At 47.2% G+C, this 109120-nt stretch overlaps 7 protein-coding genes across 7 annotated transcripts; 5 read left to right on the top strand and 2 right to left on the bottom strand.

The window, feature by feature from the left end:
- Positions 1-16106: 16106 nt before the first annotated feature.
- On the top strand, positions 16107-66088 carry LOC128729094 (RYamide receptor). The gene is made up of 7 exons (XM_053822745.1): positions 16107-16804; positions 16868-16981; positions 17803-18001; positions 61750-61818; positions 61895-62132; positions 64340-64425; positions 66056-66088. Exons 1-7 carry the CDS (start codon positions 16107-16109, stop codon positions 66086-66088), a joined length of 1437 nt encoding a protein of 478 aa, XP_053678720.1.
- On the top strand, positions 50852-52536 carry LOC128729095 (pupal cuticle protein 36a). The gene is made up of 2 exons (XM_053822747.1): positions 50852-51086; positions 51908-52536. The coding sequence occupies exons 1-2, from the start codon at positions 50852-50854 to the stop codon at positions 52534-52536; spliced, it is 864 nt and encodes a 287-aa protein (XP_053678722.1).
- A 2476-nt stretch (positions 66089-68564) lies between the features above and the next one.
- LOC128729075 (uncharacterized) lies at positions 68565-70694 on the bottom strand. Its single transcript, XM_053822726.1, has 5 exons — positions 70597-70694; positions 70300-70520; positions 70081-70224; positions 69232-70000; positions 68565-69164 (listed from the first exon to the last, which is right to left on the bottom strand). The coding sequence occupies exons 1-5, from the start codon at positions 70662-70664 to the stop codon at positions 69050-69052; spliced, it is 1317 nt and encodes a 438-aa protein (XP_053678701.1). The 5' UTR covers positions 70665-70694; the 3' UTR covers positions 68565-69049.
- Positions 70695-81317: 10623 nt separating this feature from the next.
- Positions 81318-87475, top strand: LOC128729158 (transient receptor potential protein). Its single transcript, XM_053822811.1, has 15 exons — positions 81318-81535; positions 82475-82619; positions 82813-82908; positions 83029-83171; positions 83573-83774; positions 83850-84023; positions 84093-84327; positions 84395-84547; positions 84624-84769; positions 84861-85421; positions 85518-85682; positions 85937-86159; positions 86231-86399; positions 86465-86822; positions 86894-87475. Exons 1-15 carry the CDS (start codon positions 81318-81320, stop codon positions 87473-87475), a joined length of 3570 nt encoding a protein of 1189 aa, XP_053678786.1.
- A 2683-nt stretch (positions 87476-90158) lies between these two features.
- On the top strand, positions 90159-92126 carry LOC128728462 (cardio acceleratory peptide 2b-like). The gene is made up of 3 exons (XM_053822088.1): positions 90159-90249; positions 91615-91761; positions 91831-92126. Exons 1-3 carry the CDS (start codon positions 90159-90161, stop codon positions 92124-92126), a joined length of 534 nt encoding a protein of 177 aa, XP_053678063.1.
- A 2023-nt stretch (positions 92127-94149) lies between these two features.
- On the bottom strand, positions 94150-100153 carry LOC128728783 (protein spaetzle). Its single transcript, XM_053822429.1, has 5 exons — positions 99930-100153; positions 95551-95733; positions 95284-95476; positions 94936-95224; positions 94150-94868 (listed from the first exon to the last, which is right to left on the bottom strand). Exons 1-5 carry the CDS (start codon positions 99987-99989, stop codon positions 94667-94669), a joined length of 927 nt encoding a protein of 308 aa, XP_053678404.1. The 5' UTR covers positions 99990-100153; the 3' UTR covers positions 94150-94666.
- A 2182-nt stretch (positions 100154-102335) lies between these two features.
- On the top strand, positions 102336-104305 carry LOC128728461 (cardio acceleratory peptide 2b-like). The gene is made up of 3 exons (XM_053822087.1): positions 102336-102426; positions 103794-103940; positions 104010-104305. Exons 1-3 carry the CDS (start codon positions 102336-102338, stop codon positions 104303-104305), a joined length of 534 nt encoding a protein of 177 aa, XP_053678062.1.
- The last annotated feature ends 4815 nt before the right edge of the window (positions 104306-109120 follow it).

The raw sequence follows: 109120 nt of genomic DNA, 5'->3' as shown, positions 1-109120 counted from the left end.
CTGGATTGAAGTAATTATGCGCAGAAAATTCAAATATAAATTGCTGATGGGTAGCAACACAGATTGTCAAAATGAATGACCCTAGCTCACTTGTTCATCTGGATGAGCTTTGGCACTCACGAAATGTTCAAGTGGTGTGCGCTCTCCTTCGGAACGAAAGCCTCAATAAAGTCAAATATATTTATGATGCAAAAAACCGCAAGGATCATAGCATTTCAAATGCTGGGAATGTTTTTAAGAATGTTTAGTGAACTCAGGCGATTATTCGAAAGCAACGTTATGCAATGGATGGCTGTAAAGTGACAAATAATATTGTTTCTTTATACAAACTAAATGAAATATTTTTTTAAGTTAAATTTTAGAGAATTTGATCGAAGAGAATTTACCTCCTTAACGCAAGTAATCGTTCAATAATTCAAAATAATTGGCTAGAGTAGTACAGAAATTTGAAATAACTAGAAACAATTTATTTCAAGCCTGGTCTTGCGTATAAATTCAGATAAAACACATTTAGCAAGTCACAAAAAATAAAATAAAAGCATATTGCTTATCGCGGTCGTTAGCAAATTCTGAACGATAAAGCGATAAGGATGATAATTTGACTATCTGCGTCTATGACTAGACACCCATATGTGGAAGGGGGTTGGTTTTCGTTGAGCGAAGATGGTTGTCATATGTGGTTTTTGTCGAGTGAAGAGAAAAGCAAAAAAAAACATTGATTATAGCTGTTAAAATGTTTATTGAAACCGTAGAAGAGCTTTAATATATCGCAATAAGAAATCACTGATGATTTCTGCTATTCAATACATTTTAGCTTTCTATCTTTGATGAGCTTTTACATATATAAACAATATGAACTAACTTGGATGCTTGCATGCAAGAAAAATGCCGAATCAAAAACATGCCAGGACACACTTTTGTCGACCGTATAAGTTAAGAATGATTATCCTCGTCAAAAACATCGAAAAAGGAACTTCGTTGTGCATGCGCATCCTGCCAACTTATGTCCTTGACGCTATAATATTGAGCTCCAGCTTCTTCGCACATCTATGGGCTTTGTTCCCTAAATCATTTGGATACAGATGTAAATCGATTATTATCAATTGAATCAATTAGTCACGTAATCAGACCCCTTCTCCATCACTCGCAGAGTTGAATTTTATCGGATTACCTAGCACATTGATTTACAATCGCGCCGTGACTAACACGTGCCTATTTTATGGCAAACTGTTCTCCGATAGTTATCGGGTGCTATTTACGATATGAATGCCAGACGATTTGTTATCATGTACATAAATGACTTGAGAGGGTCTTATTAAAATTTCCCCTCTCACAACTCTAGAGAACAAATTATTATTCATATGTGATGATGTAATTTGTGTTAAATTTCCAAAAAAGACTACCACATATTGTGTGTAATTAGTATTAACCAACGGTATTTACGTACATTATTGTTGAAGCTATTTTAAAAATATGCTTTATAAAGAAATGATAATAAATAGATGCTTCAAGTAATAATTTAGGTTGATTTGATCGTTAGTATACATCAAATTGTTCTATTGATAGCTTCATTGGATACCCTAGACTCTACGATTCTACGACTTACTCTAAATAGATGTTTATGGTACTATTCTGCTCGGCATCTCCTCCACAGTATGCGATAAAAACGATGGCAATGGCTGAAGCTGTCAGTTGGGTGCTTTCGACTATCACCAATGCTGTCACTGTGCTGACGACCGATCCAGTTGGAACTGGCGAATCGGCTCACACTCGTGCTACAGACCAGATTCCGCCAAAATCCTCATCCGAAGCAAGTATCAGCGGCCAGAGCGAACGCATCAGTTCGCCTGCATCTTTCGGCCAGTGCGGATGTGATCTCCCTTGGGCAGACCCTGTCCGACGTGTCCTTTCTCCTATGCGCGAAGGCATTTCCTCGGCTTGCAGGACTACACGAATCTAGCAACAGCAGCATTTCAAACCTTAACGGTTGTCGCGCAGCACCACGCAAACGTGATTTCGTGTTCTTTCCTTGATGCTTCGAACCGATTTGTAAGCAGAGTGTTACTGTGTGCGCTAAGGTGATGTTGAAAGAGCTGATCGTGTGATTCTGTTAGTGAATTCAAACCGTGTGAAGTATTGGCGGGGAAGCACATCTTCGGATCGGTTCGCTGATAGAACGTTCTAGGGAACCTCATCTACTAAGTCCGACGAATGTTTGCTTCATGTTTGCCGCTTTTTTGTGTGTTTCCTCTGACAATATCTACTTGTGGGTTTCGATAAAGTGCTTTGTGGGTGCGTAATCGCCAGCAACTACTCCGGGACTGTAGCGGAAGTAGTGACCGTAACCAACTTCCATTGAAAAGCACCCGATGGAGGCGCCTGGTCGCTTTTGGATGCACGCAGCGACGGTGCAGTGAAAACATGCAGTCTCATTAAGGTCGGTCTTGGTGGTTGAAGCTGCCGGAAACAGACGAACCTAGTGGATCTTCTTTCAGGTTGACCTTCCGGCTGGCTCTCCTTTGGCCTCGCTTACAGGATCCGTGACAGTGCAGTGATTGAAAATCCTTGAAACGGGTGGACACCAGCGGTGCGATCGAAACTTAGGTGAAGCCTCCAATCAACTCACCTCAGACGGAGCCTGAGACGGACCTGACGGATCCGGAAACGGGGCGACCATCAGCAAATTACTACAATCAGCTTCCAGTGCGTTCCGTGTTATAAAGTGTGTATATGTGTGTGTATGTGTGTTCGTTGGAAAATTTCATTGCTTCGAAAGTACCCGTCCAAAGGTAAGTACGTGAGGCTATCCTTGTGGTTCGCTCTCCTAGCTGACGGAATGTAAATTGAGCTTTTTGTAACAGTTTCAGTTACGCTTCCATTTTTGAAGTGCATGGAAGGAATGGAAGATAAAAAAACTAGATATCGTTGTGAACATGGTTTTCGTTTTTCGGCAATTTTTTCGGTGTGAGGAAAAATTTCATCATTTTGAAGCATACCGTATGCTGCAGCCATTTAAATTGATTAATTCACTTATAAATCTAGTATTTAAACAGCTTTCAGCACAGGAAAATGTAATTAAGGATAATTGAAGTTTCATTTTTTTAAACTTCAAAGTGTTTTTTTAAGCTCAAATTATGTATGCTCAAGTTCAAAACTTCACATCCTTTAAAAAGGTATGCTGTGATTTAAAACGGTTAGTTAAAACACAAAACAATGTTTTAAATGGTGATTATAAAAATTTCAATTTTAACGCGTAGAACTAATTATTTGCATACAAGCTAACTCGTGTTCATAAATATAGCTTTAAAAATGCAATTGGCAAGTTATGAAATAGTTTTATTGTACAGCTAGAAGTATTTTATTTTATAAAGTATTTAATATATTTTTGCTGATTTTTTAACTGGTGCAGTGCGTTATTACCTTAGTGATAAACGGTTAAACTACAATTTTACTATGCAATATTTAAATAATAATGAAGTAAAAATAGAATCGTATATAAAATGATTAATAGGCTGCTCTAAGCTTCTTGAAAAGTAAACGTTAATATTTTGTTTGTGCTCAAAATCACAAACAAAAAGAAATGTGATCTTTTCCAGCTCTAGGAAGGTAAAAGATTTTCCCAAAAACTGTGGCTTTCCCAGCAGTGGCTCACCGTCGGAAGGATGGGCTCTAGATGATGGTATTTCGCGTTAAGTAGCGCCATTATGGGCGTATTTGTTGCTCATTATTTTTCAACATTTGGCCCAACAGCATGATTAAATGGCGACGCGGGCTCACCAAGATGGAAAGTGTGCCACCCGGGCATCTAATTCCGCCCATTGATTGGGACACCCGTGGCTTTATTAGCGCCAGAGCCAGCTCGGCCTGATCGGCGTAATTGCCCTTCCAGCTTCATATCGCGGCCAATTTCAAGTTCAATATTAGCAGCGGCTTCCGAGGATCTGTTTCCGAGTACGATGTTGTTTGTAATTTTTGTTTCTTCCGAAACAAAATAAGAACGGTGACAGTTTCCTTCCCCTCATCGGAAATACGCTTCCTGTTTCATTCACTTAATTTAATTCAAGCTTAAAGCGTGTCCGAGCGCAAGATGCTTCCCGAGACTACCTTGGCCCCGGTGGGCAATTTTATGATAATTGTCAAATCTGGATGCTCCAGGGGTTGGCTTTTTTCCTTTCTTTCACATTTCTGCCTCTTCGTAGGGTATTATTGTTGCAGCTAAATTGAATGTAATTGCTAGCTAGACGTTCTGGTTGTTTGCTTTACGGTTGTAATTCAATACCATGCCGCAGGAACGGACTAGAGGTTGGAAAGTGGAACGAGTAGGAAAATATATCCCTAGCAAGCAATTACGCTCCTGTTGAGATTTTTTCTGGAAAATTTAGACGCAAAGCAGCATTGAAGTGCTTTAAAATCAACATGCTACTAACGTTTATTGAAGTAGATAGCAATTTTGGCACAGATCAATTTGCTTTTCAAATTATGTGCGAAATATCAATTTATCAATAAACAATTCTGTTTGAACAGCGTTATGTACGTTTGGCAATACAAATGGCTCAAATTTGCTCCTAAAAGCAAACACACCGAATGAATTGATTCAAATCTGATTGACGAATTACTAAACGTCGCTTGCGGGAGAAGTAATCACCTCCAAACACAATCAACGGATAACCAAAGAGGAAACAACTTTCCACCAACGCGATTATCTCTCGAGATGCTATCGCGTTTTAATTAATCCTACGAAGGACCTGCCGGACAGCGAATGAAAGTCTTCAATTGTGGCGCCTCGAGTGACTAGCGAATTATTACAGCATCAAACAGGTTTCCACACGGAGATTTCGTGGCCCATTACACCGTCGGACACGCTGTTCGCGACTGCGGTGGCAAATAAACACTCGATCGAAACGATTTCCGAAACCCTTGGGGTATTCGTTTTGCATTTAATTTGTTTTAATGGCGTCCGAATGGAAAGGACGCAAAAAGTGGGCGGCACAACTTGTTCTCATTAATCTGTTCGACCAAGTTCGGGGAAGGTGTCGAAATACTAGCCAATGTTCTGCTTATGCTTCCGCCCGAGTCCTGCGAAAAATTTGAGAACCCATTGGGAAGCGGGGGCCAAAATCAACAAACGACACAATCGCAGAGAAACGAAACGCAAACGCCCCAAAGGTCAAACCAAAGCCGAAAAGGATCTTCCGAGTACATTCTTCTGGTTTCAGGGGATTTGTTTTGATTTTCGACGTTCGTTTGGTTTGTGGGAAAATTTAAATTCGAGCCCCATTCCGTCATTTCCCATCTCAGCCAAGCATCGCGAGGCTTTGCTAAAGTTGGTACGGGTTTGCTGCGGGGTTTGGCCCCCCAAAATACGATTTACGCAAACATCCTGCGGTGGAACCCAAAATTCACAAAGCCCACTGCACCACTCGCTTCTGGCCCTTGTTCTTGGTAGAATGGTACGAGAAGTAGCGACCGAAAAAATCCCACTAACCGACATGAGCTGGCAACATTCTTGGCCGGGTCTCGCGTGTATTTTCCTTTTTTTCCGCATTGTTTCACCCACCTGGCACTCGCAGGAATGTACGGTGAACGTGAACGCACCATTTATCATCCCCAGGCCCATACATGCCGGTGGAAAACACCCGTGGGAGGTGGGAGGTTGAAGGAAAACCTCACCCCAAGGGCGATCGATTCGCGTTAGAGAGGAACGAAAATTAATTCACAATAAACAACTCAATAAATGACTGCCAAAACGCGAATCGTAAGAGTGGTGGGTGAGAGCGAAGCGAGATGCCGGAAAAACGGTAAAAGAAAAACGAAACCCAGACATCTTAACTAACACGGCAGGGGGCGCGTCCGTTAATCCTTCTGAAAAAAGTTTCCAATGTCCTTTCGGAAGTGGTTTTCTTTCGCTTCAGTAAGTTACAAAGAAAGCCGGCTTTTCCTCGAACAGCCCCGGGCAAGGTCGGGTGCCTGACTTCCGGGAAAACCGGATGTGGACATGACACAGCTGACGGGATTTATTAGCACTCGCCTTCATCCATGTGTGTTTGGGAAGTGACTTTATTTCAGCACACATTTTTTGCCCCCTATAATTAAAAGTGATGTCAAAAAAAGCGGAAAAGTCACCAAGAGTGCCAAAAGGACAGACGAGAATATCGCTCGAACACCCAGCAAACGCCCAGTGGCATGAGAATCTCCATTTCCCGGCCATTTTCCGTCCCTTTCCTTGGTAAGTTAGCAATCGCCTGGTCCCGGCGATGCCGGAACCGGATGCCAATCATTATTAAAGACATTACGATGCAAATTACCTTTCAAATTGTGCTCCGTGTGGGAAAATCACACAGAAGCGGCACCGAGCGACTGAACCTGAGTGCCCGACCACCTGAATGGCCCTTTTGGAGGCGATAACGACAGGGCTGCCAGGGACCACGATCGTCGAGAAGGGGTTTCGAAGGCGTGCCATGCAAACGATGGCACGCGAACGAGAATACGCGCTATCTTATGGACGCGACGAGCACACACACACACATGGTGGGCGGCTACCACCCACTCTTCATGGGCAGTTTTCCGGCTGGTTGAAGGATGATAAATTCGGTTGGCACGGCATCGTTCTGGCTATTAACGATGGTCCATCAAATTTCCCACCTCAGCTCAGGTGCTGATAAGCCCTTGAAGGTATGCGAGGGTGTAGCGAAGGGATGCGCTCAAAAGAACGGGTGTGAACTCGAAGACGATCTGTGAACAACGCATAAAGGAATGGCCGCACACCGATAAAAAAGAAGAAAAAAACCATCAACGAGGCGAAATCTACATGTCGAACGAAAAACATCACCCAGCTTGGACTCGCGAGCTGATCTGCAGTGGTTGGGCCTTAAGGGTGGAATAGGGCAAGGGTGGTTTCGAGGGAGCAGACGAGATGGTAAACACTGCCCGGTAAAGTGTTTTTTTTTCTCTCTCTCCCTCCCACACTCGACCACCTCCTGGGGGCAGAGAAATATGAGCGTCCGCCGTTGGGTGATGGTTGTTTATTGCTTCGTCCGATTGTGATGTTAATGTCTGGAAGCAGTACCTCCGAGGGACTTGCTGGTGGTGGAGTGGCCCCCTCGTGAAAACCTTTGGCGAACACCGCACCAGACGGGTAGGCCTCGGCGTGTGGTGGGTTTTCTTCCTTTTTCCACCAAAGTTCTTCCTTCTTCAATTTAATTCAGCTTGGCCTTGCTGACGTGATACGTTCTTGCACTCTCAGAAGTTGGGACGCCCTCGCTAGCCGCATACGACGCCTGTCGAGGTGGAGAAGTTGAATGGGCTGAGAAGATTTATGAAACCACGCGCGTATCCTTTCCCTCTATCCTAATTCGATTGCGGTTAGGGTAGCACGGGGCCTGGCATGTCCTTCACGTTGAGGTTCTGCAATTCTGAGATAATAGCTCGCGGTCTAGAGGCGTGGATTTGAATCGGGGAGGTTTCGCCTGAAACGATCCCGGGAAATGGCATCAGTTCGATTGCTTTTCGATAAGAATGTCAGTAAAAAAACAACAAGAGAGTAGCATGTTTGGACGTCGAGAAACGATATGCTGGAATTTGTTGCGGGAACTCCACGACCTGCGTCCGTGCTGTGGCCATCGTCCAGAACCAGATGGCCCGTGAAACGTGGAAGCGTTTTTCCTCGTGTTGGTAAAGGAGTTTGTAAGAGAAAGAGGAAGTAATGAAGGTGAAAAGGAAGCTGTATTTCAATTTGATATGTTATGTTACCATATACTGCTGCGATTTCTTACCGCTTTCACCTAGAAGCGCGGCTCCAACGGACGATCACGATCATGGAGGGGTTTTCCCACGCAACTGAGAAGGGAAAACTTGGTGGAAAACAACCTCCCAACCACCCGCTGGGGAGTGTCCGCAAGGGGGATGCGGGAGTACTTTGATTATTTGTCTATCGCGAAACAAATCGACTGAGCACTATGTGATGAGAGAGAGAGAGAGTGAAAGAGAGAGAAAGATAGATAGAGAGAGAGAAAGAGAGAGAGAAAAAATATATTAAAGTAAGTTGGGTGGCATTAAAACCGAACCGGGAAAAAACTACCTCATCCATAGAGGGTTCGTTTGGCGTGTAGATAAAAAAGGTATGGAAGAGGGACAAATAGAGAGAACAAGAGAGGGTGAGAGGGTGGTTACAATCCTCCCATAAGGTAAACACCCTTCCACACCTCCACACCACGTCAGAACGTGGAACGGCTTGCCTTAAGCCGGAATTCATCTTCATTTGCTTCTCTTCTTTCTCGTGCTCGAACATGTGCGCTCTCCTTTTTTGCTTCTTTTTTCATCCCTCCCATGGCTTTCTGGCGGCAAATGGCGCCCATTTCAGCCCTCCCACCTGCTGCCCTAAAGCCCATTTACCGAACGAATGTTGTTGCGATATTGCGCTGTTTCAACACGCGTTCTGTAAACAACATCTCACGGGAGGATTTTTCCGAATTAGTGTTGTGTGTGGTGGTGGGGGAGAGGGAGTGGGAGGAGAGGAGGGGGAGGAAGATGCAAGGGGGTGTTTGGTAAGGTTCCTCAGGCGTTTCGGTGGCCTACTCCGCCAAAGGCGTGGAGTTACAGTGACGAAGCTGAAACTGTTTCGCCGCCAAGTGGTGTGCGATTTTTAACTTTTCGGACAATTTTCCGCAGGATTTTCCACCGAACTTAGTTGCCGCGTGGATTGCAACGCGTTTCGGTAGCCAGTGGAAAATGCGCCACGATTCGATGGGAGACAGAAAAAATGACGAACACTGATTACTGTGAAGTCAAGCGTTGCTCATTATCGGTCGTTCGTTTCGTTCGAGGTGCTGTTGCTTCGTCCTGCGGGCAGGTGTCCTTGTTGGCCTGCTTTCCGACATCCCAAGTTGTTTTTCAACTATCAAACACGCTCGACTGATCGCAAAGTTGACTTTGTAAGAGCCAGGTAGTGGGTGCATGTAAGTTGAAGCTTAAAAGGAAATGCTTATCGTTTCGTCAAACGTTTTTGTGCTTCATTTTATAATGCAGAAAGCCAGCTCAGCCATACCTCTTTTCGAAGGCGAAGTTTTAAGATCCATACTAATAGTCGGAGATTCTGGATCTCATGGTGAGGTTTAATATCTGCATTTGAGACTTTGATAGGATCATTATGAAGGATCTTCCATCCAACACATTTTCAGTAATCATTTCCACTATCTCAGGAACTTGAAGTGAAAACAATATATAGTTGTACGGTTTACGAGTCTGAATAATTCTTTATAAGCTGTTTGCTGAGTTGAAGACTTCATACCTCAACGAGAACAATGCATTTCATGATGGATAGATAGACTGAGTACTAACGCGTCCTCAATCGAATGGAACATTGTACCACTGTAAATGAGCCTTCTGAAGTTTGTCAAAGCGAGCTTTACAACGCACATAATTACACCATGAAACCATAATTTGTTGTCCGAGGGAAGTGCATAAATATTTAATCGAATAATTACTATTCATGTTATACCATACGCGTCACCGAGCGGTGGTCATGTATACATATTAAATTTCTCCTTCCACAGCTATTATGCGAAATTAATGTGCATTAAGGTCAATAAAGCGGTGTAATAATTAAAATGTTCAATCCCATCGCTACAATTAAGCGCTTCTTTCCAAATAGACCTTAGTTTCCAAAAAAAACGGGTGCGTTTAAAACAGAAAAATAGCAGCAAACACATAAAAAACGACGCAGCATGGTGGCAGCATGTTGTTCATTCGACTGTTGTTCATTCAAATTGAATTCTGCTACACCTTTCACCGAAGGTAGCGCTTCAGGTGCCTACCTCAGCAGCATCCTGGGCCTGCTCGGCTAGGCTGCGTGGGAATAAATTTTATAAAATTAATAAACGGGGTGAGATAATGTCAGCAGGGTATGTTGCGTGTGTTCTTTTTGCCTCTCGCTTGTTCGATGTGCTTTTTTAATTTTTCACCCAACCAGCTGATGGGTCTCGCTCTGTCGCGAGTGGAACTCAATTTCCATTTGCACAATTTAATTAATTAGTGTATCCGTTTTTAGTTGGTTTAAATTAAGCCAACCAAAACCACAGTCCACCAGCGCAGGGAAAAGCTCACAGCTTTGGAAAGGACCGCAAAAGGCACCGGTTGTGTCCTGCTGTTTGTTCGATGAAATTTAATTGGATTAAGGAATGAGCTAGGATAAAAAATGGTGCAAATTATGGCTTGAGGTACTTTTGGGCGAATCGTTTTCCCATTGTTAGGCTGCTGTTATGTTCAGCGTTACGTCATTCACAGATGCACAACAGTTGCACGAACACAACTCCTCTGAGCTTGGTTCAGACTTGTGAAATTGGACATCAACATCAGGAACGAGACGTTTGCTAAAAGTCAAAGCATTAAGCTCTGGAAAATCTGCATGCATAGAAGACGCCCAGAAGTGGCTCTCTACAACAGCGACAAACGGAATTCGAAATGTAACAAATTCGTATCGATAAAAGAAAGTATAAGACGCTCAGGAACGTCTGGGAACCCTTCTAACCTTTCGCAAACGAGAGAGGGTTTCTTTTTCCTCACGTAGTTGCGCAGAGATTTATACGCGACCCTATCTGGGACGTGTCAGGTTCGGACTACTTCTCGAAGTTCCCTTTTCTTCCTTCCATTCGAGCTAACGACGTGCAGTTTCCAGCTGGAATTATAGTGTCAGCATTCGCTACAATCGAAGCTTATTAAAAATGCACTAAAAAGGATGGAGTCCCAAAATGGAGCAAATTGGAGAAAACACCCACGGAAAAACGGTTCGACGAACGAGGATATTGCACCAGGTCGTGCATTGGACCCGGCGTTTTCTCCATTCATCATCCACTGCCCACGCCGGGTGTCGGTCGCTTTTCGGTGGTGCTTTTTTAAGAACGCCCGTTTCAGTCTAGCCGTGTGATTTATGGCCGCCATTCTTTAACTCACTTCGGAACCTGCATTTTACGTTCTCAGTAACGCGTTGGCCGCACAAAATTCAAACATCCCACACTGGCCGTAGGCTGGCGGATGAGTTTTCCACGATTGGGTGCGAAATTAGTGCCCGCCGTTAGAATCAATATCAGAAATGCGTATTTTATGGCTCACAAAATGGCATCCGCGGGAAAAGGCGAGCTCTAACCTGTAGCTTTAGTGTCACAGTGCCTGCACCGAAACACCTGACACCTCTACGCCGCTGTTCACCAAGCGCTCAGCCTCGCACGCCAAATGGGCAAAGTTCTGGGTTTCGTGCCTGAATAAATCAAGGACTCCCGGCGAGGACGGTGCGCAAAGTTGTTGTTTATTTTTACGGCCGCTTTCCGGGCGGGAAACTATCGAGCGAAGCCCACGCGACCCGGCTAGCAAGGGAAGTTGTGCCATAATTTCTTCCGCTTTTCCGAACCCAACCGCGACCATTCCGGGCTCGAGCTCAAGCAGCACCATTTCGGTTTCGCTGCCGGTTCGCTGTTCAGCTCCTTTCGTGTAGATCGCTAGGCTCTTTTTCCTCTTTGCTGCTGCCCAGCTCCGATTTACTGCCGCTGCAGTTAATAAAACCGAAACGAACCGAAGCCAATGTGGGTGTTGCTTTCTGCGCGATTTTCCTGCCGTTTTTCCACGCTCGTGGAGAAGGTGAGAGGGGAAGTTGCCGGCGAGGACACGTTTCGACCCCGCGGTTACGATCCGTACATGGAGGACACAACGGTGCGATTAACAAACTAGGAGCTGTGCATCGTGCAGTGGTTTTGAAGCCGTCAGCGCTACTCAGCATCAAGCGAGGAAAAGTTTCAACACCCCTCTGTTGGAGGGATGGGAATTGGGCTGGCTGGACGCCATTTGTCGCAGCCGTTGATGACACTTTGTGAATCAAAGAAAACGCATTAAATTCAGTTATGAGCCTCCAGATGGCGCCACCGTAACGGTTTTGTTATGAGGGCAATGAAAGTAGATCACGATATCGTTCGTCGCACCGCACACTTGGCAGGATGATTGGAATTGTTCACCGTACTTCTGATGTGGCTTGTTGAAAGGTTTCCACCCGCTTGCGGAATAATATTAACGCTGATTGTTTGAAGCTTGCTGCTGCTAGGGTTTGCGAGCTTCCACTTTGCACGGTTTCACTTCATCCCACTAAAGCTGACTGAAGTGTGCGGCTTACATGTGTGTGCAGCCTTCCGATCACAGCCAAGCGGAGTATTGACAATTTGCAGGCAAAACCACGCCAAAACCTTGCGAAGCCACCAGCAGCTCGAGTTCGCGCTGGAAGGAAACCGCAACGAGGCAGTAGTTTTCCAGGCCACCAAAAACTTACGCCCCGGCGCATGTCATTAGCATCAGCCAAAGCCTACACCGATCTGCCGCCGAAAGGCAGCCACTCGCGAGCATCTAAACGTATGCAACGGCTGGCTGTTGATAAAACCACCCAACCGAACCCTTCGGGGGCCGTTCGGGGGTTAGTTTGTTTGTTGTTTTCCCTTACCACGCCCGGGCGAATGCGCGATTCCCGGAGGCTGCAGGAAGTTTCGCTTAAAAGCACGATGACGCTAACTTTCACGTCACCACACCGTCGTTCGGGAGCTGACTTCGCGGGGAAATTAATTCACCCCTGGCGACCCTCGCTAAAGGGCGACCCTCGCGAGATGTGGCCATCCTTCGCTTGGGGTGGGTTCTGGGCGTTGTTCGGCCAACTGTTTCGTCCTCCCTTTGGGGGGCAATATTCTAACGTGTCCTTCGTGCGGCGGGTGAACTGTAAATTAATTATTTGATAACAGAACGATAACGACTGGCGCTTGTGGACGCTTTTCTCAAGTGTGAGCGAGGGAGTACGCGGTGCTGATGACGTCAAATTATTGGAAGACCGGCATCAAACCCGCACGAAGCGTCACCCGCGAACAGACATTGCATGTTAAGGAGCAGGATGTGGGCATCCTTTGCAGGCAAATTGCGTGTCTGAAAGCACCCGGATCAAATGGTGCGGGTTACGCTTCGTGTAAGGAGAAACAAGGACACGTGAAAGACAGCGGCAATACAGCCAACAGACGGCACCATGCTGATCCTACCCACGGAAGGATTCGCCTTACGATGGAGCCCGAAAGATGGACGACGCAAGCATTACGGCGGGCAAATGTGACGATGTCACAACGTCCGGAACCCGGAAGCCTCTGCTGATGACTTCTTGCGAACAAGTGAGCCGTAATTTGTGGCCACGAAAAGCGTACCCGGGCTTCGATGCCGGTCAGAAAAGCTGTAATATACCGGTCAATTCATTCGACGCCATTTCGCCTCACTGTGCGCCTGAAGTTATGCATCCCGGCGAACAAATCGTTGTCGATTGATTTTCCTTCTTCTATTCGCGCCGTTTCGGCCCGCCGGATATGGATTTATCGTGCCATCCTCGGTGTCCTGCCGAACGACGTCAAACCCTGCCCCTGGACGCACTCGGAACAAAGCCGTTTCCTGTGTCGACGTCAGACGAAGGTTTTTTGTTTTTTGCAGCGAATTTCTACCCCCTATCGTGACGGGTGGTCCGTTTCTGTGAGGCTCCCGCTGGGCCACCAGAAATACTCCAGGAGCGTTGTCAGTGCGCTAAAAATAATGGCACACGGTGGAAAGCCCAAAGCCCCCGGAGGACCTCGTGGTACGAGTGGGCGCTGTCGCGTCGTCGCTGCTGGTGAATATATTATCTAAAAATAATTTGCACCATTCCGTGCGGGTGTGGATTCAGCGGGCTTTGTTTGGGCGTGGAAAAGGTCGATTGTACGCGGCACCTTACCATACTTACCGCTCCGTATCATTAAGTGGGTGATAATGATCTTTCACCAAGCGCGGCAGGTAATTTCAACGTTTCAAAAGGCTACCGTGCAACGGATTGCAATCGTCCGTCTGTCCCTAAACACCCACACGAGGCTTTATAAACGCAACACGGGTGGTTTAATTTGGAGTGCGTGGAAAGCTTGTTTCCGTTTTCCCGCATGGTGCTGCTGTTCGAAAGCCTGTTGCGGTGTTCCGGTGAAACTTCCGGTGAAATGTGGCCCCGAGATACCGGTGGGAGATGTGCGTTTTCCACGAGTGGTGCACGTGCTGACACATCAATTCGCTTCCTTGAAACGTGCCGCCATTGGAGCGCTAACAAAAGGCCAAACAGGCATCCTCTTTATTCGTAGGTGCTTCCGAGATCGGTTGCAAACAAATGTGACAACTCCGGGAAGTCGTCGTGAGTGGATTCTGCAGCCGGTTTCTGCCGGAATATTGGACGTGCTATTTATATGTACCTGCGTGAACACAACCGATGAATGGCGCCGAAAGTGTGCCTTCTTGATCTATTTCCTCCGAATTTTTTTTCTATGAATTCTTGCGTGCTTATTTACGTGAACTCGCTACCAGGTACGCGTGCTACTATATTAAACTCAAAACTTCAACTCCCGTGTGCCGATGCGCCTCACGTGGCAGTGACGAAACCTAGACGATCGTAAATAAATCAGCGAAAACCTTGAGCAATCCATTACCGACGTCGCACTTCAAAGGATTGGCGCGAATCCAAGCACCGTAGCCGGTTTTTTGGAACGTCTGCGAAAAAGCCATTCTGTATCTCTCTCACTCACTCACTCACTCACTCACTCCCTCGCTAGGGGTGCAAGGATACGGGCAAAAAACAATCGAACATGGCTGCTGGCGGGCGTGTATTTATTTCTACCATATTCCCGGTGTTCCGCTTCGGTGCGCGTTTATGGCCGCGAGTCGCGCGCTTGAAGCTAGTCACAGCGCTCACCGGGGAAGGCCGGCTTCATCGCTTCCGGCCGTTGCCAATGGCGCTCTATTCGGGTGTGGGTGTGAAAGGTAGAGGAGGGGGAGGGGGAGGAGGAGAAGAGAAAGGGACAGCCACGTGGGAGGTTGCTATGTGGCTGACGGAAGCTTGATAAATTGCTGACAAGCGTTCTCCCGCGCTAGCATCCCAAACCGCGATCCTGCCGTCGGTTCTGGGTAGGCGTGCGTGCCTGTGAAGGTAATGGCAAACAGCACACACACACACGCACAACGCACACGCAGCAAAAGCCATTTTGTGCTAGGCGAAAGTAAACAGGACAGCAGAAGGGACGAGAAATTCATCAGCAGCTGCCAGCATCCCGTTAGTGGGTGATTTTTCTGCTGCATTTTTTTTTTTTGAAAGAGACCACACCATGACGCGTATCGTTCGAACGTAGTAGTCCACTCACCACACTGACAACACACGAGTTTGATGCGTTGTTCGTGTGTTTTAGCACTACGGTTTTCAGGTAAACCAGTGCGGCTTAAGGTAGGACAGAAAATATTACAACCCTCCCAAAAGCCACCATCAAACAACTGGCCACAAATGGGAGAGATTTCGACCTAATCGGTTTTCGGTGACCAAACTTCCACGGCCGGGGGCTATTCTGCTCCCGAATGTCACCGTTGACCATCGTGAACGTGACTTCCGCTGACGGCTGACATCAGCCCACCGCGAGGTCAAAGCGCTTTTATCGATTCCACCCGGCCTGGTGGCGCCAGAGTTGCTGGTGAAGAGAGTTGCTGGTGGCAGGGGGACAGCAAATCAAAAAGCGAATCTCATTACTCCGTGGAAGTGAGATGGATCATGAGGGGTTGTAACGGAGGATCCCTGAGCAAACGCCCTCATTATTCTCCCTCGACGATAACATTCATCTTCCCAGCGACAACCGTCTGTGGTCGGACGGCACTCGACTTGATCTCATGTCAGGAGGTTAATTATCTGCTAATAGCTGCGTTCTTGTTCTTCCACCGACAAGAGTGTTTTGGGTGAGGTTTCGCTTATGTTTATCGTGCGTTTCTTGTTTCTTTTTTCTTCCACTCGCTTTTCTTTCCGGCGGAAATGTAGCCCACGCGCGTTCGTGAGGTGGTGATGATGATGGTGCTGGAAATGAATTAGGAACATCTGAGGAGACGTCTTCCTCGCATCTGCACTCTGGAGGAGCAAGATACGGCGTACGTTGTGCGGTTCTGTCATAGGCAGTTGTAAGGTTTTCTCCTTTTTGACGAGATTCCTCAGAGAGATCTTCACGTGGCGCAACATCACACCGCTATCAGCTATCAAGCAGGACAGTTCCAGCTCAAGAATGCTCTCACACGCGATCCAATACGCGGACTACTTTGCCAGGTCAGTTCGGAATGACTCCATAGCTCCAGGTGGCATGTACACCTCTGGCAATGGGACAAGTCTCAGCAACGCTAGCCCTGGAGTGAATGCGTCCAGTCTCGGAACCTCCGCGACTGGAGGTGATTTATTTGACATGTACGCCAGAAACTACCCGTACGTCTCGTCGACCGAGGAGCAGAACTACATTGAGCAGCTGAGCGACAGCCTTCGCAACCAATCGGCTGCCAACCGGAGTTATGGAGGATACGACTACGGATTGGATGCTCTGCCAGCTCCCGAGTGTAGCAACGCATACTCAGCTGGACCGTACTTCCAGCTCACCAGCTACTTCTTGTACATCACAATCTTTGTGACGGCAGTCATCGGTAATTCAATCGTGCTATTTATTGTACAGTCAAACCCACGGATGCGCACGGTCACCAACTTTTTCATCACGAACCTCGCCGTCGGGGACCTGATGATGACGCTCTTCTGCGTCCCGTTTACCTTCATCTCGCTATTCGTGCTACAGTACTGGCCGTTTGGGTTGGCTATGTGCCGATTGGTTAACTACACGCAGGCAGTCTCGGTGTTGGTCAGTGCGTACACCCTTGTCGCTATCAGTGGTGACCGGTACATCGCCATCATGTGGCCACTTCGACCACGTATCACTAAGACGTAAGTAGTCCATCGACATCTGCTCGAGCGGCAGATTCTCACCTGTCTCGTGTTTATCCACAGCTGTTCCAAGTGCTTGATAGGGATTGTTTGGATTATCGCCCTCATTACGGCCGTTCCGATCGCTATCTTCTCGACGCTCTACTTCCCAAGTGACTGGCATATTCAGTGCAATGTGTAAGTATATCTCTAGTTCCAAGGGTTATTGTTAGCATAGGATTTTTTATATGTCATATAGTCAGTTTAGCTTTCTGACTATTTTAACTTCATGTCACTCGTACGTGTTCTTTAGCAATTTTGACAGTCCTCGTTTAGAGATGACCTGTTACTCGAAGTGCACATTTTCAGGGATGAACTCGCAAAAACCTCTTGCTGCCACGCGACCACCATTTTCGTACACACAAATTTCACCCATCCATCTACGGTGACATGTTGCCAAGCACCTCCGCAGCACGCCAGCATGACATGACATTAACATAACAATTACCCACCAACAATGCCGTTGTGTTGCGAGGACATCCGGAGCCCGTTCCGGCTGATTCGGCTGAACGCGGTTAGCTTCCGAAATTAATAACTCGCCACCGGTCAACGAGCACGCATCCAGTGTTTACCAAGCGAGTGGAACTACTCAGAGTTGCTCATTTACCTCCACAGCCCGTTCGTTGGGCTTTTATTGTCCGCTCGCCGGCTGATTATGGACGTTCGCGCGTCGGACGTTGAGTAAACGATGACTACGTCCGGTCATGACATGGTGCGCGTTTTAGGTGCCCATAATTAGATGGGAACCGTTCCGGACATGCAACGGAAGCTCGTGGGTGTGGAAAACATTACAATTACATTAGGATTAGCTCAGCAGGCCTGCCGGTTGACTGTTGGATGCCCTCGCATAGTCCCTCGGGAACCCTCCCGAAGGAGTTGATGTGATGAGCAACGTAGACCTGCACACGCACCGGTTCAGATTGCAACCTCAACCACGCGTTTCGCTTGCTCTCTTTCAGGCCGATCTGTGCGGAAAAATGGCCCTCACGCGAACAGGACGACTACTACACGGTCGCGCTCCTGACGACCCAGTTCATCGTGCCGCTCGTCGTGCTGATCTTCACCTACACACGCATTGCGATCGTCGTCTGGGGAAAGCGGCCACCTGGTGAGGCGGAAAACTCGCGCGACCAGCGTATGGCCAAGTCCAAGCGCAAGGTAGGTGACGTTTGCTTTCATTTAACCACACCAACGACTCGGTGCGCCCGAAGGTAGGCAACCCGCGATACACAATAGCTGACACATTTTATTCTCGCGAACATTTGCCCAGAGGGATGGGGAAAAAGTAAACAATTCGCAACCAGATACAGTGAAAGCGATTTAAATACAGCATAATAATCTCAACCTTTCTTTTGGGGCTTGCCAGAATGAGCCGCTGGGGGTTCTTTACGGGTAAAAAGCATCATTCCCGGGATAAGCCTTCTATCCGATACGCTCCATTATTCCGTTGCACCTCGAGTGCGCTCGTGTGATTATGAACCTTTTTTTCCGCTTTTCCTCGCCATCGCACATGGGTATTGCATGAAAATACACCTGTTCCACTGCTGAAGAAGCCGTCTGTGCGTGCCTGGATTATTGTTTACGCCTCACGCCGAGAACCGACGCGTAAACATTCCTCCGCATCGCTTGTTGCGTTTCTTTTTACCGACTGGTGGGCCAGCCTGGGCACTGGGGGTGGAGAGAGTGAATCAAATAAACGAAACACGAACATCGTGGCCACCGGTTTCTGCTGCTCCATTCGGAAAAGCGTCGACTGAAGGCGTGGACAAATAAACACACCGAGACCGTTGGGGTGTACGAAAACCGAAACCGAAACTGAAAAAAAAACCAAAACGCTCGCATCATTGGAAAGCAATTCGGAAGGATGAGAGGGTGAGAGTGTGGTAGGGGGTGGCAAAGGGGGTTGGAGAGTCGAGTGGAAGTGTAGATGTCTATCAATTTTAATTATCCTCAAGCTGGCGCGCCAAGATTACCGCCATTATGGGCCAATATTTTCTCCGACTAGCAAACAGTCTCGGTCGGCTTTCAAGGTGGCGTTAATGTCCTTTTGTCCGCCAAGCTGGGTGGGGTCTTTTCCCCCTCCTTTCTTCTCCTTTACCCCCCCCCCCCCCCCCCCCCCTTAGTGCCCTCCATTTTTACCATCCATGTGTCTCGCCCTCCATCCCCAGGGGGTCGATTTCGATTGCTCGAGCCTGGCTTTACTCGCTCGCGTGCCATTTTCCCATTAATGCACTTCCCAGAAGCGAGTCCTTTTGTCCCACCACCCTCTCCTGCACCCTCCTGCACCGCCCTCTCTCCCATCACTTGAGGCTTTTCTGGGGCCCGTGAATGATGGAGCGCCTGAGAAGATGAAGCATGGATTTGGGGCAGATGACAAATTTCACCCTCTTGCACAATGATACGGGCATCCGAGGGGCAAATGGGTGGGAAAAAAAGGGCAAGAGGAAAGGGCGAGAAAATGGCAAACAAAAACCATTGCCAGTGGGTGGCATGAAAAATCTCCTCCCGACAGTGCCCTCGAGGAAAACGCTGGGAGTGAGACAAAAAAATAAAAACGATAGATCAAACAGGCGAAAGGAATGTGGCGGGCGGTATGGGGTGGAGCGCGGTGGAAAGCGGAAAAGATGGTGCCGAAAACATATGAACTGCGCCAGCGGTTTCCTCCTCTTCACACGGGCAAGGTAAAGCCTTGGCTTAAACCCATTAATCACACACCTTCAGGCGCGAGAATCCTTAAGCCGCTTACGAGCCTGCCCTCGGCTCACGTGTCACGGTCTCGCGCGCCCTTCTTGGGCCCTGTGGGTATGGATATCCTTTTGCTTCAAATGTGTGTGGTTTTTCACAGCCACTAGACGATCCTTGAGGCTATTAGGTTCCGTTACTAATGTAGGCTGCAGAAATGGCGATTTACTTGCTTTCATTCTAGGGTCGCACATAGATGGAAGCGGATGAAAAGGAAGTGGATTTTGGGCGAGGCAGGGCAGGCTTTCCATAATGTCCTTTCCCTCCCGTTAATCCCGTTGCCCCATTCAGCGGAAAGGCGAAGGCACGTTTTCGATTGCGCGAAATAAATAAAAGAAGCCATGAAAAACCTGCAACGAGAAAAAAAAGGGCCCGGGTGCCAAAACGCGCCGGGTTTGTGGCCGGCGGTATCATTAATGGTCCTTTGGCTTTCGGACTGGCCGGCATTTTTCCCGCGAGTCCTTCGGCAGCGAGGGCAGAGGGATTTGTTTGCCTGTTTTCTCGCATTCGTGGGCTCGGGAAATTTATTCCGCGCGGGGATACAAGTGAAATGTCACGCTCGGGCATTTTCACCATTCTGATGGGGCGCGAGCAACTTTTGCGCTTCCTTTTTCCCTCCTTCCTCTGCCCGTTCACCCCTTCGCTTCCCTCCACCTTCACGGATCCTCGATACGATCTTGCTTGGCGTTGTTGCACCAAAACGAATGCTGCCTCGGTGCGGAGCAAAAAGACGAGTCTAAATTAATTTTCAATAACTCACCATGTTTCACGCCTCATTTTTGGCAGGTCCATATTTTTGCGCTTCTTCCTCCCGCATTTCCCGAGCCCCGGCACGCCTTCACGTCCGCGGTACCATTGCCTCAAAGGAAACCGAAGAAAATTGGAACAGGAAACTGACGCTCATTACGCCCACCAGCTCGATTTAGAGAGCGTGGGCGGGCTGCACGTGTCGGGTGAAAAGGACACGCGTGAAAGGTGGTGAGGAGGGGAAGGGAAAGAGAGGGGTGGGGGTAAAAGGGGACACTCCCCAGGGGAAAATTTCCAAACGAAAGCGGCTCACATTGAAGCTAGTCTGGTGGGAAAATTTACCGATACAAAGAAGCGCTAAAACGCGCACTTTCCATTTCCACCGGTCTCATGGGAAAACCGCGCCGGAAAAGCGTTCCTTTTTTTTTTGTTTTACCGGCAACCACCGGTTGTCCCCGTGCTGGGCACACATGTGGGCGGGGGTGGAAAATTGCCTCCCAAAAACGCCAATTGAAAAGCCAATCACCATTTTTTATACATCGCCAAATGAGTTATGTACGTTTACAAAGCGGTCGGGTGGGCCGAGCTTGCAGGGGATGAACGGCAGGAAATGTGTGGATGGTGTTTTTGATCAGCCCCTGAGGGAGGATGGGCTCGAAGGTGGGTGAGTGGGGAGGTGGAATTGTTTATTAAATTTCTATGTTAATGACTTTTTTCGCCACGCTCCAAGGAAGCCAAGTGGCAACTTTCGAGCAGCTGCTCAGTGCCCGTGGTTGCGAGGGGTGCTCAGAAGGGGGTGGTGGTGGAGAGCGAAGAAGCTGGTATGCGGGCAGGCAGGACGAAGCCATCGATACTCCGATATACGCGTTCGAGCGTGTGGCAGCGAGGCAAGAAGGTTGAATGGAATTTTTCGTCACCACTCTGACTTTTCCCGACCCGAGTTCCACCGAGTGCCTTTCAAGCACAGCGCTGGAGGTTCGATTTTCCCGGAGCCCACTCCTTGAGCGTCCTTGTTGGTACGGTGTGGGAGGTGGGTTTTTCATGCTCCGAAAATACCGATATCACGTTACGACGGTGGCGAGACGGCGCGCGTCTGGGCGCAGTTGCCACTGTGAACGAAACGCGCGGTCAACGGAGAGGTGAGGCTGATTGTGGTGAGGATGGAAAAAGCGGAAGGACGTGAAATCGAAGATGATGGCCGCCATCGGAAGAGCCGATACTTGAAGGATTCCGGAGCCTGCCGGTACTCGATTTTCCACGGAAAAGCGCCCCTAGCTGCGAGAAGGGTGCAAAGGGCGCACCGTCAATTTTCTCCCTTTTCAGCGGAACCAGCAGCTCAAGGGATGGGGAAGTGGCTCCTACGTGCGAGAGGGTGAAAGGGTGCACTGTCTGCTTTCTCCCTTTTCAGCGGAACCAGCAGCTTAAGGGATGGAGAAAGGGCCACCAAAGCTTACAATGCCCGCCCATCATCGAAAAACGGTGACCAAACGGTGGAAAAACTCGCCCGAAATAGCACCCCCCCCATCGCTCCTTCCAACCCCTACCACAGCATGCCTCAACAAAGCACAATGTCGAAGGGCAATGTGTTGCACAATTGGCTCCGTTAGCATTTCGATTTTCCTTTTCCGCGTTCGAGCGTTCGCACCGCCGGTGGGCGGAAGATTTTTCCGCCCATTCAAGGGCAAGGATTGGCGGGATAGAGATGCAATGGTGGGGAAGTATGGGAGGGGGGGAGAAAGAAAGGAAGGGCGAGGAATTGAAACGAACAATTCGACACATACTGTGCGCTGTTCCGTTCTGCTCAGTGACGTCGTTCTGATTCGCCTTTGGCTTCTTACAAAATGAGCTAAGTGGTCTGCTAACGGAACGGTCCAACAGAATTTAGGGGGGGGGGGGGAGGGGGGCGAAGAGTGGGGTGGGAGGTGTTAGTTGGCGGACGGACTGGACAGGGGATGAAAATTTCCTTTTTCCAACCTTTTTCGACCTGGCTCGAGGCCGGCGCTACTTCCGATCGGCTTACGACCATTTTTATTTGATTTTTATTCCCACCCCTAAACCCGAATGTCCTGGATGGTGGACCGGAGAAGGAAGAGGAGGGGGGAAGGGGTGGAAAGGGAAACCACCCTATAGGAGGGCCCGCGAGCAAAAAGGGGTTGCAGGGATGGAATGGCAGGAAGGGGGTGAGAAAAAATTAGCGCAAAAGAAAACATTACTCGCGTGGAGTTTCCTTTTCGAGATCCTTGCGGAATCCTTCGCCACCATCGGTCAGACATTTTACGCTCCGTCTCTCTCTCTCTCTCTCTCTCTCTTTCCTTCTCTTTAAATACCCCTCATGTGGTTCCGCACCTTTCAAGCCCCCACAAATGAACATCCCGTTATGATAATGGGAGTTTGGGGTGCTTTAATCGATTCATTTCGGTGCCCATTTGCTTCGTGAGTTATCCGGGGAAATTTGTAGCGATTTTTTCTTCTTTTTCTTCTTCTTCTCTCTCGCCCATCGTCCCTTGCAATGGGCACCGGGAAAGCAAACGATCAGAATTCGGGGACCCTAGTGGGTGGGGTTGTGTTAGGATGCTTCATTTTAATAATCTCATCGACGGGCGCGCCTCAAACTCACCGAAGCGTCCTTTGGCGTCCTCGGAGAAAAAAAAAACAGCAAAGACGGGGGCAAGAATTTGTACCGAATTTTTCCCAATTTTCCACCAACTCCCCGCCCCATCCCGTGCCATCCCCTGTTCTGGCGTTGTTTCCTTTTATCGCCATTCCTTCATCGAAACCCGTTCTGGTCCAATTATGCTGCGGGAGGTTGAGTTGCCAGCCGATGGGTGTTTCACCCCCCACCCTTTCCACGCTGTTCACGGGAGGGAGGGTGAAGGGTGGTGTGGAAGGAGAAGGACCTCTCGGAAGGGTTGTGCCGGTGGCGTGCACCGAACGGGAAAGTTATTGGAAATAATTACTTTTTAACCAAATTGTGCGGGTTTTTTTTTTGTGCCACCCCACCGGCGACACCCTTGCAAAGGGGGTGTGGGGGCTGTTTGTTTGACTTTTTTGCATTGTTTTATTTATTCAACCCCTCGCCGGTCCGGTTACACCTTCCCTTGGGTGTCTAAAGCCGCTTGAACGTTCGATGTTCAGAGAGACGAGCTCGATTCGAGATGGCACCGGTTTTGAACGAAAAGTCGAGGGCTTACCGAGGGTTTTTCCTACCCCTTTTCAACCCCAACACGCTTCCCTATTCTCCCATCCCCTTTCATTTCTCTCTTCCTCTGATTCTGCGATGCAAGCAATTGTAGACTGTCCACCGACCGATACTGCGCTTTCACCAATCCCGTTCAGCTCCAGGCCAGGGACGCCTTCCGATGGGTATTAATTTTCATCTATCGATTACATAAATCCCGCATTAGCACGACCGATTGGAGCGGGCTGTTAGTGGCGAAAGGGGGGGGGGGGGTGGAGAAGAAGACACATATTTCACTCGACGACCAGCTCGGCGGAACGGTGGTTCACGTGCGCGTGTAGGCGCGTCGTTTTTCCACAGCAAGTGATCATTCGTGCAAATAATCAGCCACTTACGAGGCGCGTCCGTTAGGGCTCGAGCAGCCCTTTATGCTCTCACTTTCTCTCTTTCTCTTTCGCTCTTTCTCGTGCAACCCCTGTTTCATCCCAAAAACGCTGCTGCGCTCCGAACCCATAAAGCCAAGTGGAGTTTACTTTCAAGTTTTCGACAAGCGCCCGGGAAACGATGGCTCACCTTCCAAAGGATGCCCTTTTTCGTGGTGGTCGACACGATGACCTTAAAGCGATGAAAAGCTGCGATAGTGATGGCAGCAAATTGCCACCCCCCCCCCCCCTTACTTGGGTAGAGTTGGTTTCGAAGGGTGAAATGTGAAAAAGCGGGTGGCTTCGGGTTTTCCGCTGACAGCATAACCTCAAAATAGTGCACCGTGCACCCTTGCATTGGGCTGGTGTGATGATGAGAAGGTTTCCTATCTGTTGGGCGATATTTGGGGAAAATTACGACCAAACCGATTGTCGGTAATGCGACAAAACATATCGCCGTTTTGTTTGAGCAGCTGCTGCAGTGCTGCGGTCTGGCGAATATGGCGCGCGGCAATAATTGGCACACGCTCGTAAGTCACCGGCTGGGAAAGGAGCAAAAACTGGCCTCGATCGGTGTGTGTGTTTGTCCTTGGCGCGTTGAATGCACGCAAGCACGAGGCGAAGCGTCTATCGGAGGATCGTGATTGCAACCCGTCCATCATCGCAGGACTGGCGTCGCCTTTTACACGCCACGCACGGTGTTGTGTGCTGCTGGGGTGCACAATGGGAAATTGACGGGACAAAATATGCCGGCTTCATCGTAAAGCATGGGCTCTGTCAGATGGAAGGGTGATTTGTTTCTCTATAAGTTCAGCGTTGATAGCAAAGTGCGCTCAAAAGCGGCATATGAATACCTTAAAAGGGGGTTGTGTAATGAAATTGCCTCAGAGTATTTTTTTTGGATCACTAGCGGACGAAAATAGAGGACGTGATTCAAAGTGGTCTGACGTGTTTTTTTGAACAGTATAACAAAGGTTTTAGTGTCAAAAGATGCTTGGGAAATTTTAAGTCTAAAAGTCACATAAACCAGTTTAATTTACTGTGTATTTCTGAAACAAATGTTACATTTTTACAGGTGGGTTTCAAACACTGTATTCTCTTACAGGTACTGAGCTCTCTTACAGGTGTCATAAATTTGAAACTCTTTCCAAACATTGATATGTCAATAACTCACGTCGAATATAAATATGACGATCAGCAAATGAAATAGCTTCAGCGCGAGACATCTGTTTCTGCAAAAGATGATACAAAATAGAATTTAAATAATAAAAAACCAATACCTTAAACTCCAGTTTCTTCCATTCCAATGACAAATCGCACCCTTTCCGATTAGGGATTCGTAATTTAGTACCTCATTTGACTCTCAGAAGCATCTGGCACTATATAATTCAGCGTCGTGTGTCAGTGACATTGTATCCCAAGAGGTAGTACCATCGCGATACTAAAGCCGGTTGTTAACGGTAAAAAATCAACCCACCATCTCACGGGTCTGCCTGAGCATCTAAAAGGGACATCTCCCCGGTAACCGACGGAAAAAGGCTAGGTTCGATAGGATCCAACGGTGCTCTATCGAGCCCCAAACCAACCAACCAATCCGGCTTATGCAACGCAGCGAAAGTGCCGTCTCGATGGCCGTTTTCCCTCCCACCCAAGAGGTCTGGAACGAAACAACCAGTTGACAGAAGACCCCCGTTCGTGGCCTCGCGAAGATGTCTCGCACCAGGAGCGTGGGAAATGGCGAATCAATTCGAACGGTTGCGCCCAAAGCCGGCTCCTGGTCACCCCTTTTTCAGCCACCGGACCCATCGGGGCCCATGTTTGCTCGTGACATTTTGTTTCGTCTGCCCCAGTTCCACGAACTGGGGCGCAAACAAAGACGAATGGCGAACATTAGGTTCGATGTCCATTAAATGTCTTGCCTCGAGGCCCCCAGACGAGAACAGCGAAATCGCTCGAAGCGTTAATTGATTCCAAACTTAGGACGCCTCGCTAAACTCGAAGCCGGTGTATTCTCCTCATTAGCGTTTGTTGGAAAGTTCGCCATTTTTTTGTTTGTGCACTCTTCTGGGCGTTGAATCTCTGAACGAGGTTGAAAGCGCAGGTTTTGTGCAAAACGGTGCGTGGAATCAGTGGTTCGTGATTGCGACAATGTTACCATCGAACGGGTTTCTTCATAAATCATGAAAATTTTAATAAGCTGGCTTATCCCCCTGGCGACGAGATCGGTGTGGGTGAGTGTCTCTGCCATCGACCAACTCCAAAACACCATCCATCATCAGGCGTCAATCGTGCGTCCCGAACGGGTTGCGAGCCTACCGAGGCTGAACGGGGCCTGGCGGATGTAATCAAATCAGAAATTAATGGTTCCCCGAGCGGCTCGAACTCCTCCATCAGAGACCCTGCGGTGCGTGGTTCACCAGAAGATTACGAGCTCAGCTCGTAGCGCCCTCTAGCGGGCCGAGTGTGAGAGTGCGTGTTTGGATCGCTACCGGACCCCCTTTCTGGCGGCTCAGGTGTGATTAATGAAGCCAGCGCTGCTGCTTTTTTTTTATCTGGTCCGAGGCATAAATGTCAAAATTTTGGAACCGTCCCGGCGTTTTGACGTGGCGCACGTGGCGCTCGACACAACACCATAAATCAATACCAATCCCGGAGCTCGGACACCAAAGCTTTGCTGGTGTCTGATTTTGAACTGACGTTAATTATGTGCAACTGACAGGTCGATGGGTTACCGAATCCTTCGGGGTGATTGTCCACACTGACAATCGACCACAATTGCGGTTTATACTCGAGCGCGTACTTGCGTTACTTCTGGACGAGTTTGACGGACGTGATGACTTCTGGATGTGTCTAGAAGGTGTCTGGAAGGTGTTTGGAAGATGCCCCGTGGCCGGCTGGAATGATTTCGAGCTCCCGACGTGAGGGAATAGTGCAGATCTAACCTCTAACCTCACACTTCACACTCGCCAAGTGGTCATACACGTGATCATTCGCAAACCGATGTCCCTCAGAAGTCTGAAAAACACTCCATCAGTGCGTGAAGAGATCTTCCTGTTTTTTTTTGTCTCCCTGTGATCAACTCTTGCTCTCTCTCCCTCTGTCTCTCTCTCGATCAAGGAGGCACACCAGCAGTTGGCTACCTTGAGTATGGGCGCTTGTTTTTCCCTCATCAGCTCCACGGTAGCGTTATGCAACGCATGCTGCGCATGCATCAACCGGCGGGAGCAGCATTATGTTGTTAACCACCGCGCACACCGGGGCGCTTATCGGTCCTCGGCTCCCTTCACCCCATTGCGCCTTTCTTCCCTCTCTTCAGGGGCGTTTAGGCTGTTTAACTTTACGCTAATGTCGTTAGCGGCCGCTGCACATCTTCAAGTGGAGCTCGTAATGATGCTCGCGCCATGACTCTTTTCTTCTCTTTCTCACTCGTGCTCGTGCTCTCTCATACTGCCTGCTTCACGTTTTCGCTCATCGAAACTGGATGTTGGCTTCGTTCCATTATTTCGGGCCACGGGTCGCTTTTCCCGTTGCCCGTCGGTGTAGGGCCGTGCACGTTTCGCGCGCGTGCGAAAGGTCTCTTAGATAATAGCAGATGCGGCGGCGTTTGGTTGCATGAATGGCTCGCAAAAGCCAGGCGCAAAAAAAAAGGTACAACACGGTACACGAAAATCGCAAACCCTTTCTTCGGCGCAGGCCGATCGAGGGGTGAGTTTTTATTTGCTCACCTTCTATTATTTTGTACTTTCTTGCCGCTCTAGCTAGCGCGGTTTGCTTCTCTCTGCGCTGGGGAATTTCGCAGTCACGCGTGCATCATTTATCGGCATCTCGCTGGGCACGCTCGTTATTAGCCCCCGGGATTTCCATTCGGCTCGAGGGTGATCGTTATCAGGGCGCGTATTTTTTTGCTTCCACGCGTGAGGATCACACACAAAACCCACCCCGCCCACCGATCGAGTGATCACAATTTTTATGAGAGCATTGGATTGGCTTTACGGTGTTACCATTCGCGGGACAACGGCCTCTGAATGATGATCGGGTCGGGATAAAGTTGAGATCGATTTTGGCGCACGTTGCTCAACACGCGACATTTCCCTGGACCGAGTGAAGGGTCGCATTTTTTGTTTGTTTGCGTGCATAATTTAATCCGATCGCGTCGGCTCCCAGCGCCTTTCATCGAGGGAAAAATAAAATACCAGCCCACCCGAAAACGAGCCGACTCATCCCGGGGATCCGAAACGGTGGGTGCGAATAAACGACGAGTGCGTCGTTACCTAATTTGCCGGTCCCACCATCAACGCCACCATCGCTGGTATCGATGGTTAGGGGCTGATAAAACGAGCCCCTTGTTGGCTTACATAATTTTGGGGCTAATCTCGTCACGGTACGCGGCCTCCCGAACCCGGCCACGCTGGTCGATTAGGGATGGCACCCTTCCAACCGCCCGATGGTACAGGTTTTCCTCTAAAGGAAGAAAGTAACGGCTTTCAGAGGGGAAATGCGTGTGTGTGAGTGAGTGCTATCTTCCAACAGACCAAATTCGGAATGCTTATCAGCGACTGTACCACTCGGCCACCCAAAATCCCGCCATTTAACGGTGCGCCCCTGAAAGTAGGCAACAAGCCATTATGCAAACGTCAAGTATGCGACCCACGCACCCCCCCCCCTTCCCCTCACCCCCTTCACTAGGGGGCAAAAAGGCACCCATAATGGTTCACTTTTCGCACCCCGAGTAATGCTAATTAGGGTGACCGGTTCTTCTCACGAGCATTTTCAACCTCTTTTTTTTCTCTACTCCAAACTTCGCTCAGTAAAGGGACTCGAAGGCATCGGAAAAGGTCTCTTGGGGTGCGTCGACACCGACAACCGACACGACACGCGTACGGTTGTCCATTCGATACGTGCTCGACAACCGGAACGCACGCAAGCCAAACCAAACGCGACCAGAAACCAAGGCAATCTGTTATTTATCGAGCAAATCCGCAATTTACCCTCGACCATCGTGTCCCGTCACGCGAGATCCAAAAGGGCGGTGGCGTACGGTGGCTAATAAAAGTTTATCGTCACCGTTTCGATGCCCGAACTTTGGAGTACCTTTTTTTCCGTGGGAGTACCCTGTCTTATCGCCCGGGAGAGGTTTGAAGTGCGCCCGTTTACGATGGTTGGGTGGATTCTTGGCGGCACGATTGCTTCGGGGAATTCGACCGGTCCGGTCTTTATCGTCGGGGCCATTCAATTTAAACGCGTGGAAAGTAAATCTATAACCATAGCCGCGCGATGACATACCTAATCTTTGCTCTGGTTGCCCTGGAGAAGCTGGTTTTCGGGTACAACCACGGACAATGTCGCTCGCCGTGGGTTCATCTCATTCGCTCGGATCTCACCTGACACGGGACGTGGGCTCTATCGCCATTGTGTTTGGGGCCCGTTTTTCCCTCGCCAGGGCATTTTCTCTCGCTTCCCTCCCAAGCGGACTTTCGCCCGCCAGATCAGAGCAATGGTGGGTCCCACGCGCGACAAAAACCGGCCGGCGGTAATGGCCCGTAATTTATTTAAACGAACGGCCGTGCGTGACCGACCGGCCTAAACCTCACGTCAGCACGTGGCCAACTGGCGGGAAACCACAGCTCACGTGGAGAGGGAGAGGAGTGCTTCCAGCAAACCACCGCCCACCACCCGTGGCGCTGGCTGCGTGTTTTATTGGACAAATTTTTAAATTAACTTAAATATCCACCCCCCACACCCAAAACGCACCCTCGCGACGTGAAATGATTTACCGGGAGAAATTACGCGAAAGTTAATATAGTGTGCGTTTGCTCCCGCACTCTCGGTGGGGAATGGAAGGGCGGTGGGAGGTTGAAAGGGCGCTTACGAGCCGTACCGACTGCATTCCCGCGTCCCCAGTGACAGTCGTAAAGCTCGCTGGGGCTGAAAAATTAGCTCATAAAACGCGCGTCTAGCTGGATGCTTTTCTCTATTTTTTTTGTCGTGCTCCTTTTTTTTCTTCTCTCTTTACTTCCGCTCCACCGACGCACAATTTATTAGCCGCGTACAAGTGCTCTAGCCTGCTAGCCGTTTGGCGACATTCGAAACACTTGTTCGCGTACCGGCCGGCGCAATATATGAGAGCAATCAACGCCGTGACCTTTTGGGGCTGCCAATCTGATAAGGCGTGAGTTCGTTTTGTAAAATCACTGCCCTTTGCAAGCCTGGTGGAAGAAGTAGTCCTATTTGCTGGATTTGATACATTGGGACAAGGTTCTCTAGTTGGAGATAACGAGAAGTCGCCATTGCGTGGAGTACGTCTACAATACGGTGCGTCTTTCTGGATGAAGATCTTATCAGTTATGTGTAGAGTTGGTTTGTAAGCTTCATTTACAATTCAAATATCGTACTAAACACTGTTCTCGTAAAAGCGTCTGAAGAGCTTGATGTACCCAGTACTTCATGCCACTAAAATCCCCGACATGTTTGGAGACTCTCGGTCAGCAATCTCTGTTAAAAACATAGTGATTTGGTCATCCCAAAATTGCCTATAAACAGCGTGAATGTTTTGCAAGCTTTCGTCTCAATATGGCCCCAAATCTCCAGCAAGACAGGACTGCAAACTCTCCTCTGTAATCTGAAAAACAAAAACCCGAGGATGCCACTCGGACATCAGAACAGCTCCGAGTGGCGTCGCTTGACATGAACCTGACAGGCGCGCGCTTCAACGAGCTAACCTGTATTATTAGAGCGCACCTTCCCGAAAGGTCACAACACACCAGAAAGACCAGCAAAATAGCAGCCCAAGGACCACAGGCCTTCGCACCCGAATTCGAGCCTTCGCGCTGCGACAAATCCGCGTGTCATCCGCGCATCAGTTCGTCAGTACTTCAACCGAATTATCCCTTCCAGTAAAGTCCACAAAAGGGGGATGTTAAGGTGGGCAAATAATTGCCCCACCAGCCCCAAATACCTGTCCAACATCCTCCACCCGAAAGCGCCACACAGTTTCGGAAGGACGCCTGATGTAATCGATACGAAACCGCTCTAGGGGGCGATCGCTCGATCAAGACCCGGGCACCGATCGGTCTCTCGACGGGGGCAAGTGAAAGGCAGCGAGGCCATCTTCAGGCCGGCCCTCTTGGAGCAGTACGAGAGTACGCTGCTCGAGGGTATGGCCAATCGATCGGCACAAAAAAAAACCACCGAAACCTGCCCCAGAGTCCGGGGCTTTCCCGCGCGAAGATGACGAAGATGGATGGACTGGACCGCTGGAGGGATTATGTAAATCGCGCCTCACAGAGAAGGGCCGCTTTTGGGACGAATGCGCGAATACCCTAGCTTCGGGGTTTGAGATTAATTGATCCTGGATCACCACCGTGGATTAGTGCGCGCGCAATATCGAGGTCCTCCGCGTTGAGTGGACGTCCTCCAGTGAGCGGCGTACTAGCGCACGTTGCGTCATCTCTAACGGTCTCTCGGATTCGAGACGTTCCATAAGCGCTCCGTCGTCCGATCGATATCACTAATGCACCGGTTGGAGACCATCACCCACCGTGTAGAGTTGAATAGCGATCGCAGCCTCCGTGAGTGGGGAGGGTTGTCGAATCTCTGGCTCGTTTGTAGCACGTCTGGTTGTGTTTCGCGGGCGTGAAATTGCCCACAACTGGATGCTTCCGGCTTCGGACCACCTTGCTCGGTCGGTTTGACCAACACAAAGCGCCTAATTTCGCCTGTGTCGCGGGTATTCATGGAGTAGCTTCATCAACCCGGCTCGCTTTCACGTCCACCTGAGATACCCCCAGACTCGGCCGGCTTTCTCGCTCGGTGTGCTACTAATAATGCTTCCGGTTACTAATGGGAAATTAATCATTTCGTTCATTCCTACTGAGTCGCAAAAAAAAACCAACGGCTACCGTGTTCCACTTGGACCAACGAGGTCTGAGTTCCGAAATTGGAAACAAAGCGCTCTGGTGGCAAACTTCCCGCTGCTTTCGCGTTTTGGACTTTGATGAAGTCCGCAGCACAGGCGGAGGGCACACAACAAAAAATCCAACACCTTTGTCGAGGTTTGGCGAACGAAAAATAATCACGCTCCGTCCGAGCAGCCCTACTCCAGCGGAAGTCGAACGAAAAGACCAACAAACCAACAAAAAAACCTCCACCAAGTGTCGAAAAATTGCATACTGCGCGGACGTGAAGGCCTACCATCGAAGAGAGCTGTTGTTTAGTTGGAGGCTCGCTTTTTTTTGAGCTGTTGTGTATGATGGCTCGTGAAAATGAAGACATGACGCGTGGTTTTACCTTGTCGTTTGGAGGTTTTCTCCTCTTCAAGCCGGTCCGGTTTGTTTGACCGTTCGGCCCGCTTGCTACATAATCTTCCGTCCCGGCCCTAAACGTCCATTTAATGAAGCCCCGTCCGAGAACGTGCGTCCGGGCGTGTAACACCGTCACGGCAACGGTTGGCCTCCCATTAATGGTCCGATCAGGCTTCGGGTTGGGCTACTGCTGCGGCAATTATTGGCAGCTGTACGATGCAGCGTAGATAGGCCGCATCAAAGCCGCTGGAACTCGCCACCTTGGTTAGGTCGAGGCTGGGGGAACGTGACCGCAACTCCATCTGGTAGCCCTCGAAAATCCACGTCATGTTGAGACCCTCGATGTTGAGCCTCGTCGTCTAACAATGCGCTTTAACGTAGCCCGGTCGGGCGGTTCTGAAAATGTTCTCGTTGCTGAGATGTTGGGAACAGAGTGGAAATACAAATCCTGACCCTTTCAGAAACCTGGGTTAATCAAAAGCCAATCCAATAGCCACTCAACAAGATGACGTCCAATGCACCAGACGACCTGAAGCCGTAAATTTGGACTCCACTCCCTATTTCGGCTCATTATTAACGGTGTCGAATCGAGCATTAACGACATGCCTCCCTTTCGGCACTTTCAATGGGGTGTAAAGTGTCATTTTCGCTTTTCATGGCTTGCTTTCTCACTTTCGCGCGCGCACTCTCTCACCCTCACTCACTCTTTGGCATCTCCCACGTCGCTAATCGCCCGTAAACGAGTTACGCCTTCGAAGAATGGACACCATCAGGCTGTGAAGTTCAAACAATTCACGCCGGAAGTTTGCCAGCCGGGTTGACGTTTTTTGGGGAGAGTTGGCGCTCGTTTTTTTCTTCGTCCGGGTACCATCCCGGGTACCACTTCCGGGCGTCATTAAATGTCGCTCAGCGGACGACAAATCATGCCTGTTTGTGTGTTCACGCGATCCCGGTCGTTCCCAGTCCGGACGACTGGATGTATGGAAAAAGAGGGCACAAAAAAGTCCCGCCTTGCTCACGAGAACGCAATCGCTGCTCCAATTCCGTACGGTCACGTTGTGCGTTTGTTCCAGCAGATGGCGCTTTTCGTTGGGGTGTCCCAATCCCTCGAAGGTGTGTCGATTCGATTGCGTCCTTCTCCAGGCAATGTGTGCGAAATTAAACCATACCGGGTTGGCTTCTGTTGCCGTTGCGTTGCGGCATCCCTCCGAGGGATGAAAAAAGCGAAACCTGCACACCTTGGGGAGTTCCTAGTGCACCTGAGCTGTCAGCGATTCCGAGGTAAACGTAGCGCAATGTCATCGGGGATGTAAATTGAAATGGATCACCACCGTCCCAAACCTGCGTGGTCTTCTCGTGGGAGCATCAGTAGGCAGCGTTATGCGTGCGGCTGTACGTTGCGGTTACCGATGATAGCATCTCCAGGCCTCTTGGATCGTGCATCCAGAAGTATAACATCCCCCAGGTACGCGGCCACTGAGCACGGTTGGAATTATGAGCACCTTTCGGTTTCGGGCCCGGCCCTACGATATGCGGTTGATATTTACGGCTTAATGGGCTGTCCCGGCTCAGCGGCGCCAATCGAAAAAGCCACTTAATAACGCCCGATTGATGCACGATTGCATCCCCAGGAGGCAAACACCGAGCGGCGAGACTTTGATCGCGGAGCTGAGGTCGTAAAGATTCTTTTATTTTAATGCTGTGTCCCGTTTTTTTCTCATCTTGGCACCGATACCGCGATGAGGCCCGCTCGCGCCATCGCATCGAATAAAACGCCGACATCAGAAACATCGGTTTCGTGGAATTGTTTTACAGCTCGCTGCAGGCGAAGGTCTTCTGCCGGACCAAAACGGTACTCTACGTGGACTTCCACCGGCAGGCGAGGCTTTGGGGTAACGTTTTTTCGTTTTCCTACACGTGTTTCCCTTTTTTTCTTGTGTTTTTCGTTGAGCTTTTCGCCTTTGAAAGAGGGCGCAATTACTCGCTGCCGGCGGTGACGCAACGTCCCACTCCAGGGGTTGACTCCGCGAAATGCTTTCCTTTCCCTAGCGAGCACGATGCGCATGATGCACTGGCCCAAGGCGGACGACGAGTGCACTTTGGGTTGAAACTGACGTGAAAAGGTCATGTCATGGTAGTGCGGCTGTTGAGGCCGTCCCAAAAACGGGCTCATCCACGCGCTCATTAACCTTCTCCCAGGGGGGTTCGAGGGGGCTTGCGTGTGTGTGTGTGTTTGGGCTGTTTTTGGGGGTTTTTCTGGTCGCTTTTGCCACCCCTAACCGGCTCAGGGCAATCGGACGAGGTATCGGTTTCGGTGTCGATCACGTACCAAGCACGTCCACAGCGTGCGTTGGATGATACCTCAACCTTGACGGTCGGGTGAGTGCGTATCCCGAGGGTGAAATCAGAGCTCCGTGCAAACAATCTTGAGCGGGAGGACTTTTTGAGAGCATCAAGACCCCGGCTGACCCCGGGGGGAGATTCAGCATACAGGCTTGACGGTTCCCACGTAGGCCTGGAGGGGCCTTAATTATGCAAAATGAAACCAAACCATGGTCTTAATCCCGTAAGGATCCATTTGCAATCTCTTCTTCGGTGCCTGGATATGGTGCGGGATCCAACACCTAAGCCAGGCTCTGTCAGAGCATCAGCTCTAAAGTACCTTCAAAATTGGCTGTCAAAACGAGCCAGCGAACGTGCACGAGAGCTGCAAAGCCTTTTTTCGTCCCGAGGATGCTCTTTTGGGTGCTCTAAAGCTATTTCGAGCTGTCACGGTACATGCCCACACGGACTTAGGAGAAGAAGTTTGGGATACCTCAGTGATGTGCTTCAAACTTGACACATCACCCGCAGTGGAATGGTCCTGACCGAGGCGTGACATTAACTGAGCAGGAAACCTCAATCCAATCGAAAGTCACCACCAGCAGCACATGCTTTCCTCTAAGCCGGAAGAAACCGTACCCAAACCCTACGAAACCCCAAAAGGTGAACGAGGGAATCTTCCGTCCGTGCACGAATCTTGATCTTTTCCCCGTGAGTCTTTTTGTTCCATTGGGTTGGGAACCTTTTCTCAGTCGGGGTCGAGTTTTTGGAGCACTTTCACGGGTGGAATTGCATGCTGGCAATGGTTTTGTGGTCCGTGCGTCAGGGTATCGTGGTGGAGGAGTCGAAACACTCACATTTTAATGATTCCTAACCTCACACCCATCGCGATAACGCCACCAATGAAAGCGTCTGGGTCTACGGTGTGCGAGAGCGTCGAGTCATTCGGGCTTCCGGGGAACGGGGAGGATTTAATTATGATCCGACCACTTTGTTTAAACACTGAACCCACCTCTCACTCATCCCATTCTGGTAGTCTGCATGCACGGAGGGCGAGATTATCTCCCGGTACGTGGCAACCGTTCTCGAAGCGGCCGAAAGACCCTCCAATCTGCAGTGGAGCTAAGAGCTAAAGAAGAGCATCGCGAATGGCTTACGCCGGAGGTTTTTCCGTTGCCGTTTTTCCCTCCACTCGAGGCGGATGGTATGCAATGAAAATTAAATTAAACCACACCACCGAACCTGCCGGCAAGCGCAGTGAAAAAAAAACACACACCTCTTTTGGATGCGTTATTCACGCATTAATATTCATTCGGAGAAGGTGTTACATCTCGTGTGGCGCATCTTGGAGTGGGAACGAACTGAGGTGTTTGGTGGTGGCAAGACCAACTTGTCGGTACTTGGGCCAACATAAACTCCCGCCCGATGCTTTCCTGTTGTGGTTTGAATTTTTGTCGTTTTTTTTGTGTGGATGCTCATACGCTTTTCTTTCGACTTGTTGTTTCACTACCGCCCCATTTTCTTGCGAACGAAACCTTCATCTAGCCCTCGGATTATGCTGCAATGGTGCGTCTTACCTGCACGATTCGTCCCGAACCATTTCGCAAAAAATATACACACCAGCATACACCTTTGAAAACAAACAAAAAAAACGGAACCTCACGGAAAAGAGCGAAAAACTCCCCAAAAAACACACCGCAAGCTCGAGCACGTGAAGCACCTGCGAAAGAAGAGGCAGTTGAGGAGTTTGCAGGCACCACCCGAGAGCTGCTCGGATCGATTAACCTCCCCGGCAACCCCTCTTTCGGATCCAACTCCGGCCATTACGAGGTGCTGCTCCGCTTGCATAAGCCGCTCCATAGGGGTTGGAAAATGCGCGACGTTGTGAGGCAACATCGGGCGGCTCAATTCATCAAGCCTCGTAAAAACAAACGCACGCCGGACGCGCCGAAAAGTGCTGACACTCTCTCTGGGCTGTAAACGACCCGGCGTGGATTTTCCGTCCACTGTCAGTGGACCATCTTGAGCCCTTCGACCGCCGGAACGTGCCGTGGAATGTAACTAAAACGTCCTCCCCAAACAGCGCATCATGCTTTCTCACCAGCATGCATTCACTGCCGGGTTTCGTCAAACAATTCGTAATTAAAAGCACGAGAGAGAGAAAAAAGGGGAGCGCTGAAGAGGCGTCAGAATAATGGAAAATGGACACTGGCCGTGGACAGCGCGGCTGGAAAACACTTACCTCTCAAATGTCCGGACGTCTGCCTATTAACCTGGGTGTTCACTCGGGAAAGCACCAACACCTGCAGTCCACTCGGGTGGGTTGGAGATGCCGAGTTTTTCCACCAAACCCTCAAGTCCCACTGGGGTGTGCTTTTTGCTGGGACGATTCGAGACGGGTGCATGCACCCAAGGGCCCTTCTACTTATCAACCTTCATCGTACCTTGCTCGGGAGTCATCGCGTACCTGTGCGGGGAAACGTTTCAGACCAGAGTACTCCAGCACCGATAGCGGGCTTGAGGGTGCTAAGTAGACTTTTAACGCTGGCGTTACTGCACCTTTGGGCTTATGCAACGTACAGCTTTATGAGAGTCCACCTCCTCACGTGCTGGACGGTGCTTTCTCGTATTGAAGTCCATCCCATGTGGGGAGGTTCGCAACTTTACGAAGAACCGCGTCGAAAGCTGCACTATTAGGAAGTTAGCGTACGTTTAGCCTTAAGCGTTGCGGTGCCGTTGTTGCTGCTTTACAAGAGCACGACTAATCGGTCTCTAGAGACGTTTACAACAGCCAACCCAATGCGATGTCCTGGTGATTATGTGGATCTTCATGGAAATTCGCTTCACACCTAGAGAGTTTATCCTGCTGGTCTGGAACAGCATGACATGAAACTAACTACGAGTACTAACTTTCTGAATGAGTTCTCGCCGCTGTGGTAATCTAAAATGGATTGTTATGAGAATATTAGTATGATCCCCTAGACAACTTCCCCTATAATACCTACAGGTACATAGAAAGTTATAGATCATATAGATGAAAAGGTTGTACATGCCAAAATTTCTCCAAAAAAGTGTTCAGGGCTTTATCAAATATTCATTGTTCAAAGAAGTTCTCAGCTAAGGACTGATGTATGAGTACAGAAGTAAACTACATTTTGATCGACTCTCTGGTAATATTGATAACGTCCTGAACCTGCCAATAAGTTGCCACAGATAAAAGAAGCTCAGTTCACTTGTTAACTTATTTCCCCAGTTCGTGAGACCTGCAGATGAGCCAATTAAGGGTTGCTACCCGTGTGTCCGCTATAAGGGCAGAGGTTGTCACACACAACACAGACGCCGTTACGCAAAATTCCCGCCCCAATCCTTCCAATCGGTCGCTTTTCCCTCCGGTTTGTCCGGTATTTTTGTTTTTAGGCACCATGGCTTTGTCTTCGCGGAGAAGCTTCGAGACATTAAAGCAACCCAACCGGCCTCCTACCGGTACAGCGCCTCGGTCGGCGAAAATCGGTTTAATTGAACCGGACCCGAATGCTGGGTTTCACCCGGACGTGCCGGACGCTCCGATAGCGATAGCGAATGGATGCGGCATTTCCCTAGCCCGTTTTGTCCCAAGAAACAAAGGCAAAAGCAAAAGCAAAAGCGAAAAAAAAAAACACGACACCCAATAAACTCTGCATAATCTTCGCCTTGATTGGGCGCAGTTTTCGGCACCCGATGCCGGTTCGAAGCAGAGTCGAACAGATTAATTTACTTCGGTGCCCTGACGTCCCGCGTCACCGCGTTGGGATGGCACTTTCCTTTTCGTTCCTGGTTTTTGGTTTCATTCATGCCATCATACCGCCATGTTCGTCTGCCATGTCGTTTCCCATCCCGAGAGGTAGCTTCATTTTGCTTTCCTTCGCTCACGTCGTGCCGTTTACTGGCAGGTGAATTTGCGACTTTTTGAGGTTCCAAAAAACCTGACGAGCCGCCGAAGGAGAGTGGGAAAATATCGAATGAAGAAAACACACCGAAAACGTATTACCATTCATTCCGTCGTCCACGTCACCACGGACAAGTGGATAATGGCACGAAATTACTACCAACAAACGAGCCGTAATGTGCGTGCCTGCGGGCCCAGATTGACCCTTCGGTGGTTCCTTTTTTTTATTTCGCGAGCACCCTTTTGACATCAGCTTCGTCTCGACGGGTGCCTCACGGGGTCACGGGGCGCATTAAAATGTTAAATGATGACCCACACGCAATCGCGTGGCGCATCTTGCGAGAAGGGTTTGGTCGTGTTGCAGTAGTTGCGACCACAACTTCCGGTGGCCTCAAACGGTTGTGACCCTATTCATCAACGTGAGCGTTGGAAACTCGTTACGAAGTCTACCGAGAGCGGTTGGAATGTCGCCACCGTTTTCCGGCGTTCATTCGCCGCGTGACTACAGCAGAAGTTTGGTTTGAATCGAGTGACATCTTTTTCGCTAATTCTTGAAGGTTTTCTTCGTTCCTTGAGCACGTTAGCGGCGTGTCAATCACGAGCAAAAACGTCGCGCACCAGCTTGGAACTAATTTTCAACTACTCTTCCAGCACCTAGGATGTACATCCCAGGTGTGAACACCTCGAGCGTGGATAATTAATCACCCTCCGAAGGGCGACACGCCAGTGATCGAAAGTATTCGTTTACGATGGAATGCCCATTTTGTACGGCCAGTCACACCGAGATTGAGATCCTTGAGCCTCGCCAGCAGCCCTGCCATGACAAACGGTCTGGTTTTTGTGGTCCTGCAGCCTGCTTTCCGGCTGACCTACGCCTACACCCGCAAGAGGGCCTTTTTTTTGTGCTCATTTCCAGCCCGTCAAGGGCTCCCATCAACACGCAACCGCGCCGTCAGCAGCAGAGCCGTGGCGCTTGAGATTGATTATGTCATAAATCGGCGGGCCCGGTTGGGATGGAAAAATTCCTGCGGTTTTCCCAGTCCCAGCCCGCTGGCACAGTTCCTCACCGGGTTGAGGTTTTACGCCCTACACCCCTCTGGCGTGGCTGGCACCCTTCAAGGGTCTGATTTATGGTGCGCGTGGAATCCATGTCAATCCACAATCCGGGAGCACATTTCAGCACCTTCAACGCAAACTCTCGGCGCGAGTGCAGCGTGATGCAATCCCACTGCACGGATGCTTCCCAAATCGACGCTGAAGTGCTTTTGTGTGGGGTTTGTGTAGCAGTGGGTGTGTGTGTGTGTGTGTTTTACTCTCCCGTCTCGCGATCGGACGGTTAATTGAATTTTAAACGATTACTAAACGCCCCAAGCTGAAACCGACACGCGGTGGCGCTATTTTTGCATAATCGAGCGGATGGTCCGTCTCCGTTAGCCCGTTTGGTGGGAAGAAAATGGAATGGAATGGTTATGCCTTTTTTTGTTTTTTTTTTTTGTTTTCGGACTAACCAACTCTCGAAGGGCATCTCGTCGCCACGAACAGCGAGCTCTCCCGGAGGTGGAATAGAATGTAAATAGAAAGTGATGCCCGTTTGGCGCGACATGGATGGATTTTTCTGTTTTTTTGTTGTTGCTCATACTGCCCACTTTCGCGCAGTGGAGCTCGCATAACAAATTATGGATTCGCTTGCAGGTACAGTCGCAAATGATATGTTAGATGGCACGAGCGAAAAAAAAACCCCCCAAACGCCAGAGGCGCCCGGTGAGGTTTTATTGGTAAGCGTACCAATAAAGCAGATAACGAACGGCTAATGGTGATGGATTATCATTTCACGCCACCTCTAAGCAATTGGCAAATCTGCAACACTACGTCGTAAATAGCGCGGTTCGTGTGCAATTGGTCGGGAGCAATTTTGGGTCGCAAAAATAAAGAGTAGCGGCAACATGGCTCGTAAGATGGCGTTGTAACAGGAAAACTGACAGATTTCGGGAGTCCTTTCCGCTTGCTTCGTCACCCCCACGGACGGGAAATTTCTCCTCAAAATCGATCCGACAACCCCGAAAGCCGAAAGCCAAACGTCAAGCCGAACAACAGCACCAAAATCGGTATCGGTATTAAATCCGCCCCATCGCTGCGATGGCAATAAAGCCAGACCGGAGCCACAAATTAATCGGTCGCACAAAATCCACCCAGAGCCGGCCTGGGCCGCGATGCGTCGTATTTTTAGCGGAAGCCTTTACGAGTTGCCTTTTTTTTCGTAGCCACTGTCTCCCTTTTTCCCGCACGCCAAACCGTACAGGGGGCTCGGAGCGTGTGTGGTTGCGTTCGTACCGCCTGCTCGCGCTGGTGACGTTTTCGTTTTATGCAGTATTAAATTCGCTCGACAAACAGTCGGGAAAGAAGCATTTATCATAACAGAGGAGCCGGCCCACAAAGGCAAAATAAAGGAGGATGAAATAAACACACACCAGAAGAGAAGGAAAAAAAAAAACGAGGAAGCGGCAACGGCGATAAATCCCTACCAACTTTTGCGTGAAACGGCTTTTCGGTCAGGTGGCGAACGCACGGGGTACAGGAACGAGGAAGGTGACGAGCAGGGTAAGAGAAAGCAGCGGAAGTTCCTGCTGCGATAGTAAAAACGGCCCAGTAACGGCCCAGGATCTCGTTACGGTGCTTCCACCCTGACGTTATCGTTATCGGCGTATCGGTTGAGTTACATGAAATTAGGCCTACCAGCGCGTGCTTTTGGCTGAAGGCGAAGATGCGCGAAGAAAAGTCACTCTCACGGCAATGTCCATGACCGGAACACCGGAAGTTGTCGTGGTTGGCGGTATGGAAAGGCGGGAATTATTAAAATTTTCTTGTAATTTCCCACCGGAAGACGTCCAAGGTTGAGGCCGGGATTAGTGGCGATACAAGCCACTGGAGGTGTTTCCAGAAACGCCATATAGCGCACACCATCACGTAAACAGTTCTGAATGTTGGTCCTGCCAACTTCTGGGGAACATTATTAAACGCCGTTAATGATTTCGCCTCCGTGTGGCATCGCTGATGACTGCAAAATCTGAAGTCATTCCCAGAAATTCCGAGCCCATGTGGTACGAGCAAATTGGAATTTTCGAACACATGAGGCCGGAACGACTCCAACATCTCGACACCGACATAACCATCCGGTTGCAGACGATTCCACGAGTGTGCCTCATCATTTCACTGCTAATGAGCGTCCGTTAAATTACTCCGTACGATTGCGCTTGCACGTTTTGGTCGTACAGCAGGTCTCGGATCTCGGGCAGACCTCGTACCAGGGACATGGCAACCAAACGCTAGGGACACTGAATTACACCGAAAGAAGAGCCGTCAAGCGTGTAGCAATTGAGTGACAACTCGGTGTCGGCCACCCTAACAAAAAAGCCCCAATTTTACGAGCTTCCGTACGTTTGTAAGGAGATTAAAATTCGACTGCACACATATACCATCCCCCGGGGAAGTTCGCTTGGAGCTCGGGGGAACGCAAAACTAACGCACAAAGACTCCGTTAGGGTTGTCGCATTGGTTGTTTATGAGATTTTCCATGCCGTCCGATCTGGCCGGTCAGTTGTTCGCATTTTTTTCTTTTGCCTTTTTTCGCACAAAACCCCTAGCCTAGGTTACACAGAATAAATCGCGTACGCTCTATGTCAGCGGGTGCGGTTGGACACTTCAATTCCGGTGGACAATGGAACTCGGCGCGCTTTCGCCATTTTGCGAGCGCCTTCTTTTTTTTTTGTTTGTTACCTCCTCTTGTTCCAATTTCACATCCACCCCGCGTGGGGTGGTGGGGGTCCTTTGGGGGTGCGAGTTTTCCCTACCCCGATCGGCTTCCACGAGCCTCCTAATTCCCAGGCTGCGTTCCATTCTTCTCGTCGCTCTCGAATTACCTCCGTGCGGCATTAAACGAATCGCCCTGGGAAAGGAGGGAATCTCCATCATCCCGCTCAACCTCATGCCACCCTTCACCCCCTTCCCCCTCTCTTGGTGAGGTTGATGCGAGAAAACCGCGGCGTTGGGGCGGAGAGCGCTGAAAAACCACGTCACGTAATCAAAAAGGCAAAACCATTTGCGGACAAACGAGGTAGGCATCACTTTTACTTTTGTTTGCTAACTGCCGTGCTGGCCGGCCGCTGCCATAACGCCCGTTGCTAGCCCGACCGCTCCCCTTTTCCCAACCCCATCCTGCTGGGGCCCTTTTCGATTAAAGACCTGTGGCTGCGTTTTTGGACGATTACTGTTGGAATGGTCGAATTTAGTTGACGCTACCACCGCCAGAGGGAGGCGCCACGTTTGCCCACACTCACGCTGGAGCACCGACCGGGAGGTTGTGCGATCTCTAGCTCTCGAATTCGCCAACCCAAGCTCTATGTTCGGTGATCGACTCGACGGTACATTATGTTCATGCCGGCCGCGCGTCGTTACGCAACGGTACCCAAGCTCAAGTACCCCGACCACTAGGTACGGCAGATCGATCAAGAATGGGCCCTAAAGACCTCGGGGATGAAATTACCACCATCGTGCGCGTTTCGCGATAAAGATGCACCACCGTTAAGGGTTGCTGTGTCTTTTGCGATGCGTCCGCTTGCTGGTGGAGTTGCTCAATTCGGCATTATCTAACCGCAACCGAGGTACGCGGGTCGTCGATAATCTCACGAATTGCCCGGTTTGACATCGGCGGTACCGCATGACAGCGATGACAGGTGGCCATTTGTGGCACGTTCTGAGATGCTCTCCGAGGAGCTGCCGGTCGTAAACGGGCCGGTTGGTTGCTTGCGCTAGCGTCCTCTAACATTATGCGTACTTTGTGCGAGGACATGATGTCGTAATGGTACTGCTGGTTGTGGATCAGAATGCAGTTTGAGGGATGTCGATAATTATTGCCCCAGTACGGTTGGTATCTCGTGAAACACTGCACGTTCCTAGAAGATCTGCAACAACATGCCGATGGTGGAAGCAATACTGAGCGATTCCAAGAGCTATATTCTGAGAATGTTCCCATGCAACTCTAAGCTTCATGCGGGTGTTTGCTCACTTGGTTGTTGGCATTCCCGTACGTTGGTGTTTGCCGTTTATCGCTCGAAATCTCTCGGATACATCGTGGTGTCGTTGGGTACATAAACCTTCCCTACCATGAGATTCTCCTGCCGCGAGAGTCAACATCCCTCGTTCCGCGGAGCTGTTAACGAGCTTCCATTCGCCGTATTTCCGCAGGCCATACCGTACCAAGAGTGCTTTGGTGAATCAATCGCGCCGGATTCGACGTTTATTTATCGTTTTGCCCTTGCGGCAAATCAAACCATTCCTGCCGAAGCCACCAGGGCGGTACGGCCAGTGCCGCAAAGTTAGCTTCTGTTCGTGATTTCTGCGAACCCCTGCCATCGGATAGAGGTCGGGTTTCTACTCCTCCGCTTGGGAAGGTCAGGAATCGATCCCCAAAGCGAAGAGTTTCTACCCCGGTCGCTTTTTCTCATCCCGCGGATTTCCAACAGAGGAGCGCTAGTACAGAGCTGTCAATTTGCATTGCCTGTCAAAAACGCGGACTCGCAAAACGAGCGCCACACGCCAACGCACCGCAACCAAGCTCCTCACTCGGGTGGCCTTTTTGATGTCGCCGCCAGTAATCAAGGTCAAAGATCAAACGTAGATGTACCGGGCTCCGGGTGGAATGGGAGCCTCCTTCGCGCGAAAGAGTTCCGATGCGCCCATCAAAACCATCAATGGAGCTGCTCAGCCGGCAGGTGATTTATGAATTTTCCATACCGCTGCCGGCGCTCGGGTCGCTGAGGCGGTGACATTAGGTGCAGCGATGCGTGACACTTGTCAAGTAGATGAGCGAACTCCACCCAACCAGACTCATGCCTCAACGAGCTCGCACACGCCGAACGGGGCACGCGCACATCAATCAAGCGCTCGTTGAATGTGTTTTGGGTCGCCATTTTAGCAGCTGTTTAACGCCCCCGAGCCAATTCAAGCCGGCACCAGTTGCGGAGCTTTGTACTGTTGAAGCGTACGTTCACGTTACGAGCTCTCACCGCTTCTCGACCCGTCCTCGACGTGCGTGTCGGCTCGGTGACACCTGATGGGTTCATTCTCGTCACCGTTCGGGCCGATGACAAGCTTGTTTAAGCTTCGGTGCGCTCGAGCTAGTCAGGCGAACGGCAGGCAGGTTGAAGCGGCTAAAAAACGCGTGTGTGGTTAATAGGCGCAGTGTAGAGAGAGTGGACCCGCCCTCGCTTGATGGTTCGGAAACGTGTCCAGACTGGGCAAATGGTCGTTGCCGTCATCTAAATCACCCAGCTTCTTCATCGTTTCCAGCTTTGCAGGGCAGGTTGGACCACGCACTAGCTACAATGTTGCTTCGAGAGGCGATGATGCGTGCTCCTCTCTCAACACCTCAAAACCTCCTCTAACAATACGCTAGAATCCATCGTAAACTCTCGTAAGCGGCTTGGTTTGGTTACATCAAACCAAAACGGCAATACAAGAGAAAAAGCACAAGAAGAAAGCTTTCAGAAGAACCCAACCCTAGTGGCAACCGGTCATTGAGTGTATTTTTTTTTCGTCTGTACACCACTCGTTCGACTCTATCGTAATCCCGCAATGGCAACGGCAACTTCCTTCCTTTCATTTGGACACTTGCACACTCCAATCGAACGGACGTGTTGCATAATCCCGGGGGTCGGGGACGTCCTCTTTCAAAGCCTAATTCGATTTTGATCGCAACAATGTGCGCGTATAATTGAGCTGAAGTGAAAAAAAGGGGGGCTTGAAAGAGCCCCCACGGGGTAGAAAAAAAAATGGCGCATCTCCACACCGAGGAGACCTGTCGAAACGCTCACACCAGACGCAGGCTACACGACCGGAGGTGTCGATGACAAAGGAACATTCAGGTGGGCCCGCCATTCCCATGATATTTGGCCGACCCTCGGACAAAAGAAAGAGGCCCTAGGCGGCCTCAAACCCTGTTGTTTGGGGCCGATTGGAGTGTTTCCTTTCGCCCCGAAAAAAAAAACCAAGAAGAACCCCAACGATCCAAAGCGATCTAGCGCACAAGCGATGGCCCACGGGCACTAATGCGTTTGACCCATCTGCTTTGTGGCAAGTGAAGGTGTACCCATTAGCATCCGAACGGTGGTGGGAGATGAAGGAAAAATGCCCCAACATCGCTCATCTCTGCAACAAGGGATTTTAGTTTGGGAACGAACCGGCCACGGCGGAACGGTTTGATGCGTGCTTGGGGGATCCTCCGAATATGCGTGGATTTATTTCGAGCTGGATGCTTTTCTGTGGACCTTTTAGGAACCTTTACTTAATCGACACCGCGCACACCTTAACGTGCCGTTCACCCGTGGAATTTGGAGGTGTTCGAGGAGGACCGCGTGTCGTTTAGTCGAGACCGTAACAACCGTGCTTAATCCAAAATTGGACGCGATGTTTGAACCACCACGCGCTAGGTTCGTCGGAATCGCGGTCAGTAGCGGCACTTGGTGGTCACCCGTCGTGTCGGTGACATCACCGTACGTCCCTTTCGGGTGCGTCGAGGCAATTATCCTCTTGTCCGGCACCGAGGAAGGGAGCTTCCGTCCGTTCGGTCAAAGGTCACGACTGGGACAGCCTTCAGGCTGGATCACCGTACCATCGGAAAGTCCTTTTGCGGTGGTGAAAGGCACCACTCGCTGGGGTTGCGCAACACGCGGATACCGCAAACTCCAAAACCTGCTGCCTCATTCGAGAATGGCGGCCGGTTTGCCTTAATATGGCGTGCGCGTGGTTAGTCGATGCGTCCTCACGCGGTTCTGTAGCGCATCGTTTAACGACATCCAGGAAGACTTGCTGTCCGATTATCGCTTTCTCCGACCATACGGAGCTATTCTTGTTTTCTCTCGTGGTGCTCTCTCGCTCGTTCGCACTCATCCATCGTTCATCGGCCAAGCGAAAGCAGCCTGCCGAACGAGATTATCTAACGGGTCGTGCCAGCGTGCCCAGAGAGCATCTTCACGCGACGCCCGTTATCGGCTTTCTCGGACCGCTTATCGGAAGGAGCGCTCCCTAACGGTTGCCGCCATTTTGACATTTCGCACACGCGACGCAATACCGGGTGCATCCAATTGGCACTCGCGCCTTGTTTGGCGGCCGGGAGACCTGGAAGCTTCCGGTTCGGCATTTGACACTCGCTCGTTAAACGCCGCCTGAATCGAAGACTTTCGTTTTCGTACACCACGGCTTTATCCTTTCGCCTTTGATAGCTGAGCGCATGCAACGGGGAGGCCATCTTCGTACTGTGCGGGCTCTGCTCCAGTTATTCGAGCGTTATTCGGGGTCTGGGCGTGAAGTAGTCGCGCATTAGCACGTTTATGCCGGCCGCGAAACTGCAACACCCCGGCACCGTTACGAAACTGCCGGTCTGTGAGGCGTGCAATTAAACGTGATGCACAAATTGGCGCCTCCCTCATCTACCCACACACACCCTTGTGGGGGGTAAAAAGGGGTGCGATTGGTTGTGGTGACCCGATCGGTAAATCACCGATCGTTGATGATACTTTCCTGGCGACCGATCACCGACAATGTCGCTGGACCCACGCCCGAGCAACCCGGCATCCTCTGGCTTAATCGCAAAGTGAAAGTACGTTAAGAGCTTCTTTCCTTCGCGGTCGCGAGACTTTCGGAAATTGGCTCACGAGCCGGACGGTGGCACGCCGCGAGGAAAAGGAGACAGCAGAAGTATAATGCATAAACAACGGGCCGACAGAAATAATCCAACGGATGTAGGAAGCCGGAGCGACTACATCACCAGCGGGGAAACCGGCCCAAAACGTTGAGATGGGAAGCGACAAAAGGGCAACAGGCGACGCAAAAATTCATGACTTCATCGACCGCGCCGTGAAACGGTTCGAACGCGCGTGAGGATGAAGCCCCGTTCCACACCCGGGACAAGCCTTTCCTTTAAAAAAAAAAAACAGCGGAACGGTCCTGCTTGGATCCTGGATCCGGGCCACAACACCACACATCAGCTGAGCACCGGCTCTCACGTAAGCCGTGGGTCCGTTTATTTGCGCCTTTTTTTGTGTGTGTGTTTTTTTTTTCTGTTTTATTTTTTCGGTATCGGTCGCGTCCGCTTTGGTTTTACACCTTTCGCAGCCTCCGCCGTGGGTTTTCAATCCGGTTTGTTTTTCGGGCCTGTTGTTGTTTTTTCTCATTCCTTTTCGCTCTCTTCCGATTTTTAATTTCATTTTCTCCCTCCCCGGCCACCCGCTCGCGCGTTCAGCCACCCGCGGTGTGGTTTCGCGTCGGTTTCGATCGTTAGGTTTGGGAGGGTTTTTTTTCTTTTTGTTCGACCCGATCCTACCTGTCAGCTGCTGTTCGAGCTGCTCGAACAGCGTCACTCAGAATGTTACTTGGGTCGAGAATTCAGCCGGGGTCATTAGTCTGAGTGGCGGCTTAGCTTTTGTGCGCTCTTTCGTTGAGCTTTCTCCACTCATTCGCGTCTACCTGGTCGAAGGGACGTTCCCTTCGGGTGCCCTTCCAAAACAAAAAAAAAGGGAATGCACTCTCGGTGTCATTGACCTGCCCCGTTCACATTTAATCGTTCTCGGGTGGCGTTCTAGCAAACGAGCGGATCGAATCTACCGGTTTCGGTTGCGTTCGAGTCCGATGACACCACGCCGTGAAAGCCACGCATTCCAGAGCCACAGGAATGCTGACGTGGACGTAAGCCCTTTCGGACGCCACAGTGTCTGCCACGTCGCCACGTAACCGGTGGTGAGAATTGTGTGGCGAGAAGATTAACATCACACCGCGCATTGAGAGGGAAGCCCGCGAAAACATGACCCAGGTGGCGTTGCTGCTGTTACCATTATCCGCGATGAGAAACGCATTAATCAAACGAACGGCATCGGCACCGAACCGCGGTGTTGTTACACGGTAGCGTGTATGTAAATGCGAGCGTCGGTGGTGTTGCCCAATCTGCGTTGCAAGATCTGCAAGATAGGGTGCGATTTATAGGCGTTGCCGACATCACCTGTCCGAGCGTTTCTATCGCTTGAAATAGTTGGTCCATTTGGTGTAGGCATGCTAGTCTAGCTCTATATACGAGATGACCACTTCCCTAATGTGGTAAATAACACTTAATGGGCTAGAAAGGGACTCAAAAGACCAACGTTAGACACGTTTTGTACATTTTAATCTATTCTTGTGCGATATGCAACAGGTAGTTGAAGCAGTTTTCACCATAAAATAAACATTTCTTTCAACATTTATAATCAAACGAACGTCTCCAACTCATCTTTATCAAGGTGTTCGAAGGTTAATTACAAAATTCCTCTCACAACCGACACGCCGAGCAGGATGCTTTTAGATTTTCCTCACCCAAACGGTGATATTAACAGGTATTTAACCCGCCGGAAAATGCGGGCCGCATTTTCCATTTGCATCCCACCCCGTTATGTCACGTGACCTGAGGCGCCGTGTGAAAACGATGTTGCAATGCGCACTAAATCAACCTGCAAAACCCTCCGAAGGTTGCATACATTAGTGGGTGTTCTTCGTGCGCTTAATAAATCCTTTACCATAAATCGTACCCGTACCGGGCATTGTGCTCTCCCTTCGTTTGTGTGTTCTGCAGTGCACTAGTGATCAATGTGATTGAAGGCTCCAAAAATAGAACTGACGAAATAGTGCGACCAGCAGAAGCACCAACAACATCAGCATAAAAGTACACACGCTCAATCAGCTAGCGAATCACGCGGCGTAAGGTGCAACATTTAAGCGTAAAGAAGACGCGCACGCGAGCGATCGAGGGAGCGAAAGAAAATCAAACATTTTTCGAATTACAGCCTCATCTCTCCCTTTCTTGCCTTGCCACTCCGTTTTCCTTCACCCATTCCCACAGCAGCGATCGTCTTAAGTGGGAGCTTCTATTTTTATCGCCCTGCTCGGAGCATCGCATGTCAGAGTGAAGACATGGCTTTATTTATTAAACTGCTTCACCTTGAGCCCGCTCCACCGTGGAAAGCGACACAACGCAGCCGGTGAGCCGAGAGAGTGAGTGAGACAAAACCGATGCCCCAACAATGCGGAGAGAACTCCACCAGCAGCATCCATGACACGGAGATGATGCCGAACGTCAAAAGCCCCCTTTCGCTTTCGGTGGTTTTTCTCGCTCTCACGCTCGATCTCTCGCTCTCGCACTCTCACCCATCGGCTGAACTTTGGTACGGTGACTAGGATGATCGGTTGACTGCCCCCCCCCCCCCCCCCCTTACTGTTGGCTGTTCGAAGCGATCGCCCCCCTTAAGATAAAGACCCATCTTCCACCGAACCCCCCATATTTCGGGCCTCTCTTCAGGTGAACTCTCGCTCGCTCACCTGCTTTGGGCGCGTTCACTTTCGTTCATTCTGTGCAGCCCTCCCCCCCCTTTTCGGAGTGCTCCCCCGGGAGGGCTTCTCTTTCACTCGCACGTGCAGCTTCCACCGGCACGAACGAAAGTTCATTTCGCGAACCAACCACACCAAACGGACCCCGTCGTGTGCCATTGCTGATGAGATTTTGTTTCCTTCCTCCCAAATCGCTTTCGTCTCCCCTCCCCCTCCCCCACCTCCCAGCTCACAACCTCTCTCTTCCTTTCTTCTGGTCGCCCCCACCCCCAGCCAGCCAGCCAGCATCACAACCCCCAGCGGGCGGTCACGGGAGAAGTTCACTTTTCATTTCACTGTGGGCCCATCTCTCCTGCTCTACCTCGCTCCCTTTCGCCGGCTCCCAGTGAAAAAAAAACACCCTGGGTCCGGGAGGTCCGGGAGCCGAAGTGAAACGGCATCAACCGCAGCGACGTGAACGAGAGGAGATACAACAACACACAACACAAAAAAAAAGGTATACACAACAATCATCACACCGGGGACAGGGACCCGACCGTTGTTGCGCTGGCGGTGGTGGCTCTTCTCTCGACCCCCCCCCCTCGTTCTCGTGGGACCCCGCGTGTAGTGGCTGGGGCCTCTTTTTTTTTGTTTTCTTTCCTCCGTTTTGTGCGTCTTGAAGCCGGCATCAAAAGGGTATAAATTGCATCGGCCGCGGCAAACGGATCATCAGTGAAGCATTTGCATCGATCAAACCAAGACCAAGCGCGTCTTCCGCAGCAGCAGCAGCAGCAGCAGCAGTTGTTGTCGTGTAGTTGCCGTGATTTACCCGCCCGGTTGCTCGTAGTTTCGCAGTTCGTGGCAAACGCCCGCCAGGACTCACGCCAAAAAGGACACACGCTCCTCGGAGGAGAAAAGAAACACAGAACAAAAAACAAAAAAACGCTCCACCTTCCCACCTGTAGCCGTATACGAGGTATAACGGGCACAATGAAGACGTTCGTGCTGTTGAGCTGTTGTTTGGTTCTGGCTTCCGCCCGACCGGAAGCAGGATACGCATACAATCGACCATCAACTGGCGGCTCGCACGGTGGCGGCTACGCATCCGGCGGTGGCGGCTCATTCACGTCCGGCGGCGGCGGCGGCGGTGGCGGTGGCGGTTACAGCGGTGGCTACACGTCCGGGGCTGGGGCCAGCTTCGGTGGTAGCGCCGGAGGATTCGGAGGTGTGTGTGTGTTACCCTTTACGCCATCCATTCCCTATCCTTCACCAGAGCGAAGCGGGTCCTTCCCGGCAGTTTTGTGTCCTCGATGAAGTTGCTCGCTTCCGGAGCGTGCCACCGATAAGTGCCGATAGTGGGGCTAGTGCGTACGGTGTAGGACGTGCTCGTGTTGCTGGTGCTTCGTGTGTATGTGTGTAACGGAACAGTGTGCGACCAGCAGGACATCCTGTTGGGTGTCGGTGCGTGGAAAGTGGTCGAAAAAAGGGAAAACCCCGCGTTTCCGTCGGGATAACGATTCCGTCGGGAAAAGACATCCGCATCGTTTCGTTCTGCACCTGACACGTAACGTGAGCGCACATATATATACACACAAACACACACACAGACACACCCAGGCATGCACCTTCGCCGTTCGGTTCGGTTTCTGCACCGCCCCACTGTATCGTCCTTATCGATGCCAACGCAACATCTACAATCAATGGCAGCTCGCCGAGGAAACTCGTCCAATCGCTTCAGAGCCCTCCAAAGAGTATTGGAGATTTTTGGCGCATTTTTCGTGCCGCTAAAAACCGCGCAAAAACGAAAGACTGCACACGTGAGCGCAACAAGCGACGAACCCGCGTTTCAGCGTTCCGATGGTTTTTGGACCACTTTCAGGAGTTCTCATCCTCATGAGCCTCCTACCACCCCCCGCCCACTAATTCACTTCCCCCCCCCCCCCTCCTCCCCACCCCCCTCGACCCAGCAACGCCAACACCGAGCAGCGTTTAATGAGATCACCTTCTTTTTTCGTTCCCTCGCTCGCGTGGTCCCCCTCTCTACAGGATCGTCCTTCAGCTCGAGCGGTTCCAGCAGCAGCTTCGGTGGTGCCGTAGGAGGTTTCAGCGGTGGTAACAGCTTCGGTGGTGGCGGCAGCAGCTTCGGCGGCGGTTCGTTCGGAGGCGGCTCCCAGCAGGCCATCATCCAGAAGCACATCTACGTGCACGTGCCGCCACCAGAGCCGGAGGAGGTGCGCGTCCAGCGCCCGCTCCAGTTGGCTGCCCCCCAGAAGCACTACAAGATCATCTTCATCAAGGCACCGTCGGCACCGTCCTACCAGACGCCGCAGATCCCGCTTCAGCCGCAGAACGAAGAGAAGACCCTCGTGTACGTGTTGGTGAAGAAACCGGACGACCAGCAGGACATTGTCATCCCGACTGCCGCCCCGACCCAACCGAGCAAGCCGGAGGTGTACTTCATCAAGTACAAGACGCAGAAGGAATCGTCGGTTGGTGCTTCGTCGGGAGGTTTCGCGAGCGCTGCTGGTTTCGGTGCCGACCTTAGCGGTTCGTTGGCTGGAGGTGATTTGGGAGGCCATGGTTCCCTCGTCGGTGGCGATCTTGGAGGGCATGGATCGGGTGCGACGGCCCCAGCTGCTCAGTATGGCCCACCTGGAAAGTCTGGCCCGTATTAAGGTGTGAACAGGATCGCCCTCAACGCGTCCCTTCACTACCACCAACCATCACCACCAACACCCATCCCCATCACTCGGCACAACCACGGGACCACGTAGCTAGTCGTACCACCACACTGAACGCCCTTCGTCCTTTCCCGCAGCCCGATGGAACCTGCCCCTTTCCCCCCCAGACCCCCTGCCGGATCTCGCTGCCCCGCTGAACGGTTTCAGCGCTGTTGTACATAGTTTCTAGCCGCTTCTACTCTAGCTTTCTTCGCTCTTCTCGAGCAGCGCCCTCTGGTGGCGACTTCAGCTGCCAGCACGATGCGCCCCTCAGCGAGCTAAACATCTTCTCCCCCGCTCAAGGGACGGGGGGACGGAAGGGGACGGGGGACGGAGGGTCCGACGACGAGGGGAGGCTGGGTTCCATACACCGGAAGTGGCCGGAAGTGGGTCCCAACCCGGAAAGGGGGTTCGGCGGGGATGGGAGGGATCGAAACAAAACTTCCTCCCGCGTAGACATTTCCGCCGACTCTTAGCGTGTTAAGGACAGTTTTTTTTTTTATTTTCTGTTTGACATAATCGCTTAAGTTTATACTGTTAACTATTCACTACGTTATTTTTGTACTTCTCGTTTTTCAAAATGCAAATTAAAAAAAAAACAACGGTGACAAATTTTGAAAAAACGAACCCCTCTTTGCTGTGTATGGCGTTTTCTTTTTTGTTTCTCTCTCTCTTTCTCTCTCTCTCACTTCCCATTTCATCCCCCACACTATCTCCATCAAACACACACACACACACACGCACGCACACACATCATCTTCGGGGATCCTCGGACAGGCGTCACCTCTCCTCCCACAAGCCCCGGGAAAGTGAACTCAACCCGAATCTTCCTCACCGCAGTTTCACCGATTCCGGTTTTGCTTTCTCGTCAAGTATGTAACACTGGGCCGTAAACACCCGCCGCCTCCTGCTCGATCACCCCCTCCCCCCCCCCCCCCGCCCTCCACCCTGAGGCTGGGATTTGGGCGTTTTTACTTTTACTTTCGTTCTGACGGGATCGCCTGGCTTGGCGGCTTTTATCGCTCCTTTTTGACGCGCCTGTTGCCGGGTGTCCACGCAACCGAAAGCGCCTTGAACGAAAGAAAGTGAATGGTACGGAGCGCGGTGAGATGAAGCGAAGGTAAGGGGTGGGTGAAAGAGATGACGGGGTGTTATGGAGCGATGCGACTTCCGGGAGTTTTGCGTTTCCAGCGATGATGTGGGCAACGAACAGCAAAAAAAAAAACGCACGAAATGAAACAACAATAAAAAACCACCTAAAACCCAACCCCAACGGGACGAGCCTCGGTGCACGTACCACTCACCTAATTGAGTGGTCAGTCGACCGTAATTGAGTGGTCGATTGAGTGCAGCCCAGCGTAATGCGGCCCCACGGACGGTGGCGATTGATTTTAGGCTCTCGTGGTTGGAGGATCTTGCGCTGAAACTGCCACGACGCAACCGCTTCCGTGATTGCTCGATCGTTTTGCTGTTGCGTCGATCCGGCGGGAAAGCGCGCCGGGGTTTTGGTGTCGTCATTTTGTTTTCTTTTTCCTCGCCACTTTTTTTTCTCTTTCGCCACTTTTTTACGCCCGCCTTTCCGGGGGGACGCTACGTCGTGGTGACTTCTTCACCTCACGTGGCGTGATCGTTGGTTTTGTGGCGCTTTTGTTGCTTCCTTCTTGGTGCTTCGCCTCAACCCTCAACCTGGGGGGGGGGTTGTTGTGGCTCCTTTCCCTTCCCACGCACCTCACCAACGCCCCGACCTCGCTTGCAGAGCCTTCCGGTTTCCCTTTCAAAAGGGTTCACATTGGTGGCGTGCTGCCATTATGTGACCTTTTCGCGTGTGTTTTCCCGTTCCTCGGGCATCTGCGGGCTCTCCACCTACTCTACACCTCCACCGAGGGCAGATATGCAAGACCAAACAATGCAGAAATTATCCGACCTTCCCGCACGATCGCCTGGATGACTCCACCGTACCCGCCACGGGAAAGTGTCTCTATCTAGAAGCAAGCGCTGGGAAAGCTCGTAAAACTTGATTGTGATCCGCTCATCTTCCGTCTTTCCGGCCCTTCCGGTAGTGCCATCATCGTTTAACCCCCACCAAACCACCTGCCCATCCCCGCCCACCCGCCAGCATTCAATTTAACGTCCCACATCGAGCACGCCCCGGGGCTCACTTTCCCAAGGTACCGCTAGTCTCGCGATCGTGATCAAGACGTTCCGTTGTGGCGAAGGGAAAGCCCCTCCCCCCCCCCCCCCGCGTGTGGTGGAGGCGGATAAGCTTTGGGTACCGTACCGATGGTGGAAACCTGCGGCACCTTGCACTTTTACTTTGTGCGCGTTGTGACCCTTTCCGGCGCAAAAGGGCGAAAAAAGCACAGAAAATGTCAGCCCACGTGGGTTTTGCTTTTTGGTTTTTCGCTCCTTGCTCCGATCCCACGTGGGCGCGTGAAATACCACCGCCAAAACTGACAGCAAACCCCCGCTCGAACGTGCTGCCCCCTGGCGGTAAAATGGTGAACTTTAGAAGCAACGTGCGTGCATTTTCCGTGCGCCTTTACGCGCGTTTTTGGGGCCCGAATTTGAGCGTGCTTCGAATCGACAACACGACCCGGGAAAAGCTACCCCTTTTTGCTGGGAGGGTGGCATTGCTGGCGATGCACACGCGGAAGAAAAGGCCCCACCTGCCAGCATAATCATCTGTGCACCGGTTGGGAAGGAAAAGCAACAACAGCACAAAAGCAACAAAAAATCGGCAACCACGACCACCTCTTTTTACCCAACAGTGGGGTGGATTGATGCGGGGGAACGGGGAGGGCGGGGGTGCTGGCAAAAGCGTGCCGGTAAGAGGAATGCGAGCGGCGTACATAAATAAATAAACGAAACAATCGCGATTACATGCCCCATCGTCGGGAGCATACATTTTGTGCTTTCGTTGGCACACGAATGGAAGAAAATCCGCTCGTGCCGTCTCGCTCACTCGCTTGCTCCTGCTAGCTCACTTGCACACCCCCTTTCGCGAGCCCAACACCGGCCGCATAATGGAAATTATCGCGCTCAATCTTTCCCAACCCCTTTCGGTGCGCCAATTTCCCAACCACTTCGTGAACCAAGCGTTGGAGAGAAGGAGGGGGGGGGGGGGTTAAAGTTGAGATGAATTTACCCCCCCCCCTTCTTCGGTGCACCCTTCCCCCCGTTCGGGAGGGTCACGAAATGCATCCCAGAGCCACTCCCGTCGTCGGGACACACATCGCGATTAGCCACAAGGCGTACTGGCAGGTGTGCACGTTTGAACCGTTTTTCCCGAAACGTTCAATGGCTCCGTGTCTGGGCAGAAGGTGCAGAGAGCATAAATTGGTGACTTCTTACACGGACCAAAGCCCCCGCTTGAATGGAGATAATTTTCGGGACGCCACGAGTCAGATAGTGCTATTTGCAGATCGTCGTTTTTTTTTTGGTGTGCTGCCGTTCGTTAACATGCGAGAAAACTTTCCCGCTCGAGCACGGTCGGTAAAAGAGGCGACCATTTTCCGGCACATCAAACATTGGGTGGGAGTTTTCACTCTGGAAATCCACACCCATCGCCGCAGCGCCGGAGTCACAGCTGCATAAGTCGAAACGTGCAAACAAAAGGGATCAGTTTCGCTATCGCTCGAGTTCGTGTGTCCTTGACACGTTAAATGAGGCATAAAAGGGTGAGATACACGACTGATGCTATTCATCGAGGACACTGGACGTCCTGAAAGCGACATTGTGTGCGCTATTTTATTTTGATTCTAAAAAAAAACCATTAGTTTAAAATCGAAAAAAGGAAGTCAGAAAGCTGGCTTCTTAGCTTTCCCGATCGGCAATGCGCCATTGAAACAAATATATTCTCATTACGATTACGCGACAGCAAGCGCAGTAATGTTTTAACTTCACCCGCCGGTGGATTTCTCGTGGTGGTTTTGGGTTTTCAGAGCCCTAGCCCTTCGCCGGTCGAGCACGCATTCCCGGATTCGTCGCGTAAAGGTTACTTGCTGCTCCGGTGAGGAGAGCGTGCGCAGGAAACATTGGCAACATAAATTAAACATCGTTACCCGTGAGCAGCGCCACAGACGGCCATAAATTAACTCCCAAAAACCCACCCCCCCCACACACACACACACACAAACGGGCGAATCGGCGCATTTCAGATGCAAGAATTTCACTCCACTTCGCAGTTGACCTTTTCGTTTCGAAAGGGGTTTTGCAAAAAAGGGGTAGCAAAATCAAGCGCATCTTTCGCTCGGTGGGGAAATGAAAGCAACAGTCCACCCCAACGGGTGCTATTTCGTGTGGCGATGTTGCGCAATCTCACGGGTGGGCTTTTTTTTGTTTTGTTTCGGCACTTTTTGGCGGTAACCCGATTAACGACACGCCAAAGAGTGTGGCTTCATTTTTTTGGCTGGGCAGTTGGGTGGATGGGGTTGAAAAATCAATCACGTACACCCTACGGGTAGTGCATTAAAGTGCATCGGGAGTCGGATGTGCGCCTTCGAGCGAGAGCCCGCTGGAAATGGCACCGAGAGGAAATCACCAAAATGAACGAGTGAGAAAGAGAGAGAGAGAGTGAGCGCGAACGAATGGAGGGCAAAAAGGGCGAAAACAGATTGCATGGGCCACGTTTATGCACCGCGATGGGTGATAAATTTCATTACCCGTTTCAGTGGGAGGATGGCAGCCCAGTTGCAGCACGCCATTGTGCTCGCGAGGATAATGCTAACCTTTCCGCGCTGTGGCCCCGGAATCGGATAAAGGCGTGATAGAATTACGCCGCGAGGAGCGCTCTCGAAAGGTGGGAGAAAAACACGGCACGTGGTAGGGTCGTTTGGTAAATTAAGATCGCACAATCTCCAACCCATCCACGGGGGTGTAGAGTGCCACCGGAATGCCACCCTTATCGGTCCATTATCGTTCATCTTTCTGGCTTCATGCCGGTTAGAGGGAGTGATTCGAAATGTGTCGCGTATGCTGCATGTTTGGGGGGTCAAAAAGGACTCCCGGGGGTCGGGAAAAGCGTGGGCTGGGGTGAGCCGGAAAATGGGTGGAGAAATAAAACAACAAACGAACCACCCATCATCCTGTCAGAACCGTCAACGACTAAGCCCGATGACATTTGCTGAACTAACTTTGCACAGTAGGAAAAGGCTGATTGGCATGGGGCGTTAAGTTTAGGGAACTATTTTGTTATTTTATAAACAAATGTCAGTGAAAATGAAGTCGTTTGTGCCAAGAGTTGAAGTCTTTTACCAACACTTTAAACAAAAAAAGCTCACCTGGTTGAACTTTTATGTTATGTTAATGAAAGCTCACAAAGCCTGATGCCTTTAGAAGGACATATTTGCTTTATCGATAAACCAACCTATGGATCGAAATGATCTCAAATTTAAACTTAAAAGTCAAATTCAAAATTTAATTTACATTATTCAATACCTATTTAACGTTTTTTTGAACATAAATGATGATTTGGTCACTTCCTTAATGATTCCATCTAATATGGAAGCTTTTGATCACTCAATCTTCTCATTTGTTCGCGCATTTTAGCATTAAAACATATTTGCAGCATACTTTAAAGCTCGTAACTGTGCAAATGAAAAACTCGGCTCAACAATTGTTCTAAAGTGCCCCAACGAAAACATGCAAATGCAAAACTTCTATCCTTTTCTCGTTTTTTCCAATGCTCAAAACTATTTAACAAAAAAAGAAAACTCAAACACAATGGGCTCCGTTGCACACCGATTGCCCACTATGCACCAGGACCACCGAAAGGACCATCAGAAGCTGCAGCAAATCCCTACATCCAACCACTCGAGCGGCGCTTTTAATTGTCCCTATTCCAAGCTCAACGACCCACTACGCCGGAGCACCGAGACGGAACTACCCGTAAAACATAATAACACTAAGTGCCATTATTGAATTATCTCCGCCCAAATTAAACGAAACGAGTGACCGAGAGTAGCTAGTTTTAACAGTGGCCCCTTTTTTCGTTTGTCCTTCTGCACGCGCACCGTACACCGATCATTTCGCAGCTTCTCTATCATCTCGCTTGAAGCACGTCTCGGTCGCTGGCTTCGACTGCAGGCGATAAAACCGACGACAAACCCAAACAGCGTGCAGTGGGAAGATGTGCACTGGGTTTCCAGGGCGTTATTATAGTTCGTAGTCGCTCACTTTGGGGCACTTTTATGAGCACACCGTTCGTGGACGCGTACGGCTCTATGAAGTCACCCTGGCAGGCGTAAATCTGGCGCAAGTTAGTGTACCCCGGCTGTCAACAGGTCCCGTAGCTCGAAAGCTGTCAACCTCACCGGCCGGCTGTCACGTTTCATTATCGCAAGACGAACGCCGTTAGCCCGTTGGGAGGCAAGCTTAGTGAAAAGTTTCGTCCTTAAAGGGCACTGCATTATGAACGTGTGACCTTGACGACACTTTGAAGCCCTTAGAGCCAGTGGAAACGCATGCCCAACAAAGGCTCGGTTTCTTGCAGATTAAAGTGTGCCAACCTGATGGTGAAGAAGCTCAACCGAGCTTGCATTTCATTTCGATTAGCCTGCGGGAGTTGATCCTTGACACGCACCCGGAACGAACAGCAGCGCCCTCTAGCGGGCACGAATTGTGAACGTTGATGCACGAGTTCCATTTCCGGCTCATCTCCGACCTGTTCCCCGGCTCATGTCGGCACGAAAATCTACCGTTCGGGGGAGGAAGGGGTGGTGTGGGTGGCTGGTGCAAGCAGAGGATTTGATGAAATAAATGCAAATGAATTTCGGGGCTTCGAAATGGGAACAGAATCGCATTCGCTCGGGGCAGCAAATTGCACATTCGCTCGGCTTGAACGACAGGGAGAGAGAGTGTGTGTGTGTGTGTGGAAGGGGGTGATTGAGGGGGGTTTGGGAAAGGGTCTCGTGACATTCTTCGTGCCCGCCCACCGTGCATTTTCCCCCATCGCAAGCCAATTTCCCGCGCCATCGCCAGGCAAAAAGAAGGATAAAATGGAATTGCTCGGTCGGGGCGGGGTGGGGCTGGCATGCGAACGGAAGCGGGGTGGATGGAACACTAAAAACAGAAGAAGAGGCAAATGAATAAAAAAAAAAGACGCGCCCCAACGAATCCGTTCCGCCCCGAAAGGTCGTACTTCATGTGGCAAACTCGGTTAGCCGATGGAAAGGAAGAAAAACGAGATGTTGCATGACGATGAAGTGTTAGGGCTTGCGGAGGGGGGAGGTAGGTGGGTTGGGTTGGGACGAGATAAAAGTGCAAAAGTGCAACGTTTCGTCCCATTTCTCGTTAGCTGATGCATCGTACAATATTATTTCCCTTTGGCTTGCTCCTCGCTCGTCGTGCGATCCCTTTCCTAGCCCCCAGCGCCATTTCCTAATAGTTAGCCATTTTCCTTTGTTGTTACCTTCGGTATGAGGAGAAGCCCTCCCCCCGCTTCCACCCGTGGAATCGCACATTCGGCTGCAGTTTCATCTATGCACTCAAATTGCACCCTTTGCGCCCTTGCGCCCGGTTCTTAGCTTATTATCAGTGCAACCTCAACCGTCGTTATCGGCGTGCCGGCCCTTGGGCGGATGGGAAAAGGGGCTAGCATTCTCTGCGCTGGTAGGAAATATGAATCTCATCAGCTCCGGCCCTTCTGCTGGGCTTCTCCCGGTTCGTCAGCACACGCGCGCGCGCGCGCGATTGCGGTTGATTTGCAATGCAAATGTCCTTCCGCCCTTTACGTGTGCATGGGGCACGAGTTTAGGGAGCGTATCCTTTCTCGATCTCGAAATTGCAATACCACCAGTTGGATCGGCCCCAATGTTAAACACACACACACACACATACCAGACAATGCGATACAATTTAATAAAGGCCACCTAATAAGTACAGGTAGATATTTATGTAACCACTTTTCCGGCTCGTTGCCAACGGAAAGGTTGGCCCTGGGTGGGTTGAAGGATGTACGGTAAATTTGGCCTCTCGATAAGCTTTTAAGGGATGATGGCAAGATTCGTACGATACTCCAGCTGCTGTTTCTGGGTCAAGTGGTTTCTCATCGAGCTGGGCTCTAGAGACATCTTTAACCCCCTAACGAATGATTCGAAGCTCCAAAGCGCCTGATGACGCGCATTAAAGAAGTATATTGCATCCCGATCCGCTTCAGTTCCGATGGGATTGATGTTAAAAATAAAAAACTGAAGAATTCATTTTACATCGCTCTATCAGTCTGTTAAGTCGAACGGTTTTTACTTAACGCACATTTAGGGACGCTCTACAGTATAAAAAAAAGAACATTTTCCTTACTCACTCGGCAGGGCACCTTGGGCCACTTGTTACCTTCGAAAAGTTCCCCCGTACGCTGTGAAAAGCGTGCCAAAATGGGGTGGAAAATGAACGAAAAAACTTCTACCGCCCGTCTGAGGGAGCACGCACTATAACGCATCGGCGCTAATGTTGTTTATCGTGGCAAAGAATTTACACGATATTTTCATTAGCGCGTAGGAAAAGCGCGGGAAAACTCAGCGCACCCGGCCATGGGGAACTTTCCGATGCTCATGGGTGGACTGGTCGGTGATCAACTTCGTGGCAAGGTGGTACAAAATGAAGACCATAAATTGTGAATATCACCGGTAGCCGTGGTAAGATGGCGTTTGAAAATTCCTGCTGACCTCGGTTTGCCATAGGGGTGAGAAAAATCGATCATCGAACGGCCGGAAATCCATCGGCACGTTCTTAGTGGAGAGAACGAAAGTTAATGCTACCCAGAAAATGGCTATCGAGACGTCCGATACGCCTACCAGATACTAAAAAGGATGCTTGGCTTGCATATAGTCCTGCATCAAGGCCGCTTTCATGTCACCCGCTGGAAAACATGAACACTAGTGCTAGGCTTTTATCGAATTACCCACTCTTCATTGCCGCTCGATCGATCGATGTTCAACCGCTAGTCTGATCATAATCCCGAGAGAAAGAAAGAGAGAGAGAGAGAGAGAGATCATTTTCCTTTTCAGTAGCTGGTTATAATGCGAAATAAAAAAACAAAGCTTGAAATAATAGTGCTCTTTATTATGCGAATTAAAAACAAACAAAATGCGCGATCCAACCGAGTCTGTTCTTGATTTTCGCTCACGAATCCTTTTGCTTTATTAAAGTCCTATTTTTATCTCCACTCCACAGATGATCAAGATGATGGTAACCGTGGTGATCGTGTTCACGATCTGCTGGCTACCGTTCAACCTAATAATGGTAAGCAAAAGGTCCCCTTTAGAGGTTCGCATGTTCACCCACTGACCTTCAATCTCACATCTCACCATCGCCGCAGCTCCTGAAACTCGAATCATCCTGGGAGTTACTGCCGTACTTCTGGTTCGCCTTCCACTGGCTGGCGATGTCTCACAGCTGCTATAACCCGATCATCTACTGCTACATGAACGCCCGCTTCCGCAGCGGTTTCATCCTGGTACTGCACGGTGTGCCGGGCCTACAACAGCTCTGCTGCTGCATCCGTCACTCGCCGCCCAACATCGCACGTAACGTTGGCTCCAGTGTGGCCCTCGCCGGTGAGATGAATGGCATCTACGGTGCCAGCGCACTGCGAAGAAAAGCGGGAGTGCGAGTTAGGTGCCACCCAGGATAACAACACACCACAAACTATGTTTTTCACCTGCTTCCGTTGTTGCCGTTTTGCTTCCGTTTGCCATGCGATTTTTGTCCCGCTCATGCTTGCGCTGCCCGCTTTTATGAAGAGGCGATGTTCTTGCTTTAGCTTTTGGTTTCGTTTCCCTGGTCGTTGCCAGGAGTCGAATTTAAACAATGAAATGTACCATATTTGCTGACTTTAACAAGTTGACTTTTAACAAGTTTGTATTATAAACAAAGCAGGGGATGTAGCCATTTGATTCGCAAAACACATACTCATACATAAGGCTTCATCTTAGGCTTAGTTTCTAGCAAAATTGCCATAAAGGATTATGGTTGACTCACAAGTCAGCTATTTTTTAGCAAAAAAGCTAAAAACCATCAAGAAAGATACCATACAATAACAATCCTAAAGAGAATCAAAATGAAGGCAAATACTGAACAAAACAGTTACAGAGAACTGACGTAATTATATTTCATCTAAATATTTGTTGAAAGCTATCCTTTCTGAGTTTCAAAGAACAAAGAGAGCACTTTCAGATGGCTCACTGTGTCCTTCTCGGTTCAGGACCAACAATTATTTATGTAGAGGATTTTTTGGTACCACTAAAGTGCCAGTAATCATAATCCAGTTAAGATAAATGGCATTTAAGGAGTACGGCTCAGAAAAATTCAGACTGATCTTATATTCTCTCAGAAGGTGTGTATCTCTAGCGATGTTTAACACACAGCACAATATCAAGATCGCTTGATATCTCTTTTACTCTCGCTAATGCTATTGAAGCTGGGCTATCTGTTGCACTTTTGTATGAGAATCAAAGGGTATCACACACAGAAACGAGCGTTTCATACTTCAATTACACTATCATAAAGTGCGAACATTTAAAATATCCATCACTGTAATAGTTAAGCATACACGCGCCGATCTCATTGCGAATGAATGCTCTATTTAGTGTAGAAAAAGTTCTCTCAAATGATGTATTAAAACGAGCATATAAGAAAACTTTTAAAGCAAGAAACCTGTTTTGTAACTCAGTGCGCTCGCAAAGCATCGGCCTTCTGTTGCTTTGGACGCCGAACCTGTCAAAAAAAATGAGAACAGGCTGAATGCAACAATACTGAAAGAGATGCTACCTTCAAAACTCTCCTAATTTCCGTCCTCGGGATGCTCATTTTGCGTTAGTCACTTTAAGATGGTCAAACAAACTCACACATGCTTGTCGATACAGTGTATGGTGTTGGTTTCAAGCAGCTATCAAGCAGACGTTCGCATTCTCTGATAATTATCATTTCATATTCAATTTCAAATCATATGCTTATCAGACAAATTAATGATCACAATCCTCATAGTTAAACAATAGGAGTACTTCGTATAAGGCGTGTTTGCGAATGAAACGTTGGGCCATCGAATGTACAATGTTTGCCCTAAATGAATGTCGGTTATTGTATTGCCTTGAATACCTTGAATAATTACTATTTGTCAAAATTGTGATAGTGCAATTGAACACTATACCATTTGTCATACAACAAATAATTTCACTATTGCCTCCGTGACAGTCCGTGATGCTGCATATTCTGGTGCATCTGTGTTCAAGCTAGTTTAAAAATTTACATCAATTTGAGAATCGAATTTCAATTTAATCGAATTAAAGATCTATATTTAGGTTCTCATAGAAAAAATCTTTAATACGCAGGCCAGTGTTCCCTAGATGTAAAACTAGCGAAGAGAGAAAAACAAACACTCAGCATAATAGAAGAACAATTGAATGTATGCCGGCGACGGCGCCTGTGTTTCTAGCGCATATTATTTTCGGTTTGCATTTTTCTATCTCGTGGATCATTTTTGCTACAACTGGTTTTAGTTCAATGAATTTTATCCATTTCATCTCTTACTTCCTGTTCTCACTGCTGTTGTTTGGTTGATCTTTTTATAGTAGCATTTACAGCAGTTTCAAGCGTTTGGCTGTTGGATGTTTTGTTTGAAATTGTTCATTGGTTTTTCCTTCTATACATTTGTTTATGAAAAACTAGTAGCAGAAATATATTACTCGACCAATTACTAATGGAAAAATCTGTTTCTTCCCTCGAATGGCGTTCAACCTGCACCGGACGGCGCGGTACTGGACAGGAATCGATGAAGTATCGCATTTGCATCGAGTTAACACATGTACCACGTACATAAGCACCAGAAGGAAACCCAACCATAGCGTACAGGTAAGAGCTAGGCTGCGCATAAACGGTTTTCGTGCAATTGTTTCAGTTCCGTTATATTCACGGTCTGCCTAACGCAAGCTTTTCTGTCCAAATTAACCGAGCACATCCTAAGAAGTATGTAGCACTGTAGAAAAAGTAGTGTTTGAAACGATTCAAATTATGGTTTTTTTTTTAAGATAACAGTATAGAGCTCTGACAGTAAGACTTCCTATGTACAAATAACGCAGTAAGATTCAACTGTATGCTTGCTGCAGGTTCCATCAAATACGAATACATTTCCTCGGGGGTGCGGTTTCGTAGCCTTGAGTTTAATGCGTTCTTATTTTATTTCCGGTCATGCATATGTCGTGTGAATAGTCACTTCAACTACAATAAACACGCTTCAGGAACACCTTCTATTCGTGTTATTTGCACAGTGATCGCTAAACCATGAAATGCCAGAACTACGCAATTTTTGCATTGAATGTATTTGCAAAGATCAAAGAGAGCATTTTCAAATGGCTCACTATCTCTTGCTCGGTTCATGACCAACAATTATTTAAGTAGAGGATTTTTTGGTACTTCTAAGAAACATCTATCATAATCCAGTTAACATATATTGCCCCTTAGAAGTACGACGCACTATAATTCAGACTAGATTTTATATTCTCTCAGAAGGTATGTATCTCTAGCGATGTTTAACAGACAGCACAATATCAAGATCGCTTGATATCTCTTTTACTCTCCCTAATGCCATTGAAGCTGGACTAGCTGTTGCACTTTTGCATGAGAATCAAAGGGTATCACACACAGAAACGAACGTTTCATACTTCAATGACACTCTCGTAATGTGTGTGTGCGTAAGCATGCATAAAGTGCGAACATTTAAAATATTCATCAGTGCAATAGCTAAAACTTTTAAAGCGAGGAACCTGTTTTGTAACTCAGTGCGCTCGCAAAGAATCGGCCTTCTGTTGCTTCACAAAGAATACAAACTGCTGTGATACTTGCGTTTCTTGGCGTTACATCGCATAAGGATTTGAAGGAGGGAAAGCGCGAGCAATAGCGTTACGTATTTTAATTTTTCGATGTGTTCATGCTCATTATCATCGTGTATGATAGAACGATTTGATACCGGAACCGCGGTACAGGTTTGCACTCACCCAAACAGACGTCTATAGAGTCATGTATGACAATAAATGTCGAATCAATAATTACTTGAATTTCACTACCTTTAATATAAATATGGCGACATTAAGGTACACTTCGAGCGCTTTAGTTTATTAATAAATGCAAGAACATTTAACAACTTACTCTGATGCACCATACACGCGTCGATCGTGTGCCCTATTAAAGCTATCTCCATTTCAACAAGAGCTTTTTCAAATGCTGCGAAAGCTCAAGTCACAGCATCATAAGCTGACAGCTTAACATCAATTAAAGTTATCAAATAGAGAAGAACAAATCAAACTCCGAATTTAATTTGGTGATTCCTTTATTGAAAAATAGATTTCCTTTTCGCTAATAGAAAAAAAACTTTAATACTCAAGTCAGCTCAGATCAATCAGATGAAAAACTGTTTTTCTAACGCATTTTATTATACGGCTACTTTGATCAATAATCCCACCGATCTCTTTCTCTTTCTTTCTAGGTGCAATCGACGGAGACGTCCCTGTTGCGGTGATACCAGCAGAGCTACGACTAGAGCGTACCCTTCGCTGGCCCCGTCCGGACGGTCACGAATGGTGGCGGCCGGCGGAAACGGCGCTGCCACCGGGCAAATGGCGGCCCGGACGAGGTCGGTGGAGATGGCGAGGATGTGCCGCACCAGCGGATCGAGATGATCATCCTGGAGACGAATGAGGAGCCCGACGAGGGTGCAGACCTTAGGACTACGCAGCTGCAACAGGCAGGACAGCAGCAGCACCAGCAGCAGCAGTAAGCACTAAGCGAAACCGGCACAAGATAGCCGTCCAGCGGCAGGTTAATAAGGAAAGCCATTCTGGCCGATTAGGGATTGAGCTTTCTGTTTCGAGGTCGAAGGGCACGAGTGGGTTCTATGGCGTGCAATTAATTGAACAACCGAACACAACTCTGCCCCTGCTCTTCGCGGACCGTCTCCACGTACGCAGGGGCCATTAATCATTTGCAATGCCGAATAAAAGCGCCATTTTCGCAGCCGCAGGCTTTTAGAGCCCTATGATCGGGAAGAGAATGAAAGGACAGCAAAGGTCTCGCGGAGGAGGACGGTGACATCCGCCTGATGCTGACAGGTGAACAGTCCAGGAAAAGACACACACGCACGCACTCCGAGCTAACATCGATCAATCTATCGGTGTCGGTATGGAGTCAACTTTAAATCCGTACGGACAATATGTCTCGGCAAGCGAAGGGCTCCAGAAGGGCCTACCGCCTGTTGCCGCCCTAAGCCATGCTATCAATTCAACCCTTCTCGGAGACGTATAAATAAGCTTAATACTCTCTCGTTCGCAATTAGATTTAGAAAAGCAAACACACTTACAACTTACACACACACACAGTACACGGCAACAACAGCAGGTTGGAGAGCCACTGGGCTAAAGGGCCCGTTGTGGCCGGTGGAAAGAAGGGTAGCTTTCCCTTCCAGAGACGACTGTTTTGCTGTTCATGTTTGCGCTACCGTGCAATGTTCGATGTTCGCCACGATCGGGGACACCGTGTGGAAGAAACCAATATCTGGAAGTAGCCGCGCCAATATTTTCAATGTACCACCATCAAACCAACACGCTGTACGATTTTCACAACTCTATGGGCAAGCTAATAAACCAGTATTTTGTATGTACCCTCTTCTCAATGGAACTGGTTGCGGATGCGTTTCATTTAACATCCCTTGAAGGGCTTATTGTTGGGTAACATTGTTACGGAAGTCGAAATGCGAAAGTGTATGATAATGATAGAGAATGATGTGAATAATCACGCTATTTGAACATTCTTCCGCGTTGAGACTCAGGAAGTGCAGTTTTAGGTAAAAAAAGAAATCGAGTATTCATTCCATGTTCAAAAACTTGCTATGTCTAGAAAACTATTTTTCGATGGTTTAGTGATGGGAAATATTTGTCTAGCGAAAGCAACCAATCTAGCAGCGAGCGCCGTAGATCAAATAATCAGCGCCTGCTCCATTTTCAATATCACTACATTGAAATTCACAGCTACGTTCTCTTCGTTCGTTTATCAACCTCAATACTTAACAAAACCATGATGACATTTCCATCCCACTAAGTTCTATTGCTCGTCCGTTGAAAGACGAGATGATTTGATAAACATGTAGTACCCAATTGCATCAAGTTGCACTGACAACTTTCAACAACCGGATAAAAGCAACATTTCGATGCTATCATCAAAGGCTTATAGGATTAGATTGTTGAAAAAAAAAACTATAAATATACTCATGCATTGAATAATATCTTTGGCGTCACGCAAAAGCGAGAATATCATCATTACAAGCGGATCCAAAACATTGAAAATTGATACCTTTTTCACTACACTAAGCGATCGTGCGAAGAATGAGCGCTTTTCTTTTCTCTCACACATATCCTTTTATAGCAAACAATACGAAAATAGGATTTTAAAATAAGTAATCGTCGTACTTATATTTTGCGTAACGCAACTACATACGAGCTTCGTTCTGGTTCATAAATACTTGCGCACCGGCTAATGGTGCCCGGGCGTCGCCTAATTATATCTATCATATATTCGGGTTTTTCGTGTAAAGTTTGCATCGTTCGAACCTACAATAATGTGTTCTTGCTCTTATATAGCTAGAATTAATCTCTGTTGTGTCTCCGTCGTCAACTGCACCTATATCTCGTTTTATGCTCCTTACGCATATCCGGCGCTGGTACCGTCTACCGGTCTTGGCCTCTTGTAAAAGGCACATGATCCTCCCGCGGTCGAACGCCAACGTCACCTGGCCCAGCATGTCTTATGAGAGCCGTAATTCGAAGATAAGACATAAAATGGAAAGGCCAATATAGCGAGTGGCCATATATCGAGGTATGAGTGTAATGTTTTTTTTTCTATAAAGAAGGGCCACATGTTTTCAAAACACTGTTGTAAGGACATTTCTACACCAATGTTCACCTGTGTCTAGCTCAGGGGACAGGTTCGGGACGAAGGCCCACTAGTCAACATTACTTTCATTCTCACTCGAAGGGTGGCACACGGTTAAGAAGAGGATATGGGGAGTATTTGAGTAAGGTAAGGAAGGAGGTGCCTCTCGGTAACTAAAAAACTCCTACCGCCTATATTACGACTGAAATGCAGTCGATTTTAAGGCCTCTGTTAAGGCCTCATGCTGTGATAAATTAGTCTCTTATAGTTGTCTTTTACCGTTTGTTCAGTTCTTCCTACTCTTATTGCTATTCTACGAGAAGAGCGCGCGGTTTTGACGCACGCGCCTGATTAAGTACGCCACATTTCCCGCTGAGTAACACGTTTTAACCCGTAATTCAGCCGCATGGTGTTCGCAACCGTTAGATTGAGGTGGTCGAAGTCCCTATTGCCTCCAGCAAGTCCATCGTTATGACCACTGCGCTGGAAACGGGCGGATTTGCTGGGTTGCCCCATTGGTTGGGCACAGATAAAGGTTGCAGGTATGGCACAGTATCTACAAATCGGTTACCGGTCCGATCACACCGATGCCTCCACCGCCACCCAAGCTAGTCGCGTCCGTCGCCTGCGAATCGACCTTCTTCTGCAGCGCGTAAACCACCTTCTGCAGGCTAAAAAAGAGAATTCAGACGTGCAATAGGACGGATCTAGGTGCCCACGTGCACTGTAGCTACTCACTGAGCGATCTTCTGCGACTGCTCGTTTTTGGCCGCTATTGCATCCTGGAGGTTTCGTCGAAGTTCCACTTCGCCTTTCTCGAGCAACAGCGCCCGCGAGGATGCCTCGTGCGAGGACGAGGTGGACGATCCTGACGGAATACCCACGAGATCAGCTGTTCCGTTTCCTAGCTCGGTTGCCGTGTCACCCCCGAACAGTTCCTCGGTGGTACCGATGCGGCCGTAGTTCAGTCGGAGTAATGACTTGCCGACGCCCGAAACGGTGCTGCTGGTGCTGCCTGTTCCGGAACCGCTTACGACAGGACGTTCGCTACCGACGAACGAATGGTATTGCTGTTGGGATGCTGCGGACGTTTGCGGAGAGTGTTGTTGCTGTTGCTGCTGCTGCTGCTGCTGGTTGCCCGCTTGTTGTTGGTGCTGCAGCTGCTGGAGCAGTAAGGCTTGCTGCACGTTCCCACCGAACATCGGCATCGGTGAGAGCGGCATCGCGTGGCTATGCTGCGCACCCAGACAAACGGTCGCCTGGGGCAACACCAAGCTTTCCAGCTGCAGAACACGTCCCGTTAGCTTTTCCAGATCAACTCGGGCCGCGCTCATCGATTTCTGCATCGTATCGACATCCTTCGCCAGGCGCTGGAGCGTATCGTTGATCGACCACATGTGGTTCTCCTGCAAATTACGCAACCGTTCGAACGTGGCATCCTCCCGGACGCGGCAGATATCACGTATCTCGCGCACCACATCCGCCACGATACCGGACGTATAGTTGCCTGTGAAGCGAATATTCGATTAACATGATTTGGTACGATTTGCTACGATTAGGTACATCAGGCCGGCTGGATGTACGTACCTGTCGAGCGATACGACGGTGCAGGACTGTTCTGACCCATACTGCCCATAGGCTGGCTGGTGGAGCTCAGCCCACTGAGACTGTCCCGGCGTCGGCCTAGCCCAGAAAGGAGGTTCTGCTGCTGCTTCAGCCGCTCCGTTTCCACTGCAACGGGGAGATAGCACAGGTTGGGTGTGAATGGGTTGGAGCTCGAGAGAGACCTCTGCTACCGCGCAGTACCTTGCAGTTCCAACAGACTACGGGTGAGCTTGCGGTTTTCCTCCGCCAGGGCCGCATTTTCCTCCGCGATGCTGCTCTGGTTCACGGCCGGTTCCGGCGTGTACGGTGCCGAAGGGCTGGCCGGGATGTAGGGCCGCGCCGAAGGGCCCGCATACCCAGCATTGCCGTCGTCCATCGTGGTGGATTCGTCGTCAGACAGCGACTCCAATTCTAGCGACTTACTGGAAATAACAGAAAGACGTCATTTGCACGAAATTGCACGTGAAAGGGACACTCAATCGACGAGAAGCTGCTTACCGAGGGTGAACGTAGCTGCCGCATGTAGGACACGGTGCGTCGTTCCCGTCGTGCCTGCACCCAATCATATACAAGTAGATCGCGCCTGTCCGGAACGGAATAACGCGCTGGCTTGGCTGGAAAACGGCTCGATGGCAACAAGGGCCTGCTGTAGGCAATCTCGGGTGGGGCGCGTTTGCGTTTGGTGGCCGATGCTAGCTCCTGATCCGGTCGTTGGCTGCAAACGAAAAGCACAATGAGGAGAAACTGATGAGCGAGAGTTATCGAAGGGTGGCAAAAGCGGCCTAGTACTAGGGTGTGGTCCAGCACAACCTAACGGACCGGCAAGGAACAGCGAACTGCGCGTGAGCGATAGGACTGATAGCGAAAACGGGGTGGCTTGTTTGCTGGCTCGAGGGTGAAATCGTACGCACATGCCACGCACCTGGAAAGGATGGCAGAGGTTCGTGTTGGATGTTGAAAGGTGGAACCCCGAGCACCGAACATATTGCCTATACGAACTTCAAACCTACGCAGCATGGTCAGCTTACCATTTATCGAAGAATTGACGAACCATTTATCGGATAAGTTTATCTTCCTTCATGTCTGCGATCCGTTATTTACTTGCTATCGTTTTCTTCGTAAATTAACCTCCCAAAAACTACAATACAAATGATAATCGACCAATCCTTCGAGTTGAATGATAAGATAGGAATTACACATACATCAGTGTATTATCCAAATCACCCAACCCAACAATACAGCATAGATATCATTATATTAAAACACAATCCTATGAATATCTAAACATGTAAAGCATATTTCTAGCACCAAGAGTACGTTTTTTTGATTTGCATAAGCATGTAATGTTTTTAATCCCGAATGTCATTACTGGAACTGTTAGAAAGATTTGAAATTGAAAAAAAAATACTATTGATGTCACTTTTGACATTCGTATTAATTCAACCGCATCGCGTATCCTTTGATGTTTGGCAGGTTCGAAGTGTGAAGTTATTTATATAATAAAAATCGCAAGAGACGAAAGACGCGACCTGTTTCAGAATTAGCAGTGCAAGTAAAAAATTGTTTCTCTTTTCAATCTTAAACCTTTTTTAATCCTAAGTTTCCAAATATCTAAAATCGCTTATAACTTCTCCAATCTCCAATTACTTATTTATATTCATTTTAATATTCATTAATATTAACTTTAATAACTTCTCTAAGCGTATGCAGAATTATAGTGTGCATTATGGATGAAAATGCTAACACGAGTCCTGAAGCCGATCAAGATACTTGTGCCGACGTTGCCGTCAATCCTCAGGAAAGTGATGAAGAAGAGATAACCAACCGGCCACATACAACGAGCGAGTCAGTCAACACAGAAGTTCTCGGTAATGTTCTACCAAATAATGTCACTAATGATAGTGCTTTATTTTTATATTTTACTTGTATATCTTTTTCATGCAAGGACCAGGTATTCCATGGGAAGATAAAACCGAGGAGGAAAAATTGAACTATGAAATCGCATTAGACGAAGATGCCAGATTGAACAAACCAATTCAAATGCAAATCTCTGATGACGATACGCCAGACAGTACATACTTTTCTGAAGAAATAGTTTACGTAATATCTGGGACCGGTAAGAGTTGTATATAAGAAACGATCTTTTCCTTTGTACCTTATTTCATTTACTCTTGATAGAAACCGATTACGATTACGGAGAGGCTGTGATCGAAGACGATGGAACATTGAAAATTACACCGCGGGTACCAATCGAGCGTACACCTTTACCACCATGCCATGTTTATGGTGATGAATCACTGTATGAAATTGTATCTGATTAAAATATAAACAATAGAAAAAAGATTGCCGGAACATCATGTGACCGGTTTTGAGCGGTATTGTAATTTACGAATATGTTTTATTTTATTAACCGATGAGCGAGAATTATCGAAGGGTGGCAAAAGCGGCCTAGTACTAGGGTACGGTCCAGCACAACCTAACGGACCGGCAAGGAACAGCGAACTGCGCGTGAGCGATAGGACTGATAGCGAAAACGGGGTGGCTTGTTTGCTGGCTCGAGGGTGAAATCGTACGCACATGCCACGCACCTGGAAAGGATGGCAGAGGTTCGTGTTGGATGTTGAAAGGTGGAACACCCCGAGCACCGAACATATTGCCTATACGAACTTCAAACCTACGCAGCATGGTCAGCTTACCATTTATCGAAGGATCGACGAACCATTCATCGGATAAGTTTATCTTCCTTCATGTCTGCGATCCTTTATTTACTTGCGATCGTTTTCTTCGTAAATTGAAAATAACCTCTCAAAAACTACAACAAAAACGATAATCGGCTGAGGTTTATCAGATTTTGTTGATCTGATTTTCATTTATCTTCCATCCGCAATATTTCGTTATACGGATCTGAGTGAAAGGGAAATATCTAAGATGATTTTATAAAGAGCTAATTAAAAAAATATATATATGAGAGAAGAAGAAAAAAAAAGTTTATCGTCATATTTATCAATTTTATCGTTAATCACAGCTTTCGATAGAGAGTTCTCTTTATTCTTAATTAAATTAAATTCAGATTAATTTTAGTAATATTAATAACTAATAAACCATTTATATCTAAAAAGCAAACAATAGTTTTGTAAAATGAAATAGTGCTCCGTTTGAGTTTGAATTAGATCATCCTCAATAAAAGGTAGATGAAGCACCATGAAGAAGCTATGAATCGAGGATTCGAAAAACACAAAACATAATATATTATAGCAGCATAATGGTAATAATTAATATATTTGGGTCTAGGTATTGGGTACTCGTATGAAATACACATGTTTTTTTTTTCAATTTTCTAGCAAACGTGCAACCCTAACTAAAGTAGGCGGTTTGGCATAAAGCATTAAACAGTAAACAGCAACATCTTACTGTAAGACATTTCTTAAGATTACGGATCGTGAAACTTAGAAATACACTACATTTAACTCTGATTGTGCACAAGACTTGCAATGTAAACAACGAACTAGCGCTACAGGAATATATAGGGTACGCGAACGACACGCTGATCGTTAAGAGTTATTTGGCAGGATTTCGTCTCAAATGCGATTGTATCTAGCACAATTAATGAATATAGCGAGGAGGCTCAGAATGAGGAAAAATCACATACGTTAGCACACGAAAATGGCATCATTTTGGCAAAATATGAAAAAAAATACCACTGGCTAAACATTGATCATTCTCCGTTTATAATCTATTCATTATTCTGGCAAACGTTGCCCCTGCCAACGGTCCGGTAAAGTTGTATAGAAAAATAATCCTAAATATCCTAAATTAAACAAACATTTATTGTTTACACTGACGGTTGATAACAGCTTTTTTAGTGAAAGCTTCAACGCCAAAATTCATTTCAATTCAGGCTCCTCTCTCCATGTAGAGGATCTAAAAGAAGTTTACGAACTAGGTCTAACGTTGCTATTCTCATCAATTAATTAGTTCAACGTGTGCTGGCCAATTAAAACATCGTACAGTTCATAGAACACATCAATGTAAGGACTTCTCTATTGTCCTTCTCTCAAACATACTTCTAACATTCTTCCTCACTTTGAATAGAGCGCATGTATGTGAGTACTGGAACTAAGTATTGTTCCATAAACAACCATCGTGGCATGGTGCAATATATACATGTATTTTTAGTGCGTAGCACTTGTTGAATCCCAAACTATTAAGGGTTATTCATTAAGTATTAGAAATGAAGTTACAGTTTAATCACCTCTAAACAAATCTGGTTTGCTAGCGCTTTTAAACAGAATGTATGTTGAAAACAGAGAAAAACATAGCATGTTGATATTTTTTTTTTGCAAAAACTGAAAGAATCTGTAAAGGAAAACGAATTGCTCTTAAATTATTTCAAGCAAAATATTTCAAATAATTCAAATAATATATTATTATATTTTGTTTACAAAATATATAAACAAATATTACGTAATGCTGCTTACTTCAAAGCATTACTTTACTGGACTACATAATATTTTCATTTATATATATATATATATATATATATATATATATATATATATATATATATATATATATATATATATATATATATATATATATATATATATATATATATATATATATATATATATATTCCAAACGTTCTAACCATTCTAAACACCATTGAAAACAAAAATGAATTTTCAAATTCATAGCTTTTTAACATAAAATCGTAAAAGCTTTATTAGCTTTATTAACTATTATACATATTCCTTTTAGCTATTGAGTTTTTCAGTTAGATTTACAAACCACATTTAAATCTGTTTATTAGTGGAAGGAAATCAAACAAGTTTATTTGAGCCAAGCTTTTTGAATACATATCTTACGCATTCTATGGGCGTTATGTATGATGTCGCTACTATTTACAAGGTGCTATCAAAAATTGACGGAGAAAGTAGGTGAAAAGGGGAGAAGGCTACATTGCGTTTTTATCGAAAGGCGAAATAACTAAATATAATATAGATGTATTGCAAATTGCTCCAAGCGAATAAATTATTTATTCTCGAATAATTTAATTTTCTACAAAAAATTTTCACATTTTCCGAATTACTGTGGCTGTTAATGAATTGTTTAAAAAATTTTGTCTGCTTCATTGATTAAACCTGGATCTTCAATGTATTACGTACGGCAGCATCCAATCAAAAACTGAAAATAGCTTATGTTGCATATTCAGATAACGTCAAAATTATTAATGTAATATTATTTTGAAATTTTGCATTTGGCCAACCATCCATATTTTTGCAAATAAATCATATGGTGTTAGTTTGTGTACAATTGAAATATTTTAGACAAAACAATTTCATATTTTAATAGTTTTTTCTAGTTAATACTTAGACACTTCACGATCGTGGCTCAAGCCATGCGCAAATCGTACAGAAATACCGATTGTCAACATTGTGCAGCCAAACACTCTCAACCGTAGGTATAAACAAGACTGATGTTAAAATGCCAATGTATTTCATTTTATCTGGATAAAAGAGAAAACAGCCATCATTGATTTGTTGAATTGGTTACCATCAAGACGCAAATATCGTATGTAAAGTTTTCCCTTTTTTGTCTTGTTCAACATAAAGCATAGTGTATTGTTTGATTTAAGGTTTAGTTGTCACGAAAATGCCGCCATCGAGTTCTTTTGTTCCGGAAACCATCGCACCCGAATATGCTGAACAAATTGTTAACATAAGAATGGAAATGGACATTTTGGATGATCCTGGGTTGGAAATTATGGTCGAGCGACCACCCGTCATGCATAACGGTAAAGCCAAAATCATAGAAAGTCACTGAAATAAGTTGCGAATGTATTATTGCTGCCTCTTTTTTGTTACATTTTTCATCGTTATATATTTTTCTCACTAGAATCGTCTTCATCGGAAGAATCGTCTTCATCGGAAGAATCGTCCTCATCGGAAGATTCGTTTTCTTCGGATGAAGAATCGTTCTTATTAGATAACGATTCAGAAGAAGTCGAAATCTATGAAACCATTGATGACGGTAACAGCTGCACTGATCAAACGATTCTTTTACTACTCTAACATGCTTTTATGTTTATATTTTTAGTGGTTGATTACATCGCGATACCGCAAGACGATGGTACGATTCAGTACAAAAAAATCACCACTCGTTTTTGCAGCATTAGTAAGTATTTTGCTTTATTTTTAATTTGTTTAATTACCACTTGTGATTTTGTTTTATCCACATTTCATATATCTAAAAAGTCGAGCTTGGCCCGAAAAAGATTGGATAGACGCCGTTTTCGTTATTTCTATTCTAAAAATTGTGCTATTATGAGAGAGTGCCATTATGAGACAATGCCAGCATTGGAAGCAATCACATTATAAATGTTAAGACATATGATATATATGTATAAATACGGGGTGGTCGTGCAGCTAATATTTCATATTATAAAATCAAGGCTTGAAGCTAATGTACAATTGGATTGGATAATTCAAACCAATTGAAATCATGGTCCTTCAAAGCATTGAATAATAAAATATGCAATATAAAAATTTATCCTAAATTTTTTACAATTACATACTCGACAAGTTGAGAAAAGGGTGAATCGCTTCCATTAAATTCTGGATGGTAAACTCCACCGAAAGATTGTGTGAATTGCATATTACATAAATGCACAAATACTAAAAATTATAGCAACGATCTTCAGGCCTAGATGATAGGTTCTGATATTTATATAGCGCAAAACATGTACCATCATCGAAATGATTATTTAAAAGAACGCCAACCATCAGCATCGTAGCTAGGTTATCTGATGTTAGTTTTTTATTCACATGTACAAAAAACCGTAAATATGTATTACAAGACGGCCAATAACCACCCACACCCAAATGAAAGCTCGAATTCGAATTCTTATCGAGCATCCAAGGCCGCGAGCATCAAAACAGAACGGCGTTCATCGTACCAAATATAAACATTGTTCCCTGGCGTTACGCACTGCGTCAATCGAATTGGACTTTCTCTACTTTTGTTTTGTGCTGAGCTTTTCTCCTGTTGAACCAGAAATGGATGAACAAGAGTAGTTTGTTCCAAGATACTACAGTTTAAGCCATCCATTGCATTTCAAAGCTCCAATGTAAACAAAAGCCATCTGATTTGCTTATAAACAAAAGATTTCTGCTTAACCAATTTGACAGATCAACATAATGACGTCAAGTCGGGATGCAAAAGAATGTTTATGCGTATGGTTTCGAGAGTGAATGCGAAGTCTCTGCAGAGTAAATTTAGGTAATAGCATATCGATTCTTTTGTACGCATAATAACTCTTCTTTTTAATATTAGCACATCAACGTCCTCATGGTGTGTCATAAATCATCCCAGCCAGATATTAGAAGCAACAATCGATCTACTGCCTTCAGTTCATTTAGCTTTTAAAATTTTCCAGCGAGTACACATTTTTTGCAGTGTGAAACAAATCTCGACAATGGATCTGGTTATACGCACTCTCTTATTTGTATCATAATTTATATAAACAAAGCTATTATTGTTTCTTCTTCTTCTTTACCAAAATTTTATCTCGGTACTATGCAAAAATCCAGCATCCCTCCTGTGTTACTCTGTGTTTTGTACTCCTGAACCTTAATTAATTGCACAACGAGAAACTATAGGTTATTTGCCCTTTCACAAGAAAAACATTGAAAACTTGCTACAAAACAGTATTATTGTATACACCTTTTCAATAATTTGGCTTTCAAACAAAAAATTTACAACAAACGTTATCTTCCAATCTCAGATAGATCTAGCAAGCATTGTGTTGCTCTAGCAGCACAAGTTATGATTTTGCTTCAATTCGAATTTGCAAACAAATCTGTTACCTCGTAGTATCAAAACAAATATGATACATTGATTATGATATATTATGATATATGATTTAACCTTAGAACTCAAGAATAATAAAAATCATCTATTGCTCAGGGCTAAAGTGCGTATGTTTTGTGAGACTTACTGTGACATCTGTTTCAGTATGTGTACAGGGATCCAGAAATGATATAGTGTTAGTGTATTGTTTAATACCTCAATAAACCGAAGCCGTAACGCTGCCCAAACACCACATGATATATATGTTAAAAAAAACTTGTCTAGACACTGCGCTAAAGCTTGGTGTAAAAACCGGTTTTATTGGAGTAGAATCGCTTAATATAGAATATTCCGCCTTAAAAAATGGAATTACTCATCTTAAAAGAGCGCTCAAATTACCAACAAAATTTTTTATAATTTTTTATTCAATTATTATTTTAATTTCAAATTTTTTGAAAATAAATTAATAATTGAAATAGAAAGACAGATAGCGTAACATAAAGATACGATAGCACGAGAGCGAAGATGAGCTCTTTTACTCCTATTCACAAATAAAAACGAACGCACCCTGCAGTACGCAGCGTTGGCTTCCTTTTTCTCAGCTGAGTAATCATAAATTGGTGTTAGTGTACGTGAGCATTTCATGGTCTCACGTCTCATCCCCTTCAGAAAACTCACCCTGCTACAAAGCAATTACGTCGTCAGGGACGAATATTATGGAAATGAGAAAAGCAGCGCTTGGAAGCCGGGTATGTTAGCATTGTAACACTCTAATGCAACGATGGTCTCAGGGAAAACTGTACATCCAAGTCCAAACAGTTCGTACATGACTTACCGTAAGAGGTCTTCGTTACTGATGCAATAGCTCTGTCAGGAAAAGTAGTTAGGCATAACTGCGTATAGCTGATTAGAGTACAACGCTCTTATTACGCTTAATAGAAAACAAAAATTTTGCAGAAAAAAATTCACACAGCTTAGTGTGAGCATACGGCTTTATTTTATGATTGAGGATTCCCAATTTTTGTTGATACTATCTTTCCACATTTTCTATTGGCATGCGAAGGTGAACCGTGATCGTAGTTGGTTGAGAGTGGCGGGGTGGAATGTTGCCAGTACTTGATTGATGGAAAACGTCATAGATAACTTATCTTTTGCCAGCACCAGCACTAATACAAACTCTTAAAATGCTTCATTTTCACGTTTACGTTCCCCTCGCACATACCCCTTTCCTATCACACTCCTTCACTCTAGCTGGCTCTCGCGTCAGCTGCCTTGCGTAAGCTTACGTGGGCGTTTATTATTTGCCAAAGCATGAGTGAATTTTCAAGCTATATATTTTCAATGGACTAAATGGCAAATAATGAAATGAAAAGCCAATCACTTTCACTATAAGCCCAATGACAAATTAAAATACATGGACATGTCGGGCAGTTTCTTACAGATAGACAAATGCACTGCTTTTTAGAAACGGTACTTTCCAACTCACTTTTATTGCATTTTTATTGAACTTAAGCGCGACAACTAGCTTGCGTTTTACTGCCATGTTGGCGAACAAACGATCTATTTATTCCCTTCATGTGGAAGGTATGAAAAGCTTGACAACGGTAATTTGAGTTTACCGTTCAACTGTCAGATGGATGACAGCGCTTTGGTGTCCTATTTCAAAACGTCCTCAAATTCGCTCATCGGAAGAATAAAATGTAATATTAATCTTAGCACCACATCCTGTGCGAAAGGCAAAAAAAAATATTACAATATATGCCTAAACATTTTACATGTTATTACGTTTTCATCTCACTACACAATTTTTCGTTAGCTGTATTGCAAAAAATGTTACAAACAAACTGAACCAACGAATCTTTCGAACGTGAATTTAGACAATTTCCTTTCATGTACGCTTTTTATCTTTTGAGTGTGATGAAAAAAAAAAACAATAAATTTGATCTGAAAGAGTTTAAACGGGGGTTTACGAAATACTTTGCAAGCCTTTTATTACCCGTTCTTAGCCATGAACCCGTTCTTATTAACAATCAATGAAACGATTTTTTTCAAAAGATAGGAGTTGCTATGGGCTCATACTTAATAATTCATATCATATACATCGTAGTCTTTGGAAGAATTAAAAGGAATGTTTTGTTATTACTGATTGAATAATGATTGAAATTATCTGCAAAGCGTCACTAAAATGATGGATTGAAGAAAAAAATAGTTTTAGAACGGAGCAGAGAGTAAAATGCTTTTCAAGGGTGATCCGAACGGTCAGAACAAAGATATTACACAGCAGACTATGCAGCTGTACCCGATCATTTTCTAGACTTCATGATAGCGCCCTTCCACGACGTACAATACCGAACCACTGACACCGTTCCGCAGAACCAATAATTAAGTTTATCAAAACAAAAAAAAATCCTATCAAAATCTCGCCCGTATCCGCGCCTGTCGACAACACGTGACCCAGAACAGCCGATCGCCAAACAGCCTTGGCGTTCCGGCGACTCCGAATCTCCGTTCGCACTGTTGCGGAACGCTTCCAGCTTTTCCGCAGACATGTGGTCCTGGAACAAGTCAAGCCTGCCCGGCCAAGCTGAGCTCGCACAAACAGTTCAAGGTGCTCCGGAATGAACCAGGCTGGCTAGAGTTACATCATAAATATTGACATAATTTCGCTAATTTAATTAAACGCACCGTCGCAGAAGCCCTGAGGGCATCCGATTCGAGCCGTTGGCCACTTTCGTTGGACAGCTTGACTCGTGCGCAAGGAGCTCGCGGTGTTGGTTTAGCAGGTGTTTTTGTGTGTGATACCGAAACCGGAATCTAGGAGCTGATAGGCGAGCCTTAAAATTCGAACATCGGTGGTTGGCCCGCGTGTGCGATCGATTCGGCTCCTCGAATCCTCGGTCTGCCGCCAAGACACGCGATAGTCGCTCTACCACCCGGTGGAGCCGGGCTTTTAATTGAATTAGAATCAAGCGTCCGCATCGCGAGCCACCCGGTACAGGACCGGTAGGGCCTCAATCGATCAGTTGCTCCCCGGAGAGCCCGGCAGCACCGTTAGGGACAGCTCGGTAGCGAGCAAAGCGTGAAGGACCTCGGCCAACAACCGGCAAACCTGTCCGGTAGCTGTGTCAGTCTGAACGCCAGCGCAAACGGCGGCGGAGCTTTGGCTCCACTGAGGTGCTTCCTGGAGGATACCAAGCATGTGAATGCGAAGCCTTCACCGGAACTGCCTCGGAATCGTCACCTGGCGCGGAATTGGTCGGCTTCGGTGCTCTGTATCCGGTGCTGTGGAGTTTAGTTAGTGGTGTGCGGTGTTTGTGGGAAACGTGCACGGGATCTGGTGTGACTTTCCAACGCCTGGCAACAATCACACGATGAAGAAGGTGACGGAATCGCGCGAGAACCTCGTCAACTCGACGGTATCGCTCGAGGACGGCATGACGGAGCCGGTAGACGATCATCCTTCAATACTTCGCTCGATGAAGAGCACCACATCTGAGTTCGACCTCGAGATCCAGGACGTGGTGCTGACGAAAGTGGAGAAACGCTTCCTGCTGAGTGCCGAACGGGGTGATTGCGCAACTGTCAGAAGGTAATGCCGTCCCGCGTTGGACGTTTAGTAATCCGCTTTAACTTCGAGTCTCCTCTGACGTGCGCTGGTTGAAGGCCTTGTTGGGTGAGGTTCCGCAAGGCTACCGGTGAGTGGTGACACCGGCACGGGACCTAACCGACCCTGCCGTCTGGAGGGTCAGTAAAAAGCGTGCACTGCTCGTAATATGATACTTTGTGCTTCCTGGAATCAATATCATCATAGCATCGTCTACCAATCAAACGGTTTCTGTGAGACACGTGTTCTGCAAAATTTCGTCCAACATATCAATGCTATGAGTATATAAATGTTTTATTTTGTTGTATCAAAACTTACAGCACAGTAGTAGATTTAATGTTTAACGAGCCCACATCCTAGTGTCATTTTAGCTTAAAACATCGTGTGGAGGAGCATTTAAAAAAATTACCATCACAACTTTAGACACGATGTGCTAATTCTATTTAGCACAACCTAAGTGGACTGTGGTGTAGCTAATCGTTAAAAATTCCTTGTGACGAGACTAGCACGCCCGAAAACACACGGAGCCCTTACAAGTTGGCGGCCCTGTTGTGCGCAGGTGTTGTTTTTTTTTAAATGTCGGTTACATAAGTCCCTCGTTGGCTGTCCTTGCGTTGAGCCGTGCGTATTAACAAACCCTGGCGAACATTCGCCAACTAGGGGGCTCGTTTTCCACTGGCTTATTGCTTGTTCCTTGACACCTTTTTTAATCTAAAAGGTGAAGGTTGCTGGTGAACCAGATGATTAGAAACTATATTAAAAATCCTCGCAGCAAGGTCCTTCAACGCCCACGAAAGGAGCAATTTATTTTTCTCCTTCGGGCTGCTAATACACAAAAGTGCTTTCATTTCGCCCTTTGCTAATGGCACTTTTTGCCGATTTTCATCCCCTACCTGGGAATGACTGACCTCGTTCTGGTTTCAGAATCATCCAGGAAAACCGGGACCAACCGGAGGAGTTCGACATCAACTGCGTTGATCCGCTGAATCGGTCCGCCTTGATAGCTGCCATCGAAAATGAGAACATCGAGCTGATCAACCTGCTGCTGCGGGATGGAATCAAAGTCAAGGTACGCCACGCGAACGAGGGCTCATAATCCCTCGGACGCCAATCGAGAGCCGTTTGGGGAATTAAGTTTGTCCCTGGGCCTGGGCCCTGCCGACCAGCACGGCCAGCTTACGGCGGTGTATATTCCAACCTGCCCTAATCGTCTCTGGTCGCTTCTCTTTCGCTCGATCCATCGCATTTCCCGTTCGCTCAAGGATGCACTGCTGCACGCGATCAAGGAGGAGTACGTCGAGGCGGTGGAAACGCTGCTACTATGGGAGGAAGAGAACCACATACCAGGCCAGCCCTACGTAAGGATTTGCTCGCTAAACCGCGGCACATGCCGGCGCAATACCGGCCCTTGATTAGCTGCAACCAATTGACATCCCCGTTTTCCGTTCGCATTTACTGGCCGTGCCAATTGTTCACAGAGCTGGGAAGCGGTCGACAGGTCCTCGTCCTCCTTTACCGCCGATATCACGCCGCTCATCCTGGCGGCTCACAAAAACAACTACGAGATACTGAAAATTTTGCTCGACCGTGGCGCCACGCTGCCAATGCCGCACGACGTCCGGTAGGTTTGAATTCGCACGTAGGTTTTGATTAATGGGCAGTGAGAAACGCTAGGAGAGGGAACTGCGATGAAGGTGCAGTCGCGAATCAGCCAGCTGTAAATCGCAAGAGCAATTAATTATGCCCACTCACGCTGTTGACCTTTTGTGGGCGAGACTACGCGAGAGATCGTCTTCCGATTCGAAGGAGTCACAGGATTTCTAACATTTGCCGAAACTGCAGTTTCACGGACGTGTGTTCGTGCCTTTGATAATATAGTAAGAGGTCAAATAGATGTAGCATGTCTCACTGAGGAAAAACTCCATTAAGCCATACCAGTTACTGAGATAACATAAGATACAAGATAGGCTAGTTTTAGATATTTGGCTTATCTGTTTTTCAAACATATCCTCCATGGTTCAGGTGCGGCTGTGACGAGTGCGTCACCTCCAGCGAGCAGGACTCGCTACGTCACTCTCAGTCGCGCATCAACGCGTACAAGGCGCTATCGTCTAGCTCACTAATAGCGCTTAGCTCTAAGGATCCCATCTCAACGGCGTTCCACCTGTCATGGGAGCTGCGACGCCTGAGTCGTATGGAGACCGAATTCCGGGCTGAGTACACGGTAAGCACTTCTCCAGCTCCCGTACTTCGATAGGCGTGATCTAAATGATAGCTTCTGCCCTTTCAACGAGATCAGCAAATGCGCCTGGCAGTGCAGGAGTTCGCTACAGCCCTACTCGATCATGCCCGCACCTCGAACGAGCTCGAGATCATGCTCAACTACAGCCCGGGCGCCGTGGACAACTGGGAACCGGGCGAGCGGCAAACGTTGGAACGGTTGAAGCTCGCCCTCAACCACAAACAAAAGATGGTTCGTGGTTAGCCTTACTGCAGGTGGGAGTTCTTCAAACAGGCAGTGCAATGTTCTTTTCTTCTGTAGTTCGTAGCCCACCCGAACGTCCAACAGCTACTGGCGGCCATCTGGTACGAGGGATTGCCAGGATTCCGGCGCAAGTCGATTGTCGGACAGATCATGCAGGTAGCGAAGCTGGGCACCATGTTTCCGGTGTACAGCATGATCTACATGATCGCACCCAACTCGGAAATGGGTCTGTTTATGAAGAAACCGTTCGTGAAGTTCATCGTACACTCGGCCAGCTATGCGTTTTTTCTAAGTACGTCCATGTAGGTTCTTCATCCATCTCCCCAGCTAATCGATCGGCTTCTTCTTTATTCTGTCAGTGTTGCTTGGTGGGGCCTCGCAGCGCGTTGAGTATCTTGCAATCGAATGGTTTGGTCCGGACTGGGCGCAGGACATCTTGGCTGAGTGGAAACGCAAGGAACGTGGATCACTGCCCGGAATGTTCGAGTGTCTTGTGATATTGTACATCATAAGTAAGGGCTCCTGCAAGGCCCATGGTGAAGCGCTACTCCTAATCGTGTTCGTTATTTCAACGTTTGTTTGCTCTAGGTTTGATATGGCACGAGATGAAATCGCTGTGGAATGATGGGCTGATGGAGTACGTATCTGATCTGTGGAATATCGTTGACTTCATTTCGAACACGTTCTACATCGTATGGATGAGTCTTCGCTTCACCTCGTGGTACACGGTTTGGGTAAGTGAAGCCGGCTTGGGAGTTTGGTAGTGCAGTAACCTGCCTGTGCACTGTACCGACGACTTGCATCTTGAACATCTTCTCTTTTCAGCGTGATGCTAAAGCTGGTCTCAACCCATGGTACCCACGCGAACAATGGGATCCATTTGATCCAATGTTACTGTCAGAGGGTGCTTTCGCTGCCGGCATGATATTTTCCTTCCTCAAACTGGTGCACATCTTCTCGATAAACCCGCATCTTGGACCACTGCAAGTGTCACTTGGGCGTATGATTATCGACATTATTAAATTCTTCTTCATCTACACGCTGGTACTGTTCGCGTTCGGTTGCGGACTTAACCAGCTGCTATGGTATTACGCAGTGCTGGAGAAAAACAAGTGTTATCATTTACCGAGTGGCCTGCCGGACTTCGACAATAATGAGAAAGCGTGTGCTATCTGGCGTCGTTTTGCCAACCTTTTCGAGACGTCTCAGTCGCTGTTTTGGGCTTCATTCGGACTTGTCGACTTGATGGCGTTTGAGCTGAGCGGCATCAAGAGCTTCACGCGCTTCTGGGCCCTGCTGATGTTTGGTTCGTACAGTGTCATCAACATCATCGTGCTGCTGAACATGCTGATCGCCATGATGAGCAACTCGTACCAGATTATTTCGGTAAAAGCTACGGGCTGGGAAAATGGGCGTTGACGGGGACTAAGGTTGATTTGATTTCGCGTATCGATTGCTAACGTTCGTGTTATTTCGATTCAGGAACGCTCTGACACCGAATGGAAGTTTGCCCGGTCTCGCTTGTGGATGAGTTACTTCGAGGATGGAGACACGTTGCCACCACCCTTCAACCTCTTTCCCTCGATCAAAAACTTCACCAATATATGCAAATGCTCGAACGATAAGCGCTCTACGACGAGTATTATAGTGAGTTTTGGGAAATTAAATTTACTTTTCTCGCTTCTCTTGATATTTGCGTCACCCGGCAGAGTATCCCGATAGAGACGGGAGGACATTTTTCGCAGTTCACATATTGCCTCGGGGTAGCGAAGTTGATGGCCGGGCGATGTTCTGTTTGAACACATACATCCTTCACTTGGAATTATCCTTGGCCGCCCGGTTATGTTGGCCACCTTTCACAACCCTTTTCTTTTTCATTTCATTCCATATGCTACCAACAGAAACGCAACCGGGAAAAAGCCCAGCGGCGACACGAGAACGTGATGAAGTTGCTCGTTCGGCGTTACGTCACGGCGGAGCAGCGTAAACGGGACGACTTTGGTATCACTGAGGACGATGTGATGGAGATTCGGCAGGATATCAGCACGCTGCGTTACGAGCTGATCGATATCCTGCACCAGAACGGCATGCGAACGCCCAACTTGAAACCACACGAGAGCGCAAGTACGTACCTCCAGGGGTCTCGTGAAAGGTGGACTCTCATTGAACTGATCCTCCCAATCGTATCCTTGCAGTCGCCGGCAAGAAGGGCCGCGTAATGGAGCGGCGTATTCTGAAGGACTTCCAGATCGGCTTTGTGGAGGGCATCCTGCAAGACACGTACAGCGGTGGAGGCGAGAAGCCGGCTGACGTGTTCGCGACCATCGCGAAAGCCATCGGCAACAAGTCGAGCACGAAGAAAAAGTACGTAAGGCATTTACGGGTCTCTGTTGCCGCGGGTGTTACCCTGTTTCGTAACATCTTCACAGGAAGCCAGAGGACTGGAACGCACTGGTACGCCGTAGCACGGTGGCTCGTGATCCTATTGGCAACTCGACCGAGGCTATCATGCGCCGCAGCCGGCAGAGCTTGCGCAAGCAGATCCTGGACAGCTCCGAGAAGGGTCTGGAAATGGACACGGACCACCTGGTCGAGTACAACCCGAAGCTGTCAGAGGTGACTCCGGTGACGCGTGTGGCGTACGTCAAGTTCATGACGACCAAGTTGAAGAAGGACGTAGCAGATGTGGCGGCTAGTGGAGAAAGTACCTCCTTTGAGAACGAGCGTCGCCAGTCCTGGAAGCGCAGCTCGTTGAAGAACATCGTCGACATGAAGGACAAACTCAGCGTGAGTATCGAAGAAAGGTGTCTACTTTTGTAAGGTTTCTTTTTAACGATTTCTCTCACCAATACAAACAGAGCTTGGACGCAGATGGTGAGCAGCCTGGTGAGGTAGAACCTGCTGAGGAACAGCCCGTTGCAACGGTTACGGTGAAGGAAGCACCTGCTCCGGTGGAGACCACTCCAGAAGAGGTCCATACCGAGCCAGTCCGGCCTAAAGTTCGCGTCAGATCGCCGATTATTGAGGATCCGAACGAAGAACGCGAGGACACTCCATGTCCGGCCAGTCCTCCTCCACCGGCCGAACCTATTCCGGAGCGTCCTGTTTCACCCATTCCACCCAATAGTCCCCCGTTAGATCGCCATCTACCGGCAGCTGTTGAGTCACCGGTAGTAGTTGAACCCGCTGCCTCGAAGGTTGTCAGTGAGGAACGGTCGGCAGGAGTGGCATCACCTCGGGATACCTTATCCCCGACGGGTTCCACGAAAACACCGGAACCCCGTACCTCACGGGCAGCCTCTCCTGCCGGTTCCAAACCACCTGAAAGGCTTACCGTAAGTCCCAGTACGACGGGGGCAGATGAGACAGGTCCAACAGCGTCGCCCTCTAATCGTGGCAAGTCCAAGAGTACAGGACGCAATCTGGGGGGTTGGATTTAAGCGTCAGGGGTGTCAAGTCGAAGGGTTGGAGGCGGTGTTGCGTCTAAAGGAACGCGATGTCCTTGTGGTTCCAGGATGGGGAATCTGCGCTGGTTTACGATACCTTCACTTCGCACGTCACCAGCCAATAGACGCACCATCTGTCGGTCTTTTAGCTGATACTGCTGCTCACCTCCCTCATCATGTTGTTCCCAAGGCGTCCGGGAGGATGTGCTTTTGCGTGTTGCTTGTCATTTGCTGTGTGTTCGTACTTTCTGTGGTTCCTAACTGCAAAGCCGCTTAGCTCGTTAATTAGTGGTAATTTGTTTGTTTTGTACTTTGAATGGAATAAACTGTTTTTCCGGGCCCCGCGACTGACGCTCGCGGTATCGAACGTCAAAATCTGCCCCCGCTCAGCCGCATCCCACAGTCACCCTCCGTGCCCACACCCGGGTGGGCATTCTTCTCGACCACCGGAGGGCTTTTCCTCGGTATGGTGAATTTTCTGGCCCGCACGCGCGCTCGGGCTGCACGTCATAGAGGGTGGCAGTTTTCGCCGTGAGCTATCAGTTTTCCCGTTTTATATTTTTCGGTGGCATCTATTACCTCGGGTGAGCAAAATTATCGGGCGAGCTGAATTTATAGTCCTTCCTGTCCAACAGGGCCCTGCGAGTGCTTGGGGTAAATTGTGTGTGTGTGTATGTCTGTGTGTGTGTTGGTGTCGTACCTTTACCACAAGGCGTGGGAAGCACGTGCACACTCGGTGTTCCGATAACGCGTTACGCCAACGGTAGCGCGAGTGGACTTCGCTTTCCAATTTCTGACCGCCGATGGGCCGAGCAGATGATGTAGTCACGTAGAGAAAACTGTTAACATTCACAAACAGCAACGATAGCAGAACGGCAACAGCGTGCCACAAGCGTAAGCGTAGGTTAGCGAAACATTGCACGATAGAGCCGGTGTGAAAGCCACAACGTTTTCATTCAAATATGCTAGTAACCATTTTTTTTGCTGTTTTCCTTGCGAGTGTTGATGTACCCCTGATTATTATTGCAAAGTAGTAGAAGGCGTTTGGGGGAGTCGTTAATAAATATGCTTAGATGGAGATAGAACGAAACCTATTGATGTTCGTATTACTGAAAGAAACAATTCGAAGAATAGGAAAGTCATAATGATACTTGTAACGAACCGGATGAATAAAGCTTTTACATACGATGATTGCATTTCTGATGCAACTCCTAATATATACGGCAAGAAAACAGTTAGAGAGAGAAAATAATAAGCTATGCGAGCAAGTCTACAAGGGTAAAATTCCTGCAAGGACATCCAAGTGCACCGGACCCGTGTTATGGATTAGTGCAAGCAAACTAAGGGTTTGAAATTACATTGCTTCTGCTAGAAAATATCACGAATGATTCATCGCCCACGGTGGCAAGCTAGGCTGGATTATGCCGAGAGCCACGAGTTGGATTGGCGAAGGATTTAATTCAAACAAACGATACGGAAATGCAAACCCCAGCTGAACGAAGTAAGTCACGCACCGGATGGCGTTGGAATTTAAAATATCCGTTCGTCAGCGCTTTGTGACCAGAGCAACTATAACTGACCTGTCGCTGTCGCTTAAAATAGCCCTCGCGACCGGGCGAGTGATGGAATTTGTCGCGTTTGTCGTCTCCCCAGGGGCCAAAGTGATCGCAGACCTGTGACCGTCAGGGCCGGACAGCTGGCTGCGGGACCGAACGAAAATTAATCACTCCACATTTGTTTCAATTCGCTCGCCGGGCTAAGGCCCAGTGTTTCGCAAGATGCTCGATGGGTATAATCTGTACTTCATTTGCTTTAAAATCAATATCTTAGACTCTGCGATGCATCTGCGAGGAAAAGGACTCCAAGGGCAGGGATGTTCCTGACAAAAGCGCAAGGATGGGAGATTCGGGGTGAGATGGAACTAATGAAACAATCATTACCGTGTCGAACACCTATAAAACATGGCTTCCAGTCGGGCACGGAACGATTATCAGCTTTCAAAGCCTTGTGCTTAAGGACGGCAAATGATAGTTGGGAAGATGTGTTGTGATGAGAAGAAAAAGAAGCTGCTGTTTGAGCTAATGAATCAGCAGGACGTGAGTCTGTAAAGAGCCAAACTTTTTCGCACGTCACCTGTTGGCTCGTTGCTGTTACCGTGAAACTCTTCCTCTGATGTCCTCGAAGGATATGCATTTCCACACGGTGGGTTGATGCGTGTGGATGATTGAGATTGAGAGAAGAAGCGACTGCGAGAGAGACCGGTGGAAGTCGGGCGTTGGACAATGATACCCAGCAAGGATGCCCAACCGTCCGCAAGGACATGCGCTCAACCGTCCAGCATCGAGCCGTCCGAGAACGCTGGCCTGCTTCAATTCAGGACTCAGTATGCAAGTCGCTCAGACGGCTATAAAAGACGCCTGGTCAGCCGGATATTCGACACAACATCGGTCGCAGCCGAAGAGTGATCTGCTCGTAGCATCCACCATTCAACCTTGATCAGCCATCGTGGAGAAATTTGTGACGGTTCCAAAATAGTGACTGTAGTTTGTCTAGTGTCAGTGAGTGCAAGGACAAGCGGATTCTTCCCTTGTGCAGGTGTAACGTCACCGTGCGCTCGTCCTACTCGAGATATTATCGCTGCCTTGCTGAGGAAGTCCACCTACGGCAAGACTTTGAGATGATGGCCAGTTCACAGGTTAAGACACCGTTGTATGTGGTGTTTGCAGTGCTCCTGATAGTCGCCACAGTGCACCTGTGCCACGCGGAAGGTGAGTTTGGACAGAAACTGTCCCTTTTTTAGTCGTCCCTGGCACGAAGACGCCTCTCGAAGATAAGGCGACCTGTTGCAATTTCGAAATCCGCCGGAGCCGTTAACGACTGTTTGCCCAACGTGCCGTTTGGGTCGAGCTCGTGCATTTGAAGTCGGCGAAAATTATGTTTTCGATATCGGATAGAAGAGACTGCGTGGCAGAAATGTAGCGAGAAGGAGTCGTGAGATGATAATAAAAAGAAAACAAGCGCTTACAAATTCAATTACTCGGGAGACACCAGCATGCTTAGGGTGAAGAAAAAAGTGAGTAATGGCCTGGTTCGGCAATATGGCAATATGGGGCAAGAAATATGCAGTAAATGGCGCAAAATATATCCGCTGCATTATCTATACGAATTAAACTTGCCATACGACCTTGATGCCACAAAAAACTAGAACATTGGAAGTAATTCCTATAGAGTAATCGGTTAAATAATGAGCGGTTTGAATATTGAACCAAGATAAGTGATCTTGATTAGTTCTTCAGATCATGCTGAATTTTGAAATGTTTATCGAGTTAGAGGAAAAGGTTGTCTTTTGTAGAACATAGCTTGAAACTGCTTGTTGATCAAAAGTATATGACAAAGTTTACATAAGTATATAAGAATGCTTTACCAAACTTCTGTAATCAAGGTTGAAGAGTAATGCAAATCAGAATTGCTTCATGCAATTATTCTGAAAGGATTTAAAATGTATGAGCTTCATTAGCGCCATTGCGTTATGACCGTGAAGCTTATCTCGAGGAAGAAAAACAAGATTTCAATAGTAAGAGCTATGTGGTATAATATGAGGGAAAAAGCAAAGAAAAGCAAAACAACAATAATCCTGCCGTGGTCTCGATCACCCGCTCCGGACAAAGTAGCTCCAGGAAATGCATCACCAGAGGCATGCAGATTAGCAATACTTCAGAAAAGAGGAAATACGAATTGTGATGTAGGGTGTGGAATTGAAGAGAAGAACATCGGGCGAGCTAATAATGCCTGCTGGATGGTAGATGAAAAATGTCCAAAGCATGGCCGTGGGCAGTGCTGGATATGAAATGGAGATTTGCGGCCAAGAGAGTAGTCGAAGAGAATGTCCGAACGAACCGTAGGTGTGACGAACATTGCCGCAAGGGTCGCAAAAGGGACAACAGTGCGAGCGAGAGTGTAATGTCGTTATCAATTATCATTTCCCAGCAAAACAATCGCCGATAGCGAGGACTTGAACGAGTCCGAGTTTAAAGTTAGCTTCGTACGTGGTGGGATCAAATCCGCCATCTTTCTCGGTGGAGTACAGGGCGAGTAACTGAGCACGTTGTTTGTCTTTTGCTCTTTTCCAACAGCCGAATTCGAGTCAGGAGCGCGCGTCAGTAAGCGAGGCCCCACCGTCGGTCTGTTTGCTTTTCCACGTGTCGGTCGTAGTGATCCGGAGATGAGCCTGGACTGGGAATCTTCGGCCATGATGCCACTCGAATCAGCGGATGACTATGGTAGAGTATTCTGGTTTGGTTTCTGGATCATATAGCTTCACGCCATGTTTTTACGTGTTCATTTCTCAGATGACTATCAGATGAAGGAAGTGAAGCGCCAAGGTTTGGTTCCATTCCCACGAGTGGGCCGCTCGGGTAAGTCAGACCTGGCAGTGGCCGCAGCCCGTTACTGGCAAGCAGCTCGCTCTCTCCAGCAACAGCAACAGCAGCAGATGTTAACACCTCAGGGAGTCGTGAAGCGTGCAGGCGGATCTGGGGCCAACAGTGGTATGTGGTTTGGGCCACGGTTGGGAAAACGAAGCCGTTTTGGTGTAGGACCGACTGGTGGCAGTGGCGAGCAGCTGGTGAAAGGTGAACAGTTGTAATCTGGATGTATTCTCGGGTGTCAGCACGTCGTCCCATGCGTTCCTCATTACAGCGAAGCCCCAAGCAGGCTATATGCCATTCGTTCTGTGTTATCTCAAGTTAATCGTGATGTGACTCCAACATGTTGCCCACCTTTCGTAAAACAGATTCAAAGGACATCCTTGCTCGTCGCCTTCCTGATCCCTAGCACTGGCAAAGATTGAATTATTTGGAAGAAGGAATGCACATATTGCACGCATAAATTGGCAGCCTCCCTTGACAAATCTATGTGACATGTTTGCTTTGAAATATGATTTTCGTAAGATATTCTGAAGGTGCATGTTTCTTCCAGAGCATGCAATTCCCGACTCAACATCCCGATAGTGTTGTTTGTATGGATGTATGGAGATCGTTTTTGATGTACAAGATCGTTTGATGTACAGGTGGACGTTCACTGTGTTGATTGTTGTTGGGTTCAATTATCCAAGAAGTTCTGTTAATAGTTTCGAATTGATTTTGTATTGTTTCCTGGGTTTTCCACTCGCTGGTGTACTTTTTTTCCTTAGGACTGGAGGTGTACTCACCACGTCTGGGTCGTTCGTTCGTTCCGAATTTCTTGCTTGATCTACGAGATGAACGGACTAGTTTGGTTCATCCTGATATGATCCAGTACTAAGTCGGTATTCTGTCCAGCTCATCATTCATGGACGCCGCCTGGGTTTACGTGAAAAGCATCGAAGGCTGGAGGCAGCTTTAGATTCGGGAGATGCTTCTGGTTCCATCAGCTGCCTGAGCTTTTCCGTAATCCTTACATCGTCCAGGGCTCACCTATCGTTGAGAAGTCGTGATAGCGGTCATGGTTGTTGGAATCGATGCCGTGCTTGGGTATATGGAGGCAAAGTTAATCAATGTCAATAATCGATACCCTCTACCAATCGCGCTCCCTCAGCACCTTTGCACGTATTTGTTATAATAGGCTGCGTAATGTATAAATGATTCCGCGATAAAATAGCTCTAACTATAACATGGAACTAACCACATTAGCAGAATGCAAGCAACAGACGTTAAAGAAAACGACTACCAAAAATCAATAAAAACAAATGAAAAGTTCTTCAAAGAAACAAGCTGTTGTAAATAAAACAAACAATACTCTTTGCAATTTAAATTGAATTATCACGCTTTCAAAATCGCCATGGGTAGCGCTTGAGAAAACGGCTAGAGCTCAATGACGGCTGCTTATTAGATATAAGAGATTCTCATTACTTAAAACTCTATAGAACTATTCTAGCGCTATGGAGCTTTTTTGCTTACACCATATGAATTTGTATCTTGTTTAGAATTTTGCGCTCAAGTGATTGTGGATGCGATAAAGAGAACATCGTGTTGATTGCAACACCAGCTATTTTATGGTGAGATATTGATGTTTAAGAAAGAAGGTCATGGTGTAAGAACCAGGACACAACTGACAGCATGATGGAAAGAAAGAAAGAGTCCTTACTGCAAGCTTTCTCTCATTTTCCCATTTTGAATATGCCGTCATGCGCAGTTCATTCGGTTTGAAATCGGCTTCCAATCGTGTATGCAACCGTTTTCCCTCTCTGTAAGGCCTTTTTCTGAAATACTGAAGATAATATCTTCATACAAGTTAATCAAAAGAACGCTGTGACAATTAATAATTTTGAGAGAAATCGTTAAAATAGTACTTCAGGAAAAAGTTATACAAAAGTTATCAAGTCTTTCAGATGTATTCTCCCTTTCAGATGTAATTTGCCTAGCCGTATATCTGACTGAACTTATCTACACTCTTGCTCGGTTTTGCTTTCAAATTGTGTGTCTATCTCATTTCATGCATGTAGCATGATACGCATAATACAGGTGATTCAATAGCTCAAATGTAACAGTGGAGCTCCATAAATAGTTATGCAACAGGTGATATGGCCTGCATGCGATTTTCAATAAGCTATTATCTCAGGAAATCGTTTCGGAACATAGATATCACAATTCAAACACCTATACCGTAGACAAGAATAAGTTTACTGTATTTTTGGCTTGCAATAACATCCTAGGGTCACAAAAACGCATTCTCTAACACACCGTGTGAGTTGGTACTTGATTTTCTCAATGCCAATCATTGAATGTCGGGAAAATATGTCCTGTAGGGGTTTCGTTGCCTAACATTAAGCTTCCGAAAGAGCACCATCGAGCAGCTAAAGCATTGTGCGAGTTCATCAACAAAATTAAGCATAGAAGCGAGTGAGCACACAGTTTTTCGAAATCGTTAAGCCCATGCTGGGTATGCATGTTTGTTACTGATTAATCACTAATTGGGCATAAGTATGGAGTAGGTTGTACCGCAACAGGCTTAATAATCGAAAGTACGTCCTCCAGTAAAGATGTCTGTACTTGTGGTAGCGATGGGATTCGCATGTGACAAACAGGCTTAGAACTAGCATTGACGCTAACGATTCGTATGACTCGATTACGGCCACTAACTGGGAAGTGCACGGAGGCATATATGGCATATACGTAAGGTCTAACCGGCGCAAAAAAGGGTAAACGCTCATGGTCCAGATCTAGAGCTCAGTGCACTCTTTGGCACGTGCCTGCATTTACAACAGGAGGGAAACCGGAGTGCTTTGCGCTCGAACTTCGACTGGTCCGTTGCCGGCACAACGTACATATACTGGTATTGGTACACCTGTTCGCACACCAGCGCGCTGTTTGCATCAGTAGTCGCGTTGCTGCAGGGTGCATTCGTGTTACTGAAAACGTAAAGAAAATGCGCTTTCGACATGTGTTTTCATTGAATTTTGAGCTTATGGTACTTACACGCATGTTTCGAAGACGATATTCTGGAAGTGGCCAGCAATATTTACGATAATCGCCTTTTCTGAGGCATGATAGGTTGGGTACTCATCTGATCGGACCGATTTGCATACAAAATCATCAGGTTCACTATCATCAATGCGTGTAACTAGAGTCGAGATTTTCACGTCTGGCTCAAACACATCTTGGTACAAATTCTTCTTTTCATTCAGGATCTTCAGGATCGCTTCAAATGGATATCCTTCAGGATACGAGCCCGGTTGGAAATTTAAGGGATCATTTTCAGTCGAAGCTGTAAAAAATAAAAATGAGTTAGTTAAAAGAAATTACACGGAAGAGAAAACCACCAACCTCTTAATACAAGTATTTCGTCTTGTTTTGCTGATGTCGAAACGACGTGCTCATACGGCGTGTGTTTAGTTGTGGGCTGCAGCGTAGTGTTACCGAACACTGGTTCAAGCTTTCCTGATGGGTTTCGCATCACTGAAAGTATTGCATACTGCTCATTCTTTCCGATTGGTTGTTTTCTTTTTGATACTAAACTCTGTACAAAAATAAATAAATAAAACGAAGCTCAATCCTACAATCCTATATTATAAACATCGATCGTGCACTTACATCGCGAACAACAAGCTCCGAAGGAGAAGGTTCGATTTGATCGCCAAGTGGATCGTTTGTTGTCGATGGTGCTTTAAAATCCTTTCGATAAATGCGTTGGATGTTTGCATTAAGGTCTTCTTCTGATGTTAGCTGGTGTATGGAACGATTTCGAATCAATGGACCAAATGACTGCGAAGTAGCCTAACGTAATAACGGAGACTAAATTAGTTTGATTATTGTCTCGATTGTTACGAAACCTTTGAAACAAATTTCGACACTCTAAAGAAGTATGTTGAATCAAAAATCATTCGTCGTAATCATTCTAGCAATGGTGAAGTTGCTCAAGGATATAAATACAATCTTTATCGCAGTGCGACTTATTGGTTCTCTTTTTAAGAATGTACAGTTGGGTCAAAAAAACGTTCAAGTTTAGTATCAGTTACACCCAGGTGAAATAGTGTTCGAGCTATTGTTTGCTTTCCCCAACATTCAGAACAACCAGCATCGCTTCGGGACTTTCTTGCAGTAGGAAGTTTTACAATCTCTGTTTACAATCTGGAGCGTCGCGACGATCGTCTGGAGCGTCATTAGGAAGCCATTAGTTTGTTTAGTGGCAGTCATTAATGAAAGCCAACTCACAAATACCTGCTAGGTGTAGTTTTTGAGCGTCTGTTTGTTTGCATGGCACATACAGTTTAACGGGAAAGAATGGAAGCATTGGCTACAAGTTCCCAAGTTGGTTTAATTGAAAGTTGTATCTGCTGAGAAATCTATTCACTCCCTTGGTTGTTCTGCCAAACTGGCAAAATTTAGCACATATTTCAAACGTAGATGATATCAAATAACACTGAATTTATTGTTCATTTGCTTGTAAAGGAGCAATAATATTGTTTGTTACATTATATAATTGTTATCCGAAACCGTAAATTGAATAGAAGCTGTTGAAGATATTACTTATAAAGCAGTCATGAATGCACCCGATAGAGCACTTATGGAGATAACGTGTATTTTTTTTGACCGTGCTCACGATGTATAAGCTGAAAATCTATTAAAAAGCCTGTTATTGCGCTTTTTATTAATGGAATGTGATTCATGCATTTCCAGCTGTCTGATGTGCATAAAAGCGCACATTGAGAATTGTAGCGAAATGTACCCTACATAATAAAACTAACTCCACTCTCAACTCGCATGTCCTACCAGCCAGAATGTCGTGTATCCACACTCCACACGTACCGAGCCTTTTCGTAGCATCCGTGGGTATCCTTTTTACAAGCCGATGCTTTCGTTTTTATCGAGGTGAGCTTTCCTCATCGAATAAACGGTCTGGAAATTACCGACACGGTCAGTGGTTTTTACGACTGTTGACGAGAGAGATGGAATTTTCAGCTCTGCTCTTTTGCCACCCTTCCGACCCTGAGGTAGGTCACGTCAGTGATGGTCGTAAATTTGATTGCGGTCAGCTGTTACGATGCCGATGCACCACGCTCAATATCCATCACAGCTGTGTGCTAGGGAGAAGTTAACCGGTAAGTGCATCTTTCTGAACAGCCATAATATTCCCGTAGCTTCTTTTGCATACCAACGCTGCATTGTTTTTCGTTGCTTTCGATTTTTGGTGACGGTAAGGATGTTTATGCAAACAAGATTCCGAATTAGCCTAATCGCTTGCGTTGTGGGGTTCGCAGTAAAGCTTAAAGCTGGTAGCAGGAAGACAAAAGCGCTTGCAGGCTACGTTTGAAAAGTCAGGAATTCGTACGGCTAAGGGACTAGGAAAAATCCTTCCAAGAACACCAACAAACCTGGCCAATACACTTACAGGCATTCCGGGAATTAGAATGTTTGTAGCCAAAAATATGTAGACTACGGGTTTTGTATGCTGCATAAATATCTCAAATGTGTCAATACAAATAAAACCCGGTATTCAGTAAGCTTCAGACTTTTAAGACATTTTAGATTTAAAGCAGGCGTCTAAGGAATATGATAAATTCAATGTTTGGTTCGTCGCGTATGCATTGCTGCCTGTAGACTTTAACTTTAAAACATTTTAGGCATTTTAACGATGGAAGCCTGTCTTCGATCGCATACTGTGAATGTGATTCGTTGTCAGGTACGCCAGAGTACACCAACCCCGTGCCAAGAGAGGGTTTGCTCACGCATCACGAAACTCTCGTATGCTGGAATTTCCCAAGTGCGCTTTCCCCCATGCCTGCAGTACCCCTAATCGACGCGTGACGAGGCTACTGGGGCGGAAACATCACGTTTTTCCGTTGTCTGATATGCGTCTATCTATAAAACAATAGTCTGCGCCCGGTTCGTCAACATTTTGCACTCATCAAAGTGATGATTCACGCGTGCGGTTGCGATTCTCTAGCTCGTTATTATTCTACGGCACGGTACGTTTTCCTGCTTCTTTTTGGCCCACGGCCGACGGCTATGTTGCTGGGGTTTGCGGCTAAGCTTGGCTGAGGGCAGCGGTTGACCATACGAATCGTCTGAATTTTGAATACGATTTTAGTTCGTGACCGGTTGCCATTTCTGATCGCCTTCCTTCCGCTTGCGCGATACTTTTATTGCGTGCTTTGAAGGATGTCTTACTAACGACAGAAGAGGTGTAAATAACCATCATTTTTTCGTTTTAGTTTGGTTCTATCCTTATGAAAGGAGGCTGCGAGAAGTATCAGAGCCTTACGGTTTCGACAATTAATTTCTAATTATGAGCAATCAGCGAATATACGCTGGCCGAGAAGGCCAAGACAATATCTTCAGAGTCGTATACATGTGTCATAATATATGCACCGAATATGTACTGAAGGTTCAGAACTTAAAGCGCTGCATTAAAGTGCATTATAGTATGGAGATTAGAGGCTATTTGACATGCATTATTGATAACTTAAATGAGAGCTATAAAGAAATGAAATGTTTTATGTTTCTCCATAGTAAAAGAATTACGGAGAACGTCAGAAATATCATTAAATGAAAGGGTAAAATGGAACGAAAAAACGTTCCACTTGAGCTCAGGTTCCGTTACGCAATGATGCATATTGGCTTATCATCTAAAATACCAATACAGTGAAGCTAAAAATAAAGCTGCCCGTATTATATCATCGTTACTAGGAATGCAATCACTACCAGGAATGCAATCTCTACCAGGATTGCAGTACATTTAGAGTGGCTATAAGTTTAAATGTTAAGATCGCTCGTTTAGATAGTTTTGCTTCAGAACGTGACGAAAGTTTGCGTTTAGATTTCTACATCTAGAGCTTTGCTTCAAACATCGCAATATATATTCACAGCGATGCAGCATGTTTTCAGGAAACCGCGTGACGGAAGCAATAGCAGGTTTTCTTTCGCTACCATGCGGGTAAAAACAAGCTTTTGCAGCAACAATTGCATCACAAGGTGGTGCACTTAGCATCAACCGTTTCCCGTTGGCCTTGTAAGCGTCTGGGATGGCTCGCCAATCGGGCAGAGCGATCGAGGGTGCGACAGGTGAATGGAAATGGAGAAGTTTTGAACGTGAGACAGGGCGCTTTGGGACTTTCCTAACCGTCTCACTGGATATTTACGCACGCATACACGTGTGCAGCTGAAACCGGGAAGAGATCGTGGGAACCGGTTGCTGCAAGCTGTCGATGAGTTCTGGCGATCGCGATCTGCGGATGCGTAGCGGAACAGCTGAGTGAGTGGCAAGAGTTTGGAAAGCACGCCGCGTCATCGGGGCTATCGTGCCAGCTGTCGGTTTTGTGCCAGACAGAGCGCACATCAGCCTGGTGCCGAATATTTCGCTCAGTTTGCGCTCATAAGCATCAACGGTGAGTGATCGACTGCACGATCGTTTGAGAACACTTGCTCTGTGGAAGCTGCTCTTCGGCAGGTGCCAGAGCGAGAAGGAACCAGCGAGTGCGAGGAGCTTAGAGATGCAGAGTGGCGCGTAATATCAGTTCCTGGATCTTATATTCACTTGTGACAACAAACAATGCTTGCAATGGTTGGGAAAGCTCACTAACAGTAGTATGCACGAGCTACCTGTCATAGCCTGTGTGACGTCATGTAGGTGATCGGTCAAGGCGTCTAGTGCACTTTGCCAAGCGAACCGGTCAAATTCGAGGCTGGTTTGAGACACCTTCAACGCATTACCTAATGACGTCCATGGTGAGCCGTTGAACACCTTTATGGAGTCTCACTTTCTCACACCACAACACCGATCTCGCTTGCGCGCGTGGCGCGCATAATTTTGCTGTCTCTTTCGCAAACTACGGCACCTGGTAAATAAAAAAAAACTCGATCGTCGAACCGTTCCCACTTCTGAAGGTTCATGTAATCGATAACCCCAAACACACGTACACGATCGCTCGCGCACACATACACACACATACACACACTCAAACCACACATACCGAGACGAGCTGGAGCGTAAACAGGATAATTAGGCCGTAACATCCGTGGCATGGAGCCATCCTGGTGGTGTTTGCTAGAGACTAGAACCGTTTGATATGTTGATTGTTGAGCCTGCGACGGGATATTCGACGGGAGGTGCGTTTTTTTTTTCGGACACTGAATGTGAACACTCCACTGACCTTCAACCCGAGCTGTCGGCTTATGCCAGCAGTATCGCGCACTTTCGCCGCCACACGGCAACAGGAAGAGATCGTATGCTGAGGTCCGCGAATGCGTGAGATCGCGCGAGAGTCAGCTCGGATCGATCGCGAGCGAGAAACGGCTTCTGTAGTAGGTGAGAGGCCCACGTGAGTGAACGGGACGGCGAACGCGTCGTTTTAGTGCGCTGAAATGGTTAACGTATCTACCGCGATCGCGAGAGCTACACTGACGAGCCGTACTCAGTAGATGGTGTTTTTGCTTGCAAGCTTGGAGAAACTGAGCACTCCGGGGCTACTACTAGTATCAACGAATAAATGGAGCGAAGCAAAATTGTTGCGTATTACATTTTATATCAAACGTCGCTAGGTGATGGCAATTCCAGAGCTGGCAAAACCAAGAGTCTTACTAACTGTAGACGGAGAATTTGTTTGGGTTTAAATACAAAAATCCATCACTGGTAGCGAGAAATGTCATTTTAATATTTAAAATCCACACACTAAAGTTGAAAACTTTATTGTCTACCTAATAGTGGCGCTCTCCGAGAGTGATCCGTTGTAATTGATTCGCTCTGGGAGAGGAATGAATTGGATTCAAACGCATGGAGCTGTTAAGCGATGCATTTCTCTCTTTTTTTTCTCTATATCAGGTGCCCCACTCAGAATTGTGAACGGCATAGCTAGATCATATTTAAATTGATCGGTCTATAGCTACAGCCCTCCGGCTTTATCCCCCATAATTTCCAATTGATTATATCTATAGTTGAGCTTATTAATCGCCTCGGAGGCTGTAACTGAGCAAGCAGTACATCAGCATCGAAATGGTCGTTACATGCACCAGCCGTAAAATCATTCCCGGATTCGAAGTCGTTAAAATGACTAATCCGCCATATACATGTCGTTAAATGTTTTATCGTCAATTCTAACTCCTCCGGAAGTTGATCACCATGAATACCATAGTTGAAAACAATGATTAACTGATGAGAGGGAAGTTGATAAGCTAAGCAATTTGCATGAAAGTCTTTCTTCGATTTACAACGCTACTAAATGAATGTTCACATGTTATCAAACATATTAGTTTACAAATCTTGAGGAGTTACTCATTCTCTGTTGAAATAGACATGCACATAAATGATTATAGTCGTTCAACTTGTTTTGAATTCCAGGAGTCACAGTGGCTGGGTGTTTGGAATGCTCTGTAGATGAAAAAAACGCGAAAGTCTAAGACACCAGATAAAAATAAATCGTCTTGAATTTATCTCAATTTGCTTACCCAGCATAATGAAAAAGTGTGCCAGCAGTAGTGAACGGTGTCAAAAGAAATGTGAGGGTATGATTTGTACTTTCATTGATTTAAAATCAATATCTTAGACTCTGCGATGCATCTGTGAGGAAAAGGACTCCGAGGGCAGGGATGTTCCTGAGAAAAGCGCAAGGATGGGAGATTCGGGGTGAGATGGAACTAATGAAACAATCATTACCGTGTCGAACACCTATAAAACATGGCTTCCAGTCGGGCACGGAACGATTATCAGCTTTCAAAGCCTTGTGCTTAAGGACGGCAAATGATAGTTGGGAAGATGAGAAGAAAAAGAAGCTGCTGTTTGAGCTAATGAATCAGCAGGACGTGAGTCTGTAAAGAGCCAAACTTTTTCGCACGTCACCTGTTGGCTCGTTGCTGTTACCGTGAAACTCTTCCTCTGATGTCCTCGAAGGATATGCATTTCCACACGGTGGGTTGATGCGTGTGGATGATTGAGATTGAGAGAAGAAGCGACTGCGAGAGAGACCGGTGGAAGTCGGGCGTTGGACAATGATACCCAGCAAGGATGCCCAACCGTCCGCAAGGACATGCGCTCAACCGTCCAGCATCGAGCCGTCCGAGAACGCTGGCCTGCTTCAATTCAGGACTCAGTATGCAAGTCGCTCAGACGGCTATAAAAGACGCCTGGTCAGCCGGATATTCGACACAACATTGGTCGCAGCCGAAGAGTGATCTGCTCGTAGCATCCACCATTCAACCTTGATCAGCCATCGTGGAGAAATTTGTGACGGTTCCAAAATAGTGACTGTAGTTTGTCTAGTGTCAGTGAGTGCAAGGACAAGCGGATTCTTCCCTTGTGCAGGTGTAACGTCACCGTACGCTCGTCCTACTCGAGATATTATCGCTGCCTTGCTGAGGAAGTCCACCGACGGCAAGACTTTGAGATGATGGCCAGTTCACAGGTTAAGACACCGTTGTATGTGGTGTTTGCGATGCTCCTGATAGTCGCCACAGTGCACCTGTGCCACGCGGAAGGTGAGTTTGGACAGAAACTGTCCCTTTTTCAGTCGTCCCTGGCACGAAGACGCCTCTCGAAGATAAGGCGACCTGTTGCAATTTCGAAATCCGCCGGAGCCGTTAACGACTGTTTGCCCAACGTGCCGTTTGGGTTGAGCTCGTGCATTTAAAGTCGGCGAAAATTATGTTTTCGATATCGGATAGAAGAGACAGCGTGGCAGAAATGTAGCGAGAAGGAGCCGTGAGATGATAATAAAAAGAAAACAAGCGCTTACAAATTCAATTACTCGGGAGACACCAGCATGCTTAGGGTGAAGAAAAAAAGTGAGTAATAGCCTGGTTCGGCAATATGGCGATATGGGGCAAGAAATATGCAGTAAATGGCGCAAAAATATATCCGCTGTATCATCTATACGAATTAAACTTGCCATACGACCTTGATGCCACAAAAAACTAGAACATTGGAAGTAATTCCTATAGAGTAAACGGTTAAATAATGAGTGGTTTGAATATTGAACCAAGATAAGTGATCTTGATTAGTTCTTTAGATCATGCTGAATTTTGAAATGTTTATCGAGTTACAGGAAAAGGTTGTGTTTTGTAGAACATATCTTGAAACTGCTTTTTGATCAAAAGTATATGAAAAAGAGTACACAAGTATATAAGAAGGTTTTATTAAACTTCTGTTATCAAAATTGAAGAGTAATGCAAATCAGAATTGCTCCATGCTATCATTCTGAAAAGATTCCCATTGTATGAGCTTCATTAGCGCCATTGCGTTATGACCGTGAAGCTTATCTCGACGAAGAAAGAGAAGATTTTAATAGTAAGAGCTATGTGGTATAATATGAGGGAAAAAGCAAAGAAAAGCAAAACAACAATAATCCTGCCATGGTCTCGATCACCCGGTCCGGACAAAGTAGCTCCAGGAAGTGCATCACCAGAGGCATGCAGATTAGCAATACTTCAGAAAAGAGGAAATACGAATTGTGATGTAGGGTGCGGAATTGAAGAGAAGAACATCGGGCGAGCTAATAATGCCTGCTGGATGGTAGATGAAAAATGTCCAAAGCATGGCCGTGGGCAGTACTGGATATGAAATGGAGATTTGCGGCCAAGAGAGTATTCGAAGAGAATGTCCGGAGGAACCGTAGGTGTGACGAACATTGCCGCAAGGGTCGCAAAAGGGACAACAGTGCGAGCGAGAGTGTAATGTCGTTATCAATTATCATTTCCCAGCAAAACAATCGCCGATAGCGAGGACTTGAACGAGTCCGAGTTTAAAGTTAGCTTCGTACGTGGTGGGATCAAATCCGCCATCTTTCTCGGCGGAGTACAGGGCAAGTAACTGAGCACGTTGTTTGTCTTTTGCTCTTTTCCAACAGCCGAATTCGAGTCAGGAGCGCGCGTCAGTAAGCGAGGCCCCACCGTCGGTCTGTTTGCTTTTCCACGTGTCGGTCGTAGTGATCCGGAGATGAGCCTGGACTGGGAATCTTCGGCCATGATGCCACTCGATGCAGCGGATGACTATGGTAGAGTATTCTGGATTGATTTCTGGATCATATAGCTTCACGCCATGTTTTTACGTGTCCATTTCTCAGATGACTATCAGATGAAGGAAGTGAAGCGCCAAGGTTTGGTTCCATTCCCACGAGTGGGCCGCTCGGGTAAGTCAGACCTGGCAGTGGCCGCAGCCCGTTACTGGCAAGCAGCTCGCTCTCTCCAGCAACAGCAACAGCAGCAGATGTTAACACCTCAGGGAGTCGTGAAGCGTGCAGGCGGATCTGGGGCCAACAGTGGTATGTGGTTTGGGCCACGGTTGGGAAAACGAAGCCGTTTTGGTGTAGGACCGACTGGTGGCAGTGGCGAGCAGCTGGTGAAAGGTGAACAGTTGTAATCTGGATGTATTCTCGGGTGTCAGCACGTCGTCCCATGCGTTCCTCATTACAGCGAAGCCCCAAGCAGGCTATATGCCATTCGTTCTGTGTTATCTCAAGTTAATCGTGATGTGACTCCAACATGTTGCCCACCTTTCGCAAAACAGATTCAAAGGACATCCTTGCTCGTCGCCTTCCTGATCCCTAGCACTGGCAAAGATTGAATTATTTGGAAGAAGGAATGCACATATTGCACGCATAAATTGGCAGCCTCCCTTGACAAATCTATGTGACATGTTTGCTTTGAAATATGATTTTCGTAAGATATTCTGAAGGTGCATGTTTCTTCCAGAGCATGCGATTCCCGACTCAACATCCCGATAGTGTTGTTTGTATGGATGTATGGAGATCGTTTTTGATGTACAAGATCGTTTGATGTACAGGTGGACGTTCACTGTGTTGATTGTTGTTGGGTTCTATTATCCAAGAAGTTCTGTTAATAGTTTCGAATTGATTTTGTATTGTGCCTTGGGTTTTCCACTCGGTGGTGTACTTTTTTTCCTTAGGACTGGAGGTGTACTCACCACGTCTGGGTCGTTCGTTCGTTCCGAATTTCTTGCTTGATCTACGAGATAAACGGACTAGTTTGGTTCATCCTGATATGATCCAGTACTAAGTCGGAATTCTGTCCAGCTCATCATTTATGGACGTCGCCGGGGTTTACGTGAAAAGCATCGAAGGCTGGAGGCAGCTTTAGATTCGGGAGATGCTCCTGGTTCCACCAGCTGCCTGAGCTTTTCCGTAATCCTTACATCGTCCAGGGCTCACCTATCGTTGAGAAGTCGTGATAGCGGTCATGGTTGTTGGAATCGATGCCGTGCTGGGGTATATGGAGGCAAAGTTAATCAATGTCAATATTCGATACCCTCTACCAATCGCGCTCCGTCAGCACCTTTGTACGTATTTGTTATAATAGGCTGCGTAATGTATAAATGATTCCGCGATAAAATAGCTCTAACTATAACATGGAACTAACCACATTAGCAGAATGCAAGCAACAGACGTTAAAGAAAACGACTACCAAAAATCAATAAAAACAAATGAAAAGTTCTTCAAAGAAACAAGCTGTTGTAAATAAAACAAACAATACTCTTTGCAATTTAAATTGAATTATCACGCTTTCAAAGTCGTCATGGGTAGCGCATGAGAAAACGGGTTTAGCTTGACGATTTTCAGTTATTTTATTTATGTTATAGTTCATGAGTAGCATGCAATCAATAGGCAATTTTTTTAACCGCAACGGAGCTTTCAAAAGAGTTGGTAAATATACTGTTTTGTAAGCTCTTTTCTGCTAGAATATGTTTTCTTCTTGTGCTTTTGAACGATGTAAAATCTAAATCATCAAGAAAGCCATCATGTGCGATCTGTTTCAAATTCTTTACCGTTCACCAAATTCGTTTCGATCACTAGTCATCTGAATGATGTGGCTGGTTGAGCTTTTACAATTTGTCGTATTCGAATAAATTTTCAATCAGTGTTTTTCCTTGTGGAAAGCACATTTTCTTCGTTTGCTAGATATCTGCTCTGAAAATTTTCCAATACTGATCAAACGCATCTTTGTATTGCTCATATATACCTTTAAACTGGTAAATTTATCAATATTTATTACTTAAATTCATAAAAGCTTTTATTATAACAAAATGCAATATTGTGTTATTATGTAACATATTAAAGTATTCCTGAAGCTCAATCGCAATCAAGTTGTATGCAAGTGACGTGAGAGTCCTTATAAACTAAAGTTAATGCGAATACAAACTTCTCTTCAACCGTACCATGTTCAAATCGCAGTTATATCATAGCTCTAAACTCTAGCAAATTATGGCAACATTCTATAATATAATCTCTTAACGAACACATCAGACCCAGCTGACAGCATGCTGAGATGAAAGAAAGGATCCTTGCAAATATCCATCCTTTGTCTCACTTTCGCATTTTGAATTTGCTGTCATGCGCAATTCGTTCGGGTTAAAATCGGCTTCCATTCGTGCATGCAACCGATTCGTGAATGCAGCCGCAGAGAGGCACTCGGCGAGTCCTTTACTGAAACACTAAAGACAATAGATTGAAACCAGTTAGTCTATCGAGCCTAGTCATACGAATCAGAGCCGATTGAAAATGCAAAGCCTTTTGGAAAGGGTTTTTATTGTACGAAAAATTACGTCAGTCCTGAAGCTGAATATTTTCCAGATATCTTTTCTGTAAATGATACGCGTTTGCACTGTCATAAGCCTGACACACATTTTCTTTAACTGCTATTAGTTTCGCTAACTGTTTGTGAGTTAATCACATTGTTGTAAAGATACATATAGACTTGCTATTGCATATGCTGTTCGCATGATAAAACGCGATTCATTATCCAGATGATGACCCCGTTACAGATGACTCAATAGCTCAACACAATCGACTATAAACAGTTGTTGTGCAACAGGTGGTGTAGGTATAGACTAAGAGTAACCGATTTGGTTAGCTAGATATGATTTTCAATCAGTATAAAAGAACATAAAGCCATCCATATAACGCATTCTAAAGGAAGAAATCATTCCGGAGAACAGATACCGCAACTCAAACAACTGTGCCGTGAAGAAGAATAGGTTCACTGCATTTTTGGTTTGCAACAAACACAACATCCTAGTGACTCAGATGAAGTAGCCATAATGGGAATGAGTAGCAATACTAAGGGTAGCGAAGGGATTGGATGAACCAAGAAGGCTGAGAACTAGAATGAATGCTACCGATTCGTACGACTCGATCATGGCCACCATTTGTGTAGTGCATGGAGACAAATATGATATATTTGTATGATTTACCCGTAATTACTAGAGGTATATTTTTATGGCTCAGAACTTACGTCTAAATAGTTCTTGGGTACAAGTTTACATTTACAGTAGGAGGGAAATAGGAGTGATTTACTATCCAACCTGGATTGGTCTTCTGAAGGTATAATATACATGGTCTGGTTAAGGTAGCCTTGTTCACATATCAGCTTGTTGTTTGCGTCAGTTGTCACGTTGCTGCAGGGAGACCTTGCACTTCTGAAAATGTCAAAAATATTTTAAAAATTGAATATAGCGTTGTTTGCTACGGAGAGATAATAACCTGCAAATCTCGACCGAAATTTTTTGGAAAAATCCCTTGACGTTTACTATATACGCTTTGGATTCATCATGGTAGGTTGGGTATACGTCGCCTCGAACCGATTCACACAAGCCAATGTGTTCATATTTTCGATTTTTTATAATATTCGCCCTAACGACTTGAAGTCTTGAGCTAGTTTTGAAGGTGTTCACGTTCTTATACGTACCTTTATTTAAAATATTTTCAATTGCATTAAACGGATAGCCTTCAGGGTACGATCCTTCTTCGAAGCCTCCTCGTTTATCAGTTGCTGTGTTGAAGATAAATTTGATAGGCAATAAATATTAAGAATTGATGTGCGTAGGTATTGATATATTCACCTTTAAGCACTAGTATACCGAGTTGTTCTGTTATAGCTGGTGTAGAAGTTGGCGATGTCAAAGCTGTTTGAATAAATAAGTCTTCTCCTGGAAATGTGTCGTCAGAACTTTCGAGTTCATGTTGAGATTCTAATGGAGTGTGCTGCGTGATGAATATATTCACCATTATCCACACAGGATATTTAACGGTAAAATAATATACTTACCACGGCAGTACATGCATGTACAATAAACAATATAATAAATGAAGCGCGGTAGCAAATCATAATATTCCCGGTTATAATAAAACACCAATCAGAGTCGTAAAAAATAAACACAAATCTAAATCTCACCAGCAAACATAACAAGGCTCAGAATTTCAACAAATGATAAACTATTTTCTACACTTTTCCCTTTTCAATAGTTGATATAGAATCTTGTTGATCTTGGCAAAAAATTCTTAAAAACCCATTGCCATAGAAAGCTCAATGATCTTGCCCGTTTAATGTGCACAGAAACAATAATCAGCTTTGTGCGTTTCTCGTTTAAATATTGGTTAGTAGAAGCTTGTTATTCACTATATACGTCAATCCTCATGGTTTTGCGTGAACATTACATGATTTACATAATACTTAGATTAAAACTTGACGTTCCAGCATCATGGTTTTGTGACAGCAAGAAAAAGACGTATGATTCATTGCTCTACACATGATAAGTTGAACTATCGTTAGGGCTATGAATCGGGCTTAGTTGAATGAATCATTTACTACATCCAAGCGTTTTCTAGCATGATTTCTCACTCTATTGTCATCAACATTTCTCGGGAGATCAGTGGCACAGCTGCGTTGCATTCTTTTCTTAGCTCTTTCAGTTGAATTTGTTATAGTTCGTATGCCTTTTTGTCATCGAAACGACACCCAATGAACTTCATAATCTTAAAAGAACAAAAAGTAATAATGTGTTGCTTTATTCCTTTAATTTACAGTCCATACTTTGTTTCGCTTTTTCCATACCGCCTGGTCGTCCCTAAATAAATAATAACTTTGTTTCGCTCACCTCTCAATTACATCTTAATTAATCTTGTTACTCAAATACGAATGCGACTTGCCCTCTTGCGCTTGGTGGAGTTATGCTTAATAAAGTGTGCTGTTATCTCCAATGACGATGACGACAATGCCGTATTCCCATTTCACACCCCACATCTCTCTATGGGACACCCACCCATTGTACAATCGGGAGGAAAAAATGTGAATCAATAAAGAATTAGGGCTTCCAACGCGCTCAGAGGTCTCCGACATGAAACGAGACGCCATCGTGTACAATCAACAGGTGAAGAAATGA

The sequence above is a fragment of the Anopheles nili genome, chromosome X (genome assembly GCF_943737925.1).
Source record: "Anopheles nili chromosome X, idAnoNiliSN_F5_01, whole genome shotgun sequence".
Classification (NCBI taxonomy): domain Eukaryota; kingdom Metazoa; phylum Arthropoda; class Insecta; order Diptera; family Culicidae; genus Anopheles; species Anopheles nili.
This window is presented reverse-complemented; position numbering and strand designations above follow the sequence as displayed.

Excerpts from the sequence above, each read along its gene's own strand:
- LOC128728462 (XM_053822088.1), top strand. The coding sequence starts at position 90,159 with ATGATGGCCAGTTCACAGGTTAAGACACCGTTGTATGTGGTGTTTGCA. Across the intron at positions 90,250-91,614 it reads GCACCTGTGCCACGCGGAAG|CCGAATTCGAGTCAGGAGCG; the intron begins GTGAGTTTGGAC and ends CTTTTCCAACAG. Across the intron at positions 91,762-91,830 it reads CGAATCAGCGGATGACTATG|ATGACTATCAGATGAAGGAA; the intron begins GTAGAGTATTCT and ends TTCATTTCTCAG.
- LOC128729158 (XM_053822811.1), top strand. The coding sequence starts at position 81,318 with ATGAAGAAGGTGACGGAATCGCGCGAGAACCTCGTCAACTCGACGGTA. Across the intron at positions 82,620-82,812 it reads GGGATGGAATCAAAGTCAAG|GATGCACTGCTGCACGCGAT; the intron begins GTACGCCACGCG and ends CGTTCGCTCAAG. Across the intron at positions 86,823-86,893 it reads ACATGAAGGACAAACTCAGC|AGCTTGGACGCAGATGGTGA; the intron begins GTGAGTATCGAA and ends CAATACAAACAG.
- LOC128729095 (XM_053822747.1), top strand. The coding sequence starts at position 50,852 with ATGAAGACGTTCGTGCTGTTGAGCTGTTGTTTGGTTCTGGCTTCCGCC. Across the intron at positions 51,087-51,907 it reads TAGCGCCGGAGGATTCGGAG|GATCGTCCTTCAGCTCGAGC; the intron begins GTGTGTGTGTGT and ends CCCTCTCTACAG.
- LOC128728783 (XM_053822429.1), bottom strand. The coding sequence starts at position 99,989 with ATGGCTCCATGCCACGGATGTTACGGCCTAATTATCCTGTTTACGCTC. Across the intron at positions 95,734-99,929 it reads TTACGCTCCAGCTCGTCTCG|GCTACTTCGCAGTCATTTGG; the intron begins GTATGTGTGGTT and ends TTATTACGTTAG. Across the intron at positions 94,869-94,935 it reads ATCGTCTTCGAAACATGCGT|TAACACGAATGCACCCTGCA; the intron begins GTAAGTACCATA and ends TTACGTTTTCAG.
- LOC128729094 (XM_053822745.1), top strand. The coding sequence starts at position 16,107 with ATGCTCTCACACGCGATCCAATACGCGGACTACTTTGCCAGGTCAGTT. Across the intron at positions 16,982-17,802 it reads TGGCATATTCAGTGCAATGT|GCCGATCTGTGCGGAAAAAT; the intron begins GTAAGTATATCT and ends GCTCTCTTTCAG. Across the intron at positions 61,819-61,894 it reads TACCGTTCAACCTAATAATG|CTCCTGAAACTCGAATCATC; the intron begins GTAAGCAAAAGG and ends CCATCGCCGCAG.
- LOC128729075 (XM_053822726.1), bottom strand. The coding sequence starts at position 70,664 with ATGATTGGGTGCAGGCACGACGGGAACGACGCACCGTGTCCTACATGC. Across the intron at positions 70,521-70,596 it reads GGCAGCTACGTTCACCCTCG|TAAGTCGCTAGAATTGGAGT; the intron begins GTAAGCAGCTTC and ends TGTTATTTCCAG. Across the intron at positions 70,225-70,299 it reads TAGTCTGTTGGAACTGCAAG|TGGAAACGGAGCGGCTGAAG; the intron begins GTACTGCGCGGT and ends TCCCCGTTGCAG.
- LOC128728461 (XM_053822087.1), top strand. The coding sequence starts at position 102,336 with ATGATGGCCAGTTCACAGGTTAAGACACCGTTGTATGTGGTGTTTGCG. Across the intron at positions 102,427-103,793 it reads GCACCTGTGCCACGCGGAAG|CCGAATTCGAGTCAGGAGCG; the intron begins GTGAGTTTGGAC and ends CTTTTCCAACAG. Across the intron at positions 103,941-104,009 it reads CGATGCAGCGGATGACTATG|ATGACTATCAGATGAAGGAA; the intron begins GTAGAGTATTCT and ends TCCATTTCTCAG.